The sequence below is a fragment of the Gavia stellata genome, chromosome 9 (genome assembly GCF_030936135.1).
Source record: "Gavia stellata isolate bGavSte3 chromosome 9, bGavSte3.hap2, whole genome shotgun sequence".
NCBI lineage: Eukaryota > Metazoa > Chordata > Aves > Gaviiformes > Gaviidae > Gavia > Gavia stellata.
This window is the reverse complement of record NC_082602.1, coordinates 23854795-23998973: the sequence shown is the minus strand read 5'-3', so window position 1 is coordinate 23998973 and position 144179 is coordinate 23854795. Positions and strand designations below refer to the sequence as shown.

At 36.3% G+C, this 144179-nt stretch overlaps 1 protein-coding gene across 1 annotated transcript; it reads right to left on the bottom strand.

Moving 5' to 3' along the window:
* Nucleotides 1–48810: 48810 nt before the first annotated feature.
* On the bottom strand, nt 48811–141704 carry DNTT (DNA nucleotidylexotransferase). Its single transcript, XM_059821492.1, has 11 exons — nt 141502–141704; nt 137926–138100; nt 131633–131758; nt 120706–120876; nt 119386–119457; nt 115818–115941; nt 114297–114429; nt 84285–84387; nt 75005–75265; nt 73484–73567; nt 48811–48897 (listed from the first exon to the last, which is right to left on the bottom strand). The coding sequence occupies exons 1-11, from the start codon at nt 141702–141704 to the stop codon at nt 48811–48813; spliced, it is 1539 nt and encodes a 512-aa protein (XP_059677475.1).
* Nucleotides 141705–144179: the final 2475 nt, after the last annotated feature.

Below are 144179 nucleotides of genomic sequence, written 5' to 3'. Positions count from 1 at the left end.
TCCTTTACACAATACCTGCCAAATGCTCGGCCACTTAAGCCTCTCTATCTGTCATCTAGTGCAAGAGACAGATGGTATGAAAATGAGAGCATAGTAGAGGGTGAACAGGCATACTAACATCAGGGACAAGCCAAGGGATAGCAAAGAATGTAGTTGAATTTTAGCATTTATTCCACTGCGCTGATCTAATTCTAATTTGTGCTAAACCTTCTTTTCAAGAGATATAAATGAGCCATGTCTTGTACTCCATCTCCTTTACAAGAAATCAAGGTTGTCGTGCCTGGTCCTTGCTCCACCCCAGTAGAAACCCCATTCTCAATGCTATTACAATTGTCTTTGGCGGAAGGTAAATGACACAGGGCAAACTCATCCATAAACTTACATTCTATAAGGTCTTTACCTTTTGTACCCTCTCCCCACCCAAAAAGTTTATGCTTATTTTTGTATATGTTACACTGCTCTTTCTTTTCTTCAAAAGCAGAAACTTGCTGCTATGGCAACAGTACTATTGGTCATAATCTGAGAAAAGCAAATTTGCAATCAGGAATTAAAGGGAAAATGGCCCTTAAATGTAAGAGATTTCACCCAAATTACACTAAGAGTTTGTCCATTAACACTAGATTGCAAGTTGTATTTTCTCAGCTTTAAGGTCCTACACAGGCATACTAGCTATGACAGACTAATGATGCAGTTTTCCTTAGCTGTATGTCATTAACATATTTAATTAGATGTATAAAAGGTAGGCATCTAGTTTAAGTTAATTACTGGATTCCCTTTATAGTCAGTGTAAGTTATAGGCACCTCTAGATGCATTTCATCTGAAATCAGGTGTCTCAAATAGGTAGGATGAATTACTCTTTGGAATGCCTACTTTTGCCTCTGAGTAAAGAGGTATTCTGATTAAGTACCTCGTGACTTGTAGAAAACTACAGTTAGGCAGCAAGAACCATCCCGAGCATCCCTCAGAATCCATCTTCATTAACCACTGTCATTCACACAGGATTTTTGGTGCTGTCATAAATAACAGATTTTTGAAGTTAAATATTTATTCTGATCTCTCAACATGCATGGTAAGTTTTCCCCCATATTCCTAGTTAATTGTCTTTAAGCTATTGTTACCAAGTTTTCTTAAAGCCCTTTCGTTTTTACATTTAGCAAGCAAACTGGAATGCCAACTAAAAGTTTTTGCTATGTATATCACAAATACAGTTTGCCTTATTGCAAAAGAATCAAAACGTATATTAAACTGATTATCGTCTCTTCATGCATTCTGCTGGCAAGAGATTATTACGAATTTTAGACATTATTAACTTGGGCTCCATTAATAGTGACAACACCGAAGTATGAATTCCTGTGAAATATCATTTTTTCCCCTCAGAATTCACAGTCTACAACCTTTCATGACTGTGGTCTTGCATTTCAAGAAAACATAGACTGCAAGAAATATCGTAAATAAGAATTAAAACAATGGTGCAACAGAGAACTTTTTGGTGATCAAGTTACAGCATATTCGTGGCTTGATGGGCATGGTCGTGGCTTGATGGGCATGGTGGTGTGTGGTGTGGGTGGTTTTTTGTGTGGTGGTTTTTGTGTGTGTGTGTGGGTTTGTGGTTTGGTGAGTGTGTGGTTTTGGTTTTTTTTTTTGTAATGGTTGGACTTGATGATCTTATAGGTCTTTTCCAACCTTAGTGATTCTGTGATATACACAGGAATCTGAGGGTAAGTGAGGGAGACAGGGCAAGGTCATCCAAGTTAACATAAACCAGAACTTGATTTAAAATTTCCCATCATTCTTAGAAAATAGCAATGAATGTAGGGCACTTGCTGCGTACATGAAAAATATATATACATGCAAAGACTGAAGAGAAAGGTATTATAAGCAGGTAAGCAGATATTTTAAACTAAAAGAGACAACATCAAGCATGTATAGTAATGAAAAAATAGTATCAAATTGCTGTAGGCTTTAAAGTAAAAAAGAACTGTTAGCACTTACCCTGTAATGAATTTTCTAAGTAACACTGATGTTGACAAGCTGATGATTACTTTACATTTTCATAGTAAGGAAATTTACATTATGTCAGTCATGTGGATAGTAATTGTGAGATTTTACAAAATGGGTAGGTCTGAGAAAGAGCTCCAGAAACTTTAAGTGTGAATCAAAAATTTATAATTGACACACATTTTTCTAATTTCTTATACTGCTGTCATCTTGCAGAATAAGGTTACTGAAAAATAAAAGGTAATCTAAGGAAATAAAAAATGTCTGTTTAAGTGTACCTAAATAACGTATTATTGAACAGTTAGACTGTGACATTTAATATAACTGAACAAACCAGTTTATTGCACATTTTTAGTTAAAATACTTGAATCACTAGAGTAAGATTTTTTTCTTTTGTAGGAAAAAAAATAATCACATTTCATGCTGTGACTATGCAGTTGTCAAGAAAACACAGTATATGGTATTTTATATAGTTAAATGCAGTATTTTAAGCTGCTTACAGATACAGAACTAATTAGTTCACCAGTAAACATGAGAAGTATTTTTGTGTTATCATTTAAATTTTTCAGGTTGACAAAAAGAGACACTGAAGGCAAAGCAACTTCCCTGATGTCACAGACTAGGAGACAACATAAAACAACTCAGCCTGCAACCCAAGCTCACCTCCTTTATTCTTTCAACTCTATTCAGAAAGGATCTTTCTTTCCTTTAAAGAAATCTACAATAATTTCTGAAAGGAACTCTGCATCTTTAATATTAAAACTAGATTTCTGAGTAACTGTAAACTTCAGAGCAAAAATCATATTATCATTGAAAAAGTTAAAAGGCAGTTCATTGTAATCCAGATTTTTCAGCAATAGAAAAAAATCATATAGAGCAAAGTTTGGACTTTTAAATTTGTGTGAGGGATTTTTTAAAATTTATTTTCAACACTCATAATATACATTCTAGTAATAGGCGTTCTAATGAGCTGATTAAAATTCTGACTGATTAAAATGAAAACAGAAGACCTGTATCCAAGAGCAGAACAAAATGATCATTATATCACACTAAAGCTAAGTGTTTGGGGAAAAAAAAAAAAAAAAATCTGTAAAATTGCTGCCTAGGTAAGCTTCTCCAGAAATTATTTGTGACATTGTACATTAACAGCATCATATGTATTAAAAAAGAAATTTCTGTAATAACTTATTCATTTTTTTCCAGTAGAGTCTCTTGAAAAAACAGACTATTTCTTTCTAAATTTTATTCTATGACAGCATGCAATTTTTCATGGAAAACTAAAAAGCAGGCAACACAGATTTCTTGTTTAAGCAAAAATGTACACTGAAGTTTATAGCTTTCCCTGAAGAAAAAAAACAACAAACCCCACAATTGTCTAAAGTGTATTATGAATGTGGTAGTATTATATGTCTGATCCATGGCCTAAACAAGTTGAGTTGGATTGCTCTCAGATAAGAGTTCAGCAGCATAATTCATGTCTCCTAACTCTAGGATAGTCTTGGAGAAGACACCGTGTATGTGTATGTAAGCAGACACTGTGTGTCTGTGTTTACACATGCATGTATGGAAGAATAAGACCCCTAAACCCATGTTTTAACAGCCTTAGAAGTTTTAGAAATATTCACTTTCAGGATATTGTTCTCCTTCTACAATCTCTGTATTATATACATTTAGCCATTAATGGATAATGGGAGAGTGAAAAAAATACATTTTTACCAGTACAAACAGAAAGGTTCCAAAACCAAAATTAAATTGGACGAGTTTGGAGTTCGCATACGTCACTCATCTGAATTTAAGGTCTGATACAGGTGAAGCATCTCATCAGTCAAGAAGTGATCATTTCCCAGTTAATACCAAGCAAAATGCATGAAAATGAGGAAGAACATTCAGAAAAAAAGTGAGATGAAACCATCAAGGGAATGTATAGTGTCTAACACAATGGTACTGAGGTCCTACATAATTCCTAGACCTTATACGAGAGCAATGATGCACAACTACCATGATCAGATTTGGAGTACAGCCAGTGAATAATTCAGAAGCTTCCTCAAGACAGAACTGGAGAACCCTGAAAAAAAAGACTGACTTAGCAATAGAAAAAGAATTTGCTTACAGTTTGAAGAGCAGATTTGAGAAAGTACCACAGTTATTCTCTTTTTCTTTTCAACAAATTATGCCCCTTTCTTTCTTAAAGGCAGAAACACAGAGTACTTTGGCTACCTCACAAGTAGTGGGGTGGAAGATGACAGGTTCAGAGCTTTGCAGTTCTGAGACTCTTCAGCCCAGATACCCAAAGGTAAGAATGACACTCTAGCTGCTCAAGTTTAACAATAAATCCCTGTTGCAAAACTAAAAGAAAAGGAAGTTTCCACACAATGGTTAACTTGACATTAAAACCTAGACTCATTGCTCATCTGTTGAACACTTCAGTCAGTAGCCAGAAGCCCAGGTTTTATCCCCAGGTAGGTCATGACTCATTTTATAGCCTTCTAACTCAGATATACTCAAAATAAGAAAAAAAAAAAATACAGCAGAGTTGCATAACTATCATACTAGATCAAGTAAATACAGACAGGTTTGGTTTTATTTTTCTAACTACACTTGGCATAAGAGAATAGACAGAATGAATCAAAAAGGGTTAGTGAGGGGAGGTTTAGAGAACTAGGTTTTTATAGCCTGGAGAAGAAAAGGCTGAAGGAGAATGTAATTGCTGCCTTCTGCTTTGTAAAGGAGAGTTGCAGGTAAGAGTGAAACAAGCTCCTCTAGGAGATGCACAGTGAAAGGACAGAAGGCAACAGCTGCAAGATTCATCAAGAGAAATTTGAGATGGATATAAGGGGGGGAAAAATAATAAAAACAAATATGTATCTCACAGCATGTTTAAGCACTGGAATGGTTTCCAAGAGAATTTGTAGAATTCCCAGTTCCTGGAGGTACTCAAAACTCAACCAGATAAATGGCTGCGCAATGTAACCTGACTTGTAATTTAGCCCTGCTTTGTTCTGTGGTGTGGCTAGATGACCTCCAGATATCTGTCCCAACCTAAGATTTTGTATGATTCTAAGTTGCAGCAGACTTTACTACTACTACCAACAAGTATGCAAAATACCCTCCAGGGGCTGAAGGGGTGAGTGCATGAAAACATTCTCCTGACTGAAAAATATATTTTGAATCTTTCTGCATCTTCATGCACTGTCTTACAACAAATACATTACTCTGAACTATGTAATTTGTGGAACATACTAGGGTGCGGTCTCTGAGAATCAACAACTTTAAGAAATGAGGTCTCTCTATCTAGGTGATAGACTGCATTTTAAAGACAATCTCATGACTAATACAGGGAGCACACTGTAGCTGTACTGTCTCCTGAGAGGGACAATGTGATTTCTGGAATCCTCCCAGTTCTGCTGTTTCTGAGAGAAGGTGTAGACTGCTCCCACTTGACATTTATATCAGTGCAGGCTTTAGATCAGTGGATGATAGCACCATTTATAATATCAAAAAAATTCTAGCCATCACTACTCTCATCAGCTGCTTTTTGTGTTCTCTTCCCCACTATTTTTATTACAGGTAGCAAAAGTAGCAGTACCAAATAAGAGGGAAAAGGAAGAAATGTAGAGTGAAAAGGGATTATGAAAAGGCTAAGTTATGAGCCTGCTCCTTTTCCCACTTGTACACAGGACTACTTTTGCTATCTAAATAAGGTGATTACACCCCCGAGGAATGTGGGAAATGGGGTGGACAACTGGACTCGAAAAAATTCTATAGTAAATGCAAGACAACACTTATTGCCATAAGCTTGCAGGCCAAAATCAGAAGGTCAGTGGTCAGTAGAAATTTACTGCACAACTGTTGGTACTACTCTTAGAGCATTCCAAGTATTAGTCATCATGTGAACAGGTAGAGGTTTCAGCTAGCTTCTGGTGCTAAGAGATTTAAAAAAAAAAAAAATTATAAAAAAATTCACAGAAAATGTAAAAAAAACAACCAACCAACCAACCAAACAATGGTGGAGATGCACAACATGGATGAAGCCACTGTATAAAAACAAACTGGCAGTAGCTCTTTGGAATTTTGGAGAGTTGGAAGAAGGTGCAGATTTGTGAAAGGGCTGAGACATGGCTAAGCTGAAAGCATTTAGAGCTAAGTACAAAATATTACAAAATCCAACCTTCCTTTAAAAAATAATAATAATAATTAAAAAAAAAAAGATCAGGTCTGTCAGCTTTAAAAGGACGTAAGGATCTTCAAAGCACTCATTCACAACAGCGAGAAGCAAGCCCATTTGTCATGGTCCAACCAGCCACTGCATGATAGCAAGCAATAAAGCCAATTCTCAGAGACAAGTGAGCTAGTGCTGTTGCATTAATACAGCACTTGTTTGGAAAAGGAATTATCAACCTAGAGCACAGCATCCCTGCAAATCTTTGTGAAAAAGTTTAGCAGGGTGCAAACAAGTCACATAAATACTTTTCTACAATTTTGGCAAATTAAAGAAAACTCTGACTGAATAATAGTTCATAACTACTCAGACTGTTTTTTCTTGTGTTCCTGAGTATTACAGATGTAAATTTGTATTTATATATGCCTCTTAATTTATAAATTTGTATGCTAAGCAGTAGAAATACGATAACTGGGCTGAACTTTACTGCACTGACTCTTCAGCAGCTTGCAATCCGAACAGGTTTTCATTATATTATATTCTATTTCTGCTTACAATGATTGCAACTTTAAAGAGATTAGTAACAGGTTTAAAGAAGTATTTTTTTCCTCTATTTAAAATGATAGCCAATACTACTCAAATTTTCAATATTGCAGATGTTTGTTTACGTATTTCAAATTAACTTTGAAGCAGTACTCTCATCTCATAACTGCTCCTAATTACCTGCACAGGAGAATCAAAATTCACTTTTTTCACTCCCCGGACCATGCTACAGGAGCTACAGAGTGAGTAACATAAGACCAAGGTCATGCACACAGAAGTGCAATAAAACACAACTGCTGAATGAAAATGGATGGCATATCTCATTACAGCTCAAGTGGAAGTGCCCTGCCAGTCCCCAAGATGATGCCCACCATCATTGCCTTGAACAAGATAGCAATGGCTGCTGTTTGAGGAGCACACACAGCCAAAGAAACAAATGGCTCCAGCTGGTTCATAGCTCAGAATTTTGCAAAGAGGGGTCTTTCATCTCCTGTTCTTGAACACAGTCAGTCGCTTAGATCAAAGAGCTACTACATCTATATGCATCACAAGATGTCCGTCCTAAAAATGGTACTCAGCCTCCTTCAGAGAAGAGGCTAGACCAACCTGTAACCCACACTACACTGAGCAAAAGGCAACCAGCACTGAAACAGTGATTCTAAGACAAGATTTATTTCGCACTCTGTTTCTGGAGACATCCACCACATTCCGGCATCCAGAGCAATCTGTAAAAGTGAAATTAATGTTCTATGGCAGACAATGTTATCCTCTGATGAGTCCTTCCTAGTTACAAATAAGCTTAAAGGTAGGAGTCACATTGTGGCCAGTGGGACTAGAAACTCTAGAATTACTCTACTGTAAACTTACTCTAAGGATGAATGCAAGTGATTTTTAGGAAGTTTTGGCTAAGTCAAAGATTCTCATTCAAATATATTCTTCAAACCACAGAAGCTTTTCCAGATTGTATAAAAGTATTTAAAAAGACAAGAAGTGCTCCCTAAGGGAAAAAAGCCCTATATTTTCATTTACCCAGGTTAGGAACTGGCCTTAGAAGCCTGCACTAGGCCACAGAATATGGAGCTATTACCACAAATATTTAACTTGGAGACCACTTCTGCTACTGTCCATTGGCACTTCTACAAGAGTGGACAAGTATGAAATGGAGAACTAAAACCCGCTGCTCTCTTCTCAGCTTTATGAGGTATTTTGTACATTTGTTTTCTGTCTTAGAGAGAGACTTCCTATGTTAACCAATGTCTGAAGTTACTTTGTTGCTGCTGCCAAACACAGCAGGGAATTACAAAAAAGGAAATATATTTGGCTGATTTGTGTATCAAGAAGCACAAAACCAAATTCACAAGAATGATTTAGTAGCAATTTCAAAGTCACCTCTCTGCACTCAGCTCAGATAATTTGGTGAATAAGGACTTGCACAAATACTCAGCTCTTTTTGATACTGTGGCATATGAGGAACTAGGTCTTTTGGAAGAACCTTTATCAGATAGGCTTATTTCACTAAGAAATCTAAGGACATTTACATCTGACTTTTTCTATAGTTTAGGTTTCTTCTACTTTAGATCATTCTGTCCCAGTAGGTAGTTTAATGAAGGATAACAAGATCACCTATGTAAAGAATTACAGTATTTCAGATCAAAACAAAATAATACATCTTTGCTTTCAGAGTTAACATTTGTTCTTCAGGACGCTGAAGAGAGACCCAGAACATTTCCCAATGTGGTAAATCCCACAAAGGAACAGCAAATGAGGGTTTTTTTCACAATTTATTTTAACAGCCCCAGCTTGCGGAATCTGCAGCAGTTTTGAGGTCCACCACACGCAAGCAATGCCCTGTAATTCATAGGAAGAGCAAGACTACACACCTGGCAGCCACAACTGCCTTCTCCCACTTCTTTTAACAGGGTTTTAAAGCACAGAAGAGTTTCTCTCAGGAGTTAGTACCACCATACTGCACATACCAGTGCAAACTCCCTGTTCTATGGGATACAGAGAACGAAAAAAAACCAAACCAAACCACCAACCCCATACTCATTTTCCTGACCTTTTGCTTTCCAGCCCTCAAAGGTCACCTCTTCTCAAGACATCACTTCATAGCGCTTAAAAACAACTTCTCAAGTCTGCAGAGTGAGTATGATAAGCCAAGTGGAGATTTACTCACAGAGAGTTTTCTCAATTCGTTCTTTGCAGATACTGGGGTCAAAGCAGGTTACCGAAGTCAGTGCAGGCTACAGAGTAACTACCTTACTGAAAAACTACCAGACAGTACTACAGTCATCAAACTATATGGTGCTAAATCTATTTTTGCAGGGTCAACAGGAATAAAGTTAAAAAAGAAATTGTGTAGAACAGATTACATAAAAAGTAATAAAAGTAATAAAACATAAGCAGCATTTTTCTCACCCATTCAGAGAAACTGCTAGCTTAGTAGCATACTGAACAAATGAAGATAACAGCAAAATAATGGGTTCATCAAAATTAAGGAAATCCCTTAATAAAAGCACATAATAAGAAGAGACTGGATGTTGCTTTACAGAAAAAAAAAATCCCATTGCAATGATGTGTGGTTAAGAACATAATATAGTATAAAATAGAAGGTGGAAAGCTGGTTGCTTCGTGCAAAAGAACCCAGCATACTGGAGAAAACAGGAAGAGTTAACTGTTAGAGTTAACTTCAGGAACTGTCACCCCTATATTGCAGTTGAAATCAGCAAGGCCCTTCATTGATTACAGTGAGAAAATGTCCATTAGAGACTAAGTCTGCCTTTAAATAGCACAGCTTTCTTCCGTGATTTTAAAATACATGTCTGTACATCTGTACAGATGTACGCACAAGGTAGTTGCATTATTTAAAGCTTGTTCTCCCTGTAACTATCTGAATGAAAATATTAAATATTGGTAAGCATACCCATGAAAATTACATAAATGCATTGAGGAATAATACATTACATGTGAGTCTGACATTTAGATTAAAAAAAAAAGTCTAAAAAAATACTTATTTTTCCCGCTAAAGGAAGTATGGCAAAGTTTAATTCTACCCACAAAGCTGGAAAGTTCATGAATTACACATATATAGCTCCAAAGAGCTAGGTAAGTATCACTTAGAATAAAAAAAAAAAGTTATTCTCTAACTACAACTGCTCGTCTGACTTTCTTGTCTGCATTAGGATGCTTACAATACATCATGTTAATCTGTGATGGGGTATACCATAGGATACAAAATGTGACACAAAGCCAAGGAAAATACGTTGCTTACTGCTGTCAGCTTTGTTTTACAGAGAAACACTCCAGAATATCCACTGCTCTTTGAATGAGCAATCAGTGTCGAAAACAAAAAATCCAAACTGAGACCTAGTACCTCATTTCTCAGTATATAGACTGTTTCTTTATGGATGATTCTATATGCTTTATTACTAGACAGCACACTTAGGCTACTCTTATTTTAATAAAATACTATTTCAGTGAGATTTTTCTCAAACTCTAATGAGACAGATTATTTTTAACCATGTGTGATTTTTATCACAAAAAGGAACATCCACTGTTTGGAGCTCACTCTGACCAACGTGATATCAACAGGAACAGTTTTTCTTACATAAGTTAAGTTTTTTAAAAAGTGCCTTCCAGAACACCTTGGACATCAAGTTAAAATAAATATTGTACAATTAAATAACTTTTTAAGTTTACAAATACCTAAGAGAATTAATTACACATAATTCAGTGACTGGAAACTCGGGTCTGGTTCCTCATTTAGAAAGAAATAATTCAATTTATCAGGTATCTGAAACTTACTTGAAGTGTTACAAACTCAAAGTCATTTCTAAGTCATTTGATGATATCATACAGATCTTTCTGCCCTTTCTGTCTTTTCTTTATTGTGGTAAATCTCTAGTTTTTTGGATTATCTTGATTAAAAAATAATCACATTTCTAGGATTAGTAATTTGGCTTTCTTCCCAATTTAAATATCTGAAGATAAATACACTGTATTTTTCTTAGTTTTTCTTTCTCAAGACTGATTAAACATTTGGTCCCTTAGGCAAGGAGACAACACAGTTAAATGGGAAAACAACAAATTTGCATCCCTAACTATTAGATGAGAACATTCATTATAAAGGTATATCACATTAATAAACAGTGTGGTTCATGCCACCTGCACAGAAACATTATCAGCAAGAGCAGCCCTGCAGGGCCTCAAAATTTGTTGTCACTTTGGAATGTAGAATCAAATTAGCAAAGCTGTGCTCAAAGGATGAGACTCTGTAAGGTTTTTAAACATCTCAGATAGAAATTCGATTAAGATTAATTCAAGCCAAGCAAGCAATTTTAGAGGCATTGGAAGCAATTTCCTTTCACATCATGGTCGTGTGCTGCTGACATGAATGCCTGGAGAAAAATGTGCTATGTTACTAAAGACAAGATCTTACTATGGAGAGGGAACTATATTATGTCCCTGTAAGTTTAGTTTTTAAAATAATAATACTAAGGTAACAAGTCTTATAAAGAAACATACAAACTATTCATCATGCATCATGAATAACTGACTCTAGAGACAGGGTGTCTCAGATACCACAACCACATTTTCAAGCTGGTTTGTGTCATCAAATTTTAAAGGTGAGTCTCTTCAAAAGAATTTGCTGGATGAATAAGATTTAATCTAATGCCATTTTGGAAAAATGATAGCAGTGCTCATCAAATTATTAGTGCACTGGTAAAGCATTTTGAATCTAAATCCTTCACCACTTTCATTTATTTTATGATGTTGAAAAGGTTATCCTTCAAAAACTGTCAACCAATTCATATAAAAGATTTAATGTTTTAAGGATAGATAAGAGGAAAACATGTCATTATATCTTTGAAAGAAGATGTATTCTAACAACTGTAAAATTATCATTTTTCAGAAGATGGAAAAAGAATACACAGGCTTTTCACTTCATTCTCAACTCAACATAGGCAGCCTAAAGCTATGTAATTATTTTCTAGATGCAAAGGAGTTCAAGGAAAAAGAGACTGAATGTTTCATATTGAAATAATCTTGTAAATTTAAACCTAGGAATGCTTTTCAGCTGTTTTCAATTTGTAACCCCCAGTCTTTTCTTTTTTTTTTTTTTCCCCAATAGAGAGGCAGAGTCCTGCATAGCTAATTTAAAGGTACTAACAAGTTGTTCAATTTTCTAAGTCACCATTTACAGACCTTTTTAAAGTATGTGTTAAAATATTCAGTAGAAGGTGGAGGGAGAAAACAATCAAGAACTATAGACAAGGAATGAAAGAGATATTTTAAGACAATTTGTAGGAAGATGGCAAACTATTTTGTAAAGCATCTATAAAAATCCTCAGGAAGATATTCTTGACCAATACTGCTGTATCAGAGAAGTACGAGTTGTGTTTTTAAAACTAGTTAAAAAAAAGTATATTGTTCCTCAGCTATTTGGCATATCTTGCTCACAAACCCAGGGTTCAAGCTGCTCCTTAGATCCGCACTGTGACAAAATTGTTTCCATGTGAGAACAGAAAGGAATTTGGAAGTTTTGCTTTCACCTGTGATGCTGGCTATATATACCTCCCTAAAATATCTTAGTAATTTGTGGCTTTCTGTCCTCTCCTATTCGTTTTCCTTGGGCATGGAACAATTTCATTTTCAAAATACAGAAATAGACTAGTCCAAGTTATGAGGTTTAAAATAAGAATAGGTGGGTAAATTAAATGGTTTTGTGATATACTGCACTAAATTATTGAATGGGTCCTTCTGGCTTCTATGGCATTATGACAAGATTGTAGATAAAATGACCCTAAGTGGAGAACAAATAACAGAGCAGAGGCTGGCACATCACAGATTTATTAAAAAAAAAACAAAAAACCCAAACTGAACAGTTTCTTAATATCAGGAGAGCAAGATCAAGAAGACAAGAATAACAAGCATTGGATGTGAATGTAACTGAAGCAAGAGGAGGACATGATTTATAGATTCTTGTGAAAGAAGAGTTCAGGCAGTGGTCAAAATAGGCAGTGTTACACACTGGTGATCAACAAATTTATAGGCATAAGGAACACAGAAGCAGGAGGTTCAGTACCAGGGAAAATTCAAAGCTAAAAATAACTTGAATGAGTCAATTTATTGTTTGTATTCACTTGAATTCTTCTCCATCTGGATTTGATAAATGCTATTTGCTTGAACTCCATTTTCCTTCTAATTTATGTGGGGTTTTTTGTACACTGCTTCAACATCCTTCAGTTCCACAACAGTATTACCTCTTGTTAAGCAGTGTTAGAAAGTGGTTGACACCTCCAGCAGCTCTGGGCTCTCTTCTCTGAGTTTTTTTCCTTTCATTTCCACAGAGCAAAGTAACACAACAAGGAGAAATATAAGCAGCAGAAACATGGAATGAAAGTAAAACAAACAAGTATACAGCCTTAACTAAATAAGGATAAGAATGAATGATATCCTTCCTCAAACATTTGAAGGGTGTGCACAACTGACAGTGAAATCAAATAGTGAGAGAACTAGCGTTCCAGAGGAAGTTATGACAACCTTTAGCACTAATACTGATCAATGCCATAGGAAATACATTAGCTTTATACCATGGCGAACAATCAAAGTGTAAGGGACAATGAGTAAAGAATTTTCCATCTCCGAATTTCTAAGTCTACCCTTTTCTAAATTCTCTAAGTTTACTTGTATGGAAGCTGTTCCATCATTTTGATCATCCTGCCCATCCTTCTCAGAACCTTTTCCAGCTCTACTACATTGTTCTTAAAATAGGAGCAGAACAGTCCACAGTTACCAAGATAAAGCATGGATGTATAGTCCAGCATTATTATGTTCTTTGTTTTGTTCTCTACTCTCCTACTAATTCACTTTTTGGTCAATATTGGACTGACGTGTTCATGGACCTACCATAACCCCAAATTCTCACTCCTGCGTAGTAATGGCCAGCTCAGAGACAATTATTTTGAATGTGATATTAAGACTTTTCACTGTCTTGCATGATTTTACATTTATCTGGATTGGTTTTCATCTTTTTATTGTTCAGTCTTGTGTCTTGCTATATCCTTCTGAAATTACTTAATAGTTCACCTTTTTCTTTAATACCCTGGATAACCAGTAAACCAATAAAGCCATCAAAACCTTTTCACCTCATTGTACATGCCTTTTCATAAAGTCATTTGTGAATACTTTTGAAGAGCACTGGTCCTAGCACAAACCATTGAAGGATTCTCCTGGTGACCTGCCTCCACTGTCAAAACATATCCAGTGAAATAATTTCAGTAATTCCTACCCTGCAAGTCAATTTTCAGATGGATACTGACTGAAGCCCAAGCCAAAACTTGTGAGTGGAAAATTTCAGAGTCACCATGTGTCTGTAACTTGAGTCAGCTTTGTCATCAGATGCTGATTCTCACTTGTGGTTTCATTCTAACTTTCAACAGAAGACACAGACAGGCTCAGTAAAAGTTATCTGAATATGTAGCTTATGCTACAGGGGAAAAGACAGAATCCTTGTACTGACTCCATATCTTCAGAGCAAGATGGAAATAAGTATTACAGAGACAAGTCCATGACTGAAATTCACTCACAGAACTGTCCTAGATGCCCATAAATCCCACTTTCTCTACAGTATAATGCTTTAACCAAATGTGTTGAGAACAGTATAATGTGGATTACAGAGACTGTAGAAAAAGCAAAAAAAAGAGGAAAGTTTTTATTTATAATAGATGTCACAACAGTGCTTCATAAGAAAGCCATCCAAAGATATAAAAACAGATCAGCTGCACTGCCTCTACCTATTTCCATTCAGTAACACAGTGTCTATGGCTGGAAGCACACCTCCATGTTTAAATGCACTTGCACAAAGTGGAAATGAAGGATTTGAAATTAGATGGTCACTCAGTTGGGTAAAACAAATACGAGTGTTTATTTCAATATAAAGGTGCTCTCTAAGGAGTCTATTTTTGCATAAACATCAGACTTGATGCAATCCAAAAACTTTAAACATTAAATATCATTCTCTCATTTCATTTTCCTAAGCTCTTCGTATAGACTCAGTGGCGTGGAAAAGTGGCTAACACATGATTTTGATACGTCCTGTCAAAACAACAGAACAGCCCCATGCACAGAGTAGCTGAGACTGTTGAGAGATTGAAACTGAGATGCACTGAGTCATCTATGAGATAAATTATATGTAATATGTGGCAGAAATCTATTTCCATCTGGAAACATGATGAGAAATCAACATGAATATCACTTTTCTAATCATGCAAAATTGCCAGGTTGATTTTCAAGTCATTATCCCTGTAATCAGATAAAAAGTTTTCAAAACCAAATTGTTCCCATTTGTGGTGTCTTGATCATAGCCTGTCTAGACTATTCTAACAATACGTTCTTGTTTAGATTAAATGTTTGCACCATCTGCACTGTAAATGAAGGGGAAAAAAGGTTTTAGAACACCACCCTTCACAAGCCTTGAGTGAATGACAGTACTCCTCCAAGAACTCAGCTTCACTACAAGAACAGGGAAGCATTCTTCAGAAGTCAGTTTACTTACTCATTTGTATTTGAGGCACAGACTTTCCTCACCACTGAGATAAGCAGCTTCTACTTTTATACAGGGAAAATATGCTCTCCAGCACAAAATGATTCAGACAAAGTGCACATAGAGCATTGCTTCAGATATCTTGAACTTGAAAATAAAATCTCTCAACTGTTTTTTTTCTGAACTTTTTTAAACAATGCCACACACCAGTAGCTTCTGATCCTAGCTTGGGTGAACTGAATAATATTTCTTCAGTGGCCTGCATAAATTGATTGTTTTTATGTGGAAAATGATAAAAGAGACAGTAAGAATAATTCTTTAAAAGATCAGGTTTGTTTACAAAGCATAGTTGACATTCTCAGTGAATGTATTATTAATTATTTGTAAAAAACCTCCAACAAACCCCAACCCCTATTTTACAGTTATTTCAGAGGCAGGAAGGAATGAACATTTAACAGACATGGTTACATTTAAGCCCTATGTTAGCATAAACTTTTCTATCCATAGAGGATTTCATTGTAATAATTGCTCTAGGTTAATGATACAGAAAAAAAGGGATCACTGAGTATCATAGAATCATAGAATGGTTTAGGCTGGAAGGGACCTTAAAGATCATGTAGTTCCAACCCCCCTGCCATGGGCAGGGACACCTTCCACTAGACCAGGTTGCTAAAAGCCCTGTCGAACCCGGCCTTCAACACTTCCAGGGTGAGGGCATCCACAACTTCTCTGGGCAACCTGCTCCAGTACCTCACCACCCTCATGGTGAAGAATTTCTTCCTAATATCTAATCAAAATCTACCGTCTCTCAGTTTAAAGCCATTACCCCTTGTCCTATCACTACATGCCCTTGTAAAAAGTGCCTCTCCAGCTTTCTTACATCTAAATATATATAATACAAATATATAATAGTATATAAAAATATTTTTAAATATATGTGTTTAAATATATTTTACTGCTTAAAACTGCTTTTATATACATAACTTAGACTTACACTGTAAACTACTTACTTCATTAGTTACAAAACCAAACTAGAGATGGTGGTGATAGTGGTAACTGGCGATCAAGAAACAAAAGGCATAGGCCATCCTGAGGAGCCAAATGTTTAAAAACTATTTCAAAAAAACCTTTCTTTTGCCTTTGGTCAGCCAGAAAGAGATCGATTTCAGCTAACACTTAATTTTTAAATAGCCTATTTTCCCTGGCCTTTTGAATTTTCCAGGTCTATTTAGTACTACAAACTTTCTCCTGGTAGATGTGTTACAGAAACTGTACTTGTTAGGCTTCTCTAGTTGTGCCCAATCAACTAATCATCTATTCCTAGAGTAAATAAGCAGTTTCCCTAACACATATCAAAGTAGCAGAGGCCTTAGAGCCTATGCCAGAGCTGTTCTTGCTTGCTTGCTTCATAGTAGTCTACACACAGGTAAATTAAAAAAGAAAAAGCGTAGGTCAGAGAAATGCATTGTGAATTACAGAAATCATATAGATGGAGGCACGTAAGAATTCAGTTCTGCAGATCAAAGCTTACTCTTATAATTTGGTTCTATATGAGAGTCAGAAACAAGAATCTAGCATTTAGCTTAATTTTGAGCATAGACTAAAATTAGATGACAACTGATTTCTACCATTAGAAGTAAAACCTCATGAAAGCAGGAGGTACCCAAGCAGTTAGGATGCTCAAATACGGTCCTGAACTCAAATCTGCCTTAACCCATTGAGTATGAAACTGATGTGGGACTGTGAAGTATTATAACACTTACATTGCCAACCTTAAGGTTTTTAACTTCTGTAGAAGAGCCATGGGATTATAAAGAAAACAGGTGAGATTAATATTTTGCATATCATGTAATATACTGTGATACAGAATGATATACAGAATATATATGTACACAGAATATTCAATGATATGCAGAATATGACATGAGTAGCTATGTTCTTAGGTGTACAGACACACAACCACTCCTATTAAGGATTATCCTGTTTATGTTAAGATTAAAATACGGAACACTAACAAAAATATGTCAGAAACACATGTGAAGCACTACAAAAGTTGTAATGCATTAAGATCTCTAGCCACATACAAACTATAAACGTGTTACTGAAAATTGCAGTGTTTGTCTTTCCAGCTTTCATGATCAAAGTTGTGATTTTCTCAGAATGTTCAGTAGCAAATTGCACTGTTTTGAAACTAATGAAGTCAGTAACACTTTGCTATCTACGGTATTACAGAAAGAATACTAAAAATACTAACAATAAGTGAACTCGGAGACATCTGTCCAAGTACAAGTGATTTCTGTCATTATATTTGCCATTTCTAGTGAGAAAGCTTAATCCTTAGAAGTTTTGAGTAATGTGGATTTTATATCTGCAAATTTCAAAACATAAAACATGTCTAATTAAACTGATGATTAGCAATGCTCCCATCTGCTTCAGCCAACAGTAGAAGTATTTACAGGTTTGTAATATGAACAATTTACCAAGAACGTAGAATTTGTCCTATCTTGAGAAACACAGTATCCTCCACTGCACGCCAAATCAACCTATTTCTAATCATACACCTAACTGTGAAGAAGATTGGTTAAAAATAATATTCATAGATAATATTTCCGCATATCTAGAGAGGAAAACAGTGCAAGTATATATTAAGTACCTGCTTGGGGTGCTTTCGCTTTTAGAACAAAATTTCTGTTTATGAATCAAACATTAAGGTTGAGTATTCAAAGGTAGAAATAAAGACATGATCATATTTATTATTGCCCAAGCATTTCAGAAGCATGGATGCATAAATCATGTCATACAACGTCCAATAAGGAACAAGTCTCTCCTAGCTGGTCTTGGTAGGGAAAAATGGAGTGTGTATGCCATGCATTGCTATTAAATATTCTCTTTACTACAATAATGGATTTCTCTTCCTCTATAAAATAGTACTTTTTACTAATACTAGGACATTCAAGTCGTAACCATGAACACATTCAATAATTCATCCAGTCTCTGTAAAATCCAACTTAATCTCCAAACATGAAAGACAGTTGGGCTACAACATTTGCAAGAAAATGTTTGAACATTTCCAGCAGAAGTTAACAAACTCTATCACTAAAGTATGCGTTTTGTTCAAAACTTTCTGATCTCGTTGTCTTCAAGCTCATAAACCAACTTTATAATTGTTCCAAATATAAGTAGTATTCTAATGTCTAATTTAAATTCTAATAGAATGTTAGTTACAGGGTTTAGGTTGTCACTATCCTAGTTCTTTTTGATAGTAACTTCAAACCTTCTAAAATTCTCCAGCATCCTGAAAAGATCAGGGCCTACTTATGTTACTGGCTGCCTTTCTACCACTTACTGGGTTTCAAACGCGGGCCTAGTGTATCTTCTACTTGCTTCATAGATACAAATTGTCTTTTCATACACTTAAAAATAATCAGCTATGGACAAACATCTATACTGCCCCCCGCCCCAATCTTAGAAGCAGAAAACTTGTAGGGAAAATTAGATTATCTTTTAAAGAAATCTTACTTTTAAAGGAGTGAAATAAAATTGATTTTATGGACAAGTAGAAAAGTATATGTAATTTCCATAACAAAAGAAGAATATTACATTTATAGTGGATTAGAGAAATCAACTGAAGAAATTAATACATTAGACCATAAAACTTTGTTGAAACCTGTGAATTTCTGTATAAACACCTACAGAACTATTTCCTCAAATATTTTTTTGATTGCTTGAAGATAGCAGAACATTTTAGGCCATTGAATAGGAATGGCTGAGTGAGCTGACAAGGGGTTAGTTATTATCCTTCCTATAGGGAAGTGGCACTGAACAAAATTCACATAGAGCTGTATTTGGAAAGTCCATCTCCTTATCCAGCTGTGATCACAGCTCGTATGTCTGGAAGCTTCCCGTGGAGTTACTCTTCTAGCCAAATAGTTGCAGTTTGTCACTGTTATCACACACTTTCGCCTCATCTCCTATGCCACCTCTTGCTGAGATCCTTGCAGAGTCAGCTCTTTGGAAAGGACTCAGTAGTACACTGAACCTGTTTATCTCAACACACAGGTACTCCTGGATAATGTTCCTTTTCTTTCCCCTTATTCTGCCCTTAGTAGAATTGCTTCAGCCTGACACAGAACACCATAGCATTAATAACAGTGAGCTCTCAGTCAGGTTGTCCAGATATTTTCAAACATGAGTACAGATATCATTGTCATATCAATATAAACCACTTTTAAAATTACTATTGTTTTTAAGCCTTCAACTCACCAGACTTGAATAACATTTGTGGTCTTCCTTGGTTAAGCAACAACAAGAACATAACGCACTACTATGTGGCCCCGCTCACGATTGTAACAATGAATTGTACATTGGTTCATTAAGTGGAAAACCTGAACATTCCACCTTCTGGTTGTTAAGCAAAATATGGATTAAAGAATTAATACTATTAAGGATAAAGAGAAGTATATTCTAAAATAAACAGAATTTCCAAATTATTTCTGGTAAAGTGACTCATCAACCCCTAAACCAAAAAGATCTGGTAAATATTTTTAGAGTCTTGAAGTGAGGAACATATGACAACAGAGCCTCTGTAGTTTTTAAGCTGCAAAATCTAATCTGGAATGGATCTTAATGCAAGTATATTTTTACAAAATCACCTTCTTTAGTCTTAAGAAAATAAAAAAGAAGCAGTGTTCTTAATAACCCCGTGTATCTAAAAAAGCAGAATACACTAAAATATAAAATTCCCAGTTTACAATAAACTTGTGGTAATAATCACTACGTCTAAAACACAAATTTTGTTAAAAGCAGCTAAATCAAATACAATCAAGAATGTTATTATGTTATGAACTTCTTTCAGAGTAGTGCTTGTATAAGTTACAGCCATAAAATCAGCCAGCCCATTCTAGATCCCAAAGGTTCTCTTCATTTCTTTCTTCCAAATCATCTTAAATTGGTTTTTCAAATGAAATTTTATCCAGAAAATAATACCTTTGTCAGTATCAATTCAGACTGGTGTGACATAACTCCTTGACAAATTTTCAGTAAAAATCATTGCCTCTAGTTTTTCAATGATTCATTTTTCCTTTCCAACCAAAGAACTGTTTAAAAGTTCTGTGTGAAAAAAAAAACTCTTTTAAAAAAATAGAATACATTGCTCTATACTTAATTTTCTTTATCTGTACACGAGGGATAAAAACATCTACTCAAATGTTACTCACCTGTTTGTTAAAGAAGCTTTAGAAGCATCAGAAGTTCCGCTGGTTGTTGGTGTGGCTGATTCTACTGCTGCTGCTAAGGGGAGGAACAGCTGGCTTATCCTACAAGGAAATGTCATGTCTGCCAGTTTAGAGAACCTGCAGCAGCTGGAAATGGTAACTGTGAAAACAGCAAGAGGAATTTACCATTATAAACTGTTTGCTTTTCATGCTTGATCAGCATTAGTAAAGAAGTAAATACATATAAGCATCAAGTCTGGCCCTTCTTTAGCAATGAGAAAACACCCACTGAATTCAATGAAGTTGACATTTCACCCAGGACAGAATTATACCATGATGATCAAGAAAGTAAAGTAGTTCTAAGTTATACAAGATAAATGTACACTGCACCTTAAATGCCACTCAGGGTCCAGGTTTTAACCTACCCAATCATTTCAGCTATGCAAAATGAAATCATCAGCAAAACTTTTAGCACCAAAAGCACAGGTTTTTACTTCTACCTTACTTCCACCATCAGGTCTCCCACACACTAACTTTCTAGCTTTTTATTTTATTCCCCTACCCCTACCCGTTTTCCAAAATATTTTTTTTCTGCTCTTTATTACACTTCACAGTTTTCAGACTGAGGTCTGAATAATAATAAATAAACGTTATTTATTTTTACAGAACAGTATGTATAACTACACACAAGTAATAAAACCCCACAATGTTCTACAATTCTGGATTGCAAAATCCTGCCTTAATTCCCCACATGTGAGATCTTTACACATATAAGATTCATCAAAGCTGACTGATCTCAACTTTGCTTACACAATCAACTGTAGAAGACCAAGCAGAGAAGAAAGTATAAGCCCAAATAGTAGCATAAGGGAGAAGATAACAACTATTTCTTGAGCAGAAGGAAAGTAATTTGTGTCAAGGATGAAGAAATAATTTCCTGACAAGGTCACATTATTTCTTTACTTTTAAAAGCTTTTTTACACAATTTTTGAAATAATTTTTATTTTATTTTCAGGATTCTTCAACCAACACCTCTGTAGATGAGGTTTTTTCATACGGAAGTCAGAAAGAAACAAAAGAGACAATATATTACAAATGGCTTAAAAAAAAAAAGGCGGTTTCTATAAACTCTGCATTATAAATCAGCTCTAAATAAGCTACATGATTGTGTGGCATCACATGCAGTTTCTTTTGTCATTTGTTGGGTGCAATTGGCAATTCACATCTCTTCTGGTAATGATATGCCACTTAAATATTTCATGCCACAATAATTATGGAATCCCTATTTGTCTGATTGTGGTTGCCATGTATATAAGTACAATTTTCCTGCATTCTCTAGGCTAATTTGGACAACCCAGCATGCCTTGATTGGCATAGGAAATACATGCGTTTTATATATAACCATGATATAATTCCTCTCAAAACAGACAAGCCTAAGTTATCACATCTGTTGGTAGCCAGGTTCTGAACAAAGCAGAAATCTATGGCATTATTTTATATAAAAGTACTCTCTGTTTTTGTCAAACACTGCTCTTGAAAATATATATTTGAATATCAAAGAAGTTTTGCAGTTGGTACATCACACATGAAGTAGATGAATTCCCATAGAAAGATTTCATTATTTTCTTAATTTCTACTGGGAGTCACAGAGGTGCCCTTTTCTTTGTCTTTCACAAACAATTAACCTTTTGCCATGTATGCAATTGGCTGAGAGCAGTCCTAAGTGGCTCAGAAAATAATTTACAGCAGAAACTGTACAAAGTTAATCAGTATTAGCCTAAGAAGGTTATTCATATATTATCAAACCCAGAAAGTGGCCAGCATGACCCTCATGGAACTTTAAACTACAGCTGAGTTTTGCTGTCACCAGCTGCAGAGTATAAATGCTAATCAAGCTCAAGTACAGATGCAGGTCTTCTAGCCATGGTCATTTTAAGTTCTAATGTTACAACTTCTGAAAGTACAGGTAAGTACAAGCATGCAAAGTAAATAACTCTATGCTATCACACACTTCTTATGTTGAAAAACCCCCCACCAAACCAGAAATACTGTTCTTTAACTAACAGAGAACTTATTTCTTGTTCTTTTCTTTACAATCAGTTCATTCAGTTTTTACAGATTCTGTCTGCCTAAAAATAAATACCTTTTAGATTAATTATGAGCATGTATACTTCCAAAGGCAGAATCAAGGCAGGGAGAACACAGTCTCAATTTTAAGTTTGGTGGGCCAGAAAGGGAGCTTTTAGCATGCTTATTACACCACCTGAAGTGCACACCATTAGATTTCCAAATATCTGCACTGGTTGCCATTGAAAGCCATTTATTAGCAGTTATTTGATGCTTCGTTTTGGTACCTATGGCAATTGTAAGTATCAGCAGTCAATCATATGGAATCCTTTTCTACCCTTGCATGCCTTATGTACTCATTTAAATTTAACTGACGATCTCACTTTATAGTAAACTTACATTCCCTGTTTGGGGACATATCTGTGTAAGTTGCTGACTAATGAAAGGCAACTCAGAAATCTTAAAATCCAGCTCCAATGGCCCACCACCTTCCTGGGCTCCATCCAGACCACAACATTCCCAAGCAGGGGACCTTATTTAAGGGGAGACCTGGTTTGCTCTCATGTGGAGCCACTTGGCTCCCACACGTCGGCAGAGTTTTGCTGGAAGGACTGAGAGAGCATCTGGTCCCCCAGGAAGAGCCAGGCCCTGACAGGAATTCTGTCACAACCACGGCAGCTCCACCCATGGGGCCACACTGCTAAATGGTGTAAAGGTGCCAGCCCTGCTCCTGCACTGCAGGGCAGAAAGGTCAATTTTAATACCCTTGTTTCTGAGAGTGGAGGAAAAAAGAAAGAAGAAAAGTACCTTCTGCATGGGCTACTCCCACCCCGGCAGGTAGGTGTGGGAACAGACTGTGAGGCAGCCACCAGAGCACAGGGAGCCATTTCTTCACAGTGGGAAAGCCCGGAGGCCCGGGCAGGCCTCACCTCACCCACCCACGGCCAGCAAAGCCCACCAGCTGGGCCTGGAAGCAGCCCACAAAGGGCCAAGCCTCGCCACAAGCCTCCCCAGCAGGAGACCGCCCCGCGGGCGGGAGGGCGAGAGCAGGGCCTCTGTGGGCTGCTGCTGGCAGAATGAGTTCAGAGGCTGATTTTAGCTGGTGTAAAGCCTTGGGTAAGGAAGATATTTGAACAAGGGTAGTTAGGAAACACGGGGTCAATGGTACTAAGGGTTACAACTCATCACCAGAGTTTTTACAACAAAAGCGGATACCTGACTGAAAAGACTTTTGTTCTTGGAATGGGGATTTATCCAGCAAAGATCTCCGGCCCGTGCTGCAAAGGAGGTCAGTATGGATGATCCCACTAGCCCCTTTTGACTTTATAATCCCTCAGTCTACAAAGTCTAATTAAACTTAAGCATGTGACAAAGTGAATTTGGGCAGCTGTCCAAAACAGCTCTGCCCTGCGGATCGCCGTAAGAATTACAGTTATCTAGTGAACAATTTCTCATCACTGAGCAGAGAGCCTCTTAGAGTCTTTCTGCAACTGCCTTCATATCTCAAAATCATTTGTATTATAGTTTAAATAATGTCTACTATAAACATTGTCAAGCCAAGTCAGTATCTCTGTGGTTGTTCCTTACTGGAAAGTAAAAAAAGGTTGATCCCTGGTTACAGAACAACTCAAAAGATCTGCCATATTAAATCATTGCTTTAGAGAAATGATTAATCTCTTTTTAAAAATACTGAACCTTTGGAGATTTCTTTTCTGGCTCTGCTGAGGTTTTTAAAGATTGAGTATAATAAGGATTTCTTTTTTTCCTTTTTCCCAGTTTCAAACTTAAGAGGAAAATGTGTTAAACTCTGATTCTAGTCTAGTGGAATTATACTCCACTAAAGTTTAAAAAACAAATTAACAAAAAGACAATATAAAGGAAGGAAAATCTAATATAAAATAAATCTTTAAAATAAAAAAATGGAGAGAAGCATAGTGGAACAGAATTATGTGAAATCAGAATGGTGATGTGGAAAGTAGGAAAAAGAAGATAAAATTAGGTCTTGCATATACAGACCACATAGCAGTAGACTGGAGGTATTTGTCTGCATCTGGAATGGTATAAGTTCTTGTTTTGCTAGAAAACTGTTCACTTGCTGGTGACTTCTAGAAGAGTATGAATATTTTAGCAACAAAAGTAAATGGTTCATCAACTTGAATTAGTTTAATGAACCCCAAAAATAACAACCTGCTCTGAGCTTGGTATAATTCGATATTTTTCTTGTTTCAGACAGTAGTTTCTTTTGTGAAGCCAATTTTGACACAATGTGCCAGTATGCCAATTGCAGAGGACTGGCTACTTGCAAAAATTATATTCATGAACAACAGATTGGACGGATTAAGGAATATCTATTCATTTCAGAATAAATAATTCAGGGGCCAATTAAGAGTCCACTGGTAGCCAGCATAGGAAGTCTCACTGATTCAAGTGGCTTTGGCTCCAGTCCTCAGGCTCTAATCCTACCATTTACAATCTGTGCTTGGACCTCCCATCCCTTTGCATGTGCCCAGGCTCAGCCTTGTGGAGTAAGTGAGACTTTGCATATGTTCATACATTTTAAGATGAAGTATCACTGCCTAATTTATGGGGTTTATTGATTTATGTAGGTGCTGAGTTTGACACCTACCTGTTTTGTCTGCTCTTCTGAGCAATACATCATTGCAGATTATGGCTGTGTTACGTACTCATCTAGGGATTTACCAGGGGTTTTAAGCTTCCCTACTTTTCACGTTTGCTTTTTAACACTGTCATACATTTATTTTACCTCCAAACAAACATATGTTAAGCATAAATTTCTTTTTTACATAGTTGCACAAGAAGAAAATATTATTTATTGATATTAAAAAAAAATCTCTTCAAGAAACAACCACATGTTATTTTCTGGCAAAATTAAGGTAGTGCTCTGTCTGGACTGCATTGCTAATACTTAGGAAATCCTTGTGAAGTCAACACAAATATTTTTAGATATTTATTACAATACTCAAACATGCTACAGATTGTTTTGTTCGATCTTTCAATCCATTCACATCCAGTGGAATCAGATGCAAGGAAGATATGTGGCAGGCTTCCTAAATTACCTGTCAGAGTGAGGGAAGGAGACACTAGAGAAAGAGCAAAAGACATGACAGGACATGACTGGGGTGTGTACTATAGTCCTTGGAAGAAGATTGAGGCCAAACTACCAAAGTAATGATCTGGATTAAATGTACATTAATGCCACAAAAAGCACTCTCTCCTGATCAGCTTAAATCAGGAGACAAAGGTAACAATAGAGAAGAGCTGTTTGGGAGGAAGTCGGCTAAAACCTATTGGGAATCACAGAAACGAGAGCATAAATGGATAGACTGCTAAATGAATAGAATGCTAAAAATTTAAGAATGAAATTTTCTTCTGCTTAATTTTAAGCATCTTTCAAAACAGATTTCATAATGAGTATTTTCTTTCATGCATTCAGACAAATGCATTCTTGTGCAATGTATTTTATGTACACACTTAGGACACACCATGTGTAGCAAAATGTACATAAAGTATATTACTGTAGAAAAGTTACTGCAGACAGACTGAAAATGAAATGGAAGTGCAGTTAGTGCTAAGTACATCTTCAAACAGATGAATTTGAAGGGAATCTACAATTTTATTAGAGCTCTGTAGAAGGCACTTCAAATTTCTTCATCTTGCCTAAGCAAGCTCTCGTCAAAATAGACCTTAAGCTGGGGTGTCTGTTCCAAACCAGAGTTTTCTGTGGATTCACTAAAATCTGCTGGTTTTAAGGAAATTAATATTGTAAAGGCTACACTATTCTTCAGGTTTTACTATTATTTGAAATCTGTACACTCAGTTAATTTCCTATTGTGGTAACAAATTGCAAGTAATTTTTCTTTCCACTTATTGTGGCTCTTCCTTTTTTCCTAGCTGTTTTAGCATACAGGCTTTTTTTCTTCTTAAGACCCTAGACAAGTTGAACTTAATCACAGAATCACTAAGGTTGGAAAAGACCTCTAAGATCATCAAGTCCAACCATCAACCAACAAACACCACGATGCCCATTAAACCATGTCCCACAATGCCTCATCCACACGTTCCTTGAATACCTCCAGGGATGGTGACTCCACCACTTCCCTGGGCAGTTTATTCCAGTGTCTCACCACTCTCTCAGTAAAGAAATTTTTCCTAATATCCAGTCTGAACCTCCCCGGCACAACTTGAGGCCGTTTTCTCTTGTCCTGTCACTAGTCACTTGGGAGAAGAGACCAACACCCACCTCTCTGCAACCTCCTTTCACGTAATTGTAGAGAGCGATGAGGTCTCCCCTCAGCCTCCTCTTCTCCAGGCTGAACAGCCCCAGCTCCCTCAGCCGCTCCTCATAAGACTTGTGCTCCAGACCCATCACCAGCTTCGTTGCCCTTCTCTGGACACGCTCCAGCACCTCAATGTCCTTCTTGTAGTGAGGGGCCCAAAACTGAACACAGTATTCGAGGTGCAGCCTCACCAGCACCAAGTACAGGGGCACAATCACTTCCCTACTCCTGCTGGCCACACTGTTTCTGATACAGGCCAGGATGCTGTTGGCCTTCTTGGCCACCTGGACACACTGCTGGCTCATCTTCAGCCAGCTGTCAATCAACACCCCCAGGTCCTTTTCTGCGAGGGAGCTTTCCAGCCACTCCTCCCCAAGCCTGTAGCGTTGCATGGGGTTGTTGTGACCCAAGTGCAGGACCCGGCACTTGGCCTTGTTGAACCTCATACCATTGGCCTCGGCCACAATCTTACCATGTAATAGAAATGGAATTCATTGTCGTATTTTTGAAAGTAATACAAACACCTGGATGACTTAGCAAAACAAAGCTCCAAGATTTCCATCCATAACAATGCACAGATATTGGAATGTCTTGCAATGTTATATGCAGACTGTCAGATGCCATTTAAGCAAGCATTTTCTTCCTCGTTCTTTATTTATTGTAAGACAGTTGCCAAGGAGGACCTCATGTTCTGAAGTACTGCAAGAGAGCAAGTTGGTCCAACTCCTTCAAAAGAACTGGAGCATGCATACTTGACGTTTGACAGTATTTGTACCGCTCTGGTATTCTCTTTCTATCCATCATTATCTGGCCTCATTATCATTGCCTCCCCTCAAATGTGAGAGAGTACATCTCTTGCCTGTTTGCCAAGAAAAAGTTACAGTACAATGTATTCGGAGTGATTTATGAGCTAAAAAGCAAAACAGGCACTGAATAACCAAACACATACAGGCAGCAATATCATTTGATCAATTACATTATCCATTTTTACTATACACTTGTGAATTATGTTCTTTTTGCGTGTATAATTAGCAGGTAGAACAGATGGTGAAAGCTTAATTTAAAGGCCTTAGATAAAGTTTTAAAATAACCATTTCTGCCAAGTGATCATTCACTGTAACAGGATATATTTTTCATTAAGCTATGTTTTTGCTGTGGTCTAATACACTAGATAGTAATGAGACTGTAAAAACATTACTCTCCAGGGTCTTACTCTACCAGAGTTCATTGTAATGGAATGTGAACATAGAGTGGAAGATTGCGGGTGGCTATAAGGTACATTGTCATCTCTCATTTAAGTGTACTCTAAGGAATCATCACTCTGAATAATCAAGCAGGTCATCTCTAAGAAGCCAGCTCTGCTTTCAGACGAAGGAAAATTATATCCTAATATGTAAGTATGAATGGTTTAGGCATGTTCCATGCTCACATATGGACATTTATCAGAATGGAGCAAAAGGAAAGTACTGAAAAAGGGAGAAATATACCCAGTTCATTAGGGACTGGAATAACTAAGGGCAGAGCGTAGTGCCAGCCCATCTTACTATAACCCTGCTCATGTTTACTTTTCTCATCACTGTAGAGCACATCCTACATCTGATGTGAAACATGAATCCCAAGGTATAAAATACATTCTTAAAGCAAAACAACATTCTGACATTTATTTATGTGGACTTTTTTTTCCTGCTTTATAAATTTTTGGTAAAACAGAAGTATTAAATTGAATCATTTAGTTTGTTTCCTCTTATCAGCTGTTCTTCACTAGTTTATATTGCATTCATGCTCCCTGAAAGCTTTAGTTTCAGTACTTGTTTATATCAGAAAGTATTTGTAAAACAAGTTTGGTGGTAGTTTAAAGTATAACAGGTCTTTCTCACTGGCTTCATTTGAAAGCAAACCTGTGCTTCTGTATATTTGTCTTTTTGTGTTTGAGTGTAATCCACTTCCAAAGCAGGTTAAAAAAAAGATACATTCTTTATAGGGAATAAGTGGGTCTAAAAATGAACCCATGTAAAATAGCTATATGGGATATTTCCTTACGTAAGGAATGCCTAGGATAACTCCTCGCTGCTTGGCAGAGTCTAGCAGCATCACAGAGGAAGCACAGTCTCTGCAAAACTTTTCCATTCCCATAGCAGTGCAACATTGATCGACGCACATCATATCTTGCTGGAGCAGGAAAAAAAAATAGCAAACGGTGATTTAGTCATTGGCTGGCTTCTAGGTCAGCATGGTGGTATGTGACCTTGGCAAAGATGCAGCCACACCCTTGGGAAGTTCAGCCATCATTGCAGATGACTGCCTGATCAATGTGTTGGTACAAGAGAAAAGTAGTGGGGGTGGAGACATGAAATGTGTTGATTTTCAGGAAGAATTATTAGCTACCGAGCCAAAAAAATATACAAAGATTTTTGCATGCTTACGTAAATCCCAGTGGCACATTTGCAAAAAATGATACTTTTCCTTTCAAATGCTTTAGAAAGCATCCAACTCATGTCTTACAAAACCATGAAAACAAACACAACACACTTGGGTAAATCCTCTTTTAAAATAAAGCCCATTATATCTTTGCATTGATTACAGAACTGAGAAAGCAGCATATTTGGAACAATAATACTTGACAGTTTGCACTACTTATTGTACAAAACTAGGAAGGTTATTTTAGCAATTATTTAAATATTTACAAAGATATGTCTTCTTATATATTTATACAGTTGGCAGTGATTTGCTTTTTGCTCTGTTTTGTACTGTAGCAAAGAAAAACAAGCAAAAAAACCCCCAATGGAAAAACAGCAGATGCTGATTCTGTCATTTGTTATTTTTAGGATTATACTGATGACACATTCATTTAAATGGTCCTCATTATATCTAAGCACGGTCTATTGAAAGACCAATAAATAACTAGTCCTACTATTTATTAATTTCACCAAAACTACAGTGTAGTGGTTGTTCATTAACAGCCCAGAAGTTTCATAGCCTATAATAAACCAAGATCTTTCCAGCCTGTAACTTTTCCTGTATCTCTTATACAACCTGCCTAGAGAACAGAGTCTAGCATATATCTTGATGCCATGCCCCCAACATGTTTCTTCCAGTCATATTTCTCATATCATAGGAAGTGTGAAATGACAGAGGTAGCAGGTATTCTTGAAAAACAATGTTCTTTTTAGAAAGGTTTTAAATACTAACAATCATTAAGTAAAAGATTCTTATTGCTAGTTATTTTCTTGTTGGGCATGTTGTATATTCAAGGCACTCATGTAGCTGGTAGCTATTCTATATTGTATTATCTAAATATCATGCGAAGAAAGCTGTACACTAATGGATGAAAAATAATTCCCTATTACTAGAAATCTAACTTGCTAATCTCACAAAACAAACAATTAAAACCCTTTTGAAATTGCTGAACTAAATTATCTCCAGCAATAGGAAAATTTGCTTCAAGAAGCCCAGACAGAAATTGCAGGAGTAGATAAAGTTCCATCTCGGGTAAGTGTGCAGAGGATGAACAAATGCTGCAGGAAATCACAGAATTATTCAAGAACTCTTCAAAGTTGATAGGATCTTTCCTGTTGCTTTTACCCTTACTGCATACATTAACTTATTTGTATCCTTTGCATTCCTGATTCAGGTAAGAATTAAAAATCAGTGGATCATCTACATGCCAAGAAATTAAATAAAAATACCATTTTTCAATATTAGGTGGCAAACTCCAAATTTGTGGGACTTCAGATTGATAGAATTTGTGATAAAAGTGATAAGCATAACAATATATTGAGCAAACAGTCCTCTGGAGCAAAAAGTTCTAGAACTGCAAAACAAGAAATTAATAAATCTGGAATAATCAAACTGGGGCATTTATTTGGAATAAACTGTTCTTAGAACTGTTGCACGAATTTTTGAAATCTATTTTTAAACCATTGTTCAAAGGCTCATTCCATTTTTTTCCCCAATCCGATCACCTCCAAAACCTATGTTCTGTTTGTTCTGTAAGTCTGAACATAAGAGGCCTCATGAATAAAAATGCTAAATAATATGTTAAAGATCACAAAATCCTTTAATCTATCTGAGACCATTTTCATGTTTTATTCAAAACCTTTCTGTGGATCAGAGAGAGAAACAAAAGCTGGTTACCACTCATAATGGGAGATTCCCAGGAGTCTTACAGTCATCCATTTCTAACCCTGATAGTCCACAAGCTTTTAGTCTTCAAAGCTGTCCCAGACCTTAAAACTAATTCAAGTCTGAATAGTCACTGTTCCTTCAGTCAACAAGCATGATTTTCTGTAGGAGGATGTAAGGGAGGAACATTATAGTGGAATGTTTTGAAGAACATTGTGTCAGTTTGAAGCTTCTCAGATTTCGTATACATCAGTACTCATCCCAGTAGATATGGATTCATGAGCCAAGAACAAACTGCATGGTTGAAGTTGTCTTCACTGCTTGGGTATATTTCTTGTCTGGGTGTCAGAAGTATTTTTGAGAGGGAAAACTAGAATATTTGTCTCACAGAAAACTTCAGTGTAGGTTTTAATTCATGATAATTGAGGTGTCTGAGACACAAGACTCTGAGACCTCTCAGGTTTCTAGAACAATTTGTTAGCATTCTCCACGTGTGACGGTCATGCTAAATCCCAGATGGAGTTCTATCCTGCCTTCCATAAGTGGAGACTAGTTACCTCTTAGGAGGCCTTTCTACAAGAACAAATCAGATACTGCAGGATTTAAAGAAAGAAAAAAGCTAGTGCTTGCTCATAACTTTGATCTTTTAACCCAATAAAAATGTTCGGGAACGAATCCCTTAACCTTATAGTAAAAGGATCATTGAATTTGGAACTTTTTACAAGGGCAACCCTTGGCTTTTTGTTCCTGCAACAGTTGTTATGGAGCACCAATAGAAAATTCCTTTGAAACAGCAAAAATGATGGATTTGAAACTGCAACAGGGGTTGCACTTGGGACCAAATTCTCTACTACTGACCTTAGCAGAATTTGCTTAACAGAGAAACTCGTTCTGCATTCTTTAAGTTTTAATTTATACTTATATCATCCGTGACCAAGATCGCTTTTCCTAACAAGACGAAAGGCAGACTAACAGAACAACCACCAAAAACTTATGCAGGGAACAGACTTTTTTGCAGACATTTTGAACCATTTTTTCTTCTCGGTTTTTTTTTTTTTTTGAGGGGGTGAGGGGAAGAGACAGAGAGGGTTGGCCCGTAGAAATCTTCTGATACCTTTTGAGTCCTTGGGTGCACCTACACTACTGTTTTAGTCCAGCTCCTTGGAATAAATTTCCTGATTATTCCTATTCACCACACTTTGGCTTGCAGGAGATGCACTCTAGAAAGGTACCTAATACATCCCACCCATTAATGCACATTGAGTCCAAGGGAGCCAAGCTGGCATACAGTTTCTGGGAAAGATTCTTTAAGGAATAATTTTCAAGTATATAAAGTACAGAAGCAAAGAAGCAGAAAACAACTGGACAGCACAACCATAGGAAGAGCAAAGGTCATTTCCTTTGGGACAAGGATCACAGCTCTCTGTTTCACATGCTATTGAAACCCTATGATTATTTTTAAAAGGAGAAAATGAATTCTGGTTTTGCTCCTGTGATTTAAGTGATTGTTCCTTCAGTAGTTTTAGAAAATAACGTAAACACTGAGCACAAGCAAGGAGTTATTAGCACAATGGCAAACTTGTCAGCATGATTCTATTCAGGATTCCTTCCCACAAGGAAATAGTAATAATTTTCATCATCGTTACAAACATTTTCAAAATAGTAGGTATCCTGACAAAGTCTTAGTAATATGTTCCAGATAAAAAGACTTAGTCCAGTCAGAACAAGTGTTTTCTCAGTGTGGCCTAGTGTGTCAAAGACAGGACTAAGTTTCAAGACCTTTTCCCTGCTTTGCTGCTAGGTACCTTGAACAACTGATTATATTACTGTGTGTCTCACTTTCTTAATGTATGTAAGAAAATAATTATTCCAATCTACACTGAAAGAGGTTCTAAGTATTAGTGAGCTCTTAAATGTCATCTGTTATCTTATAATGCTCTGGTGAATAGTCCACATGTTTAATCAGTTGAGTTTTGACAACTCAAATGTTGTTTAAAAGTTTCAGGTGTTACTACAAATGAAATGTTTAAAAGTACACAGCACTTCACCCCAAGAACAGGTGTCAACAAGAAGCTTAATTTGGTCAGAATATTATGAAATGTGTATAACTGATGGACTAATAGAGGAGTCTGATGGATGAGATGATTGAGTGATGGAGGATGAGGATTACTGGCACAGGAGAAACCGGAAGCTGCTAACAGTGGGTCCAGAGGACAAAAAGGTAGGAAAGAAGATGAAAAAGCTTCTGGACTATAGAAGGAGAGCGCAGTGGAACAATTAGGAAGATAAAAATATCACAATAGTAAAGTCTTCAAATAAGGGAACACAGACTGGCAACGCAGAACAAGCAGCTGTTTAGCGTAAACCATTAGAGAAGATTTAGTGGTTGATCAGACCACAGAGGTTATTAGGGACCCACTAAGGAGCAGATGAAAGCAACACTATTAGGACTATTATAGAAAAGATAAACTGGAGATGAGAAACACAGCACATTTTGCAATACCACCTCTCTTTCTCTCAGCTTCCTGTTTTAATCTCCCCTCATTATAAAATCTCTCATTCCTTTTTCCAGACCTATGCTTCAGCTGTTTCCAGGCAGGCTCTTTCGTCTCATTGGGAACTACCATCATAGCTTCCAGTTGTCCTCCTTGCATTAGACCCACCCTAGGACCATCAGTGCTTATAGAACTAGAAAATAGTTTGCAGATTTCTGAGGTACTGTGGGGGATGATAACCAACATCTAACCCATGAGTTGGTTGCCACTGAGTTCTAGCAATAAAGAAACCAAACAGATGTTTCATATTACACATTATATATTCATATTGCATTCATATTTCATTGCTTCCTTGAAAATGACCATGTTTAAAACAAATTAATTGAGAGTGACCTGAAAATGTCTATAATTGATAGATGAGTAGAAAGAAGCAGACCATAAGTGGAGAGGAAACAAAAGCAGACACATAAGTTACAGCAGGGCTAAAACCGTATCTTGTGGACACCAACTGAAAATGATAGTTTACCATACTACAATATCTCTCTTTATTAGAAATGCAATGCACTTAACTGTTAAAGCCATAAACCATGGTATTTCCTATGCCAAATAGCTCATAATAATTTAAATTTAACTACTGGGTGTAATAAATGCACAGTTTGAATATGTATGTAATATCCTCACCACAGTAGCACAGTTTCTCCTGATAAACAGGAATTGATGTTCTGAGGTAACTGCTGTTCTGTTTCTTCACCAGTTGAAAATAACATACTGTATTATTTATGTTACATTCTTAGCTTTAAAAGTTGTACAAACGAAAACTAATCAACCTGTCATCTATCACATCCAACAGCCTATTAGGACTATGATCCTCTGAAAAAAAATTAACGTAAATTTTAAACATACTCTTGATACAAATCAAGGGAGGTAGCAGCACTCATGACTTTAGTGTTTGCTGTTGGTGTGATATCAAGAAACAGAACATGCTGCCACTTCTTTTTAATAAAAAAGCTCTTCACAGACCTTAGAGAATCAAGTTTTATGCATACAATAAATAATGCAGCATTTTCAAGTGCAGAATGCAACTAACATGAAAGCTACAGGAAATCCTCCTCTATAACTAGAGGTAAATTGGACAATGCTTATTAATTTCTTTGATCCCATTTTAAACAGTGAATCTCGTATTTGTAATGGAGGGTTCCTACGAGCCTTAGATCTACTTTGACTTTGCAGTGTGTCATTTTCAAACAGATTGAAAATGGAGGATTTTTGTGATCACATAGGAGGAGACATGGCAATCTGCACCATACCTAAATCTCATCTTACACTGGAAAAGAACTCCCCCGCAGTCCTGTCTGTTGCAGCCCTGCAAAAAAGACAGGCTGACTGCTTGGTGAACTGAGATCTGGAGAATCACAGCCATTGCTTTGATTCCTTATGAGCCTTTCATTTACTTCACACTTTTATTTGTATTTAACTTTATAGCAACTTGCTCTTTTCAGGCCTTATTTACTAAAGCAATATATTTAAAACTTTTGTTCCTCCAGCTCTTCTACGTCCATTTTCCACTGTTGTCGGGCATATAGCACAGCCCTTCATCTTGGCCTGTCAACCGTCAGCACCTCCGCTTTCTCCCAGGAGAGAGCAGCTTCTTCTGCCTCACTCCCCACATCCCCTTTGCTTCTTGGATTTCACTCCCTTGTCTTTTTTCTCAGACTTTCCTTCTTCATTTCAGAGACTGTCAAACAAGATTTCTGACATATTCTACAGATTCACAATGATCCAGTTGTATTTTGCATCTCCACAGCAGTCACAAACACCTCCTATTCAACACACACTTCCATGTGTAAACAACTGTTTAAGAAGGTCCCCAGATTCACAGAGTGCAACTTACATTAAGTAGTATAAAACACACTGATCAAATAGCTACAGTTTTATTTTTGTTTCCTCAAGCTGAAATATTGTAGTAATAATTTATAAACTTTATTGCTGATAATTTTTTTATACCTTCTAAATTTTTGTCAAATGTTTTTGACTGCCATTTTACTTTGATTTGCTGTTAGGACAATCACTCAACTAAGAAATCTCCTATATTGTGTAAGCTTTCAATCAGTTGTCTTTTGCACCCAAAGGCTGTATTTCCTCTGAATCTGCTATGAATTATTACACAATTGTATGAATGAGCAAATATAAAAATTCGAAAATTAATCCTTTTTTTATGCACTTGTTTGTGTTCTTTCAGTCATCATGCCACAGGACTCTAATGAGGAGATTTAAAGTACTGTCTTTTTCCTACACTGCCTACCTTAGTCTTGTCTAGCTGTAATTTGCAGACTGGTGGTCAGTTTCTGACCTTGGGCTGTTGTGGGATTTTTAATTTCCTACAGAGCATAAGCTCAGTTCTGATGTCCCTCAAAGCATTCCATTCCTGGCCCAGCACTCTTCCTAATCTATATGCTGACACTTAGAGGCCAAATTCTTTGGCAATGTTTGCGTGACCCTGAATGGATGCTGATGCTCAACTATATCTTTCTTCAACACCTTCTGTCCCTCAGGCATTTTTATTGTTCTTACATCATTTGTCTGATCCCTGCTACCAGGTGTGCTGTAACATTTTCCATCTAAAGTAAACCAAAAAAAGCAGGTTATTCTTACTGGCAAAGGTTGTTTAGCTGCTATTTTTCTCTTTAGTGCATAGCCATTCCTATACCAAACATTCAGCTCAAATATGAAAAAGAAGAGAGCTGTTAGTCTGGTGATTTATATTTAAGGCTTATGTCCATTCTATTCACTTACCTTTATTTCAACTAAGAAAGACAGACTGCTCTTTTATTATCTGGATATTGATATCTTGGGCTGTGCTTTTATTTCTTACAGCAAGATAGCTGTGAACCTGTCCATATTTCCAAATATATTTTTTGACAAATTTGAGCTTATAAAAACTACCATTGCCTGTGTCTTCTCTGGAATTTTCTAAACTATTTATGTTCAACAGTAGAGTTTATCTCCATTTGTACAGAGGAGACCTGAAAAACATATCCAACAACCCCAATTTTTTTAAAACGGAGTACAGAATAAACCACAAGTCCCAGAAAAGATTGACAGAAGCAAAACTTGAAGCTAGATCTACTAAGAGAAGATTTGTGTCTCACTTACGTCACAGGTAATGGGTTAAATTTAGGTACTCTTGCTAGAGCACTGGTAGTACCACTGGGGAAACCACATGTAGCAAAAAGTTTAGTCCAGGCATTGATCTCTTTTAGTACTTTGAATATCAATCCATAGACTATACTTCTTACAATGTAGCAATATTTGGAAACAATTTAACATACAATTTTTTATACTGCTACATCTACCCTTTTTTAGTGTTCATTTTTGCAAAGATTTTTCATCATGTGTTTCATTAGTCAGTTATGTTGCAGGTGACTAAATGTGCTAACTAACACTAATACAAAGATTTGTGAGATTCGCTTCAGTTGACATCCTTAAGGATAAAAAGCTCCCTCAGATAACGGATACATGGAGTCAAGAGTACCACAGGTATTAGCAGTACCATGGTAGACTGATGAGTTTGAGCCAAACAAATGGTTTAAACATATTTTGTCTGCGTTCTTCCATTACTATCTGTGGCCTGAAAGTGAACATACTGGAAAACTGAAGAAAAGAAATAGTGACATGCAAGGACAACACTGGAGTAAAAAGTTTAAGAGCTGTTTGAAAGCAATGTGGAGGCTGACTATGAAAGCATCATAAGAGTTCTTGCAGAGAAGAATTACAGAAGCCCAAATCTTCTTCTTGAGCAAGGGTTCCCAATCTTTTGGATTATTCCACAATGGAGTAACACCAGCGTTGTGCATACCACAGAATGGCTTTTATTCAATGGCAAATAAACATTAGCAGTTTAAGATGCTTAAACAAGAAGAACCTGCAAACCCTCACTAGCACAAACATCAGTTTGACTTGTTTAACAACAGATTATGATAAATTCCTTCTCACAATGTAGAGGGAAAAAAAAAAAAAATGTTTAAACTGAAACAAAAATCCTGACATTTTAATAAGTTTTCGGCCTTTTTAGATATATGTTCAATTATGCATTTCTGCATACTTAACAGTTTGTTAAATATGTTAAAAACTCTTTGTGCTTTCCATGAGCTGCCAAGGAAAGGATTGAGAGTTGTCAAGGAAATTTCTGAAGTACTGTTGGTGCTATCCTTTTCTATGGCAGCATATGGATGCAGAACAGTGGTGGTCTGAGACTTTCACCTCTGCCTCAGCTGTCCCACTCAGTTGTGAAAAAAATAATTTCTTTGTCTAAGCACTTAAAAATCAACTGAACAAATGACTCTGAAAACAGGATATTCTAAATCAGAGGAGAAAAGGCATTAGAAATTACAAGGGCTAGATTTTAGATTTTGTAAGATTAGATTAGATTTTATAAAGGCTAACATGACCCTTAGAATTCTAAAACTACTGCCCCTTTTCCATTTTTACATCAGTGCAGCACATTGAAAATATCCAGTTATATTGATGTGTTGATGCTATTTATCTTTATTGAAGAGACAGCAGTCGTCTTTGTCATTCATACATATGAATATATATTTCATAATCATAATTTTCATCCTATAAGCCAGAAAATACAGCCAATTCCAACAATATCACAAATTGCAGTGTCATCACCATCATGAAAATTCAAACACAGAAACTTCTACTGTAGAGGAGCACAGTCACCTATGTTTAAGCATCTCACAACTGCAGATGATGATTGCAGCAGTCTGTCAGTGACTGGCTTCAGCAAAAGCCATCTGGATGGGACATGGCACAGTAATTTCCTTCACCATCTCAAAAATACTTGCAGCTGAGCTCTTCCTCTTTTCAACATGAGAAAGTAGTTGAATGGTTCTAACACAATAGATTGTCAATGTCCAATTTATTTATTCCATGCAGTATCTGAACATATTGCATACCACATAAGCTCCACAGTTTACATTTACCAACAGATGTTTTTCTTTCTGCAGCAGATGGCATATTGAGTGTACCGTGACATAATTCACATTTGCATTATCAGTCATGAATGCTAATGCATTCCATAAACTGCATTTTGTGTTTTGATAAGATATTTTTAAGAGCCATACCATCTTTGTAAAAATCAATTAGTTTGATAATACAATCAGAAAACCAATTTTTTTCTCGGTTGCAGCAAAAGGTAATATTTCTCTTACCTAAAGGTAGGATTCATCAAAAAACAAGAATTAAAAAAAAAGGGGCAAGAGAGATAACACTTCGTTTTCACCTTTGTTTGATCTGTGCATACTTGTTCTGTTTGTGGTTGTTAAATATGCAACTTCAAAGATGGAATTACTTTTGTAAAAATTCCTAATTTTCTAAGCTATGAGCTAATTCTGAGTAATATATTCTCAGAAAGAAAACTTGATAAACTTCTTTCATTGTCCTCACAGGCATAAATAAAGTGAAATAATTGCAAGTTGAACAATATGTTGACAGATAAAGTCAGTAACTTCACTATTCTTGGGCATGATGATGGTTCTCCTAAATAAATAAAAAATAATCCAAATTGGTTTGGATTTTATTCTCAGCTTACATTATTTTTTCCATTATTCTGGGATCCTGGAATCTAGAATGCTATTAACAAGTGTCTGGAATACCTTGCTAAGTAACTTCCTAAAAGGGATATATCAAATAGTATATGCAGGTCCCAACAGTATTCTGTTTTTACAGTATCCAAGGTATATTTTCACATAAATGAACTCTCTGTTTGCTTACTTTCTGACTATGATTACAGATTTTTCTTGATTCAGACAAACTTCCTATTGCCAGATTACTTTTTTCTTCCATGAGTTTCATCCCACACAGACATTACAAGCATAATCCGGTTTTTTCACTGGCATAAATGAGCCCAGCCTTCTTTAAAGACAATAAGCCTTTCATCAGTTTAAAATCAGCACAATGTGAGCTGAAACAAGCCTTCTGATTCAGAAGCCTAGAATCTGGTTTGTGCTGGGTGAGAGCAAATATCTCCTTGTACATCTAAGTAAATAATTGCCCAACACTATGCTGCTTTTAAGTGTCTTAACATTTGGGGTTTTTTTACACAGTTTGCTTGGTTTTGCACAGAAATCCCTGGCACATTTAATTGAGCGCTAAGGAGTTAAGGAAGTGTTATACAAATTGTGGAACAACCCAGATCAAAGGAAGGGCACAGCAGAGGAAAGACCACTTGTCTGATGCGGCACTGCAATTCCTAGTGATACTTTCTTGATCAGCTTTGTATGAAGATCAAAAGCTAAAACCACGACTTTTGCATTTCACACTAAGAAGTCCATACAACGGCAAGAACATGAATCAAACATAGAGAAGGCTAAGAATTTTAGGCTTAAACTTATGTTCCCCTAGAGAACCAGGTGGCATCCTATGATTGATATATCAGCATAATCATTTGAGATGATGTTATCTCTTCTCTGTCTACTTTTAGATAAAAAATTTGAAGTGAAACTCAACTAGTACTCAACATTATATGGCTGTTTGTTTGTTCTTTTTGAAGAGATAAAAAGGGAAAACAAGCAGTTTTCCCATCTAACCAAGCAAAAAGTCCAGAGGAAAAAAAAAGAGAAAAATTTTGGAGGAAAAAAAAAAAAGAAAGTAAAGATGTCATGGGTGCGTAACTTAAAATGGCAATGTAATTTTATTCTTCATCCAGTCTGAACCACATTTAACATGGCCTTGCATAAAAACTATTGAACACATTTCTCTGTTGATACAGATCCACAGTGTCTTCTAAAGTAAATTTACAATTTTCTTGCTCTGCTATTTCAATCAAAATCTCCCTAGAGCTAAAAGTTTTCAACAACTCCTAGCTCTTGCCAGTACTGTAATTTAGATTTTAGTATCAATCCACTAGTTAGTCTGGGGGGATTCTGGTGGAGAACAGATGGTCTTGTTACAAAAAAGAGTTACCCATGACAGTTGTCCTTTTCTTATGGTAAACATCTGCCTATGGAAAATTATTTTCTCTGCTATTTTCTTACAAAATTAATGTGTCTTTTTAACATTATTTACTTCTTAGAATAAACACTCTCCAATTAAGTTCTCCTGTTGCAATAAGAATAACTGTCAATGGTATTTGCTTCTTTTATAAGGAATTGCTGAGATTATAGAATCTGAAAGCTGGATACTTTTGAAGAGACTATTCCCCTTTCCCACCAGTAAAAAATAATTACTCATGATAGTGGTTTGTCACAACTAGCCTACTGAGATGAATGTTTATCATACTGTAAGTTTTTATGTCACTTGGTTTTTTTGAACTCTATTAATTTAATGTAATTTACTTCAGCTCTCAGGTGGGACTCCATTATTGTTTTCCAAATCTTACAACCTTATCTTAAAATTTGTAACTCATTACAGCTCATCATTACTCATTTTCATTATTCTTGCCCATTTGTCTGTGGCTAATTTGTCTACCTTATACATCAAAGCTTGGTTTTGCAGGATTTATTCTGTACCCACATTATTGGGCATGAGAAGTACTTGCTTCTAGGGGGATTTACCACATCTCATTGAGGTACTTCTTTGGATTTCTCAGGGACTGGAATAATCGTAATATTAAGTTCATCACTGACAGCTCTGATTAGTCTTCATACCTGTCCATCCCTCTGTTACATTAGAAGAATGTTTATTCTATGTACAGCCTTTCTTCTTTTTAACAGCTTGTAATTCTTGATTTGCTAATAATTTTGTATGATCGTTAAACTTCAGTTCAAACATATCTTGGAGGCATTTTTTGTGTTTATTTGTGGTTTGTAGGCTTTAATGTATAGTCATTTATCATCTAGTGCAGATTGTCTTAGCAGCCATCTGTCACTAAAATTCACAGTGGAGCAGCCCACTCATCTACACTTTCTTTCTCACTTGGGTGCTTTAAAAATCTTTCCCTGTATACACACATGTACCAGAATGGCTTGCAGCTTCATGTTTTAAATATATGGTTCACTAGGCCCCATTTATTTGCATCCAACAGAAATTTGCTTAAAGATGTTCAATATCCCACTATCTGGTCATATGCAGTCAAAGCGAACCTCTGGGTCCTTCAGACAAGTAGGTAAAGAAAGGGGCTGTACGCCCCTTCAACGAGGAGTAGAAGGACAGCACTTGTTCTGTAGCTGACAGTGGACTTCCTCAGATATTTGTCCTCTTTCCCTAATGAAGTTAGATCTAACTTGGGGCAAGGGGCAAGACAGGACGGAAGAGAAATATCTGTATTCCTTTTGTAATTCTGATGTCTTGTCCAAACAGTTACATACTGATATTTTTGGTATTTGGATGCTTTTTTAGTGTTGGTATCATGAAAGGTTCAAATTATATCATCCATCATTTGTCAAGTGCCCTGCAACAGCTACAGTCCTGCAACTAGTCTGGAAGGATTTCCAGAACAACCACTTCCCACTCACATACCGCCAACACAAAAAGTACTTTCTAGCAGCCTTTAACACACTTAGAAGTGTAATGTAAAAGGCACCAAATTATATCTCTGATACCACAGTTTAGTTTAAAACATAGAAAACCAACTCATACATTATAATATAGTTTAAACCAGAACACAAGGATTTCAGGATCACTCAAAGCAGTAAATCCTAGCTATCCTGCTCAACATTGTCTTTTTGATCTTTTGCATTTCAGAGGAGTGCAAAAGCAAAATTTCCTAGCCACTGCATATTGAAGTGTGGGATTCATAGAGTACAGTTACGGAATCCACAGGACCATATGGTCTTTCAACCCATGCTTAGGCTACCAAAAATTGAACACTTTCAGACTTGTATCATCAGCAATAGTTTCCAACTGCAGAAACACCCCTACCTAGTCACAAAATTACATAACCTTGTCAGGCTCCATTTTTGAAGCTACATAAACTCCTCAGCCTCTCAACCCAGCTGTGAAGACAATTCCAAATCACCTCTCTTTTAGTGGTTAGAAATATACAAAGATTACTATTTTATCTTCTAAGTGCTGGGATAAGGTTTTTATTATTTGCCCTTTTTTCCCCTTATGTTGCAACCACCAATTTACGGAATATAATCTACACTTCCCCTGGCAGAGATATCACCTAGTCTTTAAAAATGGAGACTTTTCTTGCTATTTTCTATTTCATCTTAATGCATAGCTTTCTGAAGGGAAAAAGACACTGAAGCTGACAGAAAACTTAGGATAATTTGCATATAATGTGTGTATATATAGCAACAAATACATGAAATAATACTACTTCTGCTAGAAAGGCTTTTTTTGTTTAATAGAAATGCTTCTGAGTTGGTTTCATATAAATGTTTTTCCCTTATAACTTCAAAAACAACGGCAAAGGAATTGGGAAGCTTCGCCATTTCCAAAAATCCCTTTGAATTAATGTTGATTTTGGAGAGAATGCAACACAAAAGGCAATATACCACATAGCAGTATTTTTTGCTGCACAGTCACAAAGGAACTGAAATCAAATACCTGCAACAACAAAAAAAAGTAGCTTGTTTTTCAAATAAGTGTGTTTACTTACTAAAACACAGCAAACTGGCAGCCTTCGTATTTACCCAATGCATGATCTCTCTCCTCGTAGTCAGTCACCAGCTGCAGGTATGATTGATCCTGATCAGCCAAGTGATATAACATTTACCCAAAGCACTTGGGATTCTGGGATATGTAGTTCAGTAGCCCCCACAATGCAACCCATATGGATTGTCTGTATTTCCAGTAGTATTTGAGAATACTATTTGTTTGGAGGCATTAAGTGAAAAATAGTGTTAGATTTTATGAGTTGCCTATAATACTCATTTATTGAAGCAGTCATTAAATATCTTTTAAAATTAAGTATTCTGGAGGGGTTTGAACAGCATTCATGGAGGAAAGTCTTTCCTAGTTATGGTTTGACATTGTATGAGGTGATACCAGAACAGAGAATATTTGGCTTCAGCAGAGCACTTTAGACCAGGGTGGCACAAAGTACATTTTCACTGTATTCCACACAACCTTCAAACAAGGAAACGACCATGCAAACTGAAAGAAGCAAAGACTGGGGAGAAGATGGGGGACAAATAGAAGTTGATGAATACTGTTTGTGAGGTTTGTGTTTTTAATGTTCAACACTTAAGCTGGCATTTATTCTAGCCACCACAGAATCATATTCTAGCCACAAATCACTGTAATGTTGAATACAGGAAAGAGGAACTGAGATGGAAATGTGGAATAAATGTAGACAGATTTGGCGCTCCTACAGCAACCCACTTCGTAGACACCTGAGCAAGATGTGAGGTCACACATACACAGTAGAATTATGGCAGAGATATAGGACACCTGAAGGCACTTCATTTCCTCATTCAAAGATCCACATTTTTAGTTAAAAATAAATAGATCCAATCCAGAGTTAGAATTTGACAGACCTAATGCATAATACCACAAATCATGCAAAAGGGTATGTAAACAGGCGCAAGACAATTCACCCTAAGTAAATTAGATCCTAAAAGGTGAATACTAGCTAGGACTGTGAACTGATCTTTTTTCCTAAGGAGCATCATCAGCTAAAACAAGTTACATCTGATGCATCCTGATTAAAATAAAAGGCACTTATAGCTACACAGCAGGGGCCAAGATTGCTTGGTCCTCTTTGTAAAATGAAACATTAAAAAAAATACAGACAGAGATCAGCTAATTAGCCGAACTTAGAAATGGGAAGCTCTGACTCACCTATAGCTATACACATGGCATTTTTTATGAATATGGCCCCTATTGGGCCCTTAAAGACAAAGCAATCAGCATTGTCTCCTAGCTAGATTGACAGCCATGTCAGCAGGAGCTTAACCTCTATGGAAGGTTTTCAGAGCTCCCTGTCTCCATTTGTTTATGTGACTTCTTCAATTAACCTTTTAGACCCAGGACTTGATTATTTTTACTGCAGTTGCTGAAGGAAACTCTATCATGGAAAGAAATGGTTTTTCAACAAGTGAAAGAATACTTTTCATACTAAGGCATAAGATGGCCTCACCTGAGAAATACAAACAATTCTGGCCATAAGTTATAGAAAACACATTTCATTTGAGACACTATAAGGTATGCAGATCTTTAGGCTTCTTTTTTTTTTTAAAAAAAGTTCTGGAGTTATTTATGTAAAACAGCAGCTGTTCTCAGGTCTCCAGTAATTTCCAGAAAGTCCGCATGGCTTCAAGTTTATAATGCCAGCTGTATGACTATTTAGGTTGCCTGGATTTGCAACTTTGTAGAGTTGTACAGATACAATAAGCTCTTCCTTTAGTATATTATACCACATAGACTCACTGATGACATTAACTACATTATTACCAACGAATCTAAACATATCTCATTGCTTTTGCCTTAGGAGGTTTGTGGCAAAGCATTTGTATGATTGTGCATTTGGATTTGTTTGTTTGTTAATGACTACATTATGCCACCTATATAATGTATGTTATACCATGTTTGTCACTGGAAAACATTATCTGTGGTATTCAACAAATCACAAATTACCATAAAGCATGAAATACATACAGGGGTTTTCTTTTTAACTTTTACCTGTTTTTCTCAGACAGTCACTAATCAATTTTTATAGAGTTAGTATGTAGATGCTTATAAAACCAATGATCCTTCTCTTCTTACTGCTTGCCAAATTGCCTTGGCGTAGAAGGAGGGGAGGAGGGACAGACATTTTAAAAATCAGCCTCCAGGGATTTTACAACTGAATTAGTTTGATATTATTTGTTTCTGATGAACAAGTTACCAATAACTTATCACTTTATTTTCCTCTAGGTGTTTTAAAAATAAAGTCTATTAATCATTCTAGCAATTTAGGAGATATTAAGTGCACTGATCTGAACTTCTCTCTTCCCTTCCTCCTATTATAAACATAATTTTTTTTCTTTTTACAAGTGTTTGCCCTTTTCCAGGCCCCCAGGCCTCACCTGTCCTTCATGTGTTCAGAAGCATCATTACCATTGACTCCAGCAGTTCCACCACACTGTAGGGATTTTTCAATACTCTCATGGATCCAGATATGCTCAACTGATAAAGATTTTCTTTCCTTTAACCTGTTCCATCCCGGTTCTCCCATATGATTTCTATCTTTTCTAACTATAGTCTCAGCTGACTAGCACCATCAAGAACAACTGAAATCATTACAGGGCTGAGACTGTTCAGAATTGTAGCACTAGATTGAATTGATGCAAGAAGCATCATGTTATGATTCAGAGTTTGTTTACTAAAAAACTGAGTTTATGCTTTTCTGGCTCTGCCATTGCCTGCACAATGAGTTTGGCTAGTGCTGCCAAGGATGATCCTGCACACAATAGCTATGACAGTGACTGGGGTACCAGCTTCTTCAGTGGAGGTGTTCATAACAGAAGCTACCTTATTCATATTCAAACCATCCTGGTCATCTAATCTGACCTTCTGTTTAATCTAATCCCTCATTTAACAATTCTGTATTTTTTATAATACTTGACCCAGTAAGTAATCCTGTTTTTCATTCTCTGTAAAATACATTCTAAAGAAAGGTCAGAAAAAATGAGGGAAAGAAAAGAATAAAGTGCTATGCTGTTTTCTTCCAGTCTTGAAGGAGCTGACAGAACTTGTGTTTGGTATCTTCTCCCCCACAGGTGGTATAATTATAAGTGATGCATAGGCAGGCAAGATGGGAGTTATGAATTTCAAACATTTCTTTATGTGGAAATCAGAACGTTTCATATTTCCTCCATGGCTTGAAGTATGCAGAAACAGCACAACTGGAATGTATAATTTCTGATAAATGTTGGCCAAGTAGTAAGTATATTTAGATAACGTACTGTAGCTTTTGTTCTCTTCCACTAGGACTGAAAAATGTCATTGCTACTGAAGTGTCAGGATCCTGATGCAAAACACAGAGAAGGTCCTTCATACATCCACACAATAAAGCAGGAAGCAATGCCAGTGCTTTCTAGTTAGAGCAATTTAGAAAGTAGCATTATATTTTCAGCTCAGTTAGCAAAACTGCACTTAAAAAGGACGGTTTTATTGGCACAGGCAAGAATAAAACTCTATGCTGTTATCACATTTTTCTATGTCTCTGACTGAGGTTTTAGAATAGTTTGCAATGCAGTCCTCTTAAAAGTCTATTCCTCAGTTGAATGGAACAAGTAAACAAAATCAGCATACTTTTGCTTAGTATCAAAACTGTCATATAACTACATCTGTAAAAAAAAAAAGTCTTGCCTACATTTCTACTAGTGGCATCAAATTAGGTTTAAATTACAGAATTTAAATTGCTTGTACTATAAAATTAGGATTATCGCAAATTATAGAATGGATTCATAGCATAACATGCATTTCTTGCAGTAAGTCTGATAAAGCCATTCCTGTTCAGCTTTTGTTTCAGGTTGTTTGCTCAAGCTTAGGAAATCTCCCCACTACCTGTGAGCCAGATGGGTGTGTTTATTGAATGAAGTCCTTGTAGCAAAACCTGATCCTTTGTTCAGAAATAGGTTTCATTTTCCCACAATCACTTTTGGGCCCGATCCAGTAACATTTTACCCTGGCAAATAAACGCGTAAAACTGAATGAGAGTATTTTTCATGAATACAGTAGAGGAGGTAGAAAGTGGGATACATAAACCATATCCTAAAAGATCTGGGCAACAAATAAATATAATTTCATGTGAACTGATATTTTCAAAGTGGTTTTATAGTACTGAGTCTAACCAGAATAATGAATTAATACACTTCACAAAAATACAGCTACTACCTATTTTAACAACCAGAAAGAGGTGGTTGCATATAAAACTGTACATTGGAAGTTTTGTTAATATTTGTACTATCCTGTCTACTGGACTAACAAAATCGTACTTTGGGGAAGCAGCTTCTCAGAAGTTCCTATTTAATTTTCTCTTATCAGCAATAGCTTTGGCACTTGCACTTAGAGTCATTCATCCTGTAGTTAAGCACTACATTTCTAAACCTTGGCATATTTTATGCATGTGTAGAAACTTCAAGTCTATGTTGCCATGGAATATTACCATTTTTTGAATATGGGAAGCCATTACTGTCTGTAATAACTGTTGTGCACGGCCCTGACACTGCCATTCTCCCCCTGTCATGACAAGATGTGAAATCAGCCTTAACAGGGAAAAAAAGTTCAGGCTTTTAAGAAAAAAATTATCTGACCAGTGTTGGTGTTCTTAATCACCTTTATTCTACAAATGACAAATGAATGAATGGTCAGTAACTTTGTGTACTAAAGCACTAAATGCCCTGGTTCATTAAAGTATAAATGTATTACAAATTCTTCATTATCGTTACAGTCAGAAGAGCTATGTGGAAATTTTTTGAAACCAAAATATCTCATAGGATTACTTCTATCAGAAAGTCTCTCACATCTAAGATTAATTTCTGACCAAAAAGAGCGAATACCATTCTAGAGTAGCCAATACCAAAACAGCTCAGGTAAACTTCCATTCCAATGCATATATATCTACTAATAAATATATTTCCAGCTATCTAAATTGAGCACAGACAATTAAAAGCTCTCACCCTGGAGCAGCCACCAGCCTGACAGTGAAGCATTTGGTTTCATGCAGGTTATAATTCAAATTCCTGATTGAGGACCATCACATCACCACTTGAATCTTCTTTAGTCCAAATCAGTACTCCAAATTTATAGTATTTTTTCCTCACAATTGAAGACTGCTACTGAGTTATTCCACTTTAACTTTCCAAAATCCCTTCCTGTGAAATGTTTTTAACTCTTGCTGAATTTTCAACTTGTCTACAGTTTTTGTAGAGTGGTGCCCCACCTGGAAAAATTTTACAGTTCAAGCCTTAACTTGCTGAGACTGCCAGACTAATTACTGCCTAGGTTGCTAAACCTTATATACAGCAGCAATTTTATATATGGATTCAGCAAAATACTTCAGAAGTTCAGTTAAAGATAAGCATGCATTTCAGCAATTTTTGGACTCAGCTCAAATATTTTATATTATTTAGGTATTGTCATAGCTTACAGTATTTTAACAAGCAAGTATTATTCATAGGAATGTTAAATTCCTATCACAAGCAAAAATACCACCAGTTCCAAGTTTTCCTCCCAAAACAAACTCTATCTTGTCAGTCCCATGTAGAAACTTCAAAGACTAAACGAGAAACAACTGGAAAGGATTTGGAAGAACTTAAACTCTTCTTTTCTAGGAACATCAGCATGTATAATGGCTTCTAACTAATATATTTCAAAAATATTTTAGTTGTCATAGAGATGCATATTATATATGCATATATCTAAATCAGACTGCAAGATAGGCAGAAATACCATTGCTGTCAACTGATGAATGTACACTGGCAAATCGGTTTAGGCATTCCTTTCCCATGGTTCAACATAATCCAAGCCAAGATGTGCAAAGATTTCTTCCTCACTTCTAGCTTTGAGAAAGATCCTCTGTGAAAGAAATAAAAAAAAAGGAAGTCAATAAGGGTGTTAGAGAGACATTTCAATTGATGTTTTTTGCTGCTTAAAAGGAGTTAATTTTTGACAGTTCTACCCATTGTATCCTCTACAGAATATACCATCTTCATCAGTGTGCTGACCTTGAAATGTGAAAGCAAGTTAAAAAATAATTCTAATGCCGCTTGAGGCTTTCAGTTCTAACGACTAGTTTACAACTCTTTGTTTTGATTTACTTTTTCAAGACTCTGTGCACAAGTGTTAGGACTAGAATTCAAACAAAACCTACATTTCCCTCCCATGAGGGTCAATAGCTTGACTTTCTTAATAAAACCATCAATGTTTTTTTTAAATTAATATAGTAATGATCTCTATAAATGTATTCAAGCTGATTCAATTGTAACACTAATTATGTATAGCCAAGCATTAAAAGCATCAATGTTTTCCAAATTTCTACTATTTACAGAAGGCTTATCTCTAAAGACAAAATATTCCATCTGGAAAAGCAAGCTGAAAGTGAGGGATCAACAATTGGAACTATTTTGTTGGGTTTTTTTTACACATACGCTACTAATGAATGTTTTACAGTAAAAACCAGTTTTGTTTTTTCATATCTGCAATTCTGATAATACAGGATAGTATTCTTGCACAGGAACCACCCACAAGCCCTACCTCCCCTAAGATGACCAATATAGTAAACTACATATCCTTATGTATTCCTTTCATCACTGAAGGACAAGATTAATTTTAAAAGCTGCTAAGGTAGATGAATATTAAAACAGAGAAACATCACCATTTAGAGGAGTTTGGAAGCAAGAAAGAGCTCATTTCTATTGAAAAAGAATACTTAATATTTCAGCAATTCCTGAATCATTTTAAGTTAAGTCTCAATCGATGTTCAGCTCTGAACAATCTCAGTCTCCAGTGTCATGAAAACTTCAGAGTTAAGGTTTCATAATCTTCTAGATTTACTTTCTACTGTGAAAGAGGAGATGCTGTCTAAAGAATTACCCACTGATGAATTCCACTTAGTCAGGAAAATCTCCAACTACCGTAAAGTTTAGGAACATTTGTGCCAGCACCTCTGCTTTCTGAGCCGCAAGTGCTGCCTCCAGGAGCTGTCCAGCATACCCATGGGAATGCATCAGGAAAAGGAGTCCATAACTAGATCAGAGCAGGCCTATGGTATGGTGGAACAACTTCTGACACCAGAGATTCACAGCTTTTCCTTCTTTTTCCTCTGTGTTCTCGTCTTCTTGCTCTTCTTCACTCCCTGATCTGGATGGTGCTTCCCTGTCTCTTACTCCTGTTGCGATCAAATAACTCAAGGGACTCAGAAAGCAGCAGACAGGCAGATTACTGGAACAGGTATACCCTGCTCTGGTTACTGGCACTTCACTCTTTCTCCTTTCAAACCCTCTGTTACTTATCAGCCAGCAGAGAAGATCAACACTGGTAGGAAAGATTTGTGGATGGAGCTTGGCCAAGCTCTATGACACCAGAGCATGTGAAGGCTATATAACGCTGTCTAACCTGCTGCATCAACGGAAGGAAAGCAGAAAGAACAATGAGCCAGAAAGAATAAGCAAAACCATTGAGCCCACGGCAGCCTCATGCTGTCCCTGAAACATGCTTGGGCATCATCAGTAAAATTCGCCTCATCAGTTGGTACCCACTGGCTTATTGTTATTCTCTATCAGTCCCGTATCTCAGTCCTGTCAGGAGCCACAGTTTTGCCAAGGCATAACGAAGAACCGAACTCCTGAAGTGAAATGTAACATTAAATGTCAGCTGAAATCAAACTTTATCAGGGATTCAACCAAATCAGAAACCTGTTTCCATTTCATTATAGGGGTATTTGAAATTTGAAGTTCCAAGTCCAACTCTACAGAAAAGGCCCATCTTTCATTGACACTGTTCAGCTCCAACAGCCAGTGTAGTCAAGCTGGCAGCTTTCCTAACAGCTATTTTTCAGTGACACAAAGTAGAATGAAAGCCAGTTTAACTGTGCTAGAAAAGTTATGAAGACTAAATTGAATGGTAGAGGTTAGATGCTCCTGAGTGAATAGAGACAGAGGCCATCGGTGTTCCCTTGAGCTTGGGAGGACAGAAAGGACAGAATACAAGGTTCCGATTCTGCTCTTCCAGAGTTCCCAACCAGCAGACTAGGTATTTAAGACCAGTTCTGCCTGATATTCTCTTGAATCCATCCAAAGTTACTAAGTCATTTATCTTTCTTAGCAAATTATTGCTATACAGTGAAGTAATATGGAACATTTCCACTGTTTTATTTGGAGATAGTTCATCTTTAATTAGGTAAATAATTAGAGTCAATGGTAATTATGGCAACATGAAGTTACGGAAGTATTCTGTGTTATTAATAAAAATCAGAAAGTAACTTTTAAAATTGTATCTGTTTCTGTACTGTCCTGTATCAGTAAGTACATTGCAAACCTTCACAAATAGTGCCTTGTCATGCTCAGAAGCTACTTGCTTATCACATTAACTCTTTGGCATTTATATTCCCCAGATTTGCATTTGCAGAACTGTCATGTATCAATTGCACTTTACCCAAACCAAACCCACTGAAATAAAGTCTTGCCCACTGAGGTCAGTGGACATTATATTAAGCTCTACTATAAAGGCATCGATTTCAAGCAGTGATACGTGCTGTACGGATCAGAGCTAGAGTGCACAGTAAAAGTACTTAACAAGGTATATGAAGTTTTTTTCACTTTTCCATAATGAATTTGGCTTATATGAGATACTTCTCATATTCAGACACACCATATCACAAATTTGAGGGAATAATTTTGCCCACTGCTTCAGGGATTTTACTATTTCTTTTTTAAATCAAATCAGCACAAACATGGTATGCCTTTTTGCTTTGACACCTGTAGTGTAAAAACAGTCTCCTCTTTCCTACAGTCTTTTATCCTCCACTGTGAAGTTCTCAGCATATGAATATTTAGACTCTAGGACAGTGCCCCAGACAACTACAGAGTATTGCTGGAGCATGAAAAGCTGAAAACAATCACATATCCACAATGAACTGACAGTTCAAAGTTGTGTCTGCAATAGCAAAGATCACTTATAAAGCATAGACAAAAAATGTTCTTTTTTTTTAGAAAGTTCAAATGTCAGATTCTGGAATAAAAGGAACCTATGAAAAACACTGACAGGGTGAAATTGATCTAGAAAAACTGGTACAAGACAAGATATCGAACAGAATAAAAGAAAAGAAGAGAAGAGATTGAAAACTGCCCATCAGGTAACAATACCGGGGATATTTCTTTCCTAGAGCATGTCCTGGGAGGACAGGATTTTAGGGCTTTGTTTTTTTTTTTCCTTTACTATTATTAAGAACAAGAGAGGGCAATCCTTACATGTACATTATTGCAAAAAAGTAAAACAAGAAACAAGATCTTACACTTGTAGACAGATGCTACAGATATTCTTTAATAGAAGCTCTTCATATCTCTGGGACCCCAAATTGCATCCCATTTCTTTTGTTCTGTCACTTGATGTTTTTCTGCAAGCAAAACTCATTTCATTTGCTTGACAGGGAAAATTTCCAATACAAAGTATCTGATGCTGAATACCATTCTCAGTAGCTACAAGCCATGTTTCTAAATGAATCTCTAGCTGATATCTGCCAACTGCTTTAGCAATGTAAGTGTTGTTAATGTTAATCATAACCTATGGTTTTGCTTCTTTGTCAATCTATGCAGAGCTCGTACAGTGATGCAAATTTGATTATTGCATTCACTACTGCTCTTTCTTTTTTCTTTTCTTTTTGCTCAAGAGAAGTAATGAACTGCTTGCCTAGTTGTGATTTTTTTTCAGCTCCTTACTAATATTCAGCAGATCCAAGACATGCCCAATCAACATCAATCAAACTTACAAAAAACAATGCTCTGGAGCAGCTGGTATCACTCTGCTCTTATCCTATTTAATCAATTCTGTTATTTCAATGGATGTAAATATTACATTTGTGGTTGCAAACATGACTATTAACTACACCTAATGTAGAACAGCTGCCATCCAAATGTTTTCTTATAAGAACCACGACCTCTTATTTCTCATTTTGCCATTAATGATCAATAATACTTTTGATGAAAGAGAAGCAGAGAGTGAATGCGCAGAGCTAGCACTGCTTGATGATATCCTAACTAGCACTGCCAAAGTTCAGACGTCATACTGCTATTGTCGCTTGGTTTCATGTCACATTTTAATACAACGAAGCCAGCAAAACAAAACCATTACTCAGTAAAGTAGAATTCTAGTTTTAGTTATATAAATCAGCATTGGCCAACAGCACATGTTTCTTTTGGGGGGGGAAATACTGATTTTAGTGATTTTGTATATATGTCATTTAAATAATCGGAAAAAGTTGAATGCACTGGAAAGTACCTTAGACCCCCTTTTTCTCTTCCATTTTTGGAGTACCTTCATGTGTCTCTTTAACCTACTTCTCGAGTAGTTCAACGTAAGTAGGTTGACCCTATGCATCAAGATAGGAAATTTTAAAAAATTGTTAGCGATTTGTCCAGTAAAGACATAGAAGAAAAGATCCCAAGAAATCAGAGGTTACTAGAAATTACTGTGTACAAATTCTTAATTTTCGTAACACAAAGGATCTTATTATTTGAAAACTTAGGCCACTGGATATGCACTGTTCATGTTTTAAGCAACCTGTACTTTCAGTGAGCCTAGATAAATTCTTTAGGCTGCTGAAATGAAACTATACCACTTAGACACCCAGCCCACACTTGCCTCTACTGTGGCCATCCATCTTCCTTTCCACTGTTTGGTCAGGAAGGAAGAATACTGCATTGAGAGCAACCTCCTGACACTGCACTTAACAAAACAATACTTTGCTGAGGTTGCTCACTCAGGAGACATAGAAGCTGTTGCTCTGCCTGCAACTGCTCTGCCAGCTTTGTGTACACAAAGTTCCTGAAACCAAGTCTACTCATGCTCTCCATCAATATTATCTCAGCGTTCTTGAAAGGCACACACTTAATCAGATTCCAAGTAGACTGATATCCTACTGTTTATTACCAAATAGCTTAGTAATAATAGGGTGTTGCAAAATACCAAATTGGGTAATCTATTATAATTGAGTAATACTATAAATAACTCTCAGTCTGTCACTGTGGCATTTCATTACTATTTTCCCCATCTCAAGATGAACGTAGGAAGTTAGTTGGAATACAACTACCTCAAAATAAAAGCCAGTAGGACCATGTAGAGAGTATCATTAATGAAATGGGATTTAATGGTTCTGAACCAGCAGAATCTGCTGGAGAGCAAAGTACTCCAGGTATGTATGTACAACATATGTATATGTCCAACCCAGTGTTCTGAAGATGAGACACAGGGTGGAAATTTGATTAGTTTCTTTCTTTAAATCCTTATCATGCTTGGTATTAGCTGAGAAACTGGAATTAACTATGAAGTTTCCTAGTTGATTACTGGCCCAAGTCTACACATTATTTGAGCATTTATTCATGAATAAGTCATAGCAAAATTGTGCCCTTTCAAAGACCAAAGAATTTCCTTCCATATCCCATTTTTTCCTACTCTTTTAATAGTGCTGACTTTTATTTGCTCTACAGCTGTAATTCAGAAAGAATGCAGTCATACCCCAGTGGATTTCATTATCCTTTGGAAAACTATGACATTGTGTAGGAAGCACACTCCCTCCTTTTGCAAAAGACGCTAAAGGGCCATAATCATTATGGTCTATCTCAACTCCTTCTGATATACTGTTTCATTAAATAAATTGGAGCGGGGAGGGGAGTGGACAACAAAGAATATTGCCAACGGTACCTTGTTAACAAATTACAAAGCTGTTTGATACAACTTTGTTTCTAGACAAGCATCTGGGAATGTGTTTAACATACACATTTATTCTAACATTTTCTTTGTATCCTGATGATGTTGCACGCTTTAAAATGACAAACTCTTCATAGGTTAGTTAGGGATTTTCTCATTTAATTTTGGTTTTCTGTCACTAATTTTTATATGGTGTTTCACATGTGACATTTATTCACATAATTTTAATTACCTTAATATTTGCTTTCCTTTTTTAAGTTATTAAAATGGAAATATAATGGAAATATGATCACATCTAACTTTGTAGTATTTCCAGTATACTGAATGATAAATATCAAGCAGACTAAACCCCCATCACTTTACATGTCTGGAATTATTACAGAGGCAGTAAGCATGACAATGATAAATGAACAACAGAAAAGAAGAGGACAGACTGTCATCTGCAAACTTGGAACTTAAGCATTCATTGTGCTTGGACAGAGTCCATTCCAAAAGTAAGTTTTGTGGGTAAAGTCAATTGTCAATGAACGATGGTAACAACAGGACTTACGTAATCAACCGTAGTAAAAGATAGCACAATACATCTTAAATTTATCTTACACATGTATTTGTCACTTTAGAGACATCTTCACATGTCATCACTTATGCCAAGTCAATTAAAGATTTTTAATTAAAGATACTTGGGACTAATGCAGAGATGATGCTACTTACATTACTTGCAATAGCTTCCAGGATGTAAAAGCACTTCTCCAGATATGAAAGGCCACTGCATTCAGTGAAGCAGTGCACCATAACACCAAAGACCTACAATTTACAGAATATACTAAGATAGTTTATCAGATTAAATGTGCAAAGCTATTAAACTGCTCACACTCCCTTTTTCTCTGATCCCATTTGCTCAAATAACATTTATACCCTGTAAAAAAATATAAATAGCTGTTAACTAAATTAATAAAATGAGCTTACAGAAAGAACTGTGAAGGCAGAAACATAAGTAATCCATCAAATAGCAAATACTTTCCACACGATTAGCAGTGGGAATGTTCATGTATGTTTACCAGACCTGAGCATTATCCTATCTGTTCTCTGCCACTGGGCCATTTTTGCTAGAACAAGTGTTGATGCACCAACGCTGGACACAGGTCACAACAGTACTGCAGAAACTTTTAGGACGATGCTACTTTTAATAAATCAGTCTTTTATAATATAGAGTATATATTTCATTATTTTATGACTTTCAGATTGTATTGACCTAAACTCCTGCATACCATGGCAAACGTATTCAGCTAACAAGGGAGTCTGATTGTTGCATCAAAAATGTCTGCACAATCATGTGTCTACAAAACAATAGACTGAAGTATTTTCATTGTAACATTTCCTGCAATTCTTAGATTGACTGCAGCTATTTTCTGTACTCTATGCTCATATTTGGTTGAGTTCAGAGCAAGATTCTGACAATAAACGGGTATAGCATTAAATTATTTCTCATCTGTGAAAATGTTAGAAATAACAATAATTAGAAATAAAACAAACAAGTTGGAATAGGTGCAAACAACCATCACTTTTATGGGAGAATTTCCATGAATGCTAAAATTAAAATTTCTATGAATGGTTAAATTTTTCTGAAAAGGTAGCTGTAGTACATAAAATTGTTTCTTAATTTATAATTATTAAATTTAACCTGTGACAATAGCCTCAAGCAGCTTCTTCTAACCCACAAAAGACTGAGGAGAAAAGAAATAAACAGACATTTGAAAGCTTGATCTAGTCACATTTTCATTTATTGTATGATCAGAATTGCAAGGAAAAGAGTTTTGGGGCTTGCACTACAAAATTCTTTAAAAACAGAAATGAGATCTGCCTGAGAGGTAAGGAAAAAAGAAGGAACAAAGACACCAGAAAGCAAACAATATGTTATCTTAACTGTTAAAATTTTGCAAAAAATTTATTACATTAGAAAAGCATGCATCTTCCTGGCTCAATTTTATATAAAGAAATTCATATGATTCAATAATTCAATTCTGCTGCATGGATTTTGTCAACTGGAAGTTAAAAGTCCTTAGGCACACACCTAATGGTTTATATCAATATAATTCCAGTTGCTTCCTATTTTCAAGAGTTGAATGCTGGTTCCTCTGACTGACAGTACACAAATTCAGTAAGAGGAGAAAAGTAAGTTCTCAATACAAAATTAAAGACAGTCCAATGCTACAGGCTTTTTGATTTGACTACAGTGAGCTGTATGGATTTCTGGTGAACCTTAGCAAACAAGCCTTATGAAATCACACACCTTCACTGCTGCATTTCACCTGGGAAGCCTACTCTGCCTCACTAGCCTGAATATCTCCATTAGCTCACAACCAAAAGAAAACTTGGAAACACTGAGGTTGCAGAGAAGTCAACCAATGGCAAGGAAAGCATATTTTTCAAACAAAAAGTCGAGTTCCAAGGCCAACCACTAAATGTGCTGAATGCAGGTGTCTAGGAATTCTTGGATGTGACAAGTACAGGGACCACTGTCAAAGAAACTGAGTCAGGAAAGCCTGAGAGAAGACAGACAGGGAGAACATATGTTCTGTTTCAGTTACGCGCATATGTCTTCACACCGAAGACAGGTTATCAGATTATACAGACTGATTGATGAAAAATTATCCAAACTCACTCCATGGCACAACTAGTTGGACATTTTAGTTATTGACAATTAAGTTATTGCAAGTTCCAAAATAAACACTTTGAGTTGATTATATTCTTGATCCCCATCAACTTCAATTAGGCTTATCCTGGAATCATAAGTATGGAGAAGCTAGAAACATTTTCTAAAAAGAAGTTAAAAATAAAAGAGAAGGACAAAAGGGAGGATGTCAATAACAGCCTAGCAAAAGACAAAAAATCAGGATGGAGGACAGTGTTACTGAATGATTGACTTGATATGACCTCCTAATGGTGCCTCTTGTGCTAGCACTTCTTACAATACTGAATACGCTGATGAGCCTCTGGGGTTCAGCACTTTCTTATGGAAAATGTGTGCAACACATATAACAAGTCAGGGAGGTAAAACTGAAGAAAACAGTGAAAAGAAATTTTCAGTGGAATTTTAGTTCAGACATTTCTGACTTGTTTTTTCAGGTAGATGCTAACTCAGACTAAAACCTCTAATAAAGTGACTCAGAATATTTTATTCCAACCAAATTTACAGAACCACACAACAAATTTACTCCAACAACCAGCCAGCCAAAAAACAAGAACGAAAGGGTGCCTAGAATAGAAAGTAATGGAAAGAGAAGGTGGGGGAACAGCAATAGCCTAGATAAACTTCTTTCGGTCTTAATAAAGCCCTGCAGCATATTGAATAAAAACATTAACCAGTTTTTGTTTTATCTTAATGGATTTTTGAGAGAGTGGGTTTCTGAGACGAATGTGCCTGCAAAGTGACTCAGCTAAAACAGCAGCTGCAAGGGAGGGTGAGGAAGGATGTTGCAAAGTTTAAGTGTTTCAATCACTTTCTGTTCAAAACTTGTTTACTCACAAAAAGATATTTCCACCTTCCCCATTATCAAGAGCAATCACTTTCTGTAGTGATTTCTTGCAGACAGAGCTTGTGCATTAAATGGGCCAGCTAATAGCTCTGAAAGGTATAAGGCACAAGGTTTGAAGAAACCTATGAGAAAATGCATGATAACTCTCCCTAGCAGCAGAAAGGAACAGATTTCAAAGAAAAGAAGCATTTTGCTGAGTTTACTAGCATGTGCTTGCGTCTATATTTGAATTTACTAACCTAAGACAAGCAACATTACTTGATTAGTATGTTTTATAATAATACAAGAGATGTGAGTGAAATCTAGGCTCTCTCAAGAATATTTCCTTAAAATCTTCCCTGAATATCTAGCTCCATGCTATTTTCTATACTTACCATGCAGAATTTGAGTCACTAAGCATCATGCTAACCAAGACAGCAGGCTCTGATTTTATTTTATGTGCTATACGTCAAAAGGAATACACGTGGTAGTATATAGAGATTTTTACTAAAATAACTAACAGGAGCCCAGTGCTGCCATCAACACTTAAAAATTAATGACTTCAGTAGCAGAATTTGGCAATATCAACATTTACCTACAGGCTCTATGATTCTATTTTCTTTCAACAGTTGGATGTGTACCTTCTCAATCCATGTATTTATGGCCATCGATAAACGGGTGCAGCCCCTGCACCAGAATTTCCATCTGTCATTCGGGTCTGTCATGTTCTGCCATGCAGCCTACCTTCAGCATTGCAACCAGCTCCACTCCCTCTTTACCAACTTGTAATGACGAAGATGAAAGCATACTTTGCAAACACTGATGAGGAAGCCAGCTATTTTCTCTTCCTTCTCTGTGCTACTTTAACTTTACAAGAATGACTGTTGTACATCTTTGGTGGAAAGCATAAATCTGCTCAGAGCTTCAGTGTAGCAAATAGCTTTGCAATTTTACACCAGTTACAGACTCAGAACTGTGTAAAGCAACTGTAGAGAAAGGGTTACAGAAGATCCATAAATTCCTGCAGTACACTAAGCAATATGAGGTTGAGTGTCTTCAATATACAATGAAAGTATGAGAATATATGTAACATCAATCCATAAAATGTGGCTACTTATCTGAAATCATTAGCTAACTCATTAGGGTAGACAAAGTGCTAACAAGAATCACTGTAATCAGTAACTTTCACAGCAAGCTAAATGATTTTTACGGAGCAGGAGGGAATAGAGGAAGCAAAAAAAAATAAGTCTAAGTAAAGCAATTTCCAGATAAAAATGCATACAATCTTGTCAGTATGTAAGAGGCTTCAAATAATTGTATTCAATGATTATCTTGTGTAGTATGAACACTGTGAGAAAGTAACATGGAAGTAACATGTACTGATATTCCTACTGCTAGCCAGGCTGAGAGGGACAGCATCTTATTCCCTCACTGGTCAGTGAGAAAACATTCTCAGAATAAGACACTGCTTGATAAAAAAACATGACAGAATCAAGCCCTAAGGAACTGTGTAGTAATTACCCATTAGTATATTTTGCTCTGAGTAGTATTTATCTTCATTATGGTCAACACATATTTTTTACATTTTGTGGATTGCTATAATATCTGAGCATCTATCTTCTAGTACTTTCCTAAACAATACGACTAACAACTTTCAGGTGTTTTTCTTTCGTTGTTTTCCCAATCTTTTCTTGTTTGGTTGTTTTGGAGAGCTTTTGTTTTAAGACTGGGTGTTGGTGATTTTTGCTTTGCTTGTAATTAGACAGTTTGCTAAATATTTATGCTATGTTTATGAATGAGCAGCACAAACAATTATCAACAGCACAAACAATTTCATGGTAATTAGAGAAGATAAATGCTGAAGTACTAATTGTGCTAGAAATGTGAAGTATTTCATCAAGTTCAATAATAATATTCCACAGCACTGTGTAGACACTGTGCATTTTCCCTTTGATAGTATCATAACAGTTTTCAGTAGCAAATAACCTGCAGTGCCCCTGACATTATATTATCTCCAAATGTAATTTTCATATTTAACTGGTATTTTCTGTAGTAATATTCACACCACCCTGCCTGATTTAAAGTAAAAACTAGTCTGTTCCTAATCCAGCTACAAATAAGATGATAAATCAGAGTGAAAAAAATGACTCTTTGAAATGACATTATAACAAACCATGATTGAAAAAGCAGTATTACAAGCATTACCCATTGACACAGTACCCTCAGGCAAAATCATGTGTAATGGTATTGATGCAAAATAGTGCAGTGGAATTTATTCTAATAATTCTGGGCATGAATAATTTTTGAGGGGAATAGAAGCCGGAATCATAAATTCTCATTTCATTTTACCACTGGACATGTCCTGTGCTTTTAATCAGAAACACCATACTTGAATTCTCTTACAACTATTCTCTAACTTTAGTTATAGGTTTATTTGTATTAAATTTCTGAACAGTAAAAAGTAGATTCACTGAGTAAAATAGAATAATCAGGTTAATGTTAGGATATTCCAGGCAGTTATCCTATTAACTATTTCATAACATGGAGTAACAAAATGTCTTCAGGCTTTCTACATGCAAAGTACTTACTCCAAGTAGCTTTGATGAAGGAGAAAGAAAAAGACCAGTGCTGAAGAGCTGACACTTCGAAAAAAAATATTAAAAAACATCTGTTGACTTAACTGAATGAGCACTTTTTTATTTGCTAAAATTTAGTTTGTAAACAAGACCACGATGTGCATAAAATGGAACTATTCTCTGTTTAAAATGAGGGATGTGTGGTTACTTTGTTGCAAAACACTACATAGCTATGCATTCAATCTCCCATTACAATTTTAATAATTAAAAACATTCCACAATAAATAAAGAGTATAATACATTACCATCCAGACTACAAGAATATGTTTTCAGTTTGGGGCACAGCAAGTGAAGGTAAACTTGGAATTTCCTATCTGGCAACCCAGGCAAAAATTTTAAGATGTTAAATAGCACACTGTTGTAAACAAAAACAGAACAAAAACTTATTGCCCCCTGTAGTTCTCTGACAATCTGCGTCCCATCACAAAGTCATTAACAGGTATTCCTTTTCCACTTTAGCTATAATTCTATTTTGCTTTAAGTTTATGTTATTTACAGTAGGTTTAGCCTGTCAAATACTCTTAAGTTGGCTTATTGTATTTTTCTTTGTAAAGCTTCATATGAAAGAATGAAACAAGAAAAATGCAGAATCCTGGAGTTTATGAAACACAGTTGAGTGTAATTCATATGGGATTATTATAAACAAACCACTTCAAAAGAACATTATTGAGATTGCAAAATCAAAGACCTGCAATTTAAGAAATCCCAGAATGTGGTTGATTGTATTTTAACCTTAATTCAGCTTTCCTATGTATATGCATAAAGACTTTTTCTTCTTCAAAGAAATACTCCTTCCTTCAATTCCTCTAACATACTTAGGCTTCTTTCACTAAGCAGGAAATATACTGTACCACAGGGCTAACAAATATTTGCTGACAGCACTGACAACAATCTTGGGTTGCAGGCCAATGTGGGATCAATCACTCTTAGCAAGTTGAGCTTTTACAGTCTGTATCTCTTCTAGATCCCTCTCTTCCCTACTTCCCTATACTAAGTTGTAGCCTTGATCTCTCCCTTTGGATATCTAATGTAACCTCAGGCTCCACTCATGTCATATCCAGACTGAAGTGAGATAAACACGGTTTACTCAGTTATTTGGGTCAATTGAAAGTTTACCCATTTCTTGTTGCCAGCTTAGAGCATTAGCCTAATGAATTTAATTTATTTTTAGTCCATCGAACTTCCACTCATATCTCTCCCCAGTCATTCTTTTTTCGTGCCCCTTTTCAGCTCAGTCTCTTCAACCAACCCAGATTCTTTTCCACAATGCAGCTGCTAATCAAATATACCCTTTCCATTCCCCATCACTCTGTCCAGCCACTCTGCACTTCCTTATCAAATCTGTACATCCAGAACAGACTTTGCATTCTCACTCCCACTCCATACCCCATTTTCCTCTCTGACTATCATCTCTTTCCTTTTCCAGCTTCCTCTATACCTAGCTTCTTCTCAATAAATTTCTTTTTTCTGTTAACAGAAAATCTGAGACAATGTTATCTGCCCTACTTTCAGTAACTTACCCAAGCATACTGATAGAATAAGTGAATTAAAACACTTGAAAATGGTTGGCTCTGTACTGCCCTAGAAATGAAAATTAATAAAAATATATAGTCAAAATATTTTTGATCTGCACCTACTTATGCATATTGAGAGCTCTATCTTTTCATTAGCAGTACAGGTTTCACTGAACTGTTCACAAAACACACCGAGCAAAGGAAACAACAATTAGGTACATTTATCCTTGTGTTAGATGTACAGCTTGCTATTACAAAGGAATTAAATTTAGCTAAATATATACATGAATTACATGCAGACTTTGTAAAAATGAACAATCATATGCTGTATGTGAAACATCTAAACTGCTAAGAGAACACTGGGGAGAAGCACACTTTGGAAGAAAATGCATAATCATTTTTTTAATTTACCAAGAGGTAAGAAAAGTATACTATTGTAATTCTTAATTTTTAAAAGTAGACCAGGTGCAAAAAGAACAAATCCCCCAAATCACATGTGCAATTTCCACTTTCCTGAGAGAGAGCAAGAAGAATTGGAATGTAAATGAAAGTATGTGCATCTGTTTACAATGACTCAGTGTTTAATTGTAGTAATGATTGCGTGAATAACTGATCACATTGGAAATCAATATTATAAACTTTGGATCTTTATGTTTACTTTAGCTTTAATCCAGTCATTATTGCAGACATCTAAAGCAAACTCTGCAGCTGCAGCATGTTTAATTCATCAAGATGTTCTCAAGGCTGACTGTCTCACTGTTATAACTTCATAATTTTAGAGCAGCATCTGCCAAAACAGGACTATAACATCCATTTTTTAAAGAATGATAAAAAATGTCTCTTTAACCGTGAAAGTAAACTTCTGGAAGCGTCTTTTTTCAGTGAAAGGTAGTGTGGAGTAAACATTCTCGTATGACACAAGAAAACTGATTTTGAGATTATAACTATTGAATACACAGTTAAACACCTGTGAGTATTGCACATCTCTATGTAATAAAATGAGGGTATAGAAACATAGCCAGCTCTTCTTCCCAGTGATACACATTTCTGAGAAATAACATATTGGGTAGTGACAGAAAAGACCCAATGCTTGGAAAACAAAGCTAGCTTTTTATTAGGAGACCTGTTTACAAAGTTCTGGGAAGTGTAGGTAACATCCCAGCCATCTGCAATCAGTCTGGCTTCCTCAGAGCTATTTCCATCCTCTAAGCCAAGCCACCACACAAACATAGCTTTTTCCACCAACGTGGTCACTGTCGGGTAAAACTTATTTCGAAATAAAAGTTACTGGCTTGTAACTGTAACTGTAAAAGTAGTGGCATGCCAGCAGCACAGACTTAGACTCAGCCAGAGAAAAATTTTAATATCATGAGGGAGGCTAGAAGTTCAAGTACGTTGCCAGGCATGACTGGATGGGCTGCCTGCTGCAAACACTGTGGTTGTCTGTGAAGCAACTACTTGGGCAAAAGATGGGCAGTAGCAGCACTCAGAGTGCTTATAGACACACTGGAGCCAGCTCATCAGAGCATTACAGTCATATAATAGTCATTTACCCGGGCTGCAATCACACCTTCATTTGGCTTTATAGATATATGCAAAGACAGGGCAAGTCAGTTAAGGTTTTTCCTAAATAGGAATGCATTCTGCAGGCAAGTGATTAAAGACTGTGCAATACTCACGATGACTATTGCATGCATGTGATCTTCACAGTGTGGAAGAAATCACAGGATAAATTTCCTCTTTTATGCTTATACTGGTTTCCCAAGGAAAACTAAATATTTTCTTAAAAAAAAGTTGGGAGCATAGGGTTTTACTATTTTCAGTGCAACTGCACAGCAAAGCTGGAGCCCATAATGAAGTTTTCAGAACATCTTGTGAATTTATTATTCAGAGCAGTTATATAAACCACCTCTCTTGCTATTCAACAACTAAATAACATTTAATGCCATTCAAATTCACACAATGGTTTTTAAATGCAAAATTGTCATCAGTCATCAATCAGTCTTCTGCAAAGTGTCATATTTTTTCCAGTATTTCTTTGACAATAGGAAACATTAAGGCAGCTATTTCCCATTTTAAATTTTCATAGGACATAAAACTAATAACTGCTTTCTGCTCCAATGACTTTTCAAAATAACACTAAGTTTGTGACCCTCCTCTTACAAAAACCCAACAACCTACAATGTTAGTGCAAGAATATTCATATGCTAATAATTTAATCAATCTATTATACCCTAGGAACCCCAGCTACTCTTTTACAAAAAAGCAATGCTAATTATTTACATCACTTCATTTTGCTGCCTTGAACTGCATAAAGTAATGATTGGACTTAAAAGTGATTTTCTGGAATATTGTGAAACCATATGGGTTTATACAAGATAAAAATAAAAATCTACAAGACAAATTCAATCCTCAGATCCCACAACCAGCTTGAGGATCTCCATTGGGTAGAGATGTGATAAAGGTGCAGGAAAGAGACATTTTCTACATAGCCATGATCCGGCCATGAAGCTGTTCCACATGCCATCCCTAGGAATCTCACGCCACAAAACAGGAATAGAGAAAAGTACCTGCAGCAGCTTAATGCATCTAGCCCATCCCACCTCTCATTCAGCCTAACTCCCACATGCTCACTCACATGCTCAAAATATAACGATTTGAGAAAATACATCGTCCAGAACTTCTGGCATGGAGCAGTTGAAACTAGTTCCTGTTTTATGCAGAGACTTCTCCTATGAAACAGGAAATGATTACAGCTCAGATGCTAAATACAGCAGACTTCTGCCAGGCTCTTTGGCTCTGAGTAACTGCTGAACAGCAAATTGCATCAAGAATAGCGAACATCATAGCTTGAATGAAAGGAAAGAGCAATAGAGAATCCCACTGCAGCTGAAACTGTGTGAAGTACAGTGAGGAAGTTTTAAACATCCTTCTTTACTGTAGCTACAAGGAATAGTTTCCAAATAGTTACCCAAATGTAAAAACAACCAGAAAGCAGCTTATTTTCTGACAGTATGGGTTCTGAAGTATTTGGTATTGGTACTAGTTTTAAATTAATTCAGATAAGGGAGTTTAGTTAGGAAGTAATAGTAAAAAAGGTTGATAAATCCTGCATTTTAGAAAATCAAATTTATCCATGGTGTAAGTGGTAGGGCTGGGGTTTGCATAGCACAGTAGATCTTTCACAAGCATCTTCTGTATTTAAGTTTGGGGCATCCTTGCACCAAGCTCTACAGAGAAACACGATATATGGATGCTGCTGTCTGAGAATCACTGGAATGCAACTTCCTAGGATTCCCAGGGAAAAGACAGTTCTAGGGAACAATATTTCTACTTAACACATGTATAGTCACACAAACATAATACGCCATTGCCTTGTGAACAGATCTATTCAGCAAAACACTAACAAATTTTGTTTCGTTGGAATTTTCCTACTCACTTAAACTGGGTGTTCCATAAAAATGAGGTAATTATCAAAGTATTCCCTGAAAAAAATTAATCCAATAGAATCTAGTTTACCAGGCACTTTTAAAAATCTAAGCCTATTTGAGCTCCTGCCAGCTTACCCATCTTCTCAACAACTTGCTTGACAGGCTACTGGGAGCCTGAGTTCAAATAAGTCATTTTAATTACCCCAGAGCCAGGGTCCCCAGAGCTTATTGGCTTCACGAGCCTGGAGCAGCCAGCCAAGCCGAGTGCTCTGAGCCTGCAGCCCCAAGAGCTGTCTGAGCTTTGGAGGTTTGGAACAGTCTGACCTGTGGATTGTTTCCAAAGTTCAGATTCAAAAAGCATTTCCTTTTGCAGAAAGTATCAACATTTTGACTTTCCCTCTGATTAAGAGAACAAGCAAATCTTGAATTATCAAAATTCTTCATTAAGTATTTGTTCTTTTTCCTAGTTACAGGGAAAGGCAAAATGCTGAGTGATCAAAATCCTTCACTAAACTGAACTAGTTTTTTGCCACAGTGGTTAACTGCTTATTCTTACTGTACCTTTGCATCGTGGGAATTAGGTTTTATGGTTGGGAAGTGAGATCAAGGAAGGTTAAATTACTTGCTTAAAACTACAGAGAAAATTTGGCTACATGCGGCGCCCAAGTTGTAAGCTAATAGTCAAACCTCTGGAACATCCTCCTTCCTCAGGCCATATTACAAGAATGTATGTGATCTCTTCAGCTCACACAATTGTCACTTCATTCCAAATGTCAAAATGCTTTCTTCCTTCTCATGTTGCCTTTTCACAAGCCAAATCAGGATTAAAAGAGGGATCAAAAAATGTTCAGAGAACATGAAAACCTAAAAATTGTTTGAACATGCCCGCCAATGTCACATGTCTGAACAAGTACATGATCCTTTGGCTGACTGTAATCACATCAGTCTACCAGCCTGACACGATGCCCTGCTACCAAGTGATACAAGAAAAGACATATGTACTAGGCAAGAATGGATCTACTGCAGAGTAAGAAAAGACACAAATAGAGTAGGTCACCTCCAGACGTTATTTCCAGTCTGCATGCAAATGCCTTCCACACATGTTAACAGCTGTTCTTGATTGTTTCTCTGTTGAGCCAAAATACCAGCGGTACATGCAAAATTTTACACATAAATTTCAGAGTGATTTGGCTGTGCACTTAAGACATTTCCAGGTTCAGAGCTTGGACAGTGCACAACCCTGAGGAATCAAACTGATGAAACATCACATTATTTTCAGTCTGCTCATTCAACCTTTCCTTTATCTAGGCTGTGTTTCCTCGATGGGAATGGAAGTTTGTGGGACAACTGTCTTCACAATCATCAATGTAAACACTTCAGATACCAGTGACAGGCATAGTGTCTTAACAACCACATATGTCAGGTTTTTTGGGAGCTGAAGAAGGACCTTTTATATCCAGTGACTACATATAGAAAACCAGATGGAGCAGAGAGACCTTCAACCTGCCAGACTGCAGCAAATCCACAGCTGTTTATAACAAAGATGGGGTATCTGAATTGGATCTTCAAATGGATGACCCATAAGGAAGAACAGGGTCACAACAGTCTGGTATTTATGAAATGCAAGCTGCAACCTCAGATAACATCCAGGGACACAGAGTCAGAAGAAAAAAAAAAAAAAAGGAATCCAATATATTATGTTCCTGTGGAATTTTAAGAGTAACAGGCAACAAAAAAGGTTTTGCAGCAATGCCAAAGAGCAGCTAACAGCAAATGTCAGAATAATAGAAGTTAAAATCAGCTTAAATTAAAAACACAGCTTTTCTTGATGATGAAATTTTTGGAACTTGAATTTCATTTTAGTGCTTACAGCCTGGAATCTAAGATATATTTAAAACTGGTCAATTTTAATTTCAGGAGAAAGACGTTGCTTATGTCTTCCAGAGCTACAACAGCTCTCTAGGTAACTCACAAGGGTCTATTGGATCCTTTCAATACTGGGGTAAGGAAAGTAACTTCTCAAACTGACATTTTACGCCACTAGGTTGTAGCCACCCTTTTTACAGTCATTTCCTGGATTTTGAAGTGGTATTAATAGTACCCAGGAGAAAGTAGGCAGCAACATTGGAGTCCACAAAACTATTGGAGTCTACAAAACTGAATGAAACAATGTCAAATTAAGAAGAAATGGAGACTTGGATGAGATTACTCATAGAGACAAAGTAAAGGCATGAAGAGTATAGACAGATAATGAGACATTATATTTATGGTGGAGCAAACTTCACAGTTAAATATGATGCTATAAGCCGACTGGACTGTAGCATTTCATATTCTGGAGAACAAGGAAGTATATTCTTACTGAAGAAAAGCACACACTTGAGTCTGAGAGCCATTTCATAGGAGCACAGTCATTCCACATTAAGTCTTACCCACCCTCTTGGTGAAGAGTGCAAAAATCCACTATCATGGAATCCAGCTTCAGACACTCTCTGCAATGCCCTTCTGCATGACAAGGATACTCTACTCTAGCTAACAGCACCAGAGTTTGGTAAAGGAGCAACCAACAACCTTTGCAGTTCCTGAATCTTATTCCAGGTTGCTGACTGTAAAAGGGGAGGAGTACTCATACTTCAAAGACAGCTACTCCTTTGAGAAAAGAAAGCCTGTGGTTTATCAGCTACTTTAAAAACCACTTTAAAAATAATAAAACATTAAAGTGAACGTAAATCACCCATTTATTGCATTCTCATGCAAGCAGATGATAGTTATTCAGCTTAAAGAAAGGTGTTTAAAAATAAAACCGGGTTTAGAGCTGTATCTTCTTTAGTTAGATCTACTAGATCTCTCTCCATTTCACCCAGTTAAAAAGCTGTCAAGATGTTGTGAAAACTTGCTAATGACTGCCCTAGTACATCACAAACTTTTAATCATTGCAAAGAAAGTGCCCTTCAAATCTCAGTATGTAGCAAACTGTATATATACATGCAGACTAAAAACTGCAGTTCAGACAGTGAACTGATGACCGCGTTACATAAATACTAACGCAGGTCAGTGCTTACACTCTTATGATTAAGTCTAGACACAATGCTTGTTGTAACCAAAAATTCTTTATAGCGGGTTAAGGGATAAACAACCCCCAATCAACAAGGAGGGGTGTAAAAATGACCAGTGATGCCATGGTTTCCAGCTTAAAGACCTTAGTTTTTCTAAGGAAGAGCCTACGGTTCAGCTGACCTGACGTATGGTTCACATAGAAAAATGAAATTCTTTTTTGCAAAAGCACTTCTACTTTACATAGCATATTTTTCATTCATGAATCAGGAAAGTTTTACAGTGACAATTTTATTTGCCTGGTTCATAAATGCATCATGCCATTTGTAACTGGTGCAACAGCAATAATAATATTATAAGACAAGGGGAATACACAATTTCTCTTTCCTCCTGATGACTGATCAATGAACTCCTTCATTCCATAAGTGTGGGAATCATTGTAAGGTTTGATCTCCAGCTGATGTAAATCACAGAAACTTCATACTTCAAGTTGGTATACACAAGTGCTGATTTCCATAGTTTTAGGACACAGTTCTAAAGATGCACAGATTTAGACATCCACTCATCTTTTTGTGAAAAAGAGGCTGACAGATAATTGGTAGTAAATTTTTGATTTTTATTGTCACAATTTTCCTACTCAAGGAAGATCTACAAAATGCCTTTCTTATTACAGAATTGAAAAAATCATTAGTTTGATAGTTGCACACTGTCTTCCAAAACTCACAAATATATATGAAAAAGGATCACACTAGGAAAAAAAAAAAAAAATCAAGGCTAAGGAATAATTTCAGTGTAACTTTGTAACGAGTCCCTGGAGGAAATATCTGTTCCTTTTGTTCCCCTCTGCAAAGCTATGTAATTGATTCCTAACAGCTGTGTTAATGCTCCCTATTCCTGTCAGAATCCCTTTGGAAATACATTAAAGTAACCAGGACTCTCTCCTGATGCCACCCCTTGAACACTGAAATCTGGGATTCTCTGACACGCATCACATTTCAGACAGTGGGGCGCAATGGAAGCTTCAGTGCCAAAGGGCTGATAAATATTAATACAGAAGAATAAAGTATACCAAATTATATATTGGAATGTAGAGCAAACCAGGAAACTGTTGTTTTTTATAATGAAAGACATGCTTTTGCAGGCACTGCTACATTCCATCAAAAAAAAAAAAAATCAAAGTGTATTTGCTATAGCATGTTTTACTAACTTCTTATACCAGCTTGCAAAATTTTAAATTATGACAGGCAAGTCTTTTCAAAGAAAGGATTTGATCTTCATCAGGATCAAGAATTAGTTTGACTCTCCCTGACCTTTCTATCCTTTTTGCTGTACGCACACACGGAGTAATAAAAGAAGAAGAATGAAGCAGAAAGGATTTGGCCCAGCTCCTGAATTATACCCCAGTGACTGTTACAGAGTCATGCATGAAAGTTTGTCTGCCTGGACAGAGCCAGTAACATCAGGTAACCTCTCTTCAGCAAACAAGGAGAGAAATATGGAAAAGATGTGATTCAGTTTTTACCTATGGTGCCTAATCAACCTTAATTAAGGTTGTGTTGAGGGATCTTGAGCAGCTTGCACAAGGAAATTTGCTTCCTGATTGTTTGTACCTTTGAGAAAGCTTTCCTTTGAGAAAGGCAGATTTCCTACCACAAAGAAAAATGTCCTTATGAAATACATATGTTCATGTTGAATCTAAATTTAAGAGAGGGTACAGATAAAACATCTGTGTTTTTAGTGTTCCCCTCTAGTCAAATGGTTTTTAAATAAAAGCACTAGAATTACAGTAAAGAAGATTCTCTAGTCTTCATAATTAAATTAAGAAAAAAATTCCCTAAACATTTTACTATTTGGGTGTATGTTCCCTGAAACAGGACTAAAGTTAATAATTATTTTCATTACTGATTTTAAGCTTACTAACCTGATGACCCTAAAAATTAATCACCCTTGGCAGCCACACAACTTACTGCAAACTTCTCCTCTTCCACTCTGGGTCATCATCTCAATTCACAGTTACAGACACCATTGCTGTATTGTGCACATTCGTGACTTCATTACACACCGGGTGGCAGTGTGGAAGGCTTTTAGTTCAAAATGTCCTTTATGGGAATAACTTAATACAAACTTGCAAGGTTAAAAATATGAAAAAAATTATTTTAATTTAACATATTGGATTACAAATATTAGAATACTTAGAGGTGGAGGCGGGGGGGGGGGGTGGGTTGTCTCCCTATGTCTTGTTAAAATGGCACTACTTGATAAAAGACCCTGTTTTATGTAGATTATAACTTCAGTGCTGCCCGGTCTGAAGTTTTTCATATTGCATATCTGCCGGAGAATTTTCTTTCTTTGTGGAAAATTTCAGCTAATGTGATTTAGCTATTTCTGAGAATGCAGCAGAGACAAGAACAGTATTCTGCTGTGTCAACAGACTGTCACGACTTCTTGTTTTGAAATCTGTAGTATGTCTGTGTTTTGCAGCAGAAAATAAAATTTGGAAGTAAAATGGCTGTGTCTGGGATCAAATGAGAAAAGGGAGACTTAGATATTATTTTTTGGGGGGAAACATTTGAAAGCAAACAGAGTGCCCAGCGGAAAGGGACATTTGATCCATTCATGTCATTCATCTGACATATGGAAGTCCTAGATTAAGGACTTCACAGTCAAGACAGCTGAAATTTGCCCTGAAGGCTTGGATATTTTCTTCCTTGCCCTTGTCATAGAATTCCTGCATCATAATAACTAATAAGGAAAAATTTTTAAATCTTGCTTCTCAGTCCTCCGACTAATTCTTTTTCTTTGTTTTTGGGCATCGCAGTGAGGAAATGTAAGTTGACATGTAGAAGGTCTGGAAATTCAGTTACCGCTACAGCTGATGGCTTTGGGAAACATGTCATGGATATACAAAATTCTATGCATTCTTCAAAGTCCTGAGGCAGATACTCAACAAGAGAAAATTCAGGCCAAACTGCAATGGATTTTTAGAGCCTTAAATCTTTCTCTGCCTCAGTTCTTTACTTGAAAATTTGGGAAGACAAGAGCATCTTTCTTCCCAGAGGGCATTGTGAAGATAAACTCATCATTTATCTGTGAAACATCCTGGCTAGTCCAGTGTAATCCACACGAAAACTCACATTTTCTTTCCCAGAAGGATTTGAATAGTATGTCAGATATAAAGCCTAAACACAATAAAGAAAAAATAATACTGATTGATGCTGTTCATGAATGAACAGCGTCCAATTTGCATCACTGAATGCATCACGGTTCTGGGTAAAGGAAGAAGATTTGATGATATATACTTGTACACCAGGCAGGCAAATTTTTCTGCACACAAAAAACAACACTGGCATTTCTTAAATTCTTTGTATTTCCCTAGTGCAGTTATCTGTTATAAAAAGCTATTTAACAGAGCATATATTAACTTGCAGATAATAACATTTGCTATATCATGTTGAGGCAAAGAGTTTATATTTTGAATGCTTTCAAAACATAAAAGACAGGAAGAAAGACACTGACATCATGCTGAGTTCATGAAGAAACATCCCCCCTTAGACATTTGATAGCATATTTATCTATTATGTGCTTTTATATTTTTTTTTCTGAAGCATCTAATATTGACAATTGTTGGAGACAGGATATTTGACTAAATAGATCATTAGTCTGATCATTTTCCCAGGTTTCTGTGTGAAGTGAGGACGCTATAGCATCTGAGCCTGACAAGCACATATGGAGACAGCTGAAATGGAGTGAGGGCTTAGATGACTGCTGCTTTTCACAAACAAACAATGAGACAATGTTGCATGTAAGCAGAGGTGCTAAAAGCAGTCTCCATTATATAAGGAATATATAGGAAAGATTAATGTAAAATCTTGACATGGTACTTTTGCCTTCCCCCATCAATAAACATCTTCAATATTGATTTTTGCTTATTATTAAAATGGCCTAATACAAATACAGACATTAAGCCAGATAAATGCAGAGATCAGTATAGCTGCAGCCAAGAGCATTTAGACCAGAAATACTACCAATTACTACCAAGACTAGCAAGCCTGACTAAACAGAACTCCACATAGACTTCTGAATGCAGGGCTTCAAAAGCAGGATGATCCCTGATCTCCACTTAGTATCACACCCTACAAAAAATTCCTCTGGCCTTCTAGTAGAGCCTGTACCACTCAATATCCTTTCTTCCTTTGAAATGTCATGAAATCCCTGTTGAAATTGTGCCTGTGACACAGAAATGACCTTTCATTCTGAAACGGGACAGTAAAATAGTTTTTTCAAATACTTGCAGGTGAGTTATTCTGTTTTGTGAAGGTTGCACAATTCCTTGCAAACACCATTGTCTAATGTACATTTCTTGTTAAATTTCAGAAATTACCTCAACAATGCCAAAAAAGATTTCTAGATTTACTTGTTCAGATTTATTCAGGCTGTCTCAGTGAAACTAAATCTTGTGAAGGTGGGACTGTTTTACCACATAATAGAGAATCAAGCTAAAATATTCTATATACTTGAATACCAAAAATAAACTGAAAATGCATACTCAGAAATAAAACCACAATAGCTTTATTTCTGAGAATAAACAGTACCTTTCTCCTGTCATATAAGGCATGGTTATCCAATATCATCTTCCTTTCATGAGTAGCATACCTCCGCAAATCACGTCCAAATTGCTGTAAAAGATATAGCAAGTATGAGCAATTCTGATAAATTAAATTTTTTATCCTTTGTATAAGAGCTCCAACAGCAAACCAAATAATAAACAAACATGTAAAAATTACCTCTATTAAAAGAAAATAGGCTGAAAAAATGGATCATCTGAAAGGACAATGCTTTGACAGGCAATGGTCCATCATTTCAGTTGGTTAGTCTGAGAATAGTTGGGTACTGTACGAGGAAGTAAGCTTATGTACAGCCTATAATGGGCTCCCACAGTCTGTAGGTGAATTATCTCAACAGGGAGTAGGAGCTGAGTGAGGCAGAGAAAGATGGAGTCATTGCCTACTCAACCAAAGGGCCTCACAAAGTGCATTTTTCGTGTAGACACCTACCTACAGAGTTGAGAGAAGGGCTTTTAAGTAGCCAAACACTTCCAGGATAAGAAGGACCCCAAAGTCTGCAGGACTTAATCCAAGGTCCAAATAAAGACATTTTATTATCTCAAAACAGAAAAGCGACTGAAATAACTCATCAGCTCAGCAGGAGAATATATCAATTGCAGCATTTTCCCTGGTACCTTCCAATTAACCTGAGTAGAACAGAGTGGCAATGCACCTGTACTGCTTCTAGCACATCAAAAAGATCATTTAGAGCAGGCTCAGGAGCTCTCTGTTATATCATGCAATCACCCCCTAAGAAAACGAACATCAGAAGGCAAGCATGTAGAGCAGATTACAAAATAATTCTGTCTGGAAAGAGATTAATCATTTGAGGTTTGAGTTTTCATTTAGATAGAATTTTTCATTTTGAAAATGTACTATTTTATATCATACACACTGACTACAGTGTCTATTGTGAAAGTAGCTATCATTTCAAGTTTTTATAACTTATTAAAATATCAATCAAAACATATTTTATTCTAGTTCAAAACTAATTAATGTGTAAATTTTAAAATTTTCCAATTTTTTACAATTTAAAACTCAATTAAAATACAACTGAAAGAGAAAATTTTATCTAATCCAAAAAGATGTCAAATTGTTTTCAATTTCCTACAAATCAAATTAACTTCCAATTCAGAACATCTCTTCCTCAAATGTTTAATTTCCTGTATAATTCTGTGACACTTTCCAAATCTTCTCTCTACTCAGTAACCATTTAAATTGCTTGTTAACACTAGTATGATGTGAAAAGACAACACAACTTTCTGAAAATCTAGGTCTTCAGTCCATGAACCTAAACACTAAGCTTCGAGGAATCCTCTAGAGAGACATCCATAAATGTCAGTGATGAGTTCATCAGCTCCAACCTATGATCACGGGTGGATGACAGCATGAAATGCGATGTGTGGAGAGAAGGAACCTTTTTTAAAAATCCATGAACTCCGAATGGTCCTGCAACAGCAAAAATAGGTTAGCAATGCTAAGAAAACATAGACTGTTGTGGTTACTTACCCTGGAGCCTGTCCAGCCCAACAGAGCATACGCATATTGCTCAAAGGGGGTTATGACCAGATCTACACGGATTGCCTTCCAGTCTTTGACTTCTGCCATATCAAAGTTTTTTGACGTGTTGTAACTGCTGTTTACTCTTGGCTGATATAATTTTAGAATTGCAAAACACTTCTGAAAATTATCCATGGCATCAACTTTTCTGCTCGGTAGCTGTTCTTTTACAAATGTTGATTCAATGATATCGCAATATAGGAGTAAGCCCTAAGGAGAAGACATTGCTCACATTGAATTGCTGGACTGGTTTTACTGTAATTCCAGAGTTTCTAGACAGTTGTTTTAAAAAATTAACGTAAAATGCAGTTTCAGTAAACACAGAACTGTGCAGGGCCAAATCTGGGCTAAGCAGAGAAAAGAAACAGCTGCAACTTTTGGAAAAATATGACCAGATCCTTTGAGGGAAATTTGCAGTGGTAGTCATCTGATAGTGGCAATGTCCTGCCCTGTACTAAGGAGACAATATTTGCAATTCTTCCCCTCCATCCTTTCCTCCTAAGCCTTTTGTAGTTGATGTCAACAGAAATTTCTGAGTAGGGATTGATGCTTTCCCACGTGGCAGACAACTAGAAAAACAGATTAGTCCAGAGCACAGTCTTGCTGACAGATTGCAAACAGAGCATTTGGACTGTGTCTGTTGTGTGAGATTTCCTAGTGACAAGGTCGGGAGTCTCCAGAGACTCCATGCCTTTCGTTTGAAGGGAGTGCACCAAAAAACCATTGATCCTCAGGAGCCAGATTTTATTAAGGCATAAGCAAGATTTTCTTTTTATAATAAAGAACATCCAGAGAGAGAAAAATGGAAGTAATAGAGCGTGGTAAATTAATTCCTTCTAATCCAGCACTGTAGGAAGGGCTGGGTGGAAAGAGGTAGTGCTTTCTTCCAGCCTTGCTCTGTAGCGAGCAACCTTTCAATGGCACCCAGGGTTGCAGTAAACTCTCCACTATCCCCTCTAGGCCCTTAGGAAAAGCATCTTTCTGTCATTCCTCAGGCCTGTCTTTATGCGTGTTCTTTGCATTTCTAGGCAGCTTCCAAGGCTACTGATTTCCTGAACATCTCAGACTTACCCTGCACTCCCAAAGCTTCTTAGAGCTCTGCATGTTCAGCTGCCCTCAGGTAAAGTGCAATATCCCCTCACCAGCCAGAAAACCTCTCATCACCCAAAGCACAGCACCTGGGACAAGACAAGGAGCACCATCCCTCTCTCTGCTGCCCAGCACATCCTTTTTAAAGAATACAAAACATCAAACACACAATTACAAATAAATAAAGCAGATACTGTCCCTCACACCACTTCCTTCAGTCATCCTTGAGTTTTCAGAATAGAAATGGAGCTCGATATGTAATAATATAACAATGCTTAGTGTCACTGAAGCCATCTCTAGCAGGAGGGCTCAGCTGGCAAAAAGATTCCACTTTCTGAGAGTGGTTCCACATGATGAAAACACTTGGATGTGTGCCTAAGTCCTGGTACACTCAGCCTTAATTTAGCTTTTATAGATTCATAAAATATGGGAGACCACTGTGACTGCCTCCTCTGAGCTCTTGATTTCATAGAAAGTAGAGACTTCTGAGATTTGCCTTTGCAAAAAAAATTTAACTTTGTTATAAAGGCTAGCAACAATAGTGCATAAACCACTTTCTTCATAGTCTGTCAGGTGTGTAACTCTTATTACTAGAAGGAAAACTACTAAGCTGAACTTCCTAACTTCACGTTCTGACTAGATAAGCTTATTAGTTTTCATCTTCAAGATAAACAAGACTACAACTGTCACATGTCTTTTCATATCTCTCTTTACATTTCTTTAAACCTACACATTGATCAAACCCACTTCTCAGATTTCTCACTGATGAGATGAATAGACTCAGTTTCTTAAAATTTCCATTATCAAGATTGGTCCTTGGATCAATTTTTTTGTCTCTCCTTTGAATTCCCTCAAATATTTACACATTCACCTTCCTCTGGACCTGTAATTCTTATACTAGTCTCACCATAAAAAAGCATGGTCAAGAATGCCTCCTGACTTTTAGTTAATATATCCCTTAATATATGGTAAAGAATACAAGTTTTGTGGGGTTCTTTTTAAATTGCAATATTGAACTGAGAGTGTATAGAAGTGGTTTTATTTGATGGCTGTCGATGGTTAACTAGAATGGTCTCCAGGTCAGACCTTTTATGAACACAGGTAACAATGAACCAGTTTTTGGAAGAATATCTCCATATTAAACATCAAGTTTTGATTATTCCTGTTATATAGTGCAAGTGTGGTAACTTTACATGATAATATGTTATATACCTCAGAGAATACTTTACAGCAATAAAATTACTTTTATCACTCAGAGCTATAATTCTGACCAAAAAAGCAAGACAAAAACACTTATGATATGATTTCCATGAAGAGACACTGATAGGCATTGTTATATTTCCAGCCTTCAGGTTTTTGTTGATGATAGTTCCAAATTAACGATCCCATTATTTTACTGGGAATCAGTCACAGGCTGTTTTATGGGTCACTGGGCCAACCTTTTTAATGAGAACTATTTGACTTGCATTGACATTCTTTCACTTCTTTGGAATTTTTCCTGATTTTGAAGATTCATTATAAACTAATATGAGAAAACTCCTTCTGTATCTCATTCTCTTGGATTACTAGTCTCCAAGTCTACTGATTTGAAAATGCTTAATTCTAGCAGGTGCTCTCTCAAATCCATCTCTAAAACAGATAGTAATTTTTTTCTTAATTTTACCCCAACATCACAAGGCACTGATGCATGCTATTTCCAAATATAGACTCAAAAGAGCTGTTGAATGTTAATGCATAACTCCTTGTTATCTCACTCTTTTTGATGAAGCTATGCCTGCCTTCAGGTTAATTTTTTTGCTTCTAATGCTAAAAAATGCTTTTAATCTCATTGACCATTGACCATTAACTGAAGACTTCAAGCTTTTATTAAGCACTGATATTCTTCCCATTCCCTATAAAAACCTTCTAGCTCCTTCATCAGTAGCTAGCTTTCTCATCTTTTGCTTCATTTTCCTTTTTGCTCTTTGAGATTTGGGGCATTACATGACATATCCCAGAATGAATCTAAATAATTTCTTTCCCTAGGCAGAATCCTAACTAGATTAAGTTTTGGTAAAGTCTTATTTTATAGTTCCAAGTACCTACATTTCCAGTACCTGTATGCTGCTTGTAGATAGTGTGCTCAGCTCACCAGTTTTGCACATTTTCCACAGTCTGTATCAGTGTTTGTGTCCTCTTTGTTCAAATGAAGTTGAAATCTCCTCAGTTTTGGTGCAAGAAGTTAGGAATTAAAGCCCATCTTTAGATGGGCTGCAAAAAGAATGGAATTCCTACTAGAGGTGGGAAGTCTTCGTAAGATTTTTGTTTCTGATCGCTTGAGATATCCAGCAAGATATCACAGCGTGCAGTCATTTCTCTCTTCATGGGCAAGCAGATGAGCACCTAGGCAGTGTTTTGCCTCAGTGAGATCTGGGGACGGTCGCATATGGCTACCTGTATCCTGTACTTGGATTTTTAGCCTGTAAACGCTTGACGAGATATGATTATATATTACCTGTGTGTCTGTAATAGATAAAATGGCTTTGACATAAAATGCTCAGGCCTTTTAAGATGTTAATTTTAAACTTTTAGTCATACACTGTATCCTCTGCTTCATCAATATTTTCATTCTAACACTTAGCTGTGTTATCATCTTACAGATGATCTCTTCTGCATCAGCTTTACTTAGTTCTCAGAGTAATTTTTTCCAGCTTGCTACTCATTATAGGAATATATAGTTGTAAATGAAAACAGGGTAAACTTAACATGTCAGCCTTTGCTGTATTGCCCACATTGAAAATGAAGAAATTCCCTTTACTGAAAGTCATCCTGGATACCTACTAAAGGTCGTCCCTTTGAGATCTCTCAGCTACTTGAAGAGTACAAATTCTGCCTGTTAAACCACAGCGTTTAAAGATGGTCCCTTCTCTCTTTTTTTCCTCATCCTATTTTCATATTTAGGAACTTCAAGGGAACACTCCCTGGGGTCCCTGAGGTAACATCAAGTAATCATGAAGAAGTTACAGCAAATCATTATTGGAGTCTTCCTACTGCTGTTTTCCCTTGCTGACTAGGCCATGTCTTCTACCTGAATACATTTTAAGTATTTGCTGTTGGCCACTGTTAGCAAGTGTGGCTAGAAAGATATTTTAGGACTACCTCTCTCTGGGTCATTCTGTAGTGTTTTTTCATAGTTTGTTGGATGGGCAATTTCTAAAGCTAATACAAAGAGCATGAGAGGATGTAGACCATTGTAAATGCAATTTTTTTTGCATTGTTGCAAAGGCAACAATTACACAGGTGCTGAGTTCAACAAGCAGTTGAAACCTGATTCAAAGCCAGGATATCACCTTTAAATAGGAGCCAAAGCCGAGGACATATCCATTGGGATAGTGTTTCCAATTAAACTAATTTGATTAGGCACTGTACATCACCCAATAAAGTAAAGCTGAAATGGCACTTCTGTACATTTTGAAAAAGTATTGCCTGAAGGGGCAGTCAGCTATGAAGACTGTGTGAAGTTTTGGCTACTGCTAGCTGCGAGACAGCAGCCTTCTCATTACTCTATGTCAGGGAATCTGCAGTTCTTTGCAAATTTCAGCTTGACCTATACAGCATAACATGCTGTAGACCTTGTTTACACAATCAAGTTCTTAAATGTGGGCATTTTAATTTCTCAAATTTACAACACCATCAAAACCAACTGTATTTTTTTAGGGCAATCATGTTAATACCCAGAACAATTTTCCCTTTTTAGAATAATTATGCACTTTTACTTAAATAGACTGAGTGCTGGCACATCAATAGCATTGATATTGGAGTAAATCCATGATCAAACTGAGGAAAAGTGTGAATTTTTAGAAAAATATGTAATCAATAGCTGAAAAATCAATCCAATTACAGGCATTAGCATTCTTTGTCATTTTTAATTTAAAAAAATCCTACCCAATTTTTAATGTTACAAGCTGTCATGATTCATAATTGTTGGTAGCTGGATTAATTCTGTTAAAGCTAAGTAGGACCATTTTATACCGCCTGAAAATGTAATCCAGTATGTTCTTCTGAAATGTATATATGTTGTTGCTCTTAATTTCCTTCTAAGATCGTTTAATAAAGTGAAATTGGATTTTTTTTTTCTCAGTGAAATAAATACCTATAGCTAATCCAAAATAGGATGTAGGCATGCTGGTTCAGAAAAATCTCTACCTAGGTGAGACAGATGCAATTCTATAAAGTGGAACAGCTCAAGGAACTGATGCCTGGGAGCAGTCAGGCCTGTTAGGGTGAGGAATCATTAGCAAATGGCATTAAAGGCTTGATCAGCAATACAAAACTTTGCAGCAGCTGCATAACCACACAGGTGCCTTGGTCCCTTTTTGATCTTGAAGTTCCCTGGTCTAATTGACCATGTTGAAATGGTCTAATTTTGGGCATGTCCTGAACAGCCTGGTTTTGACAGCAATGGACAGACCAGCACTAGAGTCCAGGAACGAAGATGTTTCCCTCTGTCTATGCCATAAGCATCTGCACTGGTGAGCAAGATAAATTGATAGATGGATAGATAGATAGATAGAGAGGGACATGTACATATAAACATACATACATATTCACCCACATACAGATATACAATACACACCAGGAAGATCAGATGTCATAAGAAATGCCACTGCTGTCTGGAGCTTCACTTGAAATAGCAGGAAATGGAACACTTCTGCCTACTTCATGTAATAACCTCACAAGCAGGACAATCCGATTCAGCCCCATCCTCTACCTAAAGTGATTTAAGCCAAGTTCTCTCATGTCCAGTGCTCCAACCACCATGCAATAGTCTATTTTAGGTAAGAATGCCCTCAGCTCCTGCTGAAGCTGAGCCAGAATGCAACAAAAATTTCATAATGCATTGAGTCAAAAGGTGAGACAATATGTGTTCACAAAGGAGCTCTGTATCCTTATGGGCAGAGCGTTCATCTGAAAAAAACAAGCTCTTTGTTCCGGCCTCTTAACCGTCTTAGAAACAGGTTTTGTTGCTGCTAAAATCTAGCTGTCATTCAATAATGAATGTGCTGCTGTTCTGTGAACCTGTTTATAAAAAACTGTTTCCAGCAATGAAAAAGTGAGACCAGTTACTTGCTCCTCACCATCCACCTTAATGGGATATCAAGCCTTCCCCTTCCTGACCTGTTCACCTCAGCAAGGGTGAATAACAGAATCTAAATCAGATCACTAATATACTAAAATAAGTAAGCACAGGCAGGCATATACATTCCTCATTTTCCTAAAAGCCAAAAGAAAAATGCAACATTATACTTACACGAATATCAAAGGGAAAAATGAAGAGTGCAGGAATGCCTGTAGTAACAGTATCTCTTCCTTTGTTGAAAGTAACATGTAACAACAGGAACAGTGCTAAATATAGCTATATAGGTTTTTAGCAAAAAATGAAAATGTCTTCACAGAGTATGTGAATGAAGCTGCATCGACACAGATGGCTCAGCCTGTTTGCCCATAGACTTCCAAGCTCTAACCCACAGAAGTAATTTCTTACTTTCTTTATAGAGCTTTTTGGAACCATTAAAATCATAACCTGTGTACTGCATTGCAGCTTTTCTGTTTTACCACTCTACTTTGAAGCTCAATGTAAACTTTGTCTTCTGTGTTCCTCAGCCCATTTATCCCTGGTGATGCTGCATCAAAGAGCATGATGGTGTTGATTTAACCACTTAGTTTTCAATATCTTTCAATGGAAAGATCTTGTTACATTAAATTCTTCAGCTAAGAAAAAGGCCCTTTTAACTATTTAAATAAGGCTGAGGTCCATAGTTTAGAAGTTAAACATTGCAGAATCCTTTCCTAAGAGCTGCTGAAAGGAAGTCAACATCATGACCTCAGTGATGTTCTTTGATGAATTTGGGCTTTGAAGCAGTAGCACAAAAGTGGAAAGCTGTGAAGCAGACGACAGGTGTACTGTCAAAAAGTATAAAAGTGCTTTAGGTTTAGGGTTTTTTTGTGTGTGTGTCCCCCTCCCCCTTAGAAATCAAAGGTCATAAAAAGGCAAGAGGAGTGTAATTCCTCTCTTTCTTTTTTGCATTTTGATTTTGCTGGCAGCTTCTTTTCTAGTAGTGCCAGTAAAAGCCTGTATATTACAACTGCCATAGTAGAGAGGCAGTATAGCTAGTAGTATAAGTCATAAAAATTATGGAGGACAAACAGAACACAGAAAATACTTGTCCATAGCTTTAAACAAACCCCAGCTTGTTTGGATTTGGTTTCTATGGCCATGGGTTTCATTTCTATGGCCATTGTGCATGTCCCTTTCTGCCATTTTCTTCATGCTGGGATTCCTAGAGGAATCCTAATCTTTTAATCAAACCCTTGGCCACTGTTGACCTCCCATACTCTCCCTACACACCCTTCTGCCAAATTTTATCCTTAAAAAAAAAAAATCAGCAAGAACAATTTATTTTCTATTTCTTTCCTTTCAATTCCATTTAATGAAAGCAGCACAGAGTGACCTGAAAAGCTTCAGCAGTTGCCAGACCTCTCAGATCACAGCCATTGTTCTCATTAATGTAAGTGGAGTGTGATGGAATGGGAGAAGGAATGAAAGGCCGCAGCTGGGGCAGGCTCCAGCCTCAGCCTTGTCGTCACTTTTCCTTTCTACTATGTGATAATAAACAGGATTTTTGGAGGACCCACACATAGCTTCCTAGAGGTTCAAGTCTGCTTAAGAAGGTAGAAAGACAGCTTCCAAGAAGAAATGCAACTTTTCTCAGAATAAAGGGAGTAGAATGACTGAGAAAGAAACTTTACATAAATAATAAAAAAAGTAAAATAGAGTAGCTCCTCAGCACCCATTAATTGTCACAGCTTCATTGCTTTTCATTGGAGTATGATAAATTATACCTGCTAGCAACCTACTTCAATACAAACACTTTCCATACAGAATTAGGATGGAAGTCACAGAAATCTAAAAAATTAATAATCATCTGTTAACATTTCAAAGACCAAAAGTCAACTGAAGGAAGACAAATTCAGCTAAGGTTGTATTTTACCAGGAAAAAACAAGTTTGAAGCCCTTCCATTAAAGCCAGTTGAAAGGTTTTGACCATCTTGAAACAGAGAACTTCATACAGTCAGATAAGCTTTTGTCTGGTTGGATGTTTTTAATGTCTTTCACGTGTTAACCCATTATACATTAATTAAAGTACATAGTTCAAGGATCAGTTCAAAAGCATTCTCTCCAGGCTATCTGCACTGAAAGCTGACTTTACTTAGCAGTGGGGCATTTGGTGATTCACCTCAGACAGAGTGTTGGCCTTTTACTTGTTCAAATGTGCTCAATTCCTTTGAACAGTACAGGTAGTAAATGTTGAAAAATATCTTAGCTGGCTAGAAAGGTAGAAGAAGAAACAAAAGCTTATTATTCCCAATATACTATATTTCTGTCCCAGGAATATTTTGAGGTACCTGCAGCTGTTATAATTCAGACTCTTCCAACTTCAAAGCTGCTTGAAACTGAAGAAAGATGAATAGAAAAAAAAAACGACAAATCCTTAGATTTAGAAATCCTCTGTAAAACGTTTGCATTCTTCCAAATCCAGACATCATGGAAGACTATGTCAATTTTGACAATATTCCAATGCAAGCCAGGAAAAATGCTAATCTATGGGCTGAAAGGAAGCTAGAATTCCAGGGCTTTGGTACCTAAGCTTTCAGACTTGCTCACCTCACACCATGAGGTCACCCAAATCTACTATGCTTATAACTGGAGCTCCCTGAAGTAGTCCCCCTTGGGAGAACCTACTCCCATCTCAAACAGAATTTAAACAAATACAGTTTTGTTTCAAAGTATAAGAACAGTTTTGCTGTGTCACTCAAAACTCCATCTAGCTTGATTTCTTACCTCTGACTAGCTGCATATTCTTAGGGTAAGATATAACAGAACGTATGTAGAGTACTTCTAATATAATCTTCAACTTCAGCATTCAGAGCTGGAGGATGCACCTAGATAATTCTGATTAATAACCCAATAGAGTAATATCCAATTTCAAAATATTGCAGTCATCTGTAAAAAGGAGTCAGCATTCTTTAAGCACTACATAGGTTTAATTCAGTGCTGTTACAATATGTCTTTTTTGGCCAAATGTTACTTAGTTCATACCTGCTTTTTCCATAAGTCAACAACTTTATGCAGAAGCTCATCATCTTCTCTTGGTCCTGGATTGGTGATCAAAAAATCTATATCATGTCCAATCTTCTTACCCCTAGAAACAATAAATAAGAAGAAGACTAAAAGAGTTACGTTCCTGTTGAATTTCACACTACTTTCGAAGAGAATATTTTTGCTGCATTAGAAAAAGAGTTTGCAGCATAAAGTGATAGCAATGTTTCTTGAAATTATTTCAAAATGGAATCTTCTATTTCTTTTATCGGATTTGTCAGTGTTCTTCATTAAGCAATAATTTAAGCTTTTTGATGTATTTTCTCTGTTGTTCAACTAGGCACTGCAGATCCATTTGATGATGTTGAATCTCTCTTCTTCTTCCCCTTAAGTCCCAGAAAAGGAGGTTTCGGTCATCTTTGGATAAAAAAAAATATCAAAATACCGTAGTACATATTATGAATCCAGTGCAGTAAGAGCAGATAAACTTGCCAGTCTGACTATTGCAGGCTTAAATACTCTTCTTTAGTTTTTGATGGACACTTTAATGACCAAAACTGTGATTATGAATAATTTTATTGTTTCTTTTAACAGCAAACATAAAATCTCTGAGTATTTTGCATTTCTTCTCTTTTAAAATATAACAATGCTTTTTGCAGAGATTGAGCTTGATTTTTTTTCAAGAACAGTTCAGCCTTAATGTGACTAAAGCTTGTTTATTACACCCACTAAGGATTTCACAATTAAATCCATATGCACAAAGTTTAAGTGTAAATTTTCTTAATGAGAAATGATATTGTGACCTCTTGGTTTTCTTCATTTAAGTCTAAGCATTCAGCTTGCTTTTCATCCACTTACCAAATGTGTTAAACCTATGTCAGATTAAAATGTAGCTAGCATTGGAAAACAGGCAAAAGCATGCTATCAGAATGTTTCCCTTCAGAATTACAAAATGTTTGAGAACATCTGAAAATTTATCTTAGAGTGCAATTCATCTGAGGATTGCAGAACCAATACAAGGTTTTCATTTTTGTCTAAATACTACAACAGGGACTGCATACACATCTATTTATTGGCTGTAATCAGGCCAGCCTAAGGAGAAAGGAGCAGAAGAGATATTTCTGCAACTAGGTGCAGTATGCAGGAGGTGGACTAAGCACTAGAAATCTGGAGTAGTGGCACCTAAGCGTAGCACATCTCCAGATCTTTTTCATGTGTTCATGGGAAAAGTCTGCTCTTGCTGATTGATGTTCACAAGGGTACATGATGTTATAGCTCAGGTGTGTTTCAGTTCAACACTGTGTCCAGCATTTAGAAAACTTGAGTTGTTATACAAGCAGTGAAAATGGGAACTGTACAAAACAAAAATTTGCTTTTTGTATTTAAAGAAATAGTTCATTCTCTTAAAATAGTGCAAAGAACTGAATCTGATTTCTTAAACTTGGAAATTTGTAGGAACAGAACTGATTGGCAGACATGTCAACTGCCATTTGCGTGACAGGAAATCATCTAACTGATGGATAGTTGAACAGCGTTAGCAGCAAGATGTAAGGAAATGAAAATCTAGGGTTTATATTTGACAGCAGTCTAACTCACTATAATGCAACTATTGTGCCGTGTTTGCAGCAAAGTCAGAACTGCTTAAACAGGTGGAAATGATTTCAAAAGAAGTTTCAAACAAAGCATCAAGTCTAGGCTTAGAAACCAAACAGCAATTCAAACTCAAGAAGTTGAAAAATATTTAGTATTCCATGTAACACTTTCTGAGTTATTTTGTAGGATGACATTCATTATCTCTTACATTACCATAACAATCCAAAGCTCTTACATAGCACTTTTTACTTACATGTCTCAAAATGTTTTTTCAAAGGGAAGGGATTTACTATTCCTATCTTAGGGATGCAAAGCGGCATAAGGAAACTTGCCTAAAATTATTTTAAAAAAAAAAAAATCAAAGGAAGAAATTGGAAGCTGATGGAATTGGGAGCTGATTCCCAATTCTTCCTCTGATACTCAAAACATACGTATTTTAGGTTAACCACATCTACGAAATCCTGTATTAATCCAGCCATAAAATCCCAAGAAATCCAAGGTGTTTCACCGGCCATCTATTTCCCAAGACAAAGAACATTTATTGAAATTCTTTTTATTTGTGAAGTTCAAGTGTTTAAATCTCATATAAAAGCACACAATATAAAACCATTGTTATTGTCAGAGTTATACTTCAGCTTCTCTTTGAACTAATTCACATTGGATTCATTTCTGACTGAATTTGTCAGACTGTTACTGGAACCTTTAGTCTAATTTCCACACCAAATAATATATTTCATCCTAGAAAAAATTATTACCTTCTTTAAAATAGAAAAACAATCTAGTAAATTAAAAAGCTGTATAATATATATTGCTCATGGCTTGTAAATCATGCAAAAAGATGCAATAAAGTGCACAAAGATTCAAACCATCATTCTGCTGAAGCTGAAGGGAACATGGCTATTGATTTCAGCAGAGCAGGGCTTTTCACATATATATATTTATATGTATTTATATATTTGCATGTGTATACATACAAACATACAACCATGGGTATTCATAAAATTACATAAAGGGCAAATAGGATGGGATAGTGCCACGGTGCTCTGTTCCCAACTCAGGAAGCATGTAAACATATGTATTTGTTTATCAACAATTAACTCTATATGCACATCAACAGTTCATTGAAGCTGAAGCTAACTATATACCTAAGGACTAGATATGATACAGGACTTGATTATATACAAGTTAAACACATGGTGCCAGACTTCTGGTCTTCAAACTGGATATGAAAACTCAGAATTCATCACCTGATTAAGTGCCTCAGAGATGAAACCTCAATCTCTTGTTCATTCCTGAACAAGATTCCACGTGGGCATAAGCAGGATCTAGGAAACTATTTGCTTGTACCTGGAAATGCTGGGGCTGTTATGAAGCAAAAGCTTACGTGCCCCTAGGAGCACAGCAATCAGGGACATGACTGGGGAGTTCAGGTTTCTGAGGCTTTGAACAGGAAAGGACATGGATTCAAGTTTTAGATTTGCTATTCAGATCCGCTTACATCTTCTTTTTCTTTTCTTTAAATCTAAACCTAAATCCTTGTTGGGCTGGAGCTATAGGAAAACCAGCACCTTGCAGAACTGAAATTGCAGCTTAGGTTTTGTCCTAATAATTTATTCAAGCCTGAAGACTCTAAAAGACAGAGCAGTGTTAATTAGCTATGTTCAATTCTTGGCTGACTAAACTTGTATAAAGCTGGTAAGCGTTTCTTAGTAGTCAATTAATTATCTTTAAGGCTGTTGGAATTTTCTTTTTTTGCTGTTATTGTTTTAATATAAAACCTAGATTCCAAGTCATCAAACATAACTATTCTTATGACTAAAACTGAAATATATGAATGTATGGCAAAGGATAATCATATTGTCTTACTCTACAAGGGAAACATCTGCATGATTAGACATTTTAGAGTAGTATGTGTGCAGAGTAATTTGAAATCCCAGGGTATTATATAATGGCTAAGCCATATCAATGACAATTCTGATAAACTGACTTAAGTTGAGGAAAGATGGACTGACATTTCTTTACCACTCACAAAGCTTCACTAATGGAGGAGCTTAAACCACTTTTTTGCAGCAATGAGTTATATGTCAAAACCCTGAAAACCATTTAGCAATCTTTATGCTTATACAGAGTTCAAGTGGATACAGAAGATGATACTGTATTTCCACATGTGTGCTTGCATTAGGTAAAACTGTAAGCTTTTCTTAACCTTGCAAGCCCTTGAAGTGCGTGAAATACAAAGTGAACATCAACAGCCTATGTTTATAAGAGTAACTGCATCTCCTGCTCAGGTATATTTCTAGGAAATATAAGCATCAAAGTAAAATCACAGACAGCACAATACCTTTGGATGGATTTTTCATAAAAATTATTAATTATTACCTTTACTATTGACATTGTATTGTGCATAGAAATATTACTCACTTCTCAGTGTTGCCAGAATATGCTGGGCTTTGCCTGCTAACGAAGGAAAGGTGTTTCTCCTTTGAAATGTTGCAGTCTAAGTCCTAGATTTGTTCACCACCATCTTCTCTATCAGACCCCTTCAATTGTGAGGGCCCTTCTCCAAGAGCAGTCCCTTTCTTCAGCTATGGTCAGATGTATCCAAGTCTGCCGTTACTCACAGTACATACACACAGTCCTGTATTTTCCAGCTAAGCTTGCTGTACTCTAGTTTTTCTTCACTGGCTTCCTCTATCTCCAGTTTTCTTTCAGATCTTTATAATTTTGCCCTACAATATGATTCCTCCCTTTTTTCCACAATATGGATCATCTATTTAAAAAAATATTTTATGCTTTATTGCAGTGACGTTCTTACTCTTGTCTGCTTAGCGTTCAGAGACCATGGGAATGACAAGGAGGAATACACAGATCTAGGTATTTTTTTGTTTCCCCGGAATTCTTTCCTACCTTGATTTTACAGGCTCTGTATTAGATTTTTCTCTTCTTGGGTGCATGTCACTTATTCTTTCTCACTGACAGCCCTTTAAAATGTACCTGTTAGTTTTCAAGTTCCTAGAATCATATTCTGATAGACGTAAAAGTTTTCTCTCATTTGACAATCCAACTGTTACCCTGCTGTGGAATAAACCAGAATGAATAGGATAAATCCTTGGACAAAAGTCTTCTGTGAAGTCTTTCAAACCATTGAAGTGATTAACTGAATGGCCTACCTGCAGTACTAGCTGATCATAAAAATGACTTCTGACTTTAAAACCTTGAACATCATACTAGATTGGTCTTTGGTTTATTTAGGTTATTTGGTAATGGGATACTGTGATGTTTTGCTTTACAGACTGCATTTTCCTGTTTTCAGAGTTCACACTTCATTCGAAGTGGGATTATAATAGTTTTTACAAATCCTTCTCAAGCAAAACTCTGACTTCACTCCTGTGTGAAAACAGTTCTCAGGTTGAATGATTTACCCCAGACCTGTCCTTGTCACCTAAATAACAAATGATTTGCCTGACCTCTGATTAGAAATGCAAAGTGAACTTTGCTTTGTTGGCTAGAAAATTTGGACCAGGAATCCAATTTAGTATCAGGCTTTCCAGAGCAGTCTGAAATACTCTTTCTTCACAGCTGCCATATTCTTTAATTCAATTGACTCTCAAAATCATCTTAGGAAGGGCACTTGAACATTCTTTTTGGGGAAGAAGGCACTTAATATTCAGAAGAAGAAAAAGGTTTTCAATAGCTGCTTAGAAAGATCATCAGAGATGACTGTGGCCCACTGGCTCTGCACTCTCAGAGCCTGGACTGGAGACAACCTGGCCAACTTGGATTTCTGTTTCTCAAAAAACAGATGGAAATTTTTTTTAAAAATGGGGTTTTTTCATTTTGTAACAGTCACAGCATAGCCAAGTCTCCATTTATTAAGCAAATCCTATCTATTCCTTATTCAGACAAAATGCTCGTTGGCATAACAATAGCATTGTAAGTGTTGAGGTTACATGTGTGCTAAGTCCTTCAGTGTATACACACGCGTACTGAACTTTACACGAGAACACCGCCACTGATATGGGAGGCATTAATCACTTGCTTGAAGTCAGGCATATATATTTAAGAATCTGGAAGACTAAAAACTAACAGGTGCTCATTTCCAATGTCTGATCAACTATATTAAATAAGAAGCATAAATTTATATGGGGTTCCTGGAATGAAGCAAATTAATTACATATAATTAATTACATAATGAATCTGGAAATCATACACTCATTTGACTGCCACAAAATGTAACATAATGAAGTGGTGACAAATAATGGAGAACAGAAACAGATTTGGCACAGACATTTTAGGCTTCTTTCTATTTGACTGAACCTTTCATTTCTGTTAAAACTGTGGGAAAATATTCATTGCAGAGGAAGGCATGAGAACTGTTAAACATCGGATATTGGCTAATGTTCTGAGTTAGTCTGTTTGATGAAACTGGATTGTATTTACTAAACCAGTGTATTTATGATAATATTAATATTCAGATTTGGCAGATTGAAATGGTTTTAAAAACTGTTAATGGATGTTTTACCCATATAATTTGCAGCCTTTAAATAAGGCTGAAGAGGGAAAAAATCCATAGCTGTGAAATAGCTTCCTAAGAATGATTGCTATCAGGAACGACAGCGAAAAAAATCAGGCCGTCAGGAATTGCTATGCAACCAATATTCACCATAAAACCGGTAAGATTTTTAAACTCTCACTTTCCTGACCATTTTATTGTATAGTTACATTTTGATACAGAAAGCTAGGAAAAAAATCACTAAAAGTAATCTCAGACCAGAACTACATGGAGCGGGCCTCAGATAGCATGGGGAGAGTGTGCACAAAATATCAGAGGATATAACTCTCCCTTCCTTCCGAAGAGCTCAGATTAAAAGCAACCCAGCTGAAATTCATTTGTATAGCAAGCTGGATACTAGCAAAAATGCTGAAAGCCAATACAAAAAAATGACAAGTCCTTTATTTGTGGAAAGAAATATGGGAATTCATTACATGTTAAATTAAGCGTCATCTTCTCTGCCTTCTTCTTTTGGGAAATGCAGGGAAGACAGCTTCTAGACAGACATCCCCAAGTGATTTGAAAAAATGTGAGGCCATTTGAATATTTCCTTGAATATAGATGAGCAATATGCATAAACATCTAGGAAGACCAAATGCAATTGCTGAAGTGATGATTGTGTGGCAATGGAAAAGGGATTAAATGTTGCAGAAGATTACACATAGCCGAAGGAATGGACAATTGTGATATAGCACAATGAACTTTTGTTTAAGCAGCAAAGAAAAAGCTTGGATAAGTAGCAGAATCACTCCTTTAGATACAGCAAACAAATAATTTATAAATACCATAAAATGCATGTTCCTGAGGGAAAACTCTAGAAGCCTCAGTGTGCATGCATAGTCAAACATATATATACAGCTGTAATCAAACATGCACACATGCATACGTAGTTCAAAGATTTCTTTCTGACTATTCTGATATTGATGCCATATTTTTAGTCTAGGAAGGTATCCTTTATGCTGTGTCTGATTTAACTCCCACTGTACTGGCAATGTAGAATTGTTCATTGGACGTCAGTTGAGTTTGACAAAATAGAAGTGGCATAATAATTCTGTCTCTAATAACCGCAGTCCTTATTAAGGTACCTCTACTACCTGTCTCCCACCAGCATGTGCCTTCTCAGAAGAGGAACAGAAATTTTTATTCCAAATCCCAGGTAGTCTGAGTGCTTGTGGATTTGCTTATTAAGCAGTCTTTGCTGAGACCTTGAACAAGAGATGGACAATTTCTTACAGCCAGATATTAAAATACTTCTGAGTTACTGTCACTCAAACTATAAAGAACTATGCCTTTTTCTTGTATAAACCCTATTATAAAGAGAAAAAAATCTTTAAGATGGAAGTACTGGAGTGCAACGGTGCTACAGCTATTATATAGAAGGTAAAATCCTGGACCATTTAACAGCCAGAGGAGAAAAATTCCATTGACTGCAAAGTAGCCAGATTTCGTTCAGCCAAGAATAATTCTTGGCTGTAATACTACAGATTTTCAAAACTATGTTCCATATTCAGGTATAAGGTACTAGCAGTTTAATAAAATATAAATACAAAGTAGACCAATAAGTAAAATTCTCTGAACATTTTGCCTGAGTGAATTTACTGAATTCAAAATTTAATCAGAAATTAATTATTTCAGCACACTTTCTTCTGACCTTTTTTCAGGTCTGACGTCTGGACATAGAGTAAGTGGCTTTATTGACTCAAAAGGACATTCACCTTCACTAGGTATATAATTAGTACACTGACAGGAAAGACCAAGGCACTTTCCAAGGAAATGGAGAGAACCTTATCTGTGCAAGGGTTTCTGCAACAGTGATTTCATGCTGAAGGATTTTGTTGAATGGAAGAAATGACAATTTTTGCAACATTCTCATTTCATTTGCAACAAGAACTGGGTAATAGCTAGAAAGAAAGTTAGAAAATTATCTTGTTTGTGACAGAAAGGGTTTTCCAAATCACAATAAAATGCTGTAATGTTTATTTGAAGTTATTTCCTCGGAAACTCTCAACTACATATTCTGATCAATACTGTAAAGAGTATTAACAGCCTAAGTAGCAGCATAATACTATACCAGTCCATTGCTATCATAAATGACCAGCTGAACTTCATACACCACACATAGGCTGTTCTTCAAATCACTGTCAGCTTTAGTTCAATGGTTTTCCTTAACATTCAAGTCAGCTCCACATTTTCAAAACAGCATTTAGATTCAATAGTGTCAATGCAATGGTGGTTCACATACATATAGAGTAGGTAACAAGAAAATAAACGCTCACTGAACTGCGAAAGCAGCTCAACAAAAGTTAATAATCCAAAAACACTCACAGAGAGAAAGCAGAGACAGCAGAATGCAAAAAGTAACTGTTTGCAAGCCTGATTCACACTGTGCAATGATTACTTTGTCAGCAGAGGGAGAGCGGAAGGGGACATTCAGCCAGAATAAACTAGGGGCACTCAAACATGCCAAACTCTACCACCAGCTCCACTTGCGCTCTAGGTGCGTGACCTTTACACATCCACTTTAAACATGACAAAGACGTAAAATTGATGAGGATGCCAGAGGCAAGATACCATTTTATAGTTCATCAAATAAGACAGTCAAAAGGCTCATCTATACTATTTATCACACAAAGACATACTAAGCTTCCCAAAGGATGTAGTTTTTGGAATCATAGATCGCTCTGATTCCAGAATTGAAACTCAAGGAAGCCTTCCATTGCAGGTCTGCGGTGGTAAATAGGAAGGGAGAGCTGTGTAGCTTACCAGGTTATTTTATGCAATGGATAATTACAAGTCCTAGGTCATAATTTTGCCCATGGTTATTAAAAAACGAATAACCAAGAAGGATTCTCTCCACCTTACATTGCAAGTATCTATGGCAAGTGTTGTTTGTTATTTCACCCCGAGTGAATGAATCCCAACATGGTCCACATATGCAGTCAGTTCCTGCTTTTCAAAAATAAAATAACATGCCTGAAGTAACAAGGAAAACAGTAAAGCAAGATCTGATCAGGGCTCTGTGGAAGACAGATATCAGTATGGGAATTCTGGCTGCTTGGGATAATTTCCGCTCTCTTGGTTTGTTATTTGAATTAGATCCTAGCTGCCTTTAAAGGTAGTTTAACACTAGTGGTTCCCAGCCAGTGTCAAAATTCATTCTCTTTCCTGCTATATAGGTGGCAACGTCCTATAAAATACCTGTTGAGACGAGAAATGCCAGCGTGGGAAAATACTTGCACAAACATTTTGTAGCTGGACTCTGATTTTAATACCTGGCCTTTCAGTCATCCTACTGGCCTTGATTTGCACAAGCTGATAAAAATTGAGAGTTGAATTTTTCTGGTAATACAAACCCAAACTGACTGAAATTTTGTATTCCATATCAAAGCAAACTCTGGAATTCCTGTCCTTTGAGGATTAATTCTTCCCTGACTGTACATCACAGGGCTATTTTGGGGCATAATTAATATCTGTGAGATGGTTTAATAGGATGCTGACTGATGCCTGAAATACCAATAATCAAATTAAATTAACTGAAATAAATTCTGCCACCAGAAAAGACAATTAAAATTAAAACTGAATTAATGATATATTTAAATGAAAAGATAGCATACAGTTATAAGAGATACTCTACCTCATTTTGAGGCAATTTGTGGATTAAAAAAAAATTGCTGTTGTAGCTTTGTCTGCAGAATTAATTTTCCCACTGATTTAAAAATAAAGTAATTTTAGATTAGACTGTCTCCAAAATGAAAACACAGTGAAAACTGAGCCAATGTTCTCCTGGGCAGCTATAAATCAGGCTTCTACAAAGGTTTGAATTGCCAAAGATAGCACATAGCAGCTTCTTCACCCAGCCAAGTAATTCAGCATAAACCCAGCTGAACTACATAAGTATTTGGCAAAGACTCACAGGTGTCTTCTCTGGAAAAGGTGCTTGAGGGTGGACACTTCATTAAAATGCTACTTTTCTTGCCCAGTGTAACACTAATTCTAATTCACCAGGGGCAGAACTCATTTTCCATAGCTGTGGAAGCTATTTATTTTATTTTTTAGGTTAATCCAACTCTGCGATGAAGTAGCAATGGAAAAATCCCTTTCCCTTTAGGAGGGGAAACTTTACTTATACAGCATAAGGGAATATAGCTTTAATATTGGATACACAAAACAAGCACTTTTGGTTTCTCATTTATTCAGCAGGATATTACTGCTATGGAGCATCAGTAGCTGCTCTTCAAAGAGACTTTTAGGGAAACACCTAACAATGCAGAGAATGCATTACTTAAAAGATCTTTCTTGTATCAAGTCAGGATAAAAAAGTGTCACCTGCTGCAGCAGAAGGGATCACATCTCTGGATATTTCTGTGAGTTATGCTCTGAGGGTGAAAAATCACTGAAGTGAGGAGAACCAGTGCAAAACATACACAATACCACTTAAATCTTACTTAAAACCTAATTTCACCCTCAGTGACTACATTGCCTCAAAAAAAGTATAGTAATGCATGCCATTCACCTAGTCTCTCATTAAATGCACTTTCAAAGACCAAGTGTATGGCATACTATGCTTGACTGTGTGTCTTTTATGACCCAAAAGAAACCTAGACACTGTTTCTCAGAGTACAAGACACCTGGATATTCCTCTTCATGTCATGCTGATGTCTTTTTTCAAGCTTAGCTTTGACAGATATTTGATGTTATTTTAATGCAATAGGAGGAAAAGATAAATCAGAAAATGATTATACGACTGAAGAACTTAAATGACCAACAGTATTGCTAAATTTAGAGTTATCCACCAATCTTATAAAGGTCTATTAGATTATCTGCATTAAAATTATTTAATGGGTTAAAAATATTGTAATGCAAAACCTTGAAAAGATTTATTTCCCTGCCTTGTGAAAGGAATGAATAGTGAATGGTGTGTTTATATATTGGCTTCTGTAGACTTTCAGCTAACTGATTATTTCAAAACATATTCAGTTTAAAATAAATCTGCACGAGGATTCTTTCATACATGGATATCTAAGAAAAACATTATGTTGTGGAACATCATGAAAAATTTAATGGAATTCAAAATTTGAAGAGCCGACAAAAAAAAATTTGACCAGAAAATATTATTCCACAAACAAAAACATTACAATCAATCTGATTGACCTATTTTTGTTTGTATTATCTTGAGGAGGACCACTTATTACTCACATGCTGAAATTCATTCCCTTCAACCTTAACTCAACTTTAGCGTTGTTAAAACCCGCCCCCCCCCCCCCCAAATCTGTGAAAAACTGTTAAAAAATTAAATTTCAACTAAATTTGTTACATGCTATTAAAAATTGTTTCTAAAACTAGCCCTCTACCAGCCTGGTTCCTACTGAGACAGCAAAATAGGATAACGGCCGTGTAAGAATTTAGTCACCACCTACTTAATTAGAAAGTATAGCTCTCTCTATGTGTTATAATAGTTGTACTGCCTAGATGGCATTATAGTCTTCCAGCTTTCCATGACATAAATGCCTGAATGTGACTGTCACCAATTATACCCTGATGTTGAATATTTATCCCTTTTTGGCTTGCACACAAGACAACTTTTTGCTACTAACAGCTCTAGGCTCTCCGAATTCTATATTTGAAGTAAATTCACTATTCCACCAACCAAAACAAAAGTATGCTTAAGCTTTGAATCACTGAGACTGCTGTCTCAATTTCATGTAAATAATGCAACTGTACCTGGAAGCTGTCCATATAATTTCAAGCTTTTAAAGCTTATGAAATGTACCATACCAATCTGTCACAGTTTTATTTAGAGTCATGAAATACATTGCTGAAGTTTTGCTTTTGCTGTCTTGGCAAATCGTTTAAATTACTCTCCATTCCAATCAAGCATTTCAAATGACATCACAGAAACTTCCTGCATACATAAATTTTGCCAAGTGCCAATCAATGGTGAAGCAAAACCTCTTCAATACTGTTTGAAAAAGATATACACTCCAATGAGTATTGATGTGGATCTGGGATCTCATATATTCAGCTGAAATGTAAGAGTATGCAGATGATACTTTAGTCTTAAAAAAATCTATCTACTTTCGCATGTGCAAACTCTACTGTCAGCCTATTCTATGATAACGTGGAGCAAGCTTTCTCACTCTTAAGAAACAGTTTGCATAACAGTGGTACTGTTTCTTTGGTTACCAGAAATTGTAAAATTTTAATTATTCTGAATCTGCAGGGAAAAAAGAACGTATTCCAATATGTAATAAGTACTGAAGAATCAGGCTTGACTGGAGAGAAGGTACATTTTTATTATTTATAAGAGCAAGCATCTCAGACTAGACCTGCTCAGAGATCCTGAAATATCTGGTCTTTTTAGCCCTAATTGCAAAGGTTTAACAAAGACTTTAGAATCATGCACAAACTGAGAGACAAGAATATTCAACTATGTCTACTCATGAAGAATACAACGAAGAGATCAGCGCACGCAAAAATGCCAGATGTTTCAGCGAACTCTCAGAGAGTATGATTAACATTGGAAAAAAACAAAGAAAAAAAGGTGACGAAAATGACCTCTCCCTCTATCCAACAATAAATCAATATCAGATGATGAAAGGAGAAGGGTTTTAAGGCTTTTAGGACTTTTAGGACTTCTGTCTGACTTCTTTGGAGGTAGTTGGTGACCAGCGCTTTTCAGGACAGGCTGCCACAAACTGGAAGAGAGCTGGACCCTTCTAGATCTGGATTAATCATTATTTATAGATATTGCTCTGATTCAAGACATCTTTGGGTGCTGTGTCCACCTTCTGCTGGTGTTCTGCCAGAATGAGGTTTGTCATCATAAGGTATTTAGATGGAGTAATCAAGAGCAGGCTGTAGATTATACATGTACTCCAAACGCCTAAAGGTTGCATTGACACCAGGATTTGTAAGTCAGAAAGCTTTCCAGTTTTTTGTTTCCATCTCAGCTGGTACATAATCTACTCAGGAGCCACATTTCAAACAGCATTAGTTGCAAACCAAAACTTCAGCTAAGCGAGTTATATATTGCTAGAACAATAACCTAGTGATCTCTTCAACATCATCAATAATGTAGCAGAGAAAACAGAAAGGTCAGCTGCATTCAAATTATTTACTGAAATAAGTAGACAACAGTCTGCATTATTAATTATGAAAGCTGTATATTTTTTAAAAGTGCTTTTATGAAGCTATTTGTCACACATTTTTTTTTAACTAGAAAAAATGATTTTGCAAATAGGGCAGTTTCCATTTACTAGTTTAGATTTTTATTGTCCAAGAGAGAATTGTTTGGTTCACCATTATATTTCTATTCTACTTACTCAGTATCTCATTAATATATATAAGCTAATATTTAAGATACGATATTTTATTTTGAAAGAAGAAAGAAAAAGGTATTTTTCTATACTGACACTATAACAAAATTAACAAATAGCTTTATAGCAACAATTTTTGCTGTATTGAAGTTTTCTGGTGGTAGATTGAAAACGTACATTCAATCCCAGTCAATTTTAATTCTCTCTACCTAATTCCTTTGTCATATCCTTCTGTCACAGAAACTTCCATCAAATTGTTCTTTTTCATGCATGTCTACTTTGGCATTTCCAAAAATCAAAACATTCACTTTAAACAATTTAAAAGACAATATTAATGTTCATGCAAGGAAGGAAACATGCATTTTCAGAATGTCTGAATGATATTAAATGTTCAGCCTGGGTTTCACTTATTTGGCAGTGATGGGTCAATCTGTAGAATCAACCTACCATAAAAATAAAGGTTTCTATTTGCTTCCTGCTCAGCTGTACTGGAAATTATATAAACATGACAGTTTTTCTATTAAAATTCCTTGAACTGAGAAATAGATTGCTAGCATCCACTGGGGGAAAAAAAAAAAAAAAAAAAAAAGGAAAGAAAGAAAAAAAAGAAAATACAACCTTCCCAAATTCTAGAATAAAATAGGATTAAGACTTCTATTTGAGCTGGTGGTATGATGGCTGAGGAATGCATTTAGGTTAGTCATAAAGACATGAGATGCTAATTTATGAAGTTGAACTTTCTGGCATTTTGTGGCAAAATGTATAATTCTATTTTAGTTGTGATTACTTTAAGATATTTTATTCATCTATCCCATCTAATAGAATATAATATCTGCTAATTTCAAATTACACAGTTGCAGGCTGCTAGCATACAGCTGCAGGGTGGCGAGTTTGAGTCTAGCCTTTCTACCAAGACACTAAAGTTTTACTCAAGTACTTCTGCAAAAATTATGCACAGTTTAAATTTCAAGCATGTGTACAATCTGTTTAGTTTTAATGACATTGCTCACTAACTTGAGTTTTTAGAGCGAACTCTTAAGTGTTTCCAGGATTGGGCTGACATATGGATTTTCCATAACTACACTTGCATACCCCTACTGCAAGTAAGGTAGTCGGGAATTTTACAGAAGCATAATCTAAAGAAAATGAGATTGCTCTTTTTTGAGACCTAATATGGATTGTGTAATCTACTAATTTTGCCTAAGGGAAGAAGACTTTACTCTTAACCTATGGGATACATTTGGAAAACTAGACTTTCACAGAAAAAAATAATATTTACTATTAAAATGAACCTATTTTACACCAGAATTACGGGATACAACAACTATGCCTGTTTTGCAATCAGTTTTCAAGCATAAATTTAAATTCAAAACTTGTCTACTTGGTCTACATCAGCATTCTGCCAAGATAGCCGTGTTGTGTGAAATTATACTGTTAGCCAGCAGTTCCCTGAAGCTAAAACAGTTATACCCTTTGGGCCAATATAGGTTATTCCATTTGAGAAAATCATTTAAACTATACTGGCAAAGGAACACTGCATCTCTCACACAGAAAGGCTGCCAATATATTCTACAAGTATAAGTATACCAGAAAAGCCTTTTAAAGTGTAAACAAGCCTGTCATTAAATCTACCTTCTACCTTAAGTAAATCTCTCCATAGGGAAATCTTGTTACCCTCCTTTACAAAATTCCCTTGCTCTGCTTCAAGACATGATCCTCCATCAGTCTAAGGAGCTCATGAAGTTGGCTTAGTTGATTTAATCCTAAATTGAAAACTTCTCTGATTATTACTAACCAAGTCCCTTAATTCCCAAACCATGGCAAGGAGATACTCTGTTCAAGAATGTAACTTTTGAATGTTCTCTCTGTGGCCTTTTTCCTGATCCAGATATTGTAAAGCTCTAGCCATATATATTTTCAGAGAGTCTCTCAAAGAACCAGTCATGTCCTATTTCTCTAAACTCTTGTTCTGACTTCTTTCTGAATATAATCTTGACTTTTTCAACCTGCATTGTTGTGTGACCACAGGTAATGGGGCATTTTAAGGGCGTCTTCATTGTAGCTACATTTTTATTTCTTTAGGTGAAATGTGAAGATGCATTTCCTGGGTCACCATTTCTTGCCAGTTCAAATTCTCAAACAGTAAGATGAAAGTATCCTTCTATTTTGTCATGATTCAGCTGAAATCAATGTCAAGGCTCGCACCGACCTTTTAGCTAGAATGTACCAATAGGTCATTCACATTTCATTTACAATATTTCAATGGTGGAGATGTGATCTACATTTACTAAGTCTGAATGTAGTACTATTTATGGTAACAATACATATAATACCAAGATTGAGACATTTCATAAGCAACAGTGTTCAATGAGGATATTATTACTAACGCAGAAAAACTAGGTGCAACTGGACACAGTAACCTCTGCAACAAGATCAAATAACCAGGAATGTTTGTTGTGTTTACCCGCTAGAAGTGTGTCTAGGTGTAAGATATGCCAAGATAAAAGGCACATTTTCCCCAGCCTTTGATCATTAACATGACATACAGAGTGTAAGGTTATTAGTTTATGAACTAGTATGAGTTTATAAACTTGCATGTGAGAAGAGGGAATCCATAATGTTTCAATGGTTTGGGTTTGGGGTTTTTTTTTGTTCTGTTTTCTCCGAGATAGCCCCTAGTAATAGCATAGAACAGCTATCATAACTGATGATCATAACTGAGTTTATCTTATCAGGTTTTGCTGCTCTCTACTTAATGCTGATTTTCCATTCTTCAAAAAGATTGCCTGAAACATTTCCACCCAACTCTCCCAACAGCATAGCAACAATCCATAATAAATTCCACCATTCCTAAACTGAAAGCAACTAAAAAGACTATTTCTGGCTATATCTTGTAATTCAGGCATTTCCTACATGATTTATTTTAACCTTTTTAATCTTTTCCTTGTTATCTGACATGTAGAAAATGTCCTGTCTGACTCACATCCTAACAAAAAAAAATTTAGACAGCAGTTAGCTCCTCATTATCACATCCCCACACCACTAGCATGATCATGTCACACTTAATTAAAATGTTATGGCTATGCTTGCTCACAGGTATCTGCAAAATGCACCCTCTGGTTTCTCTAAGCATAATACAAGGTCATGGATACTTGCAGCTTTTCTCATGATTGTCTGCCAGGAAAACATCATTCTTTGCTTGTGCTGTCAACCATCTTTACAGCAACTAAGTAGCCTGTAATAAACTTTGACTTCTGCTAAAGAGTAAACCAGCAATGAGTAAACTCTGCTATAAATATCCTGTTTTCAAGCCAGCTTTCTAGGAATAAAACCATGGTAAAAGTGATGCAGTATATTACATATTATAATTAGAACTGTTTTTTAATCTCTTGACTCTAAACAACAGGCATTTGATCCTGCAAACCCTGACTGTCTGGCATCTGAGCCTGCAAAATCTCTTTTGCAAACATTGAGCCACAGAATAATATTGTTCATCTTAGTAACTGCTCACTAATAGAGAGCAAAATCTTCAGAACAACTTCATCTCTGGCATAGATGCCCTGAAACACTTATGAGTAAAACATAGTAACAACCAAAATTATCTTGCTGTATGAATACTAAGAAATATACTTGAAAACATTTGAGGCTTCAGAAAGCTCTCAGAGGAAGCAACACACATTCAAGAAGGACTGCAAACAAGACAAAATGCAATGAATTATTTCTACATCTGTCCTGAATTGCTTAGGGACAGGCATCAGAGTTCATAAGTAAAGAGATGGTTAAGTACAATTGTCTGAAACAAAATAAGAAATAGACACTTGTTTTCTGGTGCACCTCTGTATGCCTGACAGAAAGCTGCCTAAGCATCATTAGCACTATTCTTTCTTAACACATTAGTTAAATCTCTTAATCACAATCAGACTCTATTCTCGGCCCATTAATGCTACCTTACAGCTGACTTTACTGCTGGGAACTTAGTTGAGGACTGCTGGCCGAGTTTTGTTTCAATTTGCCTTTATGTAGAGTTTTGATTCGATTTGGCTTTAGAAAAGAGTACCACTTTCTTCTGCAGGTCTCTCAGTGTTACAAAGACAGCATTACTAACTGTCTCTCTTCATTCCAATCTTACCTTGAGTTGCTTGGATTTTGTAAGGCATCCTCTTTTTAGCAGGTGAACCCCAATGAAACTATTTTATAGATAAAGTCTAAGGAACAGAACTGTCTAACAAACTATGCATCCCCATCACATCAAGGCCATGTACATCTTGGATTTGACTTCTTGTTCTTTATGTTTTTCTTTTATCTTACCAGCTTATCTGGAACCTTCTGTCTGTCTCTCTTTTTTATCTTACTGCTTCATCTTTCCCTGAGTGTGTTCCACTATCTTAATAGACCTCCTGGTACCTAATGTTTTATAACTTTTAGAAGATTTTTACTTACCAGTTTTATGTATTATCATGAATATATTTTACTCTATAGGTATTTATTTGTGAGACAGCCTGTAAAACCCTTAGTTCTCATCCATTTACAGCAACTACTTTTCAAGAAGTATATTTTAAATATTCTACTTCAATAGACTTCCTGGCCTGAGCATTAAAATCAGTCCATTTACATTCACTGGCTAAGCATTTCAGAAATAAATGCATGATATTAGCTGTCTTCATGCCAAATGTTTATAAGAGACACCTTGATTATTGTGACTTTTCTGAGCAGTAGTTGAAAATATGATGCCTCCCCAGAATATCCATGTAAAAGGCTAAAAGACCCAACCATTTAAAAAGTCACTGATGACTGGAAAATATTTGCTGGTACTTGATTTTGCTACAAATTCTGAGTGATAATTATAGTTGATAGTTTATTCTCTCTCTCTAATCACTCAGTCTATTATTTACAATGAGGATTTAGCAGAGTTGGTCAGAAAAATGAGGGAAAACAGAAGGATTTGAGTGGACAGTTAAATATAAATGAGAAAGAAATGTTTTAATCCAAGTTGTCATTTCAATTTCTTGGCCAAAACCTGAATCAAAACATTTCAATGATCTTGAAAAGGCATTATAAGACTTCACAGAGGTTTCTGCGCCTCTGACTACTTCTCCCATGATGCACGTACCCCTGTCTTTAGGTGAAATGACACAATATAGTATGAAACTTCTATAGCTGAGGTTTGTCATGAAAGAGAAATTCTGACTAAAGTACTCATTTCACTAAAGAAATACAAATCACTTGAATTATAGCTCCTACCAGGCAAGGGAATAACATTTCTGTCCAATTCTCCAATGAAGAATTGAAAATTTTCACAGAAAACAAACAATACTTAGAAACATTTTGGCAGATGTTTTTCCTAAATATAAATGTATGATCTACGTCATTCACTATCTTAGTTTCTGGGTATAGAGCAGTTCTATAACACCATTGATATGTTTTGGCTTGCAATATTCACATTGTCAGCATCCCCCTTCATCAAACCTCTTCCCAAATAAAAATTTTCCTGTCCCCCAGTATTTAAAAAAAACCCAAAACATTAATGAAAAGCCACTAAAATAAAAATCAAAAAATCCAAATACTCACTGAATATAGACTTTCTTACACATAGGGAAGCATGTGATAAAATTCAAAACTTACTGAAAATTAGATATACATATTCTCTCTTTATCATATTCCTATTATGTCTAATATCAGTAACATGAAAAGGAGTGAGTCTGCAAACTGCATGAGCCTTATTTCATGCACTTCGAATTAACTGCAGCACATATAACACTACTCTGCTACAAAATAGTTCTAAGGTTATCAGCATTGATCTTGCCTGAGATTTTCTTGTAAGGAATTACTTGTCATTCTCTCTACAGATTTTGAAAATGAAGCTCATTCAGTCTGTGAATATATCTCTGTACATGTTAATGTTAGGTACCAATTATTTGTACAGCTTCCTTTTAATCAGAACAGCTTTTATTCCCCCATGACATATCATACTAATCTACTCTCAAATTACCAAAACATTCAAAGGGCAATAGTTCACCCTTAGTGTAGGAAGCAGATTTTCCAGCTTATAAAGTTATACTGATAAATCAATCATGCTCTGTATCATGCAGTCTGCCCCCCTGCCCCAGCCCAAGATTGTATGTTATAATAATGCCGGGGGCCATTGGACTCGATGTGATTTTTTTGGATGAAATTGTATCCTATTCAAACTGTATCAGCACCAATGCCTGTGTCCTGTGCAAAAGACCTTTTGTTGTGAGCTTATTTAATATGTTTTATGCTCACTGAAAAATTATGTATTTGTATATTAGAAGAATCGTGTATTTGGGAGAATCATGTTCAAGAAAAGGCAGGTCATTTCCCCTTCCAAAAAAAAAAAAAGAGAAGTGTTTTCAATATAAGTCATACCAGAACTTAGTAATTTACAAGTTTCATTTTCATAATGCTAATAGTAACCAGTACTTCATATGTTAATTGTTCTAAAATGCTGAATGAATAATTTTCAGCTAGCCTAGCATAACAAAAATCACAAAAATTTTTATTGCTAACAATTTTAAAATGGGAACGGTTAGTAGAATATAGGTTATAAAGTGTATTTCATTGATATATTGGGACTATAAATAGTTGCATTATAACCCCCTTTTGTAACTTTTCAAAATATTCACTTCGGCAAACTTATCTAGAAAATTGTGTAAATAATGCAAAATCTATTTTAACATTTTGGAATTCTAATTATCTTAGAGAGTGTCACTACACAAGCCACTGGAGTTTGGAGCTGGGAGTACTGTTATTCGTACTGACAGCTGTCACCACTTCTTTCCACTTAGGTGAGTCTAATGAGCCAGCCATCATGACAGACTGCTATTTGTTTCAGAGGTAGGACTTTATATCAGGAGAAAGCAAGTTACTTGTGGGCAAATTTATAATCTGACACTCATACAAGCAACTAAACCAGCAAAACTGAAGTAAATACTGAAATCTTCTCTAGCTAATGACAACAACATTCTCTGGCACTTTGATAACCAAAGAAATGATGCATCTACAGTCCAAATCATCCTCAACCCAGCTCTTCTACATAAGAGACACCACAGATTGCTTTTGTTGTATCCCATGCTGAGCAGTAAACCCCCAAGGCTCTTTTTTCCCCACACCTGCCCCCATAGACAGTGAAGGTTGTATCACAGTAGGCCGTCTCCATTATATAGTGAAGGTTTTGAGAAACTGTAATGCCAAAATGAGAATAAACATCAAACAGAATTATGGAAACATCAAAGATGCTTTTGAACAAACTATAGTAGATATCTAACAGTTTCTATTACTTTTTGTATAAGTAATAGGCATATTACATTGTAAACACTAAAATAATCCATGAAAAGATTAAATAAAACCATGTTACATTAATATAGAATGAACATATTTAAAAAATATGGGCCATCCATCGACTGTTTAGAGATTAGATTATTTGCAAGATGTCAGAATAAATTTATGAGGGACCTCTGTATTTTTAGCTCACTATTTTTCTCACCATTTCCTAAATATTTTCAATGTGTAACTTCTTGGAAAAGAATTTTCTTCATTTCTCAGTCATGCATCTTTCTTAAACTCTTAAATAGATCTTTTTCAGTTTCTCCTTCTTAAATTCCAAATTCCATTCACTTACAAAACAAAGATGCTGTGATTTTTTGGGGGTCTCACCTCTACACATTATTCACCAACACTGCACAAAGAAACAGTTGTTCTTTTGACATTGCATCTCAATAAATAGATTAAATGAGCTGTGAATATCAGCATTTAACCAATAAAAAGAGATCTTTATTTATTTAAAATGTATCAGATCTGCTTCATCTAAAAGGCTAATTGAAAAGGCTCTTCAGGTCAGCTGTGATATTAGAAGACAACTGAATCACATTTAATGCTACTTAAGGGATGTGAACAGGCTAGAAGAAAAATTAAACCATGGCCATTAAAATTTAATTTGACTTAGTGAAGCCATTAACATTTTGGTTTTATGCAGCGGCAAGCATTCTAAAAATATTTCCATATAATTCAGAAACCCGGAATTGTCAAATGGCTGACCCTTATGTACCAAAAATGATTGGAAGTGACCTTAAAGGGCAAATCAGAAAAAAAGCAAAAGGAGAAAAATTATTTGAATACCATGATAAGCTGTCATTCTGTTCTTTCTTCATATATATTGAGAGTCTTTGTATATATGCGTATTGTTACTGTACACAGACACACACGTATACTTACATAAAAACCTCACAGCAAGTTTCTCTCCAACTCACTTGTATTTTATTGTTGCTGCTTTTAAAGTTTTGCATCTTATCACATCTATCAGCAGGATCCTCTGTAAGAGGGTCTTTCTGCCTCTGATAATGGCCAAATTGATCTATGTAGTTATCAGCCTAAGCTCAACTGAAAACTTTCATATGCTATTTTAGAATAACTTACAGGAAAAGGCAATGTATTTACAATTTGTAGTCAAAACCAGTTAAAGTCCTGTAAATTTTAGTCTTGTTATTGCACTCAAAATAGTTGCATCTTCACTACAAATTCTTGCATTTTTCTACTAATTGCACACTTTGGTTTTCATTTTAAGATTGTTCATTTGACATCCAAATCTGATATTCAAAACACTACTTTTATATGAACCTTATCTTACTCCTAGTAGTGTACTTGTGATGTGTTGCTTTACCTCTAAAAGTTTGCCTTTGCAATTTGAAAATGCTACTGCCAATATTCCTTAGACTGTGTAACAACAAATACTGTAAATAGCACAAAGCAGTCATCAATGTAGTAATTTTAAAGCTTTTAGCCAGTTTCATATAGAAACTTTGTCTAGAATTAAAATGGTAATGAATCTGATCACCTGTCAGTATGTCAGTAAAATTTCAGTTTGACTGCCTGACAAGGAAATACATTACCCCTAGTTTTGGCTTTCATCTTATTTTTTCTAATTCAGTTTAAAAAAAAAATTTAAATGCTAATACAGAAGGGTTTGATGTAATATCCCTAAAATAATATAATCTGAGGTTCCATATCTTGCTGTATGCATATTGTTTGCATTGCTCTGGCTTACTTACCAGTAGTCATCATCAGTGACGATAGGAAACAGAAATGCTAAACACTGCTAAGGTTGTTACAAACGCATTCCAGGAGGTGTAGATTATCATGGAAACTGTAAGGCTAATCCAGGGAGTTTCTGGCTCTACATATACAGTGCAAAGCCTCTGGGTTCACTGAAATCAGTGGCATTACCACCTCTACTCTGGACGCAGCACTTGAAGTAGCTTTAGAGAGAAGAGGGGTATATATCTGAATAGCATCCTTCTTATGAGCTGATAAACCTGTGAAAGTGGTAAAGTTTGAGTAGAGCATGTCAAAAATCTTAGATCATTGAGACAGTTTTTGAAAGGTTTTGAAAGAATATGCTATGCTGAGTACTCAACTGTCTTGTGGATTCTTACAAACTTGTTCTTGTCCGTGATTCCCAGATACCTTATTCATCAGCTTCTACTTCATGATTCATCATGGCTAATAATAGATGAAACGAGTGGAAAAATAATCAAAGCTCTAATGACAAAAGGAAGTGTCTGAATATTACTCCAATAGATTTTCTTCTAAATTGACTTGGCTAGCCATTAATTTGGATAAAAAATGTTGTCTCCTTGGTCAACTTATTTTTTAATGGGTTAGAGAAAATTAGAAGCAGAAACTAGTGATGATCTCTCTTCTTCCCCAGTTGTAGTGCCTCTAACTCCTGGCACAGAATATTTTTATTAAGAGCATCCCAACACTTCAAGGTCAAACACTTTTAAACTTAAGGAGTTCAGTAATGTGAAGCTGTTTTACCAAGCCTTAAGACCAACTAGATCAGATTAGAACCTCTCTGGGTTAAAAGCCTCATCCAAAGTGGACTACAGTTTATCAGAGGCAAAACTGTGCTCATGAATGATATCAAAACAGTCTCTTCAGTCTGTTGCTGGAAGAATTGCTAGATTCTTCTAGGATCCACTTAGATTAGAGTGTGTGCAAACTACTGTATCAGCTCAAATGTTCAGTGAGCAGCTTGCCTCACAGCTCCTTTATAGCAGATTTCTCCCTGGCAAAATGAAATAACAGCAGATAAAAATTTTACTTCTTATAACAGCAGTGGAAGAAAGCAGAAATTACAGTATTTGGACTTGAGCAGCTGGGTACAGCTTATATCTTCCCTTATTATAGTTTGTGTTTTGGAGTAAAAAAAGCATAGGAATAACTATCTAAGAATAGTGTAAAGGCAAAAGTACACTATAATGACAAGGGGTGAGTAGAATAAGGAAACTCTGCTTACGAGTTTGTCTAATAATGAAAGCAACTTTTGCCAAATTAATTAAATTCATTTGAAGTTTGGCACCATTTTAATCCTGGATCTGAGCAGAAAGAAAACAACTTGCGCAACAAGACTTCAAATACGTTTATTTCTCAGAACCTAAGAAAAATTTGGAGTCACATCAGGTATTCCAGCCTTGTTGTAGAACCTCTACAGCTTGCTAAAGAATACTTTTATTAGGCGTATGCAGTATGAAAAGGTCAAATAGGGCTTTTTATCAGGACTTAACAAGGAATTCACGCAGAGGCCACATGACTAGCTCAGTCAAATAAACCACCAAGTCTTGAGTATATACCAAGAGCTTGGCAAGTGTAATATTCTTCATACACAGGGTCTCACATTCTCTCATTTACACGCACATGGCAATACAGTTAGATAATTGTGATACCAGATGCCTTATCAAAGTCTCATTTCTGAAATGAAGGTGCCACAATAACATTAGTTATTCATCAGTGTGTGAGCCTGTAAAATAATCTCTGGAAGTGTGTCTTTGTCCCAGCTATCTCATTTTACTTTATTTCCGAGATGGAAAGGAGAGATATCTTTAAGTGATTCTCTTGATACACAACAGGAAAGACCAGAGTCCTGTACCATGTCATTCCTTTATGCATTCCTTCGTAATATACAAAAGCATGGTGGTGCTGCCTGACAAACACACTGACCCTGTCCTTTGCTCTCTTCACTGCTTTTCTATTAGCAATCCTTATCATCAAATGTTACAGGGCCTCAAATCCCAATTTCTAAAAGGTAATATAAAATTCAGACAAGGCGATAGTGAGCTACAATTAGGCTCACGTTAGAGCAGAATTCAATAATAAGAGAGTCTGAGACAAAACTTCCCTGAAGACTGATGCAAGATGGAGGAATTAGCTTCCCACCAAGAGAAATAATACACAATAGGCACTAGTTCTTCTGCTTGATACATTGCCCAAGACACTTGGACACCTTCTTAAGAACTGTATATGAAAACTCATCTAAAACTAAGTGTCTCCTTAGTCTACTTCACTCTATCTTAAGGCAAAGACAGGAGAAGCTAACAAAAGTGTGTCTAAGTAAATCTCATTTGAGAAAGTCAGAACTGAAATCATAATACTAGTAGGATGCCTAAGTAATTTCTAAAAAATAAGTTACTATATCATCAATAGGCACTATGTGCTCATATCATAGCAATACAATCCTGCTGCTGCAGAGCTAACCACAACTTTTTGAGTGTGCTACATGGAACACAGGAAAACAGAAACCTTATTTTTAAATAATTTGTGAAATATATGGACAAAGCACACAGACAGGCTAACAGAAAGCCATACTGGAAATGCAGTTAATGAACATGATGATTTATTCTTGTTATTATATTTAATTCTTATTCCAGATCCTTTTCTGAACTTCTCCAGTCAAATTTGTTTTTTGTGGGTGTGTGTATTGAGACATGAATAACCAGTGTAGAAATTGAAGCTATAGACTACATATTCTATACAATGCTTCTTCCAAGCATTTTTGCTCTTACGAAGCCCTCAATCTAGATCACCTCTTGTGGCAAAACCAAATACCAGTAGCTAAATCAAATTAGCAAAACCCCAGGATCTTGCAGAATATGGTGATAATGATTCAGCCCATGACAACCTTTTCTTGAAGTCACTGTGAAGCCATGTCCTAACATGGAGCTACGGGAGAAAGGAGGAAAACTACTCCAGTTTCACTGCCATGAAACCTAGTGTGAAGTTCTCTGTCTACTTGTCATCACTAACAACCCTGCAACAATGCTTATATTATTAATGATAGCATTAACACATTGCTAATAGGTATCAAATTTTCTGTAACACACAGTAATATATACAAGATGAGATAATGCTATTACTACGGAAAAACCCTTAAATCTCTTCATAGAATAAAATTACATTTTTAATAACCAGGAAAAAGTTCTCAGGTCCTCTGTTTGATTCTCATTTAAAAGTGATAACATGCATTAGCCTAAACTACACTCCTGCCTTGGATATAGTGTGTTTTTCCCAACTAATCAGGGAGGTCGCACGCTAAAATAAAGTTTTGTTTCTCCCCACCTCAGGGCCTCTCTTTAACTCAGTGTTAGAAGGGAAACTTCACCGTCAGTGGCTTTTGTAACTGATGATATGAGGTGCTATTCCCTCCCAGAATTTGTGTCATTAACTTTAAGAAGAAAACAGTCTTAAATCTCAGCAATTCAAAATAAGAGAGGCTGAGCACTGAAAATAATGCCAGGCCAATTCCCAATTCAAACAGACTGCACAATAAATTCAGTCTTTCTGATAACATTGTCCATGGTATGCTTTATATTGCATTATCAGCATCTTCAATACTTACTTCTCTATAGTCGAGCTAATAGGCCTCACCAGATAGACAATGAAATACATTCCACACCATGTGGGTGTGATTTATTTATTTCATAACTACAATTGTTCTAGTTCTGTATTTCCATGCATTTCAGTGTTGTAATTTCTGTTTCAAAATGACCCAGCTATGTGTCACAAAAAGATTTAAAAAAAAAAAAAAAAGAAAAAATCTCCCAACCTCTCATACGAAACTATACCAACTGAAAATCAAGTAATATGATTTACAGGCTGTTACCTAAGTGTTTCTGTAGGGGAGTAAGAAAGGATAAACTTATCCAGACTTCAGTAATTTATTCATTTCTGCTCCTGAATGATTTCAGATTAGGGAGATACTGAAGGGTTGCCATCCCGACCCTTTATTTCAGTTACTTTTAAGTCTTTATATTCCTTTATGGATTCAGACAGCTGAAAAGATAGTTGCTTTTCAACCAAACATAGTATTATTGCCACTTCCAACCAAAAACACAAGGAAAGCACCTCTGATTAAAGATGTTTTATGAGCTATTGTTTTGTGAAGACAGGCAAAAAGATGAAAAAATCAGAAAGAAAAGGCATCGAGGAAGTAGTAGACACTGAAGTCTGCTTCAGTGATATGACCCTTGAGAGGAGGTAAAAGAGAGAATTTGGGGGCTAAACTGAAACTACAAAATGTTAGAGCAAAAGAGGAAATAAATTGTATGCAACTGGTCAGAGAAACAGGTGTTGGTATGTTCTCAATAAAATTGCATCAGCTTTTTCAATTTTCATGCCTTACTCTAATAACATGTAGGTCTGGTATTTTGATTAAACTTCCTGTCTGTGGCCTTTTTTTCCCCCTGAATCTTCCACCATTCTGAATTAGAAATATACAAACAGTAGCCTCCAGTACTACATAATCTGCAAATGGATAACTACTGGCTTAATCCTGCAATCCTGCTTCCTCGACACAGTGATCAGTGTTCTAACGCAGTCTCCAGACTATCAGCTAAACCCCTGCTCAAAATATCCTTGTCTCTTCTCTTCAAGACTCCATTATATTCACTGTCCATTGTCCATCCTTCTCTTGGTTTTCCTGTTGCTCTCTAACATACCTGCACTTGTGCCTGCAATTTAACTACTGAGGGACTAATGTCCTGATGCTTTTGTACTTTAGATAGTGGCTTCTCTCATGTTTGCTCTTAATCCTTTGAACTGTTCCTTCATTTTCACCTGAAACATGGTTCATCTACCACCATCCATGATTATGGCTGCTATAAACACCAACTAGCGTTAAGACTAGTACAAGAAGCAATACAGAAGACTGAAGGACCGGAGAAAAGTCCATGAACAAGTTTGCTGGGGTTTCAAAAAAAGCTATTATTTACTTGAATTTTATACTATGCTTCCTAATTTTGATTAAAAGAAATACTGCAACATCTGATTTCATGAAATTCGAGGAATCTAATGGAAAAAGTCTAGTAACTCATTAAATATATCTAGCCACGGATTTGTTTGGTAAGTTTGGGAAAAAGCATGCAACTTTCCTGTAATTCATCTCTACCCCACTGAATCTCAAGGACTGCAGATCATTAATGGAAGTTCTGTTCCTTGTAATTCATTCAGTTCTCCTGCATAGTAAGTAAGGTTTATGAGATGCCTGACTTTCAACTCTCCAGTCAAATCTGGAGGAACACAATCAACTGCTTATTTTTTCCAAGTTATGAAACAAATATACAAAACAAGACAAATCTGGGTCCTGGGGAATTAATATATTCTTCAGAGAAATCGTGAACTATTTTTTCTCTTATGTTAGCAGCATACAAGGTGTAGTATGGGGGAATCAAGTCAAGTTGTTCGATTAATAAATTTGCCTACTTCTTTTATTAAATTATTTACGTAATGATGAAAGAAACAAATAATAATTTGTTAATTGAAAACTGTGAGCTAGTGAGCTTACACATACTACATGCTGATGAATATTACCACTGTATGAGACAGGCAAAAAAGAACAGAGGTAGTCAACTCTATTGCACTTCAGTAACTAAAATATAGGTGCCTAATAAAGGTACTAGAATCCATTTAAACAAGTTTTCTACAAATCCTACACTGCAGCATTTATTTTCCATGGGCCGGTAAAATACCATTTACGACTGACATTTTGAAACTTAGATTTTTACAATATTCTCTGTAAGGCATCATTTGATACTGAAATAATTTCTCTTCTGTTTTGACACACCCATTTAGAGATACAAAAGCTTGTTCTTAATAAAAAAAGAGAATGGCTAACTATGACATCCCCCTGAAATAATGAGTAAAACAATGGACTTAAATTTGATGTGTGAGATTCAAACTTTGCGAACAACTGTTGTGCCAACAAAGCTCAAAAATACATATCAATAAAAACCGGGAATTTTCAGTGCGATAACAGTTCTGTCTCTGCAACTCTTTGACTATCTAGACATGTGCTAATGAGTTATATTCAAGTTACTAACACAGGATCCCTGACTGATTTGCATCAGTGTGAACAGAGTGCCTCTTAAAGAAGGACTCCCAGAATGATGCCACTTGAGGTTTCGAATGTAAAATTTCATCTCATTCTTATACCTCTGGTCAGGGTTCATACTTGAGCCTAATGCTTCCTATTGACCACACTGTTTTATAGAAATTATGTAGCTGGTTGCTGCAAACATTCTTACAATAAATATGGGCCATACAAGGAATAATTATAAATATCATAAGGTGGCACAAAAGTGATAAAATACATTCATCACAATTACAGTGCATGTATATAGCAATTACAAAACATTTAAGGTCTTAATTTTGCACTGGAGCAAGTCTATGCAAGCCTATCTAGGCTTACAATCATAAATCACACAAGTGATATGTCAATTATTAACATTTTTCTGTCTTTTGCTTTTGTACCGCTTTTAGTTGAATAAGAGAGTGACAGAACTGTGTATTTTGAGTTCTAAGATAATATTTTAAGTATTTTTGAAAAATATTTTTATATTAAAAATATAGTCAAAGTTTCACAAAGTAACATATTAAGCAGCAGGAGACTTAAGATGCAGACTAAGGTTTTCTCTTTTATGAGCATGACATGTACTATAAGTAGTGACATAACAGCACACTGAGCACAGTGCAAGGAACCCAATACTCCTGAAGACTATTCCTGGTCCCAATACTTTGCTGTATGGCTTTACGAAAGCTTTCAAGTAAGTGCTGAAGGAATTAATTGTATATGTCCTGAGCAATAGTTTCAGGTTTGGTTTTACAGAGCAAGACCAAAAGCTTTAGGAAAAATAATCACCCATGAAAGAAATTCTGAGATCTCACAATCTATACAGAAATTAGTCTATATTTGGTTTAGTCAGTGCTGTATATTCAGTTTAGTCAGCGTGTACTGCAACGTACTCATGTAACTATGTTCTCTAAAAAAAAAAAAAACAAACACCAATATTGCCTTAAAGCTGTTGTATCTGTTTTTCAAGCAAGGCCTTACAATAGTCTCAGCTTTGGGAATTCAGATCCACTAAATGAGAAAAAAAAAAAAATATGCTCAAGTACAGTATGTGATCTAAACATCCTTTTTCCAACAAGCTATTCTTAGATAGATTTTGTTCTGACAAACCAACCATTTATCGTAATAAAACACAGGAACTTGGGAATGTCAGAATTGCTCTCCCATTTACAAAAAAAAAACAAAACACCAAACAAAAAAAACCAAACAAACAAAAAAAACCCCCACACAAACAAACATTGAAAACACTCTGATACTCTCCCACTAAGTTTCTTTGATTTTTCCAAGACACAAACATCATTTTGTGTGTACCTGAATAAAACAGCCAAGTGACTTCATTTGATCTCACTCACCTCCTGAAACCACCAGTTATGGTAACTAAAGCATCTGGTAGAAACGTACACACAGTATTCTTGACAATCAAGCTTACTGCATCCGCTTCTGCCTTAGATACACAGCTAACAAGGTCCTCATAGTAGAGAAACCCTGGAAATCAAAGGCAAAAAAGTGCTGATCACTCTTTGGAATTATCAAAATCTACATAGCGATATGTAAGTGCAGTGTGAAATAGCCACCCCTCACCAGGAACTTCAGCCACACAACTCGTACCATGGGCAAAGGAACCCTATCTGATGGCAAAAATTAAGAAATGCTCAATCCTGAACCTGAGCCTATAGGTTTGTTTCAGGACATGTTGTGGGAAGAAATACATTTTGATCCAGCCTCTTCAGGAGTCTTTTCCTTCCTCCCCACCATTCCTGGAGTCAGACTCTTGCCTCAGGTGTGGGGGATCGCAGGCGAGAGACAGCCTCTTCCTTACCTCATCTTTGTCCTTATAGTTTATATATTTCTTTGTCATTATAATTTGTTATAAATTTTAACTGCAGTTACAACTGTAACAGCAGTTACAATTTATAGCAACATAGCGGTCAGGATAATTGCTCCACTTGCTGAGAACCTGAATATTTATAAATTATCCTGACTTCCCTATCAGCTCCCATCAATGGCATTTCTGGACATACTGCTTTAAAAGGAGCTCTTCTTGAAATGATGGGGTTCTACCCAAGTACAGGGCTCAGAGGTATGTAAAATATCCCAGCTATCTTTATATCTGATCACAGAGCTTGTATCAAAAGAGCCTAGTCCTGCAGCTTGCTTCATATTTGGATATGATATGTAAAAGAAAAAAAGGACAAAAGAACATGAATGTGGGCAAGCTGATCCAAAGGATTCTGAGGTGATGTAAAACACATGGATTTAATGCAAAAATAAAGTTACATTATTTTAATGTCATGTTATATAATCTCCTTTTCTTAATGCAACCGAGTCCTTTTGCTTAAATGGGTCCCTTGATTTAGGCAAATGGTGCACACACACACAAAAAAAAGATCTATGGGGAAGCAACATAATTCATGTGACCATATTTATCACTTTAAAGTTAGGACTTGCTAAGATTATGGAGGTAATTTTACAAGTATTTTATTACAAATATTGATTTATCACTAAAGTAGGGCTGCCTTGAGGGAGACAGGTGTCCTCTGAAAAGTAGTTCTGGACATTCCTAACTTCGTAATTTTTTCCACAACCTGTGCAATAATGACCCGTTAATAGTTTTGTGTGTAAGAGCAGATTTCATTGGGTATCTGTGTAAGCGATAAGAAAATGCACATTCATATTTTTTTAATGACACCATTTTTAATTAGGAACCCTGTTACTCCAAGTATTATTTTTAACCTAATAATTTAATATTCACAAGAAGAGTGATGTATCCCACCAGAAGAGGGATGTATAAGTGAAATTTGCCTCCTCCTCCGATTCTGTTATCAAGTTCTTAGAGCTCCGAGATACGAGGTTTTATAAAACTTACACCTTACCTGCTCGCTGCATTTTTGACAGCTTCAGGGTCTTGTCAGCTTTTACCTCTTCCAGAGTTCGTAAACCTATTCTGTACCATTTCTCAGATGTCTTCACTCCCACTCCAAAGACTGAAGTGAATTGCTAAGGTCAGTAGAGGAACACACATTTCAGTGTTCTTTTCTAAAGGAGCAGTAAATTAACAATAAGTAGGTAACAACAAGATTTAACAGGGAAAATACTGGGCAGAACTGATCCCACATTGAAGATAAATAATAGTGTAATACAAACATACAGATTTAGCTTCCATTCTTTGCATAGTTACGTTGAACAGACAACTGTTTTTATACAAGGACAGTTCTCATTAAGTGAAATCTAAACAACAATACAGTAGTATCCCCAGCAACTTTATGTGATTTAGCTAAATGTACACTTTCAACTAAGGTTTGAAATAAAGATAGCAGTCTATTTTTACTGCACAAATAAGAAATGCAAACAATAATGTTAAGTAGCTGGATTCCCTCACACTAACTTCATAGAATAAGAGACACCTTAAGACTATCTTCCTAATTTGACTGACATTATGATTTTGTATTATATGCATTAACTACTAGTTCTTAGTTGTACACATGACGTTGATGTTGCAGCACTCCTGAGAGATGGGGCCAGTGGGAATCCTGCAGCTCTTGAAATTCTGCATCAAGGGCAATATGTCTCAATGGTGCACGGAAACAGATGGTAAGTACATGAAGACAACTAATCTATTCTTATACTGCATTCTATAAAACACGTGTGTTTGGAGGTCATGCCAAATACTGTTTTCCAAAATGGGATTCAAATTCAAGTACAAACAGTATTTTTTGTTTGCTTGCATATTGTAAACAGTTATACAATTCTTCAGTCCTCAGGTGGGCCAAGCTAAATTCCTATACGTCTTGTTTGGAGTACAGATTGGAGCACAAGTCTTACAAGGAACGGTTGAGAGAGCTGGGGTTGTTTAGTCTGGAGAAGAGGAGGCTCAGGGAAGACCTTATTGCTCTCTACAACTGCCTGAAAGGAGGTTGTAGAGAGGTGGGTGCTGGTCTCGTCTCCCAAGTGACAAGTGATAGGACAAGAAGAAATGGCCTCAAGTTGCGCCAGGGGAGGTTTAGATTGGATATTAGGAAAAACTTCTTCACTGAAAGGGTTGTCAGACACTGGAACAGGCTGCCCAGGGAGGTGGCTGAGTCACCATCCCTGGAGGTGTTTAAAAGATGTGTGGATGAGGTGCTTAGGGACATGGTTTAGTGGTGAACTTAGCAGTGTTAGGTTAACAGTTGGACCTGATGATCTTAAAGGTCTTTTCCAACCTAAATGATTCTAGGATTCACTATTTTGCCCACTGGAAAAAAAGCAAAAGCCCATATCTACCAGTCTCTGAAGTTTTAGTATGGTTATATTCCATTAATTTCAAAGTAATTTTGTGTACTAACTTATTCCCCAAGAAAGGATGTAAAGCAAAGAAGTAAAGAAGTCACAGTTGTAAGCATTATTCAGTGGATCAAAATCTCAGATGAACAGTGATATGAAAGCAAGAGGGAAAACTTTCATGCCTGCCCAAAAGCACGTTCTTTATGTTCAGTTTGTCAATACTGAAGCGCTCAATAGTTTCTTTGTACTTTTATAGAATTCAATGAGTAGCTGTGTAAGACACGAATAACTGCTGTTTTCCATTGAATAGACAACCTCTGAATTCCAACCATGCTACCTTTACTTTGTGTTTTTCTAATGAGATTAATTCCTTGGAAATAATTAAGATAAAGAAAAGAGAAGAATGAAAACCTTGGATAATATTTAAATAGGAATTACCCTACATTTTATATATAATGGATGAAATTACCTATTCTTTGTCTGAATCATGGGTGTTTATGAAAGAATATGATTTTTTAAATACTTAGATTGTTATCTTTTAATGTTTTTGCTAGTGCTAAAAGATTTTCAAAAGGGTCTATTACTGGGTTTAGAATGATTCCAAGAGAATTAATTAATATTGGGATAGAGAACAAAGCAAATGGATTCTATGCCACTGTCCAAATTTTTAGGAAAAAAAAACACATTTTTTTTTTCCATACTAAGATCCATTATTATTCAATATATTTATAGATGTCAATTTAAAGACACTGCCAAGAGTCTAGTGTGAGTAGCAGGTAGCCCATTTCTTCAATTGTGTATGCGAGCATTGCTCTTTTTCAGCTGGTGAAAGTGAATTATATGAACTTGTTCTCTGCAACATCCACTTCCATAAGGAACCAAACTGACCGTGTCATTCATGAACCCTACATCTAAAACATAGACTGTATAATTTATTTCAGTCATTTGATAATTGTGGTCCTGGGACCAGTGGTGATCTTTTAAGTCATGATGAGTGATTTGCAGCAGTTGCCAGAACCATACTAAACAGTAATATTTAGGAATTCACTAATATTATAGGATTCTTCTTGGCTTTCTTAGAAAGACATAAAAAAATGTTGGGAAAAACTGACTACAGTCAATTTAGCCAAAACATTGAGACTGTGCTCAACTAACAAGAGAACCACATAAGTTTGTTGTAATTTGGCATGTGAAACAAGGCATAAAGAATATTTGAGATAATCTGTCCCCTGATAGGTTTTATTCTAATCTCTGAGAAATTTACTTAAACCTTGAAACATAAGATTTAATGGCTGATCCTCAATCTTTATTACCATTAATAGGCAAGACTGGTTCCTGAATCCTGCTATACACGTGAATCGTCTCCTCTTCTCTGAGTATTACTATATATGGTATCAACTATCACTGTACAACCTTTTGTACTTGTATTATGGGTCAGAAAGAATGGAAGAGCCTTTCAATAGCTGAAATAAAAGTGAGTAATGCAGGGGAGAATTAAACAGTCCAATTCCTTTTACTCTTCGATTTAAATTTTTCTGAAGACACAAACAGGATACTTTTAGAGATTAAAACTGCAGATAAAATTGGAAAAAAAATATTTTTCCAGTGGAGAATTCACTGAATATTTAAGAAATGGGAACTGCAGTATTTATGTGTTTTAGATTCCCTGTAACTATGAAGTGTGACCTGACTCTGAACCTACAATCTGCCTACAAAGAAATATCTTCAGATAGGAGAAATATCTCCTATCTTCCTTCTGCCTCACACAAAAAAGAATTAAAATAGATCTGAGTCATCTTCTTGACCTGGTATTTTCTTAATGCCAGAATAACATGGTGTAGTATTACAATGATAATCAACTGAGGAAAAAATAAACCAAACATTGGATTAAACTTACAGCAAAGAGAATGCATTACATTAGTTTTCAGGAAAAACAGATTGTTTAGTTCAAGCTTCAGAGCAACAGTGTATACATCACGTTAATTAGAAAGGTAGCCAATTTCACCATTATTCCTTACTCTACCACAGTTTCTTTCTCACCCTTTCTCTTTATTCAAGACCTTTCTTTCTTTATACTTGATATTGGATGTTCCTTTATAATAAAATCGATGGTTATGCCTAAGCTCTACTAAAGGGAGGGAAATTTTAAACAACAGCAACAAACCTCAGAAGATTTACCTTAAATGATTTGTATCGTTCATCATTTAACACTTCTTCAGCTCTAGAACTCTCTCCTTCTTCAATAATCTCCTAAACAAAGAAAAACATCACTTTAAAAAAAAAATCAAGTTTACGATAAAATGTAGTAAAATAATCTAAAAGAAACATGAAGAGCATCCTTAGCAAGCATATTGTTCTATTCCATTAGGATCAAATTCTGCAATCCTTTTTGAGACAGAAAATTATTGAAGGATGAAGGAGAAACTGGAACCACAGAATAAATTTCACAGTACTTATTTACTCATATATTTACTCAAGGATAAAGTAGAAGCTGGGACCATGGAATATATTTCACAGTACTTATTTACTCATAAATTCACAGCCAGAAAGCAGTTATTTATCATAAGCTATCAATGAGTTGTCCTGAAAATTAGATTTCATTATTTGGTTGCGTTCACTTCTCTTAAAACTAAGAGCATTGTAAGAACAGATTTTTTTTTTTTTCTTGAGTGTACAGTTCTTTCAGTCTTTCTGATAAAAAACAAACAAAAAAAACCCTGACCAATAAAACCCCAACAAATCACCCCATTTTCTGTGGGATCATAATTGAATGCCCAGTCCCCAGGTAGTAGGTACAAAGAGCACTTCAGAGGCTACATTCTTAACTGGTGGAGTGAGGCAAACGAGGAGCCAGAGTGAATCACAACACTCAGCAATGATCTCTCCAGACAGCTGAGACCCCCTGATCAGCTGTCTGTTGGAATAACAGCACCTGAGATACGTGGAGTCCTGAAAAGGCTAAGAATTAAAGAAAAATGCAGGGAATACTCAAAGCTCCAGTAAGAATGTAAAGTTCATCCATCACCTAGATAAAAGGCTCTGCTATAACTCATAGCAAGGTAGGATTTAACATTAAAGTACTAAAATATTTACTGGTTTTGCAAAAATAGTATTTCTAATAAAGCATTCAGGTGAGCAAAGTGATGTTGCCAAGGGCAGGAGTCACAAGAACAAAACTATTAACAGTTAACCTGTTCTATCCAAATCAGAGTGAGCCTTTAAAAATTACATACAAAGATGATATTGCATGATTTGTTAACTTGTATTTATTCACTAGTTACCTTTATTCCTAAGGGTGGGGGTTCCATGACAGAACCTCATGTTACTACAAAAGGTTTCCAGAAATCATTGCATTCTTAGTAACAAGGATAATATAATGTTATTACAGGAAATACAGAAGGTTGTGTAAATACACACAGATATCAGTGCTGCACTCTGTGACCTCTAAAAGTAGATCTGTAAAAGAATCAATTGGCAGGTAATTCAGAGGTATGTTACCTCAATGACATCTCTGACTCTGTCTCCCATGCAGGGCAACCCCTGTATATCTTTCATTCTGGTTACTGGAAATGGAAGAAATTTCAGCACAGAAGCTGCTCTCAGAAATTCCAGGCAGAATATTTCATTTTCTTTGAACTCATAATTTTCAGCCATTATCTCAAAGGCATCCTGGGGAGGGGAGAGGTGCAGAAAAAAGGTTAATAAAAGCTTAAACTATTCAAGTGTACTCCTTAGAGGGGTTACTTTGTATGCTAATTCAAGAACGATTTCTTTATACTAGGGTGAAAAGATAGAGTTCATAAAAAAAAAATTCAGCATAATTTTCTAACCACTTGAAATTTTCCAGGTATCATAAAAATTGTACTTTAGAAGCAAATGTGGGAAAAGATTCTGATCTGTGACAAAGACAAACTTTAAAATCTTTTGTAAGACAAACTTTCTATATTCTGTGCAGATCTAATAAATCAATGTGAAATAGAGCCATAATTTTTAGAATTGTGCCCAAACGTAAGTAATCCATAGGTCAGTATGTGACATCTTCATTTTCAGACACAACCAAATAGGAGTCTGTGGCAATACTGGAAACCACCTTCTTCTTTTTGAACTTGGAGCCATGCTTCTGTTTCATAATTCAGGGAACAAACTCTCTTTTTCCTCATTTTTCAGATGTATGACCTATGCAAATAGAAACACATTTTCTTTATGGTTCTTCAGCTGTCCATGACTTGGTTTATTCGACGTTGCACTCAAAACTACCTTGAGATTGCCAGTACAATTCCCTCCCTTGCGCGCCCCCCCCCCCCCCCCCCCACCTACCCCTATGTCATTTATGCAGCTTTGGAGTCTTCCTCAGTCCCAGAATAAATACACATAACTATCTATCTTAATAGCAGCAATTTTTAAAAATGAAATGCAGGGAACAGATCACACAGTGGTGGAGAAGAAAGGCAGTTTTTTTGGTTTCCCACTGTAGAATACGACGTTTTGGGAGGGAACAAATGCTGCAAAAAAGTTTGTGAATAACCTAAGAAAAGAACTTATGAAGGCTTGCAGCTGATTAGCAGCTGGAAATCTGAGTTCTTAATGAAGTCTTGCATAAAACCTCAAAAATTTTCAAGACTGCAAAATTAAGTGGTTTCTTCAGAGACTTTTAAGAGCGTATCATTTCCAGAAGAGACTTTCACTGTTCAAAATATTTATCTAAAATGCATCCCACACCTGGCTGTTTGGGGTGCTTTTGTGCACCATTCAAAAGGCAGAGGGCAGGCTAGATACAGACCATAAACAAGCCAGCCTCGCAAAGCTCCCGCACTGCACTGTGTCCTGCACTCCGGCCGGAGATCCCATTTCTTAATCTTCAGCCAGTCTCTCAAGAGCAGCTAACAAATCCCAGCCTTCTAAGGGCCATATGTTCCACTGTATCAGTTGCTGCATATCCTTCCTGTTTTCCAACTTACTCCTGTTTCTTCTTTGACCCACAAGGCATTACAAAATAACAAAGAAGTGGCTGTCAGTTTGCATCTGCCTGCAATTATCACTTCACAGAGCTGTAGTCCAAGTGCCTGTTCAGAAATGTTTTGGAAAAAGGATGAGTAATACCCTGTGTTACCGATATCAAGAGACAGCAAATGGCTTGCTAGGACAATGACTGCAGTCGATAGTAGGAAGGAGTAAGATTAAACAGCTTTTTCTTGCCCTCAGTGTTGATGGGATCACTGTTCACATTTAGGCTCAGATTTCATTTCATTTGCAATTAAATGTATCATTATATAGTTCAAAGAAAAATCATTTTAGATTTTGCTTTCTTTGCAAAAGTTCATTAATGCGCTTTATATTGGAAGATAAAGCCAACTAAAAACGAGGAGGCCTTGCACATCCTAAATGCTAGATGCGTAATATCTCCAGGTGAAACGGAGTCAGTTCCAAGCCCACTAACTGATCTGACAGCAAATCCAGAGAAGTCATCCCTCAATTACATCCGTGGAATTGAGAAAAGCATCCGTCAAGCTGCATTGAAGGAATACAGCCCAATTTAAACAACAACAAAAAGATTTTACTTGAGAAACAATCATTTAGATCATTAAAATAGAACAACTTCTTAAAATTACATGTATCTTTCAGAATGAATGTAGATTGTTTATGTATTATATTTCATTGTTTGGTCAGTTCTAGAAAAATAGACCATCTGATATGTTGCGTTGTTCAGATTATAAACATTAGAGTCTCATTGAAGCAAAATGAAGGTTTTAATAAAAATCTTCAAAAAAAATGTTGTCTCTACTGACTCTAGGATTTGCAAAACTTTCCTTTTAACAAATCAAAAATATAAGATCTTAACTGGTTTGACAGGATCTCTTTAGAAGAAGTGGATACCTTAGCTGAACAAAACCACTTCGCTTTCCCTTTTTTTTCTTCTCTGTGCTACCGCGTTAAAGTGTATAAAAATAATTAATTAGGGCTTGCTACAGAGAATTTGCTTTGTTCTATATCACCAGTATAACTTCACTCCTTAATCTCACTGAGAATCAGTCACCCATTGTCCATCTCACTGGAGGAATCCTCCCCTTACCTGCATATTTAGTTATCAGCTACCCTGATTAGTAAGTGCTGTGCAATGCCATTTTTGTAACATTTCATGAAAGGCCTCTTGAGATAGAGAGCTGTTTAGCAAGATGCTTGATCTGGAAATTTCTACCAGCATTTACATTCAACTAGCCCTTGGGTATAAGGAATCAAAGGGAGCAGGGAGAACGCTCCTTTGAGGAAAAAACAACAAAACAAAAACCAAAAACATTCTATTACAAAGATAATGCACAAAACCTTAGCTTCCTTACAGCTGTCTAAAGTTCTTGCAGTGGCTAATTCTTGGATTTATTCAACTGCTATTGTTTTTTCTTTTTTTCCACATTTAAGATCTCTATTTCCTTGACAGAATATGTTGTATTTAATTGCATCCTTTTGGTTAAAGACAGGTGCACATTATAGTTCCTAATTAGAAAGAAAACTAATGCAGAAAAAAGGGAAACTACCAATTTGAAGTGACAAGCAGCATGGATTCATCCCAGTTTGCATATGGAAGAACAAATACAGCATACACAGTACTGCAAAGCAAATGGGGAACATATACTTTACAAGTGGGGTAATAGGAGTCAGATGTTTCCTCTGCTGTAGGATTTTTGTGGGTTGGATTTTTTTTTGGATGTTCTCCCAAGTTCTTACCCTTTTTATTCTTTGTCAGTTTCAAAGACTCTTTCCTACTATGCAATAAAAGATGCTACTTCTTGCTTTAAGTGAGGTTTATATTTCCACTCATAAAATCATGATTACTTTTGCTTTCTTTTTCTCTCTTTACAATCTGTGTAGATGAATACTTAAGAAAGCAGCATTTGGCAAGAAACGTCTTACTCCAGTTAACACTAGAATTAATGGGGGACAGAACCAGAAACATATAGTTGCTACCTTCTTGTTAGAATAGTCTATATAGACAAATACATAGACAGAAAACAGTTCTCATAAGTACCTGCTCAGCAGTATGCAGTAATGACAGAGACTGGCAAAGTCATCTTCTTGATTAGGAAGCTCAGAAAGTCTAGGGATGTTTTTTCTCACTCCCAACAGGCGGCCTCTTACATGCACATTTAAATAGATGTATTCTACACTGAGTGATTAGCCATAATGATAAATGTATCTGCATATACCAGTACTGCTGCTGTTTTAGAGAGGTATTACCCCCTTCCTACAAGTGGGAGGGCAGTTTTCAGAAAAGCTGTGACACCACCATTATTGAAAAAGACAATCACATGTAGCATTTTACTCAGAGGCTGTTGACAGTCAATGAGAAAATATAATCAAAGCATTTTTATCATTCTAATTTGCATTTTTCAGTGTTTTCCTGCCTTTGCGAAGCTCATTAAGCTGTTTTAAATAAACAATTAAATAGTATTGAATATTCATTATTCCCTGTACAATACATTGCTTGCAAATGCTGCAATTAATTACAGATCTCTCTTTTTACATAAAGCTGCCTTTGACATTCTTTTTGATAAAATCTTTCTGTTTCAAAAAAGAAAGAAAGCAACTGATCTCCAAGTGGAGTTGCTGTCTATTGAATATTATAGTCCATATTGAACAATAGTCCAGAGGAGAAAAGCACATGAAACTCCTATATTAGCAAAGAAAAAGCTTGCAATCTATTAGATCTCTGGTGAAATCTACTTATGGTGATATAAAAAGGGAAGTAACTGACGTCTCATTTATTCTAAACCTTCATATTCCTTACATTAAGCACCTCACCATCCTTTTATCAGTCAGATCAATACTCAGATTGCCCGTTTAAAAGGTACTAGTTTAAATCTTTAGAAATTTAGTTTCCTATTAAACATGTGGGATTTTCATAATCTCTGGGGTATTCTGCAGGGGCTGTTCTCATTAAGCATGAAAGATAGCTGGGCTACATTTCAGTTCTTCAGTTATTGCAAATTTTCCATCTGTGTCTGAAATTGTGGAATGTATGTTAGTGAGACGGGCTATGGAAAAATTTGGGGTTGGAATGGACTTCCAGATCCCAGCGGGTCAGATACAAAAGCACACAAAGATTTTGTTGAATTATGTTAAAAATAAGGAAAAGGACGGATGTACTGACAGAAATTTTGAAGCTCATTTAATATCTGGCATTTAAGACCTAATAAGTTAAAATATCATTAACAAAGCAAAGTTGCCAGTAAGCATCTTGCACACTAAAATATTATATTATAAATGCTAAAAATCACAACACTGAAATCAACACAAAGAACAAGATTCTCAACTAATATATGAGAACGATTCTCAGAAAAAATAATAATTAATAATTCTACGCTGGTTTATGCCTGCGAACAGCTAATCCAATAACTTTCAACATGAATTTCAGAGTACGTGAGTCCACTCACATTCAGAAAAGCAAAGGAAGCTAATGGTGCCATGCTATGCTTCATACTATCCTGCTCGCTTCAACAAGACTGTCAAAGCAGTTCCATTGCTACTTGCAAAATAGTCTTTAATAACCACAGTTTAAGACTCTGTGAGAACAGACATCACCAATACTATACTACCAAGAAAATATTTTAAATCTAACCTGTTTTGTAAATAAACCATTACAGCTTCATGGACAGGGCACTTCTCTTATTCCCGTTCCTACACCCACGGCTGCTCTGCTGTGTGACCTTGGAAAGCTGCTTCAAACCCCCCTGCCATTGTTTCCCTTGCTTTCATGTGCTGTCTATTAGGGCTATGAACTCTCCAGGGCTTGAGTTGTCTTTTACAATATGTTGGTACAGCATCTCTTATAAAAAAGGCCTCTATCTTGATCCTGCCAATGCTACTGCAGCACAAAAAAATACCCGGTAACATACAATTGTACAGGTGAACTTAATCAGCCACAAAGTTAAATAGCAAAGTGTGCTAAACAAAAAAAACTCACCACACAAAACCCCCACACCTACATGATACCTGGTTGAAGGACACTTATACTCAGAACAACAATTTGAGTTAAATTGCTTGTCCTCTCAATCACTGTTTTCTACTTAAAGCTTATTTGTTAAGTCGTAAATCCAAAAGGTGGGTCCTAATTCTCATCACATTGTTGTTGCCAGTGTTTGGTGTCCATTCAAAACTGACCAAAGCAAAGAGAATCAGAATGAACCATTCATTCAAATAATTTTCTTCACACTTTCCCCAGTGTAAATCCTAATTTCATGTGTCAATGGGAAGAGACATAGGGCATGTGAATACCCTTTGTATACACAGAGAAAATAAATACTTTCAGGTGCTTATTTCAAGGAGAATTAAGCAATTTGAGCCAACCTGTAGTGTTGACTAAAGTGATTTCCAAATAAATAAAATGATCCATTTTTGTTCAATCTGAATTTTTTTTATTTTATGTTTGGTATCTGAACTGAAAAGCCCAATACTTGCCCAGGTCCAAAGATTTTATCATGCCATCTTACATCAGCTGGAGAAATAAAGAAGCTGAGAGAATGAGAATAACAGTAACGACATAATGTGCATGATCTCAGGGTCCTTGAATAAACATTGTTCTTAGAAATAAGTATCTGTTAGCTCCAGCTGCTCCTCATATTAACCAATAACAACAGGTTAATTTCTTACAACAGAAAAAAAGAGTGGTGCTCTTGAGAAGTTTCTGTATTTTTTACATAATGTGAAAGAAAACAAGACAATTGTGAGAAAAGATTTGCCGACAGAGCACAACAATGCTAGTTAGAGTGTCAATCACATATCACTGCCCTAGAGCAGATAAAAGCATACAGTGTAACAAGAAACATAAAATACTAAAAGTGTATTACACATATTAACATGGCCAAAGAAAGCAGCATAGACTTGATGCATACATACAAATTTGGGTTGCCAAAAAGAGAGCACCTTCCCACTTATCTTAAAAATGAGAAGAGTTATTTCCTCCTTAGACCAAACCACCAGTTCATTTTGGATAGGTATACACTTCACATATATTTACAAAATTTGCAATTTTGATGTACTCTCTGGAGAATTTTTACTGAAGTAAGCCATGTCAGTAAGACAGTACATGTTATTAAGGGTAGGCATTCAGTTAGTGGTTTTCTACCTGTAGAGCTCCCAAGTTCATTATAAAATTAAAGTTGAGGTTCTCCTGAGGACTGTTTTAAAATGGAATAATAATGAATGTTTGAGCCACTGGCATAACTGATACATGTTTCCGTAGGTAAAAAAGAAGAGAAAGTAGAAAAGGGATTTTTTTTTTTTCTCTCTAACAGAGTGGAAAGGAAACCAGGCATCTTTCCCATGCTAAACATCCACATTCTCATTACCATGAGTAACAGCCAAAGCAGAGTAACATTCAGTAGCATTAGCAAAAGCCTCAGAATCACAGAACCATTTGCCTCTGACTTAATTAGTTTCTTCTGTAAGAATTAAATTGTATTTTCCTCACAGAAGAATGTCTTTCTGAATTTTATTGCAGTCTGGTATTAATATTCAAATCTCAACAACCTCTCTCAGGCACAGCGGAATGACTCCATTTATTTTACCACACAATGCAGCCCCAAAGTGTATATTTTCAGTGGGAGAGGGGGCGGATGGCTACCTATTTACAAATGAGCCAGAGAACAATACTGTAATATTATACTCCATAATAACATTAATGTTTAAGACAAACATAAAGGAAACACGCTAACGTACAGCCTCTGGTGAAATGATTTGCCCTTTTGTTTTGCATCTTTACCCTTCTGAGCAGCTACAGTTCACCTGTGGAGTCAGGGCTACGCATTCAGGTGCATTCCTGAATCATCCCAATCAGTAAAGGCAATGGTAGTGGTTCCCAACCGATGTACCATGAGGCCACAGTACGTGATGCACAGTGACACAAAGACTGCAAGAGGCCCACAAGCCTGAAGCAGTTGCATTTCTCTTCCGTGAACTGCCACACAATGCCACTGTCTCCTCCTTGGCATACAATTGGACATACTTAGGCTATTCTTCACACAACAGGCCTTGCTACTATTCAACAGCTCATAAAAAGATAATTTGCCCCATGCTGAACAAAGTCATGAAACGTTCACATCTGCAGTCTTTGCCAACCCTTCTGTACCTTCTTCCATGATGTACAACTGGTTTGTTGCACCTTTCAGCAAGTTATTTTCTGGCTATTACAATAGAAAAGAAACATGGGACAGTTGAACATAAAAATTACATCTAGTATGTTAAACCACCACATTGTCCTCATGAGCTCTCATCAAATATCTCTGCTATTTGGCTTTAATAAATGGTCTTCCATGGTAAAAATATATACAGAACAGGACTCAAGATTAAAACCGATCACTGTTTACCAGTTTCTCCAGAAATCAAGTCTTCAGAAGTGTCTCTCCCAAGAAATCAGCACATTCAAAGCCTCGTTGCACCCACATCACTGCCTATTAGTAACCATTCTCCTCCTCTTCTGAAGAGACTAAAAGACGTCAAACATAACTACTACTCTTTCTCAAACATAACTGCTACTCATTTGAAAGAGGAATTTGATACAGGGTATCAGAGCAAAGTCCAGTAAAAGGACGAATGCATGAGTTCATCCAAGAATGCATAAGCAACTAATAGCTTTGTGCCCCTGTCATAGACGAGATCAGAAAACATTATTTTCAAGCTAACCAAAGAAAACAGAAAATCTGTAAGAAAAAGGAACAACTCTGGCTCACAGAATAAAGTTGTTATAACAAAATACTATCATCAACACATAATTCAAGATGGTTGGACCTAATTTTCAGGATGTACGGCACTGAGCCAGGGAAAATCTGTCATTTAATGGTTGGCTGCCCACAGCATGCACAAGTGAATTATACCAATGCTTCAGTGCATTTGCTAAGTGCTCGCACTGAAAAATCTGTTGGAACGCTTTTATTTGAGAACATGAATTACAGGTTTAATACAAGACTGACAAAACAACAACAAAACTGAAAAGCAGGCTCCTGAGACATTAGGCAGACTAACTGGCATGCCTTCAGGGAATGGGCCAGCTCTTGCAGTCCATAAACACCCAAGCCTTCAGCTGTCATTGCGAGCTTTGCTTGTGAGGAAAAAGTGCAACAGCCCTAAGGAGTTACATTACAACTGTCAAGCTGCAGATGCTAAACAGATTCATACACATTATCAACTTGTCCAGTACCACCTCCAGAAATAAAATACAGCACGAACTCAGAACAGTTACTCTCAAAGTACGAGGATGAAAAGCTGCCACCTTTGTCACTACGAAACCTAATTTCTATCCAGACTCAGAAATGTTTGATATGTAGGATAACAGAAGGGAATCTCACTGCTTCAGTCAATGAACTCCCCTGCTTCTAATGTGTTCAGCTAAATTCATTTATCAAATACAAGTTGTAGTCTGACTTTAAGAGTGCTGCAATGACAAACCTGGAAGTATTTAGGGACTGCCTCTCTGTGAAACACAGGCATAACAGAAACCATTCAATGAATATGTTGCTGCTGTCATAGTTTCCATTTGAACTGAATCTTGGACTAAATTCAGGAATTCAACAGCTAGAAGACAAACTATATATTCACTACAGTTACAGTACCCAGTCTTTGAAAATGGAAAAATACTGTGAGAATTTACACATAAAGATTTTAGACATTTCAAAAATTAAAAATAATTTGGGAAGGTATCATTAAAAAGGGCACTACCTTATTCTAGACATTTTTGTGGTTGAAATGTTAATGATAATTAACTATAACTACAACTTTGTGCCTTCTAGGAGTAGCCACTGTACTTTGCCATTATCCACCACAATTACTTTTCATTTTTTACTTTCAGAATGACTGACAAATATCCTACTACAGAAAATTCAAAGAGCCAGACTCCCACATTCCACTGTTTTCAGGAAGTGTAGAACTAAGGCACTTAATTCCTATTTCTCCAAGAAGGCCGGTATTTTACAGAATCTTTGGCTCATACTTTATTTGGTCTGACATCTTCCCCTACAGCAGCGTGTATTTGATTTTTGTAAACAGTGAAAAAGAATGACTGCTTTCAAGAGGTTAAATTATAACATTCACAGCCTTGTTTTTCTAGCAGGAGGTGGGGCACCACAGCCATTTCAAAAGAAGCAATTTTGGGAATGTTGGAATCATTGGGGCTGGAAGGGACCTCAGGAGGCCTACAGTCCAACCTCAGGCTCAAAGCAGGGTCAAAACTCAGTTCCCATCAGGTTGCTCAAAAAAGAAAAATTTTTAAAATAAGCAAGCAGTTTAACCTACCTGAGTACCATAAACACTATAACATACTTGGTATAACTGATGATTATTTCAAAGCATCACTACAAGGCAAAATTTACCTTGTTTAATTTTTAACTGTGCATTCCCAGATCAAGACATTTTGGAGTTACTTTTTGGTTTATCTTTAGTTCTGAATTCCCAGAAGTTTTAGTATTTACCTTGTAAATGTTTTTTTAGTCTCAAATTACTGGTATCTGTTGTCATTCTTTTTATATGGATCTTAAAAATAATATTTACTTGAAAGATTTGTGTGTATTTATAGGTGCACACACACAAAGTAAAAGCATAAAAATTATAAGTAATAACAAAATAAATAATAAAACTTTAGGAAGATGAGGAGGTGTTTCATGTTATAGTTGAAACACATGAATGTAACTACGCAAGATTTATTCAGGCTATAGTACATTAGAGTCTCTGTGCCAAATGTTTCCTATTGAATAGTTGTCACTGAGGATCCAGAGCCAGTCAAGAAGAACCATTAGGCACAATAACTTAAGAGGAATTTAGACCAGATGACTCAGTCTCTTCATATCCACTGAGCTGTGTAATGTTTTGAGCGTTAAATAGGATGTATCACAGTCTCTAAGATTTCTATTTAACTAGACAATTTAAGGGGGTTTTTTTGGTCATGTTAAAGTAATTACACTGATTACACAATCTGTTTTCATAACTAAGCAATTGTGAAAATCTGAAGCTTACAACCACACTTCGAAGAACTGAACACCTGAGCAAACGGGAAGGCAGCACAGCAATTGTGAAGTACCTTGGACTGACCTAAACCAAACTTTTGCTTATCGTTACTTCCAACTTGCCAATTAAGACTGTGATGAAAGGCTAAAAGACATTTTCAGAATGTTATTCTATCATTTGTTTTAAAAATTCATGTGCTTACAAGCTATTAGTGTATTTAAAGATCCACTGTGTTAAGCTTTCAGCAATACTTAAAGGATGCAATTAAGCTTGCACTCAATTTTAATTTAAATATAGCAGATTTATAACTTTTTTAAATTATCATTGTGCTGTCTAACTCCTGAATTTGCTGAGGGTGCCATAGAAACTATTGATGCAAGTACTGTATTAATTATTTTACTTATGCTGGTTTTTATTTCATGGATAGAATAAGTATTACCGTGAATTTCTTGTTGTAGTTATTTAAAGTTGTCTTCCTTTGACATGAATACTGAGATACTTTGCTTGCAATAAATGATGGCACTTCTGATTCAGGTGTATTCAAAGGAGGAGACTGATCTTGTTCCTAACAAACAAAAAAAGGGGAGAAGGGTTGGTGACACACCTGTCAAATAGTTTAAAATACCAAAAATACATTTCATGAGCCCAAAATACGTACCTTTAAATGTGGTGAGAGAATAATAATGTTCCTACCATTTTCCTAGAAAAAACACTTAATTTCACACTGGCTGCACTGACAATACCAGTTTATCTGGTGATTACTGGGATTTTTCACTTTCTGCAGTAAGTTCTTGCAGGGAGTTTTCAATGGCACTGTCATTTAAAAAAAATAAATCTCTAAATGGCAAGTCTTTCTACTACTACTTTTGTTATTGCAGTAAGATTGAAAAACTACAAAGCTTTAAGAGCAGATAAGCTTGAAAGAACAGAGAGTTTTCCCAGAAAACACTAGATGATTCAATATAAGATCAGGGATGTTAGTCCAAGGGGGCGGGGGGGAATAGAGATGCTCAAATAACTGACTTTTTCAATCTGTAGCTCAATTCAGTGGTGGAGAAAAAATGTTTTTATGACTTTAAAATAAATTCCCCCCCCCCCCCCCCAAAGTAAAATGAAAGAAAACTTTTTTGGTTTGGATTTAATTCATTAAGCTAAATGTTCTATTTTGGGGTCATTATAAAGCAAAGGAAACATTTACAAACAGCCATAGAAGAGTCATCTCCATCCTTTCATCCAACGGCCAGCGTTCACCTTATGATGTCGATTCTCACCCAGCCCCATCTGTACATGGCGATCCAATTCAGACATCATTTTTAGGTGTTCACTGGAGCAAGGAAAAGGAGCCAGGTGCCAAATCTTACATGGGAATCTCCCAAGCACCAGGCCACCCTACATGCTCATTTGTTTTTTGCCTAATTTTGTTCCATGCAAAATCGACAAGGATCAACAAAGTCTGTGGGCAGTCCTTTAATTCCTTTGCTTGCATTGAAAGTGCCCAAATCTGAAATACTTTGGAACCACCCAAAGTGTTCTCAGCATTTCTCTGTATTTTTTGCTGTCTGTCATCTTGTCTGAAAACATTTGCAGATCTGTCAAAAAAATATTGTATTGCACTATCCAAAAGCCACAGGGAAATGGTTCAACCACAAAAAATATCAGATACACGGTGGAAATTTTCACCCCAAAAATGGAATGATGAGCCCTCTCTCCCCTGTATCTAAAGACACGCAGACATAAAGCTAGCATCTGTGCTAGGCAAACCTATAAATATGTGTACGTGCCTTCACACACACCCCCCACATATAATTTCATGCTGAATTGCCTTTGTATTTGATACAGAGTAGTCAAATAATTGTATTCACACACAAACAAAAAAGGCATTTGCTTGCACAGCTGAAGGAGCAGTGAATTATATGGCAGTTTTTATAGTATACACTGAAAGGAAGGAAGCTATTTTATGTGTAAGACCACTCGTGGGAATAACCTAAATGGGTTTCAGCTAGGATCAACTCATCCACTTTTGCAGACATTCATGAATTATACTTTAAAATTTATTTTAAATCATATAAACTATGATTGATTACAGCTAATATACTGCTTGAAATGATAGTGCCAGCTGCAAAGACTGTGAACAAACAGAACATTACTGAATAGAATAAGCTATCATCTTCATTAGGATAGACACAAAAAGAACAAGAGCCCTATACGTAGCATTACCTGGCATTGTGGATGAGAGCAGAATTAACGCAGAAACTCTATGCGTTTAAGAGTGTGATAGACTGGCACATAAACATCCCGTTCCTGCCTTAGCAAAGATATTTGATCATTTTTCTTAATCAGCAATAGTTACGCTTTTAATTAACAGGACTTGATTATCTATAACAACAGAAGAAACTCTGGCCAGAAATCAACAGCAAAAACATCTAGCAAACAGTAATTACTATAGTCCGATTTATAGGGAATATTATGATACCTGCATGAGAATTACAGAGATGATCTCCTATCATCATCATCAGAACATAAGAACAGGATTTATATCACTTTTTGGTGGGAAGACCAGATGGGATAAAATCATTTGTAGAGATTATGGGACAAACCTGAAGTTTCATCCAGTAGCAATTATAGCGTAGAACAAGCAATCCTGGAAACTCGCACTAGCTTGAAATAATTTGTAGTACTGGGAAGGAACATAACTACAGATATGAGAAAAATGTAAGCATTAAAATTCCTTTTTTTGCAGATAGCTTCACGACATTAAAATGAAATTATGGTAAACTACACAGGGGCAACCACTGAAAAATACCCAAATCTGTAGGCTACTTAATTGCTAGAGCTAGTTAGAGTTTGTACCCCACATCCAGGGTGCAGTAACAGTGAATGTCCCTGCCACTCCTTCACAGTGACATTTTCTGCACAGCATAAGCAGGAAAATCAGTCTGTCCCGCCAGCATCAGTTTGTACAGCACAGACACTTAGTTGCAGAATTAATCTTGTAGGGGACTACTTTGCTCTTTGTCAAACTATTTTTTTTTTTTGATACACAAACAAAGGAGTATAATGACATAGGGAAATAACAAAGAGAGAGAGAAAATGGAGCAGCAGTGAATAAGGTGCCCAGATACTAGAGACTGTGTCAGGCCACATTATTCAACAACCAGCAGCTTTGTAAAGCCCAGACAGCATTGATAAAATAATAAACTCTGCTAATATCCAGCATTTTATGAAGAGAAGGCAGCCAGTTTATAAGTTTCATTTTATTTTCTGGGAAACTCTGACTGTCAGTATGAAGGATTTCTTCCATTAGTTAGAGCCTCTCTCTTTCACGAGGCAACAGAGCGAGACACTCCGGAAAATGTTAAATATGAGTTGCCTGTCACATGATATGGCAGGGGATCAAAAGACACAGTACTTCCTTTTCCTAATGTGGAGGGAAATCCTTTGTTCAAGGAAATAAATATCTTTTCCTTTCTAAAAAAATAACTAACTAAAAACTTTTGGGTTCTGACTGAGGAAAAGGCAGAAAAGACGGAGTCACAGCACAGTTCCTAAAGCTGCTGAGGATGCCAACCCACTTACGGTTCTCTTCCTTTCCTTTTACGCCTCTGAAAGCTTCCCCTCTACCTCTTTCTTTTCCATTACCCAGGGAACAGCACTACTTTCTAGCATGTGGGGATGCCCTTGCATACATATTAATGTCCATGTCATGTTATTGTCCAGAACACCCATCTGCTTGTGGTGGGGAAGGTGTCTCTGGACAAAGGCATTCCTTTGCCAGAGAAATATTTTTATTTCCCTTTGAAGCATGTGTTTGGCTACCAGACTTCCATAGACTATGAAATTAAATGATGGCTATTAACTATAAAAGTCAACTGTTACCAAATGAATCAAAAAGAATTCAGACCAGCTTAGATCTGGTCACCCAACCTTTTATACTCTATAAATCACTAACATCAGAGCAACTCTCGGATCATTCGTAACCACAGAAAGGTGTACTTTAGTGACAATTGTAATCAATATAGTAGCTAATGGTCTGTAACTCTGACTTTATTCCCCTTGTTTTGCATGGAGAAGGACATTTCTTTTTAGTAATGCATTAAAACAAATGTTCTGAATGAAGAACAACCTTCCAAATAGGCTACTGCAAGATCTGTGAGATGAAATCTTACTGTTATTGATATTAATGGGAATTTTACCACTAATCTACATGTAGACGAGATTTCACCCAAAACGTTCCCCCACTGTAATCCATTCCTTTTATCTCAAAGCCTTCATGATGTAGGCCGAGTTCAAGGTTTGTTAATTCACTTTCATTTCACATTTTACAAGACTGACATAATGGACCAAATTTGTCTTTAGTGAAACTCCAATTAAATTACATTATGTACAACTTCAGTCTAGTACTTAAAAAGAAAATTAACCTTTACTTCAATGCTCCTTCATTTCTCAAGGCAGGGGAAAAAAAAATCATGGTGACACTGCAACAATAAAATTATCTTTAAATTTGCTGAACTTCTAGAATCTTTTCTCTTCCTTCCTTGTTTGTGCTACAAAAATGTTTATTACTTTAGAGCCACTGTATAATTAAGACTGGTCTTAGCTGTAAGCTTTGAAAGTTAACGGTACAGCTGTCACTGGTTTGCTTATTGCACTCTACATTTATTGGTATGAAATCTTTATGTTTCAATAAAAACAGAAGCTCTTACTTGCAAAGCCAGTCTCAAAGTATAATAATGATCTCCTGACAGTGCTGCTACCTTTTTCAGAAGTTTCTGCTCCAGCAGTATTCCAAAAGAACTTTTATATATGAAAGAAAACTAAGGCAGTTTAACTTGCAGTAGCCTTCTCATTGATTAAAAAAAAATAAAAGTAAGCTTCAGCATCATTGGAGACATTTTGGAGAAAGACAAAGGCATTTCTTGCTTTGAAAATAAAAAAAATCGATGAAAAGATATTTTCTGAGATATCTGAATCTATAGGTCTTCATGCACTGCTGAAATTAAGAATGTACATAAAGGGTAATTTGGTTTACTTTTAGTCCTGATGTTAAACTCCCAGCAACGCTCACAGGATTTTGCTCACATTTTGGATTTATTTCTTGTTTAAAGAACTTTTTTATGTTCCCAGTATTTATATTTTTATGACCTGTTTGCCTGTGAGATTACATAATGCAATAGCTACAAGGTCTCCAGGTTTTTTCTGTTTTGCATTAATTTATTTGGTCTATTCTCCCTCCAGCAGATTCACTGAAAATATTATAAATATACTGCAAAAATACTTCATCGGAAGGATTGCAAATATAAACACATACTCTGTCACGGAGTTATGCTGAGTCTGAGAGCGGCAGCTCCATCTGGTGTATTCAATCCTACAACCCCCACCCCCCACGTGTTATTAAACAGTAATTCTTATCTGTAAAATCCTGGAAAATAGTTTCTGGCAATGAAAGATGACTGAAAAAATGAATCAGGAGCTACAGTTTTTCTTGGGGAAGGGTGGTATTTATGAATCATCCTTCACAATCTAAACATCAGGATGAAGAAGCAGCAAACAGTGCAATATTGCTGTTAAATATTCAGGCATCCTCTGCCTCACAGGAAGGTACACGCTGGGGATCCTACCGTGGTCCTAGTGTTCACGGGTTTCCCAGTTATCGTTTTGCAGTGGGGTCAGAGTTCACACAGAGCCTAATCCAGACCCTCAGAAATCAGCAGGAATCCCTCACTTCAGCTTTAGATCAGCCTTGTAATTCTCTTGACATATGAATTAATTTCTCCACCAGCGCACATTAAATCCATCACCATGAGGCTCGAGCACATGCAGAACAAGGGAACGGGTTCATCCCGCCACAGCGCAGGGTCTATTTCATGGCCCAGCGGCACGTGCTGTCATCGCGCTGTGCTCAGCACGCCCGGGCATCCCTACCACACTCTCATCATTTACGGTCTGTACCGGGGGTCCTGAATATCACCGTTTCACACTATGCTCCAGTTTGAGAAATTAGCACGTAATTTTGTCAGATGTAGATCCAAGGAAAACATGTCATCATCCACTGCTTCAAGGTCAAACACTATTCACTGAATAATCAGCCTGCCATTCACAATATCCTCTGGCTTACAGCTCCCATTGAGAGGTATTACAATATAATAAACCATTTTTTTCTTAGCAGAGTTTTACTTGATGGTGCCAAGTTTGTAAATGCATGTCCACAGACTGCAGCAGCCTTCATTTCACAGATCCTTCAAGGGCCTAGCAGTTAGCTGATCACTTCTAAGCAGCAAAGGTTTTAAGGTTTTTGTATTGTTTTGAAGAGGCAAAAGTATTCCATCAGGAGCCCATTACCGCTCTCAGTGGGACATTTACCATGATGTTGAAATATTTGTGGAAATACCACAAGTACCACAACAACTGCAAGTACTTCACTGATGGATATTTCCCCTTTAATAGCACACTCCCCCCCCCCCCCCCCCAGGAATGATGTATATTACCAGTTTGTAACATGTCACACCATAGTAACTCAGCATTACCAGACACTGATATAGAAGGTATGGAAGGTCCTTTTAATCTATTAAAACCGTGTGAATTACTCATGTAAATGTCAGGCAAAAAAGTTTTTAAATTCAAAGATTGTATCACAACACAAATATATATGGTTTTAGGTAAGAAAAATAAAAATAATCAAACCAGTCATTCATTTTGAATGTCACTGTATTCGCACTGAAGGATCTGTCTTACCATGAGACGATACTTCATTTCTGAATCAACTGGTCTTCCTGCTTCCATGCAGGCTGTGAACCAGGAGATATCCAGTAGTTCAAACCTGGAGCTGTCGCCCACAGCCTGTCCTTTCAGCCAGTCCAACACCTCCGAGTAAGAATTGTTCTCGGCCACAATATGAGTGACAGAGTCACTGTCAAGAAGTACACAAAAAGTTGTTTTCTTTTTTTCCTGAACCCAACTGTACACAGATACAGAGCTGCTATTTCCATATTTACTTACCATGCACTTCCTGAAAATTGTAGTATATATTGTACGTTAGGATGTGGGAAGCGGTTGCGTTTTCATATCACAATATATCTATTCCAGTCACTGAATCTGCTTTGAGGAAAGACTTTAGCCTGACAGCTCCTCTAAGTGCAGCATTTTCTTTCTTTCAGCATCATTTGCCTTCTGTAAGACACTACCCTATTACACGTTTTTTGCAACTCTGAAAATATTTGGCTTGCACGAGCAGTACCATAATGAAAAGGCTGCTTTACAGCACCTGACCGCACCTTCCCAATATTCCTGATCAATGAATGAAAGTTTTACAGTATTAAAAAATCTGTTAACAATAATTCCTTAAAGCTTTACAGCTAGTAATATCTTTTTGTAAATTTAACTTTTCTGTACTTACATTAAGCACTTTACATATGGCATTGTCAAATGTTCATGACTTAAATCTTACGAATTATGCACTCTAAAGACTGCTTCCTTGCTACTAAGAAGCCAGTCTCTTACAAAATTGATTATCTTAGTTTAGTGAATATAAAATTTACAGATTGAGTTATTGTTCAATAGCTTATATGATGTACATTACTTAAAAATATGGTAGCACAAAGGTTATTATATTAAATTTGGGTTGATGTACTAGAGTAACATTGGAAATAATTCCATGATAGTACATGATTAAAAAGACGCAGTTCTGCACCTTTCACGGGAAAATAATGGACAGGGACAAAGTTACGTTTCAAGAAAAAATTACATACATACTTAGGATGATCTGTAAATTTCTACCTGGCATGCTGATGTTCCTCAGCAAGTTTAGAAAGCTACAAACTTGGTAGGAAATATTGAGTGATTCCTCGTGTTTCCCCTCCACACACACCCCAGGAGGATGCTGTCATCCACAAGGACAACAACAGATAAAGGAGGAAACTGTTCATTTTCATGAAACTTGTAGGACCTCAGTATCTCTGAAGTATATGCCAAAATTAACTGATATCAGTCAACAGATTCTTAAACTTCTTGGAGGAAAGGCACAGACAGACTCATTACTTGACTTAGTTTTTAGAGAAATAAGCCTAGAATTGGAACATAAATTCTCCGGATGGCAGCCCCCTCCATTTGCAAGCCTCCATAACCTGCTAGCCCATGCTGCCGACAGCCTTGTGCATATACAGTAAATTTCAAATGGACCTGACAGATCGCTTTGCAATCCTTCTGTTAGACCTGGAGAAGTTAAGCCATCAACCTGTCCAAGCAGACAAGGCACCACTAGTACAGATAGTTGGTTAGTATGGACTTTAAAAATGATGTGTGCTAACTGCTAAAGGCAGACTGCACAACCTTTCAAAGCAAACTACTTTCTAGCAGACCAACAAAACCCCTTGGCCTATCCCTGTGACCCTGATTTATACCAATCATCACTGATTTCATTAAAATGCCTAATTGTGATGACAAATACTGGAGTCACCCCATAGGAAACTATTATCACGTAACACTCCAATGCATTAAAGGTACTATATTTTGGAAATATAAGAAATTTATTGAATGTACTTCAGAAATATGAAAACTGCCATGGTATACCACAATTTTTTTTCTCTCCATATTGTGCAACTTGTAGAGCAGAGTCCATTGAAAAAATAATAAACCCCAATTTATTTTAATCTAAAAGATTACAAATCTAGGTTAAGTGAATCTCCATGAAATACTATTGCTTTTATTATTATTTAACTCTGCTAGGTTCTACTTTAATTAAACTGTCACATCTTTACCTGACTTGGAAAAAAAAAATCAGTTAGAGGCATAGAACTTCTGCTTCCTGTGGTTTATTTCACTTTATATAAAATATTCATATGTAATGTATTTGTACCCAGCTGCAGATCTGGGAACTTTGCCATTGCTATGCTCGCAGCAGCAGTTTAGCTGCTGTGCACCCGTTTCCTCTGGTACCTGTACAGCTGTGCTTTTTTCTTGGCACAGGCCATAACAAATTTAGCATTTCCTCTGGCATTTTCCAAAACAAAAATCAGCAGTTAAATAGTTCTGGTTTATCCAGTAGCAGCCAAGTTGAAATTAAACATAACACTTGCCTTGCATACAACTTACAGAAAGTGAAATATTGGCAATAAACACCTGTGTGTCAAAGCAGCCCAGGTACCCTCTACTCAGTCCTCAATGGATTGTTAAAGTACGATTCAGAACAGCCGAGTTAATTTTTTTTTCCCTGAGAATTCAGTTAGTTTTGTATCAGACACTGATTGCCTACTTCTGTTCAATACCTGTTTGAATCTCGCTTTACAAGTTATTTCATCCTCCTTTCTTCCTCAGGCTTTCAAAATTGATGGGATTGAAAAATCCATGGAAATGAGCTTTTATAGGGAGGCCCCAGTTGTATACTATCTGCATGCAGATACAGAGAAATGATCAATACTTGGTTTTCTTCCAGCTTTTCAGAGAACTTACATAATGATGTAGCTTTCAGAAAACTGTATAATGATATAACTACTGCTCATGAAAAGCACTATTTGGAGGAAGGCAGGCTTCCTTCAAAATGAGTTGACTTACTGAAACACCACCAGACAAATCTGCAGCTGGAGTATAGCTTCACTCTGAAATGCCACATCCATGATATTTCATTCCTAGGTCTTCTCTCCAGTGGTCTTCCAGATTGTACCAAAGTGTAAGCCAGCAACTTTGAAACTCACAGCAGTGTATTACTCATAGGAAGATTAAATATTAGAATACCAGAGATGTTCTAGAGAAATGCCCCCCTCAATCCATCACATTTTCCATTCCTGTATATTTAACTTTTTTTCATTTCAGGAATTGGCCATTGAATTTAGATTAATCTTAACCTAACTTCAAGGGGGAAATAAACAATGGCTGATTTAGATCATCTAAAGACACGATTCATTGATTCCAGTGAGACTATACAAATGCATAGAAACATACCCCATGAAAAACATCTGCAAGTTCACACCTTACGTTTTTTATTTTCCATGTGAGAAGCAGCACACTGAAAAATTCAGTCACATTAAAATAAAAGATAAATTAGAACCACAGATTTTTAGAGGTAAAAAATAAGAAATTTTTCTAATGTTTGTGTTCTGCCTGCTCTCTGTCCAAAAGACAATAGAAATAAACCACACTTTAGGAACACCCACTGAAATCCTGAAGCATCTTTACAGTGGTAAGAGCAAAGTATATCCACCAAACACATCGGCAAAAACTTCAACCACAGTCACTTGTATAACTGCATTCATTAAGTTAGAATGCTTCAAGCAGCATTACTACTTGTTAATTTTACATATATGAACATTTTCCTACCTTAGTTCACTTTCTACTCTGAAACCTTTTCTTCTTGCCAGGTCCATCAAAAAAGACCTTCTGGTCACTCCCATCTTCCTCTCCATAATAAAAATGACAAACTTATTGAACTTTATTTCATAACTGCAGGAAAGGTTTGGGGAATGCATTGCTTTCTGTCTCTTCCTCTGGGAGAATACAGCTGGAGCTCTGATCCTATCCATGATGCAAGGTAGAAGTGTTTTCACTTGGGTAAAAGGGAGATAACAAGCTTTCTGCCAGGCAGCAGCTGTATTTAATGTCACCACCCATTGAAATCATTTTCTTCTGTTTCCCCTCTGAAATCAGAAACAGGTGCTACACAAGCAGAAACATCACTTGCTTTTTACCAGCTGGGACTTGCACTGAACTACTCCAGACAGGTGCAAATATGCTTTCATTCCTTAAAACAACCATTACCTATAAAGACATTATCCATATAACACCCATCATAGCAAAATTATCCCAAAATACCAACCAGGTCTTCAGCTGGCTTACTGGCACTGTTCCATCAATTTCTGCTTTCAAACCTTCTCCAAATTTTACTTTTCCAAATTGCAGGGCACATTAATTTTCAATTTATTAAAAAAACATCTTCCTATTGTTAGCTAGGAACTATGTCTAGAATATAACTAAGTAACAGTATACAAATATGTTGTAGAATAGCCTGTACACTTGCTATTTCTGTATAATTAACATGATTAAAATGGGATAGGGTTTTTTAAGAGAGCAAACAAAAAATAAGCTTTTGAAATTAAATTTACAATAAAAGAAATCCTTTGGTACTTTGATACTAAGGCAATGAAAGAAAAAGAGAAAGCATTAGAGATGTGTTTAAATATAACTTTCTCATGCATTGCCAACATTGCTTTCCACTATTTGCCCTGGAGTGTTCTGCTATCTGTGGCAGGTACAGTAGGCAAAAGGTAACTACCTTCCTGCTTTTAAGCACCCAGTGACCTCCAAACAACTACAGAGGAGATTATGGGGGCTATGTACCATCTCCTCCTAGAGAATGGGGCATTGGTCATCAGAGAACTACGCTAAAAATTGGTGCAGACGTTGCACTGGATCCAGTTAGGTATCACCCTGAATTTCCATCAGAGCAAAGTGAGTGCAACCAACCAGCACGTACATCTATTTCAGCACAAATCTACTTCAGTGGTAAATATCCCCATTTACATGTCAAGCTGGATTTTTATTTTTAGTGTAGCAGAGAATTTGTATTTTACCAGTCCTTCAGAATGTGTCAGAAATGTTATATCTTGCAACTCTCATTGCTCATGTTCAGGAGAGGGAGCAAGGTGGAAAATCCTGCCTAAGTTAGATCTATCAATTTTATTTTCAGTCATTTTATCGTGGATGAATATACAACCTGAGTTATGGAAAAATGAGTCAAAACCTGTTTCCTGCAATTATGGCCATGAGTTTAAAATTAAATTATAAAAGTATTACTGACATTTTCCCAGCCCTATAGCTCTTGCTGCTTCAACTATATTATCACAGATATAAAGAAACAGTTTTCATCAGAATAGAAACTAACCATAAAAAATTAATATAGAGCTTTCAGCTCTGGGTTCTTCCTGAGGCCAGGAAGAAAATATATACATAGTTCAGTACATAGACTAGACTCCATTCATTTCCTCCCTTGCATAAGGATAACCCAGGAGCCAAAATATCTATTCGTCTTTCTGATTCATAACATTAAAATTGTCAAAATAAATAATTTCAAGGTTATTTCGAAATTATACAAGCTATTTTCATAGGGACTGGAAAATGGACAAGCAGACAAGCAGACTTCAAGAGGCTTAAGCAAAAGAATAGCAGCAAGGAAGAAAAAAAAAAATTAATAGTGATGGGTCTGGCTTTAAGACTCAGCAATCTGTTTTGGTTGCTCCGTGTCTGCTTTCCAGACTATTAATCAACCACTGAACACTGGCTATCTCCCTGTTTACAGCCTTCCTAGGCTTGGTAAAACGCTTTACTTTATCTAAAGCCCTATAAGGAATAATGTATTTGAGAACAGGTTCTCTACATATGTTAAACGAAGTCTTATTTTATGTTATAATTAATTCAATGCTCTCAAACATGTAAATAAAATTTTTCCCAGTGTAACATCAAGATGCTTCTGGCATGAAAAAGATAAGTTATTATTCCTCTGTGTTACTGTAATAACTCGAGCCAGATTTTCAAGGGTATTTAGGTGCCAAACAGCTGCAAACGGAGGCCTAGTGGGATTTGCAAAATAGCTAAGCAACCTAGGCACCCAGCCCCTTTGGAAATCAATTTCTGGCTTTGAACCTAATGCAAAGAGATTTTCTCTGTCTAATAAACACAGTGTAATATCACGAAAACATCTCTGCCAGTGATGCAATTTTATTAAGCATACCTTCTAAAATTAACAGGATTTCCATATCCCAGATGAGTGAATAACCTACTCTCCTACAACATTACATTATAATATTTTTGACAGTAACACAGAAAGTAGAATATGCATTAGGGAGAGAGCAAATACAGTGGGGAAAAAAAGCATGTCTCTTATTTCTGACAAAGTATCCTGTTATCTGAGTCATAACACCACAGATAATACCTTACTCTCAGCATATATGATTAGCGGCCTAAAACCACAGAAGCTTGCAGAAATTTTTCCATCTCAGTAC

Coding starts and splice junctions, on each gene's coding strand:
- DNTT (XM_059821492.1), bottom strand. CDS start 141,704: ATGGATAGGATCAGAGCTCCAGCTGTATTCTCCCAGAGGAAGAGACAG. Junction 138,101..141,501: donor AGAGTAGAAAGTGAACTAAG/GTAGGAAAATGT, acceptor ACTTCTTGACAG/TGACTCTGTCACTCATATTG. Junction 120,877..131,632: donor ACTACAACAAGAAATTCACG/GTAATACTTATT, acceptor TCCCCTCCCCAG/GATGCCTTTGAGATAATGGC.